The 123477-nt window shown below is 46.5% G+C and overlaps 1 protein-coding gene across 1 annotated transcript; it reads left to right on the plus strand.

Annotated features, from left to right (window-relative positions):
- Positions 1-31977: 31977 nt before the first annotated feature.
- On the plus strand, positions 31978-87307 carry LOC146189059 (uncharacterized). Its single transcript, XM_084605173.1, has 13 exons — positions 31978-32024; positions 42177-42280; positions 48950-49027; positions 53788-54030; positions 59675-59692; positions 59780-59935; positions 65666-65819; positions 69403-69565; positions 70253-70377; positions 81193-81337; positions 82399-82566; positions 86263-86424; positions 87140-87307. Exons 1-13 carry the CDS (start codon positions 31978-31980, stop codon positions 87305-87307), a joined length of 1731 nt encoding a protein of 576 aa, XP_084461299.1.
- The last annotated feature ends 36170 nt before the right edge of the window (positions 87308-123477 follow it).

Below are 123477 nucleotides of genomic sequence, written 5' to 3' on the forward strand. Positions count from 1 at the left end.
AGGGGTATTTGGTCCAAAGTATGTTCTATTTTAAGGAGTAACATTTTCTTGTGAACAGGACGCCGATTCTCCTGCCAATATTGACTGCCGCTGCAATTTTCCACACGCTGCTGTAGCTTGGAACAACATAACCATGGCTGCTTGCCGCATCGATTGTGCTTTCGTCACGTGGGTGCAAAGTCAGAATCAAGGCGGCCCCAGTCCAGCCCACTGCCGCCAATGGACACTTCCAACGACCTTTTGCAGGTAGGTGAGAAGGGCTCCAATCCACTTGATGGCCTTGTCCCACCTGTTCACCTGTCAACTGATTCATTACTTTCTTTGAAGAAACTTTTTAAAGAAGGCTCATTATCAACAAGCCGTCTCTTTTAAGGGAAACTGACGAGCGCTCGTAACTTTATGCTATCTTTACAATGCAGGTTTATAAGCTTCAAACCTTGCAAGCAATATAAACATTTGCAATGAGGGCTTTCTGGGCGTCTCCATATTTTCTGCTGGGCCGATGTGCACACATGGTGCTAGCACTGAGAAAGTGGCAGCCAAACCGGTTTCAAACAGCCCAGAGGAGGAGTTTCGGCATCCTCCTCTCCCGAGAGAAATGTATATATAGATGAGCATATGCCATCCTTCTGGAATCTCTCTACTTATTAGGTTAAAGTGAGCCGTGGCATAGAAAAGAGGGCGTCTGAGTTACATGCATAAGGGGATTATCTCCGCACTCTGTCTCATTGCAAAATCTGCGGCTTCCTACGAATTAAAATGTTACTCTTCTTTGCTCGGTTATCAAATCTTTTTACGTTCGTTATACGTAGATTTCCAATGGTATTTCCAGACAATAAGACAGAACTTTTTTTTTTGCGCTTTGCAGCTTTTCATCAATTCGCCATTTCCCAAAGTAATTGTCTACATCTGCCTCTGGCACTCTTTGGCTTCAGATTCCATTGGGCCAAAAACCATTTTTAATATAATCATCGTCATCGTCGGTTGACCCTCTTGTCAGAATCGAGTGCCTGTCTGAACGCACAGTACATATTCAAAAGCAGTTTTTGTGAGAGCTATGTACCTGGTTCGATCGACTTGGACGCTGCTATTGTGCGTCCATTGATGCAAAATACCGTCTTTTATCCGACGGTATTGAACTCGAGTAGGAATCTGCGTTTTGCTGGACGTAAAAATGTAGTTTGCGAGTCCCATCATTTTGGGGGGACATGGTTATAGGATGGGTCGATCACATCGAATGCACTAATGAACCCCGTTGATCGACAGGCGTGACGGATACTGAGGCTTTTCTTTTCCATGAACCAATTTATATTCACTATCCAATCGCTCCTAGCAAACAGCTGGCTACATGTACGTTCTGTTCACTCTTCATGGTTTCTAGGCAAAATCATTTAATGGCTCTAATGTCGTCCGTTCGGTCACGCTACAGCTGTCAGGCATCCTGGCAGCCACGGCGGGCGCATGAGAAAAGTCTCAGTTATTGTCTAGCGTCATACCAGCGCAGTTGCCATGGTGACCTCCGCCACTATAGTTAATGGTAAAAAGGGCCCGATAAGGATATATAATGGTAGTTAGTGATAGCGACAGTGGGCGGGAGTGAAAGTGGGAAGAGTAGTCTGCTGTCCAGTATCAGTGCTCTGCCGGACGATGCGCGCTCGCAGCGCCATCTGGCATTACGTCACACCATTGTGCCGGTATGGTAAATTGTACATCTATCGCGATCGACATGAACTCACTACGTCGAAACCACAATAGTTCATAACAATGCAATGTCCTCCTCGAAAGCCCACCATGCTGACGCACTAAAGCTTTGACCGGGGAATAATGAAAAAGATGGCTATGATCATCACCCGATGACATCAAGACGTCTTGACGCCATGACAGGATGTAACATCATCATGACGTCACAGCTCTCCGTGACTAATGGCCAAAATTTGTCATGACGGCGTCACATGCAGCCATGATATCACGGCTGTTCATGACGTCAGCAGGCGATTCACGGATGTACAATACTGATACTGCCGCGCGTCCGACCGAGGCGTCCATTCGGCGACTTTCATTTGTCGCTTCATCGAAAGCTGCACCACACACCATAAAGAAGTAGATGTAGTAGAGCAGGCATCACCGGCGTTTCAAGTTGGTGTACAGGAACGAAAAGGCGCAGTATTAGTCACGAATCTCGGCGTTCACCTTAACGAAGCGGTAAGGAATAGGAGAAAGTTGGAAGTGACAAAGAGAAAGAGGTGCGGTAGTTAAGGGCCTTGAACCACTGCACAATAGATGTTTGCGCCTCGCCGCTGTTTAGTGTTGCAAAGTGCCCCCTTGATAATCGAAGATAATAGATGATGTGCGATGCAGTACTACCACATTTGAACTTCATTCTTGCCTCCAAATAATCCCCAGACCGCTATTATATGGCCTCACGCACAATTGAATAATAAGTCACTCCAGGAAGGTGAGTCCCACAATTTTCCATTTGTAGAACAGATTCTATAACGTTCCTTACAATTTTATTGAACCATCATTCCTTCTATACGCCGCAAGGAATCGCAACCTCAATTCTTTTGCGGACCTTTCATTGGGGTTTAATTTGTGACAGAATTTATACGTTTTCATTCTCTCGTTGAACAATTATCAACATAAAGACGAATGAATAGTGGCATAACGCTGCTAAAGCCTTCCCTCACACGACGGTATGTTCTACAAATCCGCATCTTTAATACAAACGGCAATATTCTGGTTAAAAGCTGTCACAAAGTTGCCCCTCCGTGTGGGGCAACTTTGTGACAACGCTGTTTTTCGCTGAATATGATTGGGAAAAAAAGGGCTGACATAAAGTTACCCCATCAAATGTTTATTTGCGTTGTCTACAATTGGTTTCTGCTCAGGCATCGTTACAATTGTATTACAAATGATTGATACATGTACCTCCTCAATCAAGATCTTTTACTTCAAAGATGCCTCGCTTGCCTACTGGCCTAGGGGATTCAATTGTGTACAAAATTTCTTCTTTTGAGTACAAAATAGTGTCTTCGCGTTCCGGCCATCTCCAATTCTTTTTGGTACTCTCCATAGTGCTGACGATGTACCCCTCAGGTTTGACTTCCGTCACTCTTCCCGGGAAAAGTTGTCCTTCAAAGTTTACTACGACAAAGTCATACCCCTTGAAGGTGCTTTCTCCGGAAACCATACCGCGACCCTCGGGACGTTGCTAGTATTTGGAACCACGGAAGTGGTAGGAGTGTCCGTTTCCGATACGTTGTCAAGACTTCCGGAGAGTACCTCGGAATCACTTGTATCTCCTTCTGACCACTTTTTGTTGTCTCCATGCTGCCCATCTGAAGACGATTCGCTGTCACTGCTTTCTTCTGCGCGGTCGTCCTCAAGAGAAGACCTCTTCCTAGGTCGTCTAGCTTTGATACCGGAGGAAGAGCTGCTCTTCTTTCCGGTTGTCGGTTTTCCCGTCATGCTGGCTTCTTTGTTGGCGAGTCGCAAAGTTACCCCGCGAAGTATCAACATTTCAGTTTTCTTTCTACAACCTTATACAAACATTACTTGACTAAATTTATATTACAGTTTATTTTAGCCTAGATATTAGCAATCAGAAGTACATAGCTGTTTTCGCTGGTTTTCTCGTGCGGACAGGCCGAGCACACAAAGTTTACGGTGCTTCACCAGATGGGCATTAAAACACGATTCAACCTGTCGACGTCTGGGTGGCTCCGGGGCGCGGGAACTTCGGCCGGTTGCTGGTAGGTGGCACGGCATAAAGGCGAGCTTGTTGAGTGGCTCGTAGCTTTTCGGCGGCGCCTGGTCGTGGCGCGAGATGTAAAATACAGAAAACCGAGCGCGTGTCACAAAGTAACCCTTGCAGTCACAAAGTAACCTCATTTTACGGGATCTAAAAGCACTTCGTCAACGTTCTCTAGCAGCACACGATGCAGCGCCATTTTTCAACGGGGGCAATCGACGTCCACGGGGCGCAGCACGAGGAACATGTCCGTCGCAATTTCGGCCTACAAATTACTGTGTTCTTGTACTGCGCTGAGTTCATTCTTACTTCTCTCTGGGGACGACGCAAGATTGCCCACAAACGACAAATGGAGAAGCACAGTAGCCTTTATGACGACACCAACAGTGTCTAGGGCAAGTGAATATCTCCTGAGCGGTGTTTGATTACGGTTGATGTCAACTGCACGCAATAAACTTTATTGGTGTCATGAATAGAAAAAACATGTAACACGTGCGGCGTAAGTTTGTTTTCGGCGCTGCAAAAAGACTATGTGGATGAACTTGGCGGCGCTACACCAAACTGTACTTAGCCTGACACGAGTCGGATATTAGAATGAACAGTTTTTTCAGCTAATGGAACATCAATAACTGGTTGCGAACATATCCAATATATTTTAAAGGGATACCCCACCGGCGGCGTTAAACGAATGGCTCAATGTAGATTTTGGCGTTAGTGTTATCGACGTTGTGAACGAGATGTTACGGCCATGGCTTTGGTATAGCTGGCGTATGATGACCATCCACTGACTGGTCATATAGGGCTGTAGGACGTCACGTGGCCGATTTGACATGGTGCTGATGATAGGGCGCTGACAACTGGAGTTTCGCATTTGACAAGTAATTATGAGATACGAATACAGATTTAGGCCTTGAGGTATCCCGACACGCTGCTCCTAAGCCCCGCAGACAGGTTTGAGCAGAGTGCTTAAAGCGAGGATTTTTATAACGTAACGGGATGGTAAGCCCTTGAAGAAAGAACATGACTGGTGGCCATGAAGTAACTTATCAAATCGGAGAGCTTAGCGCAATCGTAATTCTCCTTGTCTACGCTGATGATGATACTAGCGATAACAATAACGATGCAGTTAGACATACTGAAGGTGATCGTAATATAAAAATGACGCTGGCGTTAATGGTAGTGATAGTGATTGTGGTATCGATGACAATAAGGGTGCATTAATTTAAGAACGATGATAGTAGCGATAGTGATGGTGAGTAACAAGATAACCAATCCTAACGAATATTTTGCTTTGTCTGAGTATAGCAAGGTTTAACGCCAACAGTTTTTTTTTCTCGTTAGTTCACTATTGCAAAAAATTCGGACAGCATAGCGCTTAGCGGCAGGCAACGACGGAAACAATTTACGAGTTCATTCTTATTCCATGGAATTTGAATCGTAGCGCAAAGCACTTAGAAAGCGACTGTCGCAAATAAATATGTAGCGAGTGTGGGAGAGCGTACCACAGAAAATACGAACAGAGCAATCGTGCACTCATCACAACATGCGTCACTGATTCTCGCTTCGCTTTACACTGCAGGCATATGCTGCTGTTTTGCGTCAGACTCAGGCATTCGTCGCCCTAGCAGGTACGTACATTGTTGTACTTGACCGTGAAGGAGGCTGTGCATTTTTTTTTCACTTCATAATTTATGGAAACGTGTACCGCGTGAACAAAGTGCAGCGCATCTTCGCGCTCGCAAAACGATGCATTATTATTTGAGAAAACAACTTTTCCTAGTGTTATTTTTTTTTAGCTGAGCGTAATGTACAGTCCTCTCCCATCGATCACTTTGAGGCAAGATAAAACTTTCCGGATCACCAGACTGACATGTAGTAGCATCACAGGTGAGCATAACGCCAGATCTACGAGATTTCCCTTCGCATTTCCTCTAAAAAACGTTCACTTTCTCGAGGCATATTCTCTCCCGAAAGAAAATTTCTAGCCTGAAATATACCTAAAACACCAATATATTCTGATAGAGCCGAAGCAAGAGATAATTCAGCTGTACGTAACTGCGGCGTCAATTGTGCCTCATCTACCTGGATGCTTCCGCATGGTGGTCAAAAAGGGCCCCGCGGTTCTGGCGCGCCTCCTCCCAATGTGCACGTCAGGGACCTCAAGTAGGTCACGAGGGCTACCCTCCGCTTCCTGATAGTCGTCGTTTCAAAACAGAAGCTTTTCAAAAGTGTCCTTTTATATAGTTAAAAATATCGTATGATGGGTTAGAACGCTAGCATGTTGGGCACTTGCCTCAACACAACATGCGTGCTGGTAAAATCTAACAAGAATCAACGCTTCCTGGGTTAAGATGCTGTTTTTTGCTTGAGAAAAATAATAAAAAGGTCCCTTATATGGTTAAAACATGAGCGATCTATATCAGATACGCCATTCATCCCGAAAAGTTTCATTATTATATCCAAATAGCTTTGTAAACACGCTTCTTTCGAAACTCATGCGACTAATATTGGCCTTTCGGGTTTCTGGACGTAAGATAAACCTGATGATTGACGGTTTTGCTTGGAGGAACAATTGTCCACTGACACTCTTCCACTGAGGCGTGGCTTTAAGTGACATTGGAAATGCACTTCAGATCACAAGCACAGGCCAAAAAAGGGCGCAATTCACCTATTGTGTCGCCTTTTTAAGTTAAATGTTCCGTAAGGAAAAAATCGAACGAGAGCAGAGCACCGCTTTTTATTTGTAAGCGCGAATCATGCACAGTGTTACCACTTCGCAATTAGCACTTGCCTACTTATACCTAAATATATGTTCTCCTGGAAGGTAGCTCTATCGCATGCCTTGAGACGGTAGAAGTATCCCCCGAATTGTGCAACGGTAGAAGAGGCATCATCGTTACACACCGAAATCCCAAGTTAACTTTCCTCAGCACCTTATTAGGAATCTAAATCTCCAGCCCAATGTAGTAGAGAGTAAAGAAAATTGTGATTGGAATGTAGAAGCAGACAAAACGTGCTCCTAATTAACAAGGTTTCAAAAAAAAAACTCACTCATACGGCCCAAAGATTCGGGCTTACTCTCTGCAAGGAACAGACATATAAAAACGTAGTGAGGCGTCGGAAAATTCAGGGGACGAAAAAATGCATTTGACAAAGTTCCTTGAGACTATTAATCGCAGATTGCAAGTATACATCGTGATGAATTTGTATAACGGCTCTGTCATTAAAGTACTTCTATAGGGGATAAACCAGTGAGCTAGCAAAAGGATTTGAACTAAAATTGAAGAACACGACGCACAGAGCTATGCTACGAAACATAGTAGGTGTATTGATAAGAGACAGGAAGCATGCACACTTGGTCAAGGGAAAGAACGTGGATTAATTAATGGTCAGGATATCTACAGTATTCATAGGCGGGATAACGAATGTCCGTTAAAGGCTAAAAATGAAGTCGATAAAATGGAAGGCAATCGTAGCAGGAGGCAGCTGAAACTAAGGCGGACGGATGAAATTAGGAAGGTTTACGAGATGTGTATGCAACTTTCACGGGGCCTAGCTACTTTTATGGTTATTGGAGACTGCCCCTAAAATGGTTTACCCACGCTGGTGATAACCATGATATGGAACAATTTTCACAAAGTTCACTGTCGAAAGAGGATCACAACGACGCAGTGTGTGCGACAAATATAGGCCGGAAGAATCTTAGCTGTCGTTTGCCAAATCACTACAAAAAGTTTGCTAACAGACTGGTAGTCAGAAGCACGCATGTCAATCCTGTCAGTGGTGCGCCAGAGCAGAGAAAACAAGGACCTAAATCGTAGCACGAACGCCACAATGACAGATACATAGACTTCACCATTTGCATCACTAATTTGTATGTTGCTCGAAACTGCGGGCATAGGCAACAGCCTCCTACCAGGAAGAGTCATTCATCTACCAGAATGCATGCTAATTACACCACTGTGTTTGATCACGACGACGCCATGCTGTTTGTTTCGTTTGGCGGCTTGTGCAACCGAGAACATACTAAAACGAAGCGGGTTGCTTATTCAAGGTCAAAAAGGTAACACGCTTACGCCATGCTGTTTGTTTCGTTTGGCGGCTTGTGCAACCAAGAACATACTAAAACGAAGCGGGTTGCTTATTCAAGGTCAAAAAGGTAACACGCTTACGCCATGCTGTTTGTTTCGTTTGGCGGCTTGTGCAACCGAGAACATACTAAAACGAAGCGGGTTGCTTATTCAAGGTCAAAAAGGTAACACGCTTGCGCCATGCTGTTTGTTTCGTTTGGCGGCTTGTGCAACCGAGAACATACTAAAACGAAGCGAGTTGCTTATTCAAGGTCAAAAAGGTAACACGCTTACGCCATGCTGTTTGTTTCGTTTGGCGGCTTGTGCAACCGAGAACATACTAAAACGAAGCGGGTTGCTTATTCAAGGTCAAAAAGGTAACACGCTTACGCCATGCTGTTTGTTTCGTTTGGCGGCTTGTGCAACCGAGAACATACTAAAACGAAGCGGGTTGCTTATTCAAGGTCAAAAAGGTAACACGCTTACGCCATGCTGTTTGTTTCGTTCGGCGGCTTGTGCAACCGAGAACATACTAAAACGAAGCGGGTTGCTTATTCAAGGTCAAAAAGGTAACACGCTTACGCCATGCTGTTTGTTTCGTTTGGCGGCTTGTGCAACCGAGAACATACTAAAACGAAGCGGGTTGCTTATTCAAGGTCAAAAAGGTAACACGCTTACGCCATGCTGTTTGTTTCGTTTGGCGGCTTGTGCAACCCAGAACATACTAAAACGAAGCGGGTTGCTTATTCAAGGTCAAAAAGGTAACACGCTTACGCCATGCTGTTTGTTTCGTTTGGCGGCTTGTGCAACCGAGAACATACTAAAACGAAGCGGGTTGCTTATTCAAGGTCAAAAAGGTAACACGCTTACGCCATGTTGTTTGTTTCGTTTGGCGGCTTGTGCAACCGAGAACATACTAAAACGAAGCTGGTTGCTTATTCAAGGTCAAAAAGGTAACACGCTTAGTTAAAAAATTGATTGATCTAAGAGCTTTTTTGGCTCAATATAATTCAAGGTGCTCATTTACTGAATGGCGTTCCTCACCGCAAGGTTTTCACTGATCTTCCTAGCTGACAGCATAACAGTTGAGCGTAATGACCGATTATGGAGACTTCCCTGCAGCATTGCGTCAGAAATATGTTGCATTTTCTGGTGGCACGTTTTGTTGTGAATAGTGGGATGATTCTACCATCAACAGTTTAATGCTACTGTAATTTTCCGCACACTGCAGAAGCCTGGGATAAAGTAGCCGCGGCTGTCTGCCGCGCCGATTGTGCATTCGTCACGTGGGTTCCCCAGCAAGGTCAAAGCAAGACAACTAGAGTTCACACTGCCGCCAATTGGCACTTTCAAGGCCATTACAGGTAGGTGAGGAGAGCTATCCACCTCGTGATAGCCTTGCCACACCCGTTTGCCTGTCGACTGATTCGTTTTTTTTTTTTTTTTTTTTTTGGACGAAAACACAACTTTTTAAAGAATGTTCATTTTGTGAAAACTCTGCTTTTCTAGAGGCGGTTTCAACTTAATGGAGCAGATCTCAATGCTAGTGTTGCAGAAGAGAAATTCACCGTTGAGAAACCAAACATCCTTTATTTCACACGGCTTCCTTAATACCAATATTTATCGCAAATAACCATAACATTTACGCCACGGTCTCGGGGAAGAACGAAGTGTACAATTACTACAAGGCGCTGGAAGTGGCAAGGAAATACGGACAGGTACAGGCCGCAGATCGTGACTATGAGAAAAAAAAAACCTATAAAATCATTGTGGGATGAAATACAGATAATGAAAGGCTGCTTATTCGTATCCCTCAAAAAAAAAAGTATAACAGATTGGTCTTACTGGAACTCACCTATGTGGATTCTAACGAAAAGGGTTCAAACTTGAGGAAAACAGAGAAACCTCGAGGGGCGTTCATGAATCCGAATCGGCCGTGGAGTGGAGGAGCGCCTATATTCTCCGCTCCATGGAGTGGAGGTGGAGCGTCGAGTCGAGGCGCGTTTGTGAATATGGGCGTAATTGTAGTAATTTTAAGAAACAGGAAGCTTGCTCAGTGGATCAGAGAGCCAACGATGGTTAGTGACATTCCAGTCGAATTTACGAAGATATGGCCAAGGGCATGCAGGCAATGCTAAGACGAGGTAAGTGAAATCAAGGCACGGTAGTAGACTATATAAAAAGCGAATTAAGTATAGCGTAAATAAACAATGTCGGCTAAAAGTAGGTGCGCGAATGAGGTAAGAAGCCTCCTGGAAGTGGATGCTGCCAGCACCGAAGCGCGTTATTCGGAGGAATTTGCGAAAGTACTTTATCCAGCAATAGCTGTTGTCAGGTTCAGGAGAACGGCCACTTGCGGCACATTGAAATTGCCTCGAAAAATCTAACAGCTCAAACAGAATCACGGCAGCATAGTGCGCACCTATACAACTTGAGAACTGTGCCTTGAAGCACTTGCTAACACTCCTCTGGCTAGAGAATTGATACCTAGAGGGCGGAGAGGGGTGGGGGGGGGGGGGGGATCATATCTTTAATAAAGAGCGAAAATTGTACACAACAATCTTACATCACTCAATTTCTCCTCGCTGTGAACTGCAGGCATATGCAGCTGTCTTCCGCCAGGCTCATGCATTCGTCGCCCCAACAGGTATGTACTGAACATGATTGTGGTTGAACAAGGACCCAATGTAAAGAAGGATTTGTGGAGCAAAACAATGCATGAAAGAAGAAGGGAGACTTTTCAGGGTGGCAAAAGCTTAGAGTTCATTTAGTAAAACGAAAAGTTGTTCTTAGGGCTATATTCGCTCGCTGTAATTACGGTCACTCTCCCCGATGATTTTCTGGATAAGGTGGCGCAGCGTTCCAGACCACAAAGATTACATGGCACTGCGTTGATAGCAACACATTTTACGTTGACTCCGTATTTTCTTGATTTGCTTTCAGCTCTAGGTCTTAATGATGGGCATATTTTTGCTCGATATTTTGCCTTAACAGTGTGCAGTTTTTTTCAACTGCGATATATTCCTGTTGCAGGAGTAGAGTGGGATAATTCGGCCGCAGCTGCCTCCGGCGTCCATTGTGCCTTCGTCTAGTGGGTGTGACGCCAACGCCGACAACAGTCCTGCGATTCCAACACAACACCGCCAGTCGCCATGTTAAGGACTTCAAACAGGCGCGGAGTTGCTCCACTCGCTTCGTGCTTTCCTTGAGAAACGCGCTCTCATGTCAATCGCCTTTTTAGCCAGCAAGAACATCAGAAATATTTTACTACTTCTGAATTCAAAGTCCTATTAATAAAAGTCTGCAAAGCGCTGGCATGTGTTTCTTGGAAGCTAGCTGACATGCACACAGCAAAGGATACGCGTCCAGCGAGAGAACGCACTGAATTGCTGTGTAGCAAATTAGCTACAAATGGCAGAATACATGTGATGCGAAAACACACAAGAAATTGCATCTTTGAAAGCGCCTTTATTAATAAACGTCTTGCACAGTTGAATATTTATTGGAGCGATTTCGTTAAATATCCTCCACAGATACACATACACGTAACAAGAGTTTGATCCTCAGGAAAGAAGATAAATAAATACAGTGGACTTTGGTTGATGAGACTATCATGTGAACTGAAAATTGGAAATATTATCCGTTATACGTTAATAGTGCCATCAAAAAACAGACCCGAAGGTATATGTGAAACATCTTAGACAGTGAAGCTAACTGAGTGGCTTCGGGACGTTAAGCCCTATAAACCGAAATCTTTTGAAAACCTAAACACGCGTAGATTTATCAGCGTGCAGCCTCTTGGCAGGGTGCCAAGGTCAGCGCTGCTGGCCGCCACAGCGAGAGCGCGAAACTATGCGGCCCGCTAAGAGGAAGACTCATATTACGTAAGCATAGAGTACTGAAATATCAATTACTATAACTATTATACTTACACTGTTACATTGTTACTTTTTCGCAGCATCGTGGTGGGAAATTCGTAACTCTCATATTGGCACTATCATTATTTGGAGGTCTTTTATATACAAGGTGACTGGAAAGTGAAGCGTGCGCGGCCTCTCACCCAGTGTGGCCCCTCCATGAGTTGTCGTCGCCGCAACGGTGTCAAGCGTGTGTGCTCAAACTCGCTGCCTTGTGAGCGGGAAAACGGATTTACCCCTTGGACCAAGCATGCTCGTCAACGAAGACGACGTTAATAAACTTGAGTACGTCTTCGCCAGCTAAGCGTATGACAGCACAGACAGCAAACCTGAAACGGATCGAGAGTTCGCTGAAATTCAGCACATGTCCGCGCTTCCGCTCGCTAAGGACTGCATGGTTAGGGTAATCGACGATGACCATGGTTCTCTTCGCTCCTCTTGTCCTGAAAAGATAGTGTCCTTGGTGCTTCCTAGCGACGACAACCCCGGCGAAGCCGATAAAAGCGGTGCACATGAGCTTCACACTTAAAGGCACCGCCAGCCCATGGAGGGGCCACAAAAAAATGAGAGGCCGCACACGCTTCGCTGTTCCACTTGTACGGCTGCAAGCGCATCTGCAGGTTAGCTACGCTTACTGGCAGACTGGAAAAGAACTGGTGCAGTATCCATTTCTTTGGTTAATCGGAGAGTTACTGTGCCCAGGTTTCTCGTTCCATGACAGGCAGGTATCTGGAGGAGTGTTCGGTTGGTGGACCGGAGAGGGTTGCAGATACCGCTCAGGAAGAAGACACCGAAGGAAGCTGGTGCCTCCCCTCAATGGCAAATGCAAAGGGAAGATATTCTGCTTCTCGGGAAATTAGCAGTGGATACAATCTGCGGCCTAATGGCTGAAAAAAGCAGTCACGCCGTGTGGCAGTTTCCGCAGCTGTCACCAAGTGGAACAAGTTCTCTGACATTATTATCGTCGAGCTCCCACGCCCAGCACCTCCACCAGGTGTCACGTAGGGATGACAACCCTTATAAAGATGATAGTCGTCTTTCGAGTCTGTATGATCCTCTTATTGACTGAATCAACTTTGAACGCACTTTGTATGAACATGATTAAATACGAAGTTCATAGAAGAGTACTGCTTTGTATGTAAGCTTACTGCTTTGTATGTACTTTAGTGAATAAAAGACTACATAAAGTTGACAAGTGGATATACTTCTTTGTATATACTGCTGTCAATATACAGCACCTAGAAAATCGAAGTAATTTCAGGTGCTCGAAAAAATTGTCCAATTTTAAATTTGGTTCAACAGATGACACTACGTTTCTCGGGTAACAGCAATGATCTTTTAAGCGATTGAGTGCATGCTGAAATTCATAGACACTAACATCTGGGTCAAGCTTTGATTCGAATATGTGTCTAATATTTTTCAATTTCATTTCACGAGAATAAGATCTTTTAGGCGATTGAGTGCATGCTGAAATTCATAGACACTAACATTTGGGTGAAGCTTTGATTCGAATATGTATCTGATATTTGTCAATTTCATTTCACGAGAATAAATTGGGAATGTTACACCATATATTCATATCATATAAACGTGTAATTAGTTCAGAAGCTATATATGTAGAGGGCGGGCAATCAAAATTTCATACGCGCAATAATTGAAGATGAAGGAAGGGGCACGCATGCATGGTAATGTAAGCCCTATGTACAAATACACAATCATGTGCAATCAACGATCGAAGCATCCATGTACGTGTCACAAAATTTACATTCATATACAAGTACGGGTACTGTTTGAATAAATATAAAGTATAAAGATGCGTACCCGTTTGGTTTCCGATCACAAAATTACGGTGGGTGAACTTCACTTTACAAGCCCAACTCATGACGTACGTATGCCCGCATTCTTCTTGCTACGCACATGAAACAAGCCCGCAATTGCGACTTTCGAGTTATAACGTCCCAAAATCTACAAATTGTCTCACAATGACGCAGGCAGCTGTCAAACTCAAGACCGCCCGCAGCGAGCACCGCTGTCACACCGCTTACACGCGAGTGACGAAGAGAGCTAGGCGATCAATACGACATGTGTCAGTCTAAACACGCAAATTCGCTCGCTGCCGTCACATCGCACTCATGCAATCTCGTAACCGATCACCTAGATGTGCTTCTCATTTAAGCAAGGTTTAGCCAGAATTCCCTCTGTCTGCGGTCCTGCAGAGACTTCGCTCTGTAGGTCAACTAAGATCCTGTAGCCGGCTCAATTCCCCTGACATCTAAAAATTTTGAGATATTAAGGAAAAATAGTACAAGTTCAACGGTGTTTAGTAAATTAATAGCACTTTTTTTCGCATAACGGTTATCCCTTACAGGGTGAGATTTTTTGCCGCTAACAGCTAGTGAGACTTTAATAAGTCTTCAGACATAAATTTCTAAAGTGGGCTACGCAGGTCCTGGGCGCGCAATCACGTGACACAAAAGGCACGTAGGGCCTACGTCCCTCCTGCGCGCCCTGTGGGTGTATTGTTTTTTGTTTTTTGTTTTTCCTTTTACTACAGGAAGTGAGAGGGCGGCTGCAAGCTGTCTTTCAAATCCATTGCGTGGGAAGGATGCAAGGAGGTGCTTGGCCATCGGAGCGCGGCTTCGAGCTGGAGGAGGGGGAGCGTCCAGCCGTCCTGCGAGCAAAGCACACAGGAACACGCACGCACACTCTTTTTTTTTTCCTAGAAGTGCGGAAGGTATGAAAGGAGAAGCTGGCCGGGTAGCCAACGTAGGCATCGTGGTTTCAAAGTAGTGACAGCTTGGAGCTGCCCTCGGCAAAGCACAGAGCGGGTTGCACGCTTACTTCCTTTCGTTTATTTTTTTCCTACCAGTTAGGTATGGACTGCTTTAGCCTGAGCGGCAGCTAGGCGGCGCTAAAACTTTGACTGCTTCTGTGCGTGCGTACTTGGCTCAATGGACCACCTTTGCATCTTATATTGCGCCTCTTATACGTCAACATTTACGCGCCCTTGAAAGATGCTCTCAGTCCTGAGAGATATTTCTTTTCCGCCACTGCAAAGCTGCATGTGTGTGAGCGCACGTGTGTACAAATAATTCATGCGCAGGTTCACAATATGTGCGGCACCGCGTACGGTAAGTACTCAAGTTTTCATTACAATGAAGGAAGCAAACACACGATCGATGCAGCAAGCTGTGGAGAAGCGAGCTCGCGACTCCGATTCTCTGCGTCGCCTCGAATACCAGCCACCCCACAAAACCACCGGAAGAAAAAGAACGAAAGCAAAAGATTGCGAACGCACAGAACTGGCGCTCGCTCTGCATTCCACGTATTGCGCCTTTCGTCATGGCAGCGCGCCTCTCTGAAGGAAAAAAAAGAACCCCACAAAACACATGTAAGTGACGTAGAGGATACGTCGCCCGTGTGTCACGTGACCGCGCACCGAAGATCTGCAAAAATATTCTCCCGTGAATCGCAACGGGGAAGGCCCGCAAAACCATTCTCCCGCAACGGGGATTGGTGGAAAGCATTTATTACAAAAAGAGGTTACTTGGGGAGCCACCCCTAGTGGGCTGCTCCCCTTACAATGCTAGGTGGAGTTCCTTATTCAGGGACTCCATTAGTCTCGGCCACCACACGAGCTCGCTGGACCAGCGCTTGTTGTGCCGCTAGATCCAGGCAGCCGAGCAGGACCGCCTCCCAGTCCTCTAGGGTAGAGGAAATGGTTATGGGTAAAAGAGAAGGATTTGGCTGGCATTCCCAGGCCATGTGAAAGGTGTCGGCCACATCTCCACAGAAAGGGTAGAGGCCAGAAAAGGAACGGCCGAAATGTTTTAGTACTGCCGGGCACAGCAGAGTATCAATAAAAAGTAAAAGTATTCTCTCGCCCGCTTTCCCTAACCGCTTGGGAAGAGCCGGGTACTGACGGTGCGAGTCCCGGTAATAGGCAGAGATTTCTTGAAAAGTTAGCAGAGGATATGTGTCCTGGTCCAGATCGGTAGGGTCTACGCCGGGGGCCCGGTTAGTGAGTGCGCGGGCGGCCGAGTTGGCGGCCTCATTTCTTGGAGTGGCGGCCTCATTCCTTGGGCCTGGAGTCCAAATGAGAAATCGGGTCTGCAGTCCTGATCCCGAGCTGCTCTCCGAGGTATTCTTTGTGCTGTAATTGGACATACACACCTTACACAAGGTTATATTCTGAGAAAAAAATACCAACATGCGAGCTTTGCGGAGAAAGAAATAGAATTAATCATATTTTATATTCCTGCACAAAGCTAGAACTAAGAAAGAAGCATTTTCCAACATTTTATTCAGAATGTATTCCTCTTCACCCTACCTTACTCATCGGAAAAAATGCTCTTGTTAATATATCATGTGTTTTTATGTTCTTAAAAGATGCCAACCTTCTTAACAAATTATGGAATTTTTAACCATATTTAATACATCTGCTGCATGGACAGCAGATCTCACCATGTTTTTGGCGCATGATAGCCTTAGGTGCTTATGCGCCATAAAACACAACATATTTCCAGCAGGCCCCTAGCGAGTCAGATAGGATGAATGTAGATTGAGGGTGGGAGTCAGCCAGGGCGATTGCTACATCCTCCGCGTGGGTGGCGCTAGGAGCCTTAAAAGTGAGGCCGTCCACCTGTCTTTCCTCGTGAACGACTGCAGCCGCGTACCATCCTCCCCTGGAATGGTGCGGGCCCGCAACATCCACATAAAAAATATTGTGTTTGAAGCCATAGTGGTGGTGCAGGGCATTCGCCCGCGCCTGTCACCGTCCATTGTGGTCTTCTCTGTCCATTTTGGTAGGAAGAGATCGAACACGGAGGTCGTCTCTCCATAGCTCTGGCACTCATACAATTTCGTCAATGTTATGGTTGGGTTGCATATATAGCCGGTCCAAAAGGTGACGACCGTACACGGTCTTGGCAAGACGCTTGTATTGAATATTTAGGTGCGCCTCGCGTAGCTCCCGATAGGTGTTCACCACCCCCAATGCAATGAGCCTCGCATTGGAGGTAGAGATCCGGAGGTCGAGCGCCCTATTGATCATCTTCTCCAGGATGTCACCTCCAGGATGTCTTCATAATGCTTGCGCAAGTGCAGATATGGAGTCGAATAAAGAATTCGACTTGTCACAAAAACATGGGCGAGTCTCATTGCATCCCTGCTTCTGAGGCCCCCATGCTTGTTGGTGACTCGGTGGAACATGCGGCCCACTTGGTCGCCGACATTGCGGCTAGTATTGTGTTAGCGCAACGATTTTGGTGAATAAATAGTCCGAGGACTATAAGCTTTTTCGCCTGAGGGCCTTCAATTTCGAGTTGAAAATAAACTGAAATTATTTGAATTGAATCTCTGTGGCTTCGCGTATAAGTCCACCAGCCAGAGAGAGCAGTAGTGATATCTTGCACCTAGGCGAGGGGCGAAGATGCACGAATTCTGATTTTTGAAGAGAGCACTGGAGACCACAGTACGTAGCATAGCAATCCACTATGCTGGCCGCTGTTTGCAGGCGGTCCTCCAGTTGACCAATGTTGCCCTATGTAGCCGAGTTGGTGATGTCGTCGGCATACAGCGCATGCTGTATACCTTGAACCTCACCTAGTTGGACAGGGAGATGAATCATTGCCAAATTAAAGAGTAGTGGGGATAGCCCTGCGTCTTGTGGCGTGCCCAAGGACCGTGCTCCTTGTCGTGAATGCGGATAAAGGCTTCACGGTCCGTTAAGAACTGTATTATGTAATTAAACGTGTTGTGTCCGCATTGTGGCTCGCTGAGGTGAGCGAGGATGAAGAAGACAGTGTCCGCACTGTGTCTCACATTGTCGAAGACACCCTTCAAGTCCAAAGCAAGGACCACCTTGTCATTGTGAGGGTGCTCGACAGGCGTGAGTAGCTCGTGGCTGAGTTGAAGCAGAACGTCCTGTGCGGACTTCAGAGGTCGGAATCTGAAAATCGTGTCTGCGAAAGTATTGCATGCCTCCAGATATTCAGAGAGGCAATCTCGAACCATGGCCTCCATGAGCTTGGCCGCGCAATACGTTAGGGAGATAGGTTGCAGGTGATCGGTATTGATCGGCTTGCCCGGCTTGGGCATGAAAAGGACAAGCGCTGTTTTCCATTCTAGGGGAAGGGGCGTTTCTTCTTTCCAGATTGTGCTAATATATTTTATCAGAGACTCATACGCCGGATCAGGAAGGTTAGCCAAAAGCTTGACCGTACGTATTTTTATTCTGAAAGAGCGGCTGTGCTGTGTTTATTTCCTCGTTTTCGAAAAGAATGTTTATTGGGGTTTGAAACTGGAATTCAGTGAAAGGAAACATCCGCATTATCTAGTGCGAATATTATCTAGCGGAAGAAACTGCTCCAGGAGTTTCAGAACACTTTAAGGCCGTACGACTACTATTTACCTCTATTTGTTTTCTGAATTTCGTAGAAATTAATGAAGCTTGAATTAATGAATGAACCGCACAGATCAGTAGGGCATTTTTACTTTTTTCGCTTGGACAACGAGTCGGGCTGTGAGACATGCCTGGCTTGATATGCAGAAGTTATTTACTACGGAGAGGGGAAGTAAAGTACGAACATACGATGATTTTTATACAAATCACTAATGCCAAAACACATTCAACTATATAGTATATATAATCCATGTTTTGACACTTATACTCAGCAAGCTGCACTATAGGGGCCAGTGAGCGTTACTTCTGCAGCCTCGGTCACATCACGAACACTACAGGGAGTCATGCGAACCACGATGCACAACTCAGAATTTCCTATGAATGTAATGAAACCATGCCTGAACTCACTGCGCTGTGAAATTCTGCAGCGATCTACGTGAAATTTGTGAGTTTTAGTTCCACCTGCAGCTCCTACCAAATGGCTTTTGAAAACACTTCTAACGATAGTGCCTGTATTATCTCCAGAAACATTTTTTTCTTTAAAAAAAGAACTCCCTTCTTATACCCTGAAATATTTGTGCACGTTTCGTTGGGTTAAATTTATACATGTTTTCGCCCAATATTGTAGATGAATACTGCTCTTTCTATCTGGGTTCGTGATGAATGGTTATTCTATAACCATAATACTTTTAAATTGAAACGGCCTTTTGTTTCTCCCCCCCCCCCCCCCCCCCGGCAACCAAAATCATCAAATTCGCGCCAAATGTACGTGTATGGAGTATTATTCTCCCAATCAAGCACCCTATATCGCAGCCGCCGCACGCATATCTCAGCGCACCAGTCATCCATTGCAAGTAGCACGCCCGCCACCGCACACTATTCATTTTTTTGCTTCGATCTTTTTTTCGAGCAGCTTCAAACCAGAATGGCCTTCCTTGTCACATCGTCATCGCTTCATCATCTGTGTTTCATGCGCATATTACGGATTATATTCAATGTTCAGTAAAAATTGCTTTTTTTTCGCATTTTAAGTATATTCTCACCCCTTATGCGCGCGCGCGCGCGCGCGCGTGTGTGTGTGTGTGTGTGTGTGTGTGTGTGTGTGTGTGTGTGTGTGTGTGTGTGTGTGTGTGTGTGTGTGTGTGTGTGTGTGTGTGTGTGTGTGTGTGTGTGTGTGTGTGTGTGTGTGTGTGTGTGTGTGTGTGTGTGTGTGTGTGTGTGTGTGTGTGTGTGTGTGTGTGTGTGTGTGTGTGTGTGTGTGTGTGTGTGTGTGTGTGTGTGTGTGTGTGTGTGTGTGTGTGTGTGTGTGTGTGTGTGTGTGTGTGTGTGTGTGTGTGTGTGTGTGTGTGTGTGTGTGTGTGTGTGTGTGTGTGTGTGTGTGTGTGTGTGTGTGTGTGTGTGTGTGTGTGTGTGTGTGTGTGTGTGTGTGTGTGTGTGTGTGTGTGTGTGTGTGTGTGTGTGTGTGTGTGTGTGTGTGTGTGTGTGTGTGTGTGTGTGTGTGTGTGTGTGTGTGTGTGTGTGTGTGTGTGTGTGTGTGTGTGTGTGTGTGTGTGTGTGTGTGTGTGTGTGTGTGTGTGTGTGTGTGTGTGTGTGTGTGTGTGTGTGTGTGTGTGTGTGTGTGTGTGTGTGTGTGTGTGTGTGTGTGTGTGTGTGTGTGTGTGTGTGTGTGTGTGTGTGTGTGTGTGTGTGTGTGTGTGTGTGTGTGTGTGTGTGTGTGTGTGTGTGTGTGTGTGTGTGTGTGTGTGTGTGTGTGTGTGTGTGTGTGTGTGTGTGTGTGTGTGTGTGTGTGTGTGTGTGTGTGTGTGTGTGTAAACGAGACGAATGCAGACAAAGGACGCAGGACTAGTGCTAAACTATCTGACTTTATTCGTATCTGCACGACTACATATACAGAAGCAAAACAGGCGCATTTTTGAGAGACTTACAGCGACCCTTTAAAGCACATCATTCAGACTTTACCGGTCACGTGTTAGAGTTGGACGTGTCTAATATGAAAACCTTCCAACACCTTACGAGCCTTCGTATCCCCGTTAATTCGCAAAAGTCTTCATCTCATAAAGGCATGTCTCACCTCTGCAGTGGGTCATTGCTGAAAAAGATGCGTCCCTCGTCTTTCCTTCAACGAAATACAAATGTTCTGCTCTAAAGTGGTCAACACACCGCCCTTTCTAGCCTATGTAAGCCTTCCAGCTTGTGACAAAAAGTTCGTACACGACTCGGGTGCAACATTGCACGACCTTTAAGCTTTTTTTTTTTCTTGCTTTTTTTTTCTTTTAAGCTTTTTTTTTTCTTGTCTTTGGTCCTATTTATCGCGCGGTATTCACAAACAAGGTTGAGCAAGCATTCCTGAAGCGGAGAACGCGACAGTTAATTTTTTTCCGTTCGCGTTGCTTCCCTCCAAAAGAACCACTTCGTTTCTCAACCAGGGCTTCGGCAAGCGACATGATTACCGCGCAGGGGAAGCTCGCTTAAAGAAGTCTTTGTCAGCTTATAGAAACATAACTGCACGGCCTGAGGGGAAGACCTCACGAGTTCGGACTCAAGAAAATGGCTTCTTTTAAAGCCTAATTGTGTCAAGTCATGCGACACCAGCCTATGCGTCACTATAGTACTTCTCACTAGTGTAAAAGCGCTTCTTTTAGCACTAAGAAGAAAGCACATGCTGAAACCTTACGACTAAAGTATCGCTCCTTAACAAGGAATTCAGTGCTGTGAGCTGCTGTTAATTCCTTCGCAAAGGAGTACAAGAACGAAACAAAATCATTTACATTAAAGAGAATGGTGAAGCTTGACCTCGCATTACAGCGCTGTAAGGTGAGTAGATATTTTTATTCTAAGAATTGGATAGAAAAACTCTTCGCTGAATTCGCTTTGAATCAGCCTTGAAGAGCGTTTCTCATGCACTGTAAAATTGAAATCCTTTCCTCTCTTTTGAAATGTCACCACGAACATTTTTCACAGGTGGAACGCAGGACAGCAAATACTCCATGGATGGTGCATCGTCGTTATAACCCACACCGCCAACCTGTGCCATCGCAGTTCCCTTCGGAAGTTGTCCGAGCGCGATGGACATCCACGCAGAGGAATCTTCCCCCCTCACAGTGCCCTTCACTGCTAGCACGAAGAGGGGCCAGATTGATCAACGCTTATCCACTTGGAATGCAGTGCTGCTCCGGGCGCAAATGGAACTAAGAGAATTTCCACGTCAACCTGGAGACTTACTCCTATGGAGCAGACTTTATCCATGCGACAGAAAACATGACCCTAGTACTTTACACCAGGTGGGCAAGCTCATCTACTTGGTTATCAACCCTTATCGCTGTGTAACAGCTCTGTATGTTACCATAGGCAGTCGAACCTCCTACGACGAAACCTTGTGCGATGCATTGTTTGGGAATGAGCACATTAACAGTCTTAGCGTTTGCATCGGAAGTACCTTTGTATCTTATAAGTTCTTCTCTGCGGTCCCATCAATGGCCAACTTGCAACACATTGAGTGCACTGGCGAAGACATCTTCGCTGAGCCGCTAGTGGAAGCCCTGACGTCCCTTCTGCAGACTACGAAGAACCTCGAGTCCCTCCATATTCCCCACCTCTCGCAGACAGACATGGATAGATCAGCGCTCTTGGCGGCGATTGCTGGATGTCCTACTTTGAAAAACCTCTCTGAATTTGAACGTCGTGGGAAGCGCTTCAGTGCCGTGTCGCAACAACTTCACTAAGTACCTAAGAAGCAGCGGAGCTTTGACAATCCTGAGCATCACCGGGGAGTGTGATGGGGGGTCCTGCGAGGGCTGCACGGAAACAGCAGCATTCGTGAATTTCAAATCGAAGACGTTATGGTAGACAGAGAGGCGAGCGAGCTCACTGCGCTAATGTTTGCGACAAACACAATGCTGCGCTCTTTTTCTCCTTGTTTCAACTTTCTTAACGTTTCACATGAAGCTAATTTTGATGGCTGGCTACCAGCATTGGTAGGAAACGAGACCCTAGAATCAGTGTCTCTGAACGTCAAAATTTGGAGCCTTCAGCAGTGGAGACAGTTCTTTGCAGCACTTTCAAGAAAGCCTTGCCTAAAACATGTCTGCATGCATTGGCGTGACACGGACGAAACAGATCTACTTCAAATCTGTCAAGCCTTTTCTGAAACAGGAACTGAAGAGAAAGTAGCCTTCAAACCCGAGTTGCAGCCATTTTACTGCTGTGAGTTTCTAACACTTCTGGAGTGCAAGAACTTCCCGGAGGTCAGGGCTGACTTATTCGTAGCCGACTGTGTTGAAGATGTTCAGATGTTAATGGAAAAGGAGTCCCTGGTGAATCACGTCACATCACTCACGCTTTTACTGACGCACAAGAGCAGCAGCGATTTGTCTTCTCCAATTGCCGACTACATTGGGACAACTACTACGCTGAAGGAACTGTGTCTCACTTTCCTTGACAGTGTCTCAAAGGATCCAAACCTGCCCTGGAAGGCTACACTCGAATCACTTCTACGAAACCAGAGCATCACAGATCTTCAAATTCAAGCAGGTGGCTTGAAGTATGAAGAACTAAAAATTCTCGGTCATTCTATCCGATGCAGCAGAAACATCAGAAAGGTATCCCTTTGGACGCCAGGAAGGCACCCTTTGGCTGTTATTCTGCACCGTATGTCCAGCTGCATTAACCAGAACTACTCGCTAGTCAGAGCGGAGTTTCCTGCTTGCATCAACGTCTACGCGATCGCTGTTTTGGACACTGCGAGGCGAAACTGGAGCCTGGTTGCCCGTGCTTCTAACATTCATAAAGGAGCTGCTCTCGAAAGGTGAGAATGGGTGTTTGAAAAGGGCGTTACGAATAAACTCTGGGCAAAATAGATGAAATTTCCACGCATAAGCAGACGCTTAGCTTATCTAGGCCATTCCAGATTATTTCGACTACTATTCTGTTGTTGCATTTAAACCAGACATGAAACATGACAGTTTTTAGTCCTGATGCATCTGACGCATATTTATATAAATCTGAGCTGATCAGAAACGAAAACACAGGAATTTGTATATTCAGTTGCATTATCCACACTCACCTAGTGAGCAGTTAACTAGGTCAAAAAAGCACTGAATAAAGACTGATGCAAAGGACTTGTGATATTGCTTTCATTACCATGCATAACGTTTTCCTCTTGCTGCCTGCAGACATGCGCATCATCATTTACTGGCGAAGCAGGCATAGATTAACAAATAATCTAGCAGATGTCTTCAATAATTGCACGTTGATACAGTATAAATTGGCGGAAAATACGAGTACCACAAGATAACTGTTTAGGAAAAGTAGGGGTGGCTGTACGCATTCATTTCGATATTTCCTTAGAGATAAGCATTACTGACACGTCGGCGAAAAGCTCGTTAAGCGCTCAAACGACTATTGTCGACAAAATGTGACATCATATAATATAAACAGGGCCATTGCTTGGTTAAATATTTCTCAGAATTCTCAGAACAAATGAAGGCATATGCCAGTTTCGAAAATCACGTCCACCAAATTACGTACGCTGCCCAGTAATAGGGGCGTATTAAGTGTTTTTCCAAATGTGGAAAGCATGCTTCAAGTAGCTCAGACTGGAAACCTGATTTGGTTTTCAGACGCCGAAAATCACTTTTGTGAATTCCGACTCTATCCGTCGCAAACATGAGGCCACTCTGATTTCGCTGCACTCATTACTTGTAAATGCCTGTTGGCAGTCAGTCCGAATATTTTTTTCCGTGTTGTGTGAACATACGCGACAGTGGTTTGAAGCGAGCTAGGAACATCGTTTGATGTGTGCCATTATATTTTCTGATGACGCTCAGCGCCTATCGAACGATCTGTCCTGCCCACAGGCTCACTGCCGGTGCTTTGGAGCTGGTGTGTCGTCATCGAGCGCTCATGGAGAGTTGGCCGACGCGCTGCCAGTGGATGAAGCGGCGACAATGGCTAAGGCCGCTCTCAGGCCCTTGGAGGACATGGACGAATTCATGAGGATGGCCGGCGTCGTTCGGTCTAGCGTTGTGTGCCACTCTAAGCAAGACGGAAAGCCTCAGCTGGATAGTCTCAACGGTCTGTGCTGGAGGACACTGAGGCGATTCCTGATTCTGGACGATGTTGTCACACAGTCATTCATTGTTTTAACGTCAGATGCTTGACACGGACGTTTCATGGGGAATATGGGTTTCTTCAGACGTCTCGGTGCATTTTTACCAGTTTAATTGGTAATAAACGTGAGTGCATTATTGCTTGAAAACGACTAAGCCCCAATCAGTTGTACGCAAGCGGATTCAAATGTTCCGAGAGGGTCTCTAATAATATTTTATAAATCATCCATTCACGCCATTCCGTGGCGCAAATGATTCTTGAAACAGAACTCTTTCTGAAGAAGAGAAGGTACAGAAAACTGGCAAATAAAAACATCGAACAAAATGCCTTGATGCGCTTCAAGTGATAGCGAATGCTACACGGTGCCGCAATATTGATTCGTTTGAGATGAGTTGATTGCATCTATTTTTGAGAAGTTAGTTGCCGGAGATAGTTCAGATAGCACTAGGAAGTGCAACGATGCGATCACTGCCCGCTTTCGCTAAGGAATTTTGCTTTGTGCACTACGAGGACGACATTATCGACTTCGCACAAATGGAGGAGGCAGCGATCGCATAGCCGCAATACACACAGATTCCTATACATCGTTACCGACTCCCTAGCCGCCTACAGAAACTACATTCCAGGCCGACTTTCTCCTTTGGCCTGCAAAATCTCAACACAAGCCAGACACTAGGTCTCAGAAAAATAATATTGGTGCCTGGTCATCAAGGCGTGGATGAAAAAAAATTACAAGGGACTTAACCATAAAGTAAAGGCGAAAACCTGAGTGGCGCATTCTGGTACGCAACTGGCACTAATTAGTATTGAATAATTGATTAGTTAGTCATTAGGTAGGCTATTGATTGTTTACCTAATTGATTAGTCAATAATAGGTAATTATTTAATTATTCATTAGCAATTGATCATTGATTGGCATTTGGCTATATAAGGCACGCATTCGCGCATACTGTGCTGGGACTCTGATTGGCCGAGACGTCTATGACGTCATCCCGCCTCGGCCAATCAGAGCCGCCGCAAAAGCGGGACACATTTTGTCCACGACAGCATGAGACATTAAAGGCTTTCGCCTTAAGCCGAGTATGCAGCCCGACTATTGGGCGCCTGAGGTCGCTCATCACTCCCCTCATGTGCACCCCCAGCACCTCACTACATATCGCCAGGTACTGAAACACATCCGCTTAACGAAGCAGCACCTGTTAAGGACTCGATAAATCGGAGGAGTGTCACCTCAGGTGGTTTCAAGCAGTGTCCTACAAGAGCTAGGCTAGACAGCGCGCAATTAATCCGGGTACTATTAAACTTGTCGACCATTCAGCAGTTTTTTTCAACCGCATGATGATGCGGTGCAGCCTGGCGCCCACAAAGCCGAGTATTCAGCAGAGCAGACTCCTAACACTCACATAAACCAGCAAGTTCAAAGCGAACAACAATGTTGTGATGGCATGGAAAGAGGAAATGACACAAAACACCAAACTAGAGGAACTAAAACACATCATTGCCAACACGTAAAAGAAACTTCTTTAGACACTTAATACACCTTAACAGCGATAAGATGAAAGCATTTAGAGCTGATTCTACTGTACGAATGAAACAAAACATTTATTTTGTACACAGGGAGGGCACGGCAGCGGTCCTGAAGGGACAGCCCCTTACATTTACTTGATGGGCTTCCTCTTACGAGATCCATAGGTATCAGCCGTGGCCTGGGCCCGTTCAACCAAGGCTCTTTGCATCGTCAGGCCACAGCAGCCGAGCAGAGCCGCCTCCCAGTTCTCCCGGGAAGGGTTGGGTGGGGGGAAGAGATTGGGAGTTTTTTGACATGCCGTGGACTTTTATTGCGATAGCAATACTGTGCCAGGTTTCGGCCCGTCGCGCCGTCCCGGAAAGGGCCACGTTTGAACTTGAATAGGTGCGAAGAAGAATAACGCTCAGTCACCGGCAGCTAATGCTTTCGCTCCACATTTGGTTCAGCAGCATTGAACCCTTCTCATTTATATGTGGGCTGGTAGCTTACGCTCTCGCGTCATACTCTTAAAGGATGAGCTTAAGTGTCCCCAATAATGTAACACCTTACACTCATAGGGCGTGATAGAGGAATAATGAAGCAGGCAAAAGAAGCTTTCGTCGTTGCTATCGCATTTCAACTAGGGTTATTCAGAGCTCAGTTCAGTTCAGTCGTTCAGTCGTGTCCGACTCTTCGTGACCCTATCGACCATGTCACGCCACGCTTTCCGGTCTCTCACTATCTTCCTAACATCACATAACTTCATCTGCAGTGCCTCGAGGATGCCATCTAACCACCGCGTTCGCTGCCTACCCCTTCTCCGGCGACCCTCAACCTTTCCCAACATCAAATCTTTCTCAAGCGACTCCCCTCTCCTCATCAGATGACCAAAGTAGCTGAGAATTTGACCCTCCAATGAGCAGTCGGGGTTTATGGTCGACAATATCGACTGATTTGATCTTCTGGCAGTCCAAGGAACTCTCAAGAGTCTTCGCCAGCACCATAATTCAAACGTGTATTCAGAGTTAAACCCCAACTATTTTTTTTTCCTCGCGGTGCGGGCATTTCCCCGTCCAAGTAAGGTCAAAGCATATTAGTACCGCCGGGAATAGTAATGTTTTGGTGTAAAGGGGAAGAATGCGCTCCTCCACCTTTGTAAGGTCCTCGCAGAGCTTGCGATAGATTGGATAGCTGGATTGGTAGAACTGATTTATTTCTTTGAAAGTCTTGGCGGTATTTGGTCTGGGTTCCTAAAAGTCTGATTCTACTGCAGCGTTTCCTCAACAGAACCCCGCCGATCTCAGTGCTGTTTGCCAGATTCGAGGTGTGCCGCTCCATTCAGTGGTGATGGCACGCGTTCGTTGCGGTCTTCATAGTTCGCGGCAGATGGCGTACGCCACGCGCCCTCCTGGAGACCTGGTTGAAACCTTCGTCGTTGTAACCCTGCGTTGCTATGGAGATAGCAGGAACGCTAGACAAGGATAATAAGATATGCTTCTCACGTGCCCGGGGTGGCACCCGTCGAACTTTTATTGCGAAGCAATACTACTTTAGCTACCACCTCAACCTGTGCCATGCCGCGGCCGCATAGCCACGCTTGACCTTTCGCGTGACCTCGCTGCGTGACGTCATACCATCTGTGTAAAAACGGGGCCCCATCTCACGCCGTCGCCTTGCGCGACGCATAGCAACGGCCGCGGCCTAACTCCCGCTCCTCTCACCAGGGGCGCTGCGCGCTATGTGATGTCATACCATCTGCTTAAAAACGGCCATGATTTAGCCCAAGATCTTTACTTCCGGGCAAACGCAGAGCCGCCCAACTGCCAGGCGATGGACGAACGTTTGCAAACCTATAAAGAAATAATCGAAAATTATAGATTAGGAAGACGTCTGATGCCGCCACCGGATATCCTAGCTTAAATAATCAAGAGGCCATAGCCTGGCGGCGATTACAAGCCGGAAATTTCCCGAACCCTGTCTGGTTATTTCACACCCAGATAGATGAGACAAAAAACGATAAATGTAAAGCCTGCGAAGCGAGGGGGACCCTCGACCATATACTTTGGGAATGCCCTAAGTCTCCGGGTGCTAGGGACAACATTAAAAGTAGAGAAGTCTGGGTAACCCTGCTGCGAAGCGACGTCCCCGCTGACCAGCAGAAAGCCGTCCGCCCGGCGGCTGAGGCCGCGAATAACCAGTGTATATTCGCCAGTCCTTCGTCGCGGAGGTTCCAGCCCCCGTTCCTCAGGCCTGCGTGCCAGGAGCGGGGGGTAGGGGGCCTCCTAAATCGGTGGAAATTAAAGTTTTTTAATCAATCAAATAATAAATTAAAAACGGGGCCCCATCACGCGTCTTTCTTTCCCACTTCTTTTTCTTCTCTATATTCTCTTCTATCTGCACGAGGCAGCGGAGGTGGCTCAGCTACAGAGCCAGTAGCAGGCCCAGTGCATTTTCTTTTCCTTCTTCCTACAGCCACAACAACAACATGCCGTCGCCTTGCGCGGCGCATCCTGACTTCCGCTCTTCTCGTTAAGCCCATGAGATGCCACCTCCAGCCTATACGCTTCGGCAGGTTGCAAAGAGAAAGAATCAGCGAGCTACGGAGACAGAGGAAGAACGAGAACGGCTTTCCAAGCGACGAGCTCAAGATGCAGCCAGGCGAAAAAAACGCTCAGCGTCTTCGGCAGCAGAATCAACGGTAGAAGCAAGTGAGAAAGTTATAAGTTTGGCCGACAGTGTGGAATGTGCATCTCGTTCCAGCACTACCAGTTCGGAACACCGGAACGCAGCCAAACGGGAGCGACTTGCCCAAGAAACTCCGGAACAGCGGCAGCAGCGCAGGTTTGAATAAAAGATGAAAACGAATAACATGCGTGTGTCGTCATTCTTGTCTGTGCGTGTTTACCCATGCCAAACATAGCAGAAACATAGCACAGCCAAGAATATCACCACAGCCACACTAGCATAAGCATAACCAGAGCATCACCACAAGCGGTACAATAGCAGAACCCACGTATTGCTTCGCAATTACCAGGCTTAACCAAGCTAAGCCACAGCCAGTTTTTTTTTCTTGTTTCTTTTAGCGACATTTGGGTAGGGTTTTTTCGCACACGTGCTCCGGCTAGACGATGATGTTAAAGAACCTTTGAAGAGACTATTAGAAGGACCACGATATGAGATGCTTAAAGTTATGTAAAGTGGGGGAGAGACAGGTATCCTCTCTTTTTTTCTCTTTATTACCGACTTTGACATAGAGCAGGTAAACCGTAAAGGCAAACCACGTCAGCAACACATTTACTGACGTGATAGGTTTTTGTCTCACCAGCACCAGTTCATCAAGCACTCTAATCCATGTTACGTTGGCTGATCAGGAAGCATTCGATGCACTTCTCTGAGCCGTATAACGCTTCCAATAAAGTGTTCCCCACACATCAGACTTCAAAATCTGCATTGCAGTACTTCATCCTCGTTTTCCACAGAGCTAAAGCCCAGTAGTAACTCACTCACACAATTTTGAAGGCGGAAGCCTTTAATGGCTCATGACTCGCCAGCGTCTCCGCGCATGCGTTAGCAGCGAGCTTCTGTGAGAAGTGCTCCAATTATTCGCGAGATTGTGCGGAATACCGCAGGATTCCACTTGTCAATCGCCCTGATGACGCCATCAGAAAAATAAAAATACTCTCTCTGCTAGGAATCGAAACTCCATCCCTCCGAGTGGTGCAACCAAACTCGCCACGCCCGCGATCGTGACTGCATTACCATAGGATGATAGTAGCGGGATAGCGCGAGTGACAGATACTGCACCTTTCCTTTCCTTTAAATCAGTTATGGAACGCCGGCGAACTTTGATGCGTTCAACGGAACGCTGGTTGGGTTCGACAGGGGACACGCGATGTACCGTGTGCAGCAGCAATGCTCAGTCTCCACTGCAGATTTTGCAGTGGTCTCAGAATTTTTGGCTTAGCTTCATCAACACTGGAGGCATCAGCGATTAACTATGACGGCTCTCCTCTTTGCCCTCAATGTGAACCCAGGAGACACTAGGGAAAATAGCACTCGGGACCATCGCATTATATATTAAAACGTCATCGGCTTACGCTTGTTTCGTGGACGGTTCTCGCGCATGTTTTCCTGGGTGTCATGCTGACAAAACTTTATTTGAGGCACTTAGGTGGCTCAGAGAGGGTGGGGAAGGGAGAAGTGGAGGAACAGGCTGGCGAAAGGCCTTGGAGTCGGTCTTACATTTGTGCCTTCAAGACTCAGTCCACGATTAGTACCGTCAGCTCCGGTTGCAAGCTACGCAGACCGGCTTCCCATCGCTTATCTGACTCTACTCCTTTACAGGGGGCTTTAGGCGATTAGGGCAAGTTCGGTAGGTGTGCCTGAAATAAGCTCTGGTACTTGGGCATAATATACAGTTGGGGGTATTTCGCCTCTGTGTACGAGGGAGAGACGGAAAGAGGAGGGCATTGTGGCAACCTGTAGTCGACGCCAATCCATCTGTTCGAGAGAATGTTGAGGAGGGGGATAGAATTTGCGGAAGTTTTTTATAATCGATAGATGCGAGAGTTGGACTGTGAAAAAGGCTGACCGCCGAAGAATTGGCGCGTTTGAATTGTGGTGCTGGCGAAGACTCTTGAGAGTTTCTTGGACTGCCAGAAGATCAAATCAGTCGATATTGTCGACCATAAACCCTACTGCTCATTGGAGGGCCAAATTCTAAAGTTAAAGCTCAGCTACTTTGGTCATCTGATGAGAAGAGAGGAGCCGCTGGAGAAAGATTTGCTGTTGGGAAAGGTTGAGGGTCGCCGGAGAAGGGGTAGGCAGCGAACGCGATGGTTAGATGGCATCCTCGAGGCACTGCAGATGAAGTTATGTGATGTTAGGAAGATAGTGAGAGACCGGAAAGCGTGGCGTGACATGGTCCATAGGGTCATGAAGAGTCGGACACGACTGAACTGAACTGAATGCGATAGGTAAGGAGGTGGTCCCTGGCATTGCGGAATGTGGACAGGCCATCCACTTCCCGGTTGACGAGAGCTCAGGCTTGTTCGTGGGTGGCTGTGTTGCCCGGGTGTCCGGAGTGCGCCGGAATCCAGAGGAGGGTGATGCGGCGATTGGGAGGGGAACTAGATGGCAAGGTTCTGGAGGCTGGGGTGTGTAATGTCTTTTTTTTTTAATTGGAGATGGCTATGTATAATTGGAGGAAATATATTTGGCGGAGAAGTGACTAACCGCAAATCCTACTGCTGCCTGTTCCGCTTCGACGGGCTGGGTCGAGTTCCAAATGGTGGCACAGGTAAATAACTTGTGATCATTGTCTGTGACTGCAGCCGCGAATGCGGACTGCTGAGGATATTCAGCTGCATCAGCTGGCGATTTCCATTCAGGCTGCAGAGTGCCTGTCTACCCATGCTGGTTTATAAATTCGGTAATAAACTATTGATCCTAGATCCACATTACGCAAGACCTTATTGGTGATGACGTCCAGGCCCGGGGCAGAGGTGGTGCGCAGCTTGTGTATCGCAGCCCACATATCTCTCTCCGTATGGGGGATATCCAAGACTGAGTTTAAAGTTCCGGTTTATGATGGTAGCGACTCTTCCAAATTTGGGAAGTAGGTGGTAATAAGAGTCGATTTGAGAGCCACACCCTGCCGCTGGACATTAGGCAAGATTAGTAATTTGCTTGCTGCTCTCCGCACGCGAGGAGCCGGTATCCAGCGTATGGTGTAGAAGTGACCAGGTATTCTTCATGTGCAGCCTGCGTCAAGACGGTTACAAAGTTGATTCTATTGCTGCGATGTGAGTTTGGCAGCGTTTTCGGTTATCAGTGGGAACTTGTGCCCCCTTTTCATCAGTCGGGCGCAGCTTGTCGCTTGGAGGGGGCATCTCTAGAATGTAGTGATCTCTTCCTAATTTTAAACCCCTGTGGCTAAGCTACGATCTGCCTGTCTAACATTCTTCGTTAGAGTAAGGTCAGGACTAGTGTTCCTGCTTACGTTGTTACCAATACGCGTTGCTTGTGCGGCGTCACTGACAAAGGTTAGTGTGTACTGCTGATATATTATGGTTATTTATCCTTGCGAGCTGAGCTCCTGTGGCAGCAGTACTCATGTGACGCATTAAAGACGCGCATTATGACGTTACGCGCGCTGCCTGTTACCACAAGGGCTTTGTAAGCTCTAGACGAAGGTAGTCAGGTTAAAATTCAGACAGATCATGGGTGATGTAGTCTATGTGACGATGAACATACGTGGTCACTCAAGGTGAGGTTGAGTAAGAATGAATGGCTTTTTAACGCGCTGAAGTGTATGTTTTGTTGTTGCTCCTAACGCCGATTACATCAGGTGCTGCAGACTTTTGCTATATATGTAGATATATGTTCTCTTTTTTTTCGTTGCATGCCTCTACAGTTCCGTTGCCACATGCAGAGGGGTGTGGGGAGGAGGTTCTATTCGAGGAGGGAGCTATTAGGACGAAGGTGGTGGGAGCGAAGGGAGTTGTTAAGCAGGGTCTAAGGGGATAAGTTTCGTCGTTGTCATCTCCAATAGTCTTTCAAGCTTGGAGAATTGTTCAGCTGCTTTTTTTTTACGCAAGCTTGCCATAAGGCATATGTAATTTATTTTCCGTAAAGAACCGGAGCAGGCTCCCGCTCTCATCGTTGTCGGTGAGCCATTTAGTGAAGTGCTCTTGCCTTGTTGTGTTTAGTCCTACTTCCCGCAGAATCTGTGTCCTTGATGCCCTTGTCCCTGCACAAGTCCAAAGCAGGTTGGCGAACATCCACTTCTGCAGCTGGTGTGGAACACTGCGGGCATGTGGTTGGTCCGAAGTCTGCTTGAGCATGTCTGCATCGGCATGTTACCGACGGGGTAAGGGCCGCCCCAGCTCTTATCCTCCTAAGGTAAACCTCCTCCAATCTCGTTAAGGTATGGGAGAAGCCCAAGTCTACTCTTTGCTCTAGCGTGTTTACTTGCTCCTGCTGTTGCAGTTCGGAATGCGGGGGATCGGAACTGTGGTCCGTTGCTTTTTGAGTAGAAGGGAGGGACAGTTTGACGCTGCATCCTCAGATTGCTTGCTTTTTTTCCTTCTGAATTGTGGAAAGGGATTGTGGAAGGATGATGCAGAGTGAGTGAGGATATTTAAAAGCTTAAGCTCTAGTGCAAACTGTTGTCGAATGACTCGATTTTCCTCGGTGAGTTTTTCTACAGCAGACTGAAACTAATTGCGTCCTCTCGAATATGAGTGACCTCGTGAAGGGTGGGAGACGCGGTCAGCCCAGCTACCTTTTTCGGCGAGTTCTCTTCCTTTGAACAAGGCCCGGATGTCGACCTTTTAGATTCCTTCCCGTTTGACCTGATGTACCAATGGACACTAGCTTTACGTATGCACTCTTATCCATATTGAATTTTTCCCTTGAGGTGTGCGTCCTCGGTCTTAATGACGAAATATGCATCCGAAGTACTTTACTGATCTCAGGAGCTCCTAGGCCATAACTGCATGAGGATAGATATTGACGTTCTGCCCATATCACATACCTGGAGTATGGGCAGCCGCGGGTGCGCTTTCAGAAGTTCTCGCAAGATCTCTCTGGGTGATTTCTCGTTGTAGGAGCGATAGATGATGCCTTGTGTGACCTGATGAGGTGGTGCAATCTGAGGTTGGACTCGCATGTTTCGGCCTTTTAGGGTGACCAGCATACCTGTGCGTATTTGGCAGCTCGATCTAAACAACTTGTAGACATGGTGAAGACGTTTTTGACCAAGTTTATCCGGGTTCAATCTTCCTGTACGGTGGTGATCGGGAATTCGAAGGACCCGGTGGCTGCTTCTCTCAATTCTCGTTCCGTAATTTTGCTGTGGCTACACCTGAGTTGTCACAGAAAGTGACCTTGTAATCGTCGCTCGGCAGCATCGGCATGGGGCCTGTGTGACGGCGGGCCCCATCTACCGCTGAGAACTTTCTTTGCGTCTTCTGCGTTCCGGGAGACGATCTGCTCGGAGACCAACGTTCGTCATTGACTTTGACGGTGATTATTGCAGGCTCAGAGTACTTCCTGCCTATCTTTGGGTTTGAAATGCTACCCTGGGGTGTCAGTTGGTGACATCGTCATCCATCTTGCAATCGTGAGTTGCCTGCAGATCAAGCTCCAACGGCGGCAACTCCGGCGTTAGGATTAGCGAGGCTGCCGCCTTTCCTCACCCTTTTTGTGGTCACTGGAACGTTTGCAGAAGTCAAGATGAAGAGTCCAGGATTTGTGGCGTTTCCGGTGACACTTGGGGCCCTGGACACATGAAAATTCGAAAATAAAGTTATTTCTACACAAAAACAGTTTTTGATATAAAGCCTATGCGAGGCGCGTCTGCCTTGCGTGGAGCGGTGATCCACTCCCAAGCGTAGATTTCCTTCCTTCCACACATTCATCAGTCGTTGCCTTTTCCTACCTTTTCGCCTGCGTTGTCTGCTATAATAGACCCCGGTCTCAATGTGGAACTGCTGACAGTTACCGCTGCGATGAATATCTTGGCCTACAAGTTTGCCTAACAGTGAATCGTCGGCAGGCTAATCAGGCTCATCGGGCAGCGTGGAGACGACCATATGTCCCAAGGGCCTGAAGGGTTCACACAGCACATGTGTGGAAGAATTCGCGATTACCGTCTGTGTCCGTGGAGTCGTGGCCGTGGTAGCTGCAGCGAATGCAGCCTTTAGTGGCCTGTCACTCGTGACAGGACACTAGAGGCTGCCATTTGCCGTTGTCACTACGGCAAGATGACATCGCCACTCTCGTGACATATGATGAACGTGGAATATACAGTCAAACCAACTAACAACAATAATGTTTTGAACAATATGTTATTTGAAGAATAGACAGCTGCTGCGCCGGCAGCTCCGCCAGTTGCTTTATGGTAAATAACCCGCATCTGAAAATGTTCTATTAGTAGATTATCGGTAAAAAGAAATTATTACCCTCTGAGTGAAAACAGTAAGAGTAAAAAAGAAAGTTGCAAACGAAAAGACCACGCCTGTCAAACCACGTCGCGGTTTGTGCCAACACATTTCACATCGGCTACGTGCAAGAGTTGAACGCCCTAAAGAGACTTCAACAAGACGCCGCAAAGGAATCAGATCTGACTGATTACGAGCTTCTGAGTGAAAAATAAGTGAAATTTAGTAGCTAGAATAAGATTTCGCACATTTTGCCACATTTTATTTGTGTTGACTTCGCCCAGATATAAAAATGTTTCCTTGCACATAATACTGCTATAAGTGGTTTTCACTGTAGTTAGAAAATTACTATTGCCCACTCACCAATCCAACAGCAAATGTCATGAAACTCTGATCTTAAAAAAATAATAATAAATCGCTGCGTCCCCTTAAAGAAAAACTACTATTTTGTACACATACTGACAACCATTCGTTCTATAAAATAAACACATTTACCAATGGCCTTTGCAGCCATTCAAAAGAAGCAATTTTTCATCGCCTGATGGCTTCAGTGGCATTTGATCGGTTATTATATAAATGGCCACAATAGCAATAACCAAACGTGAATAACAATACTGGCTCATAGATCACCACATCACTTTCACAACGTTTTCGAACATCTACACACCAGATAAACGCAACAATTCTTAATTTTACTTTTCACTGCTTACTACGCAGTACCTCGAAGGAAGTTAGGTGTCCGGCACTACCTGGCTATTTCATGCAACAGCCTTCCTTGCACAAGACACTGGAGCAGAATGCCGTCGCACGTCATGAACCTCCCTTCGAAGCACAAAACACTGGAAACGTTTGGACACAGCGTGTAGCACTCTTACCAATACGTTTTTTAATCGCAGTGGACAATCTATCCCGTGTCATGGTTCCACCTATTTCGCGCCACATTGAATCGGAAAGAGGTTTTGCAGGCCGGCAAGCAATATAATGCCACCTCACGACCCAAACTTTCACATCTACCACACAGTTGTAACGCGCTCGCTAATTCCAACGGCTACAACTTTATCTGTAAACCACAGTCCCATGGAAGTTCATTACGCTAGAGTTCCTGAGCGAACATCCGCTCAAACTCAAGCAATGGCACAAACGCTCGTTCACCACCGTCAGATTGGGCACGAATTTTATCATACCCTCCATGATTTCCCCACTAACATTCCCTCCCGGAGCATATTCAAGCCCCGTACACACCTGCCTTCACTTGCACCCAAATCAGCACTTCCTCCAGAAATGCGCAACCATACACCGGCGGGCTGGAGGGTAGCAGGGAACAAGCGGGCGCATGCCCTTGCTCGCGAAACTTCTTCGAGAAAACTGCTCATCTGAATGTTTAAAACCTGGTAGTGCTTGAGTTACTCATCAAAAGCACCGAAGACAAAGTTTATAACAACTAGGACACATATTTTGCCTCCTTCGTGCCCCTTCTCTACAAAACTCTTTGGTATGTGCCATCCATTCGGACCAGAACCACATACTCGTACACATCTTCACGGCAAATCTACTGTCATCAAACCAGCTAAAACCAATTGCTTTATAATCTATAGAAGCACTACATGTGGTAACCATGTGGACGTCACTGCAGTCAGGTTCATGGCGTCTGCCTTGAAACACAATTTCCCTTGCCTACGTGCCACATAGTCACCACACAACTTATAAGACATGTCCCTACTCACCCAGGCACCCTATTTTCGGGAGGAATGGGCAGCGTCTCGTATTGGACTCCGCTCAGTGCATTACAAGGCCGCTGCTTGTTGGCCATACCGCCCTCGTCTTTTGCGATGTAGGTCAACACTCGCCTACTTGGGGCGGCGATACGGGGCAGCCTAAGCATAAACCTTTTCCCTCTCCACAAAGTGTAGTCGACAATGAATTCGCAGTCATTAAATGATTTACGTGGGATTGGTGTTTCAATAACTCAGAAAATGCGACGTGTGCCTGTCACACTGTTAAATCGATTTCTGTTCTTCATTTAGAGTAAGTGTGTCTCTGGAAATGTTAGCTACCGGATTCTACAACATAGGCGCTCTTTGCATTACATTATTAGCTCCCCCATTGTAGCCACATCGTCATCATACGAAGCTCTACACGTGGCCACCTGGTAAAAAAAAAAAAGGAAGTCTTAGTACCAATCCAATCCAATCAATGGCCCTCCGTGCGCTCGGCATAAGTTCGGGACGCCAAGCTACGTTTAAATGCATGCCAAGAGCCTAAGGCGACCATTGCTCGTCAGGTATTTCTCCCACCGAGCTTACCGGAGTTCTTTCAAGTGCTGTACAAACGAATCTACCTACCAGGCGTGGTTCTACCCGGGACACTGCCTGCGGCTTCGAGCGTATTTAGGCCTACCCACCGTTGCTTCTCGGTGCTGCTGCGAGGTCTAACTATCACTCAATGTGCGGTTCTACATAGATCTATCCCAGCACTCCTTCAATTGGCTTCACTTGGCCTTCCACTACCACGTCTCAGCTGCGGCTTTCAGCAGGTGGTCCTCCTAGCACGCTGCAAACATGTCCGGTAAATGTTTTCATTTCTTTTTGTACACAAAATTGATAAAGGCTTGGGCCTGGCAACAATATATTCCTTCAGTGCTTTACAGCATCAAGTATCCGCGATTGCAGCAAAGGATATTCACACTGGTGCTTAAAAAATGAAAGCAGAAGCTTCTTGGAGGCGTGATTCCGTTCCTTCAACGGTAGGGTCCTCTGAGCAGCGCCATCTGGCGACAGATAGCAGAAGTATTGTAAAAATGAATAACAGCGGCTTCAACAGCGCAATGGATTGACACTACTTCCCTCAGCACTAAGCAAATAAAATATCTGTTCGATTCCTGCAAGTGCAACTTTTTCTTTTAATTTTTTCTAATTTTGTTTTAACCGCACCATTAAAATAAGCTACCAAGATCTTTCCTGGGTGGTGTTCCCCTTTAGGTTGCTTTATGTGGTGTTTTTAATTCTTAATAGCAGCAAAACCAGCCGTGAACAGAGCCACGAGGTGATGGCATGGCATTGGTAACACTAATCAATTAGATTCACCGTAATCATTTCCTGCCTACAGTGAGTGTATGTTAATTCTAGGTTGCGTTCAGAGACACCTCTCGATAACTACCGCCGTTTAACTCGCTGAGAAGCAACCAATGAGGAGAAAGAATTTGCGGGACCCTACCGTTGAGGAGACGAAAGCGTTTTGGAGTGTTTTAGGTTCAGTAAACACCGCTATTCGCGGAATTTAAAGAGGCACTTCACCATTCTGAATTTAAACCGCCAGGAAATAAATATTGCATGTCCATTCAAGGTAAATTCACTAAGTGTAGAGGAAATTAATATTCGTTCTTCTCTTCGTCATGACTACATCAGCTGCTTAGCCCTCTTCGGCACTGCAGATTTGTTGTCTTGAAGAGGTACAACCTGTTTAGATTTGTTCTTACAGCAGAAAGGTTTGCGGCAAAAACATTGGCAAAAAAAAAGCTTTCACTTTGCTGATTCAAAACATTCTTCTGCTCAAAGATCAGAGTACAGGTCCGTCCTCACGTAATGCGAACACGAGCGAAGGTAGTCGCCCGCTTCAAAGCGCCTTTGGGACCAACGTAGCCTCGCATCAAAACGAAGTTGTAGGGTGTCCGAGTCGTTGCTTTCAGCGCCCTCTCTGCCTACGTCTCTTTGCTTTGATATGCTTCCACGCTGGACTCAGTGGTTTAAACGTGTGACCACCTGCTCCCGTGTTCCCACTTGAGTGGATGACCTTGTATACTTATATAATGAAGTCGTGCGGGACTTTACTGCAACTTTACTCGGGTACCTAAAGCACTTAGGTGAGGTTGTTGCGAAAGCAATGAATGAATGTTTCCGTCCAGTCCGAAACGTCGGTGGTAGTCCACAGTGTTTTGCGCATGTGATAAGGTTTATACTCGAAACTATTCGTATCGATGCCCAAGTATCCTTCTGGGGAGGGGGAGGGTTCGCTTCAAGGAAATTTAAATTTCACGGTTTTCCGTTTACTAATTTAAACGTTTCACCTACAAGCTCACGCGTCGGATGCTGAACATGGCATTCCCGAAATTTCATGGGTTGGGACCACAATTCTTTGCCACTGCGAAGTCGCCCTTTATATTTTGGCTGCGGTTCTTGTATGATCTACAGGCTTAAGACGTCAGAATCCTGGTTGGCAAACCGCTCATTTCTCGGTGCTGTAGTCGACTAACAAGAGAGCGTTAAACGTCCCAAAGTGCAAAAAGTTCGGGGTTGTAAGCATCTTGGCGGGCTATGCATGACGACACCGCTGACCGATTTGCCTGCTGGTTAAGCGCTTAACATCACAGGCATGTCTCTGGCCATCTCAGTCTACTGAATGTTCATGTTTTGTGACGTCACGCAATCACGTGACTTGGCTGAGATTGTAGGCGCTGCCAACACGCTCCTTCCCGTTAAGATGGAAGAGAGAGATCGGACTTCAGCCTTCCAGGATCCTTCGATCCTGGTTTAGAGACAATGCCCCAAGACCGCACAGCCACGTTTCTACCGCTCAATTAAAGATGGATCCAAACGGCAGCGGCACCCGGCTAGCTTCAGCAGGTCCAATGAACGTTAAAATAAATATTGGCTTTCTTAAGAACCTGTGAGTGCCTACATCAAATGGGATCACGCGACAATGTTGAACAACGTTATCATTTACCTCATGTTAGACGGTCTTTCGCATAATTTGTTATCCTACTGCTGTACAATGTGTATATGCAGGGAATAAGGTGCAAATTAAAATATTTATAAATGCACCGGCAGCGAGGTGAATGAACGAGAAAGACGAGTCGCACAAGGAGGATGAAACATTGCCCTCACTGCTCTCGCGTTATACACCTGAGCCCCTTAGCTTAAATGTCATCTAAAGTTTTTTTTCTATGCTAGTTCTCCATTGAGAGACCCAATAGTGCTACTTTACCGCTGCCATATTTAGGTAATCAATGGTAGCTGCTAAACAGCACCAGTGGTGGCACCATGGGCATTTTGTCTTAAGCGTTTCTTGGGTTATAACAGCGGTTTAGTTAGAATGACATTTATGATCACGTGCCACTAACCTAGTCAGCATAACCTGACAATATTACCCTTGAAAGAGTACCTTTAAAGTTGATTAAAAAAAACACTATGTTGAGCAGCACACGAGGGCAACCAATATGTGTTTGTTTCCACATGTTGTGGATTGCCGCTGTATATTATTCTCTCGTCCAATTCGTGCTACGCACTTTAAATACGTGCCAGCTAAATTAACTTAATTGACAGGTTTGTTAACACGTCTGCGTCTAGAGTGGCCTGGCCAATTGTAATGCTCAGACACGGCTAATATATTCCTTCTATTTTCCCGCCTCATCAATGGATAGTATGCTGCACGACAGCATAAGACCTACCTAAATGTTTGGCATTGTGGAAACAAAAATATGGGCTAATGACATTCCTGAAAACTGCAAAATATTTCACAAGCGTAACCTGCTGCAAATTTTGAGTTAAATTTAACTCATAAATGTCAATTATTATTGCAGAGCTCCTAAAAAAAAGCCAAATTTGTTCTGTTTCAGGAGCCCTTTTAATTTTTCACGTGCCCCTATGCTACAACCAAATTTTTTTTCATCCTACGAATCTTTACCGCCCTCTTGTATGTCTCTCTAATGTTTTACGTTTCGTCATTCCACCACAGAAGTAAGCATCGTCGCCACGGGGTCGGAACAGAACGCCGAGTGAGTACTACCCATAATCATTAGCGTTCTTTGCTGCAGTTCAGAGCGGCGTACTAGCGGTTTTTCAGTTTTTTGATATCCCTAATAATTCTTCCCTGTTCCCAGGAAACAATTTTTAACACGCAAATGATTGTGCTGATTCTCGCGCGCTCCAATAATGCCGTTTCAATTTTAACAAGCCGTACGACAAGCAGATTTAAAAACAAGTGCGCTCAAGCATATAAGAGCTAAAGAAACCGGGGGCATTGCATTGTCACCAGTTTATTTCATTTACCTAAGGGAACCCAAGGGAACACAAGTATCCTTCCTCTGGTATTTGATCGTGCACAATACTTAGACGCTTGTCCTTAAATGAGCAGTCACTCTCATATGCGTTAATTGATGTATATTATGTGTGTCTTTGTATTGACTTCCTAATTAAGAAATAATGAACGCCCAGAATTTTCAACCTGCTCTTAGGTATAAACTTATGAAATTATTATTTAATCCCGATGACGTTAAACCTTTCGTCTAGCGTTGTCGTCATTTATGTTGGTCAACGCCACCCGATCACGTGAAAAGATCGATTTGCAGGAACTTCCCAATTAGTCTCTCAATTGAAATGGTAAAGCGCGAGAAATTGCATTTCCAAGACCCTTGCATTCAGAGTCATCAGGCCACGCAGACACGTTCATACGGTTTGGTTAAACGAGGCATTATATCTACGTCTAGTAGCTTTACACATAATGTGATAGCTTACGAATATGTGCTCAAGTGTATTTTGGTGATGATAATGGTCTCAATTAAGAGATCAATGAATAAGTAGCACGTTGGATGCACATGGCCGAGAATTCGCAAGCGGAGATGCGGACAGGTCAGGTATAGGCTGTGGCGTCCTACACTTAAATTAGTCCCACAAGCGTGCCCACCTTCTCATTTACGTTTGTCATCGGAAGTTTGGTCCCTGTTCAGCGTTACATAACAATACCTGGTTAAACGAGCTGCTTAGAGAACTGCCAGGATAGCCCATGCAAAAAAACATATGCCGCTTTGATTGGGTTGAACATCACAGACAAGCAGATTTTCACGCCACCCGAGTCGTTCATACGAGCATATCAGCGCTTCTAAAAACAACCGACATATTTTAGAGTGCAACCTTACAAGGCTGGTGCATATAGCGTCTGGCTGTCCAGCTCATAGGGTGCGCTACGAAATGTTAAGCCTTAAAATGTGGCTGCTGGAAAGAACCGAGTCTCAAAGTTCACTTTAAGTTGGTGTGACCCCATAGCCCTGCAAGTGACAAAAAAAAAACTGAAATTTAAGTAGAGCATCTGTCTGCTGCACGTGTGATGACTGAATTGACGAACGTGCACCAAGATTTTATTCCCCTTGGATAATGGTTGAAACGCATGCACGTGTGCTTATCTTAGATAAATCATTCATTCAAAGTTTCGTTGGAAAAATAGTTCATTATTGGCAAGATGACTTCTGTGGTGCATATCAGTCGCAAATATCTCCAGATAACTTTATTCATTCAACTTTGCATGAACCACTTCATTACTGAATGGAAGTTGCAGGCTTCTGATGACTTGATAAGATTTGTGGAACAAGTTATCGTCAAAAACCTCCATGCTTGTTTTTGCGACAACATCGGTTACTTGTAACTTAAAGATATGTACAATTCATCAATTGTTCTCTAAACATCAGTGATTGCTTCTTTGCACAGCGAAGAGGATGACGACCGAAAAGTGTGGTTTGTGGTCTGCTGCAACCTGTTTCTGTTCATCGTCATGATAGTCCTGCTGCTGCTGTTCCTGGTGCGATACAACTGTGAGTTGCTCGCCTATTCTTTTAACCCAAATGTTTGGAGAGGTGCGTGGTTGTACTTTGGACATTTTATGTTGACTGTCAGTATGGTTGTAGTCCTCAGAGCATCAGAAAGATTTCTGCTTTCCATGGGACATAAATAGTCCACGATGCTTTCACAGTCCGCACAGGAGTTAATGTGATCGCATGCTGTATAAAATTAGACCTCTTCGACAAAAGCTGCAGTGTATCTGAGCATCATAGTGCAAAAAATAGCTCTGTATTGCCCTCAAGTGGTTCACAGTTATATTTTGATTAGACAATTTGTTCAAAGAGAGGAGGGTGGCCAATTGAGCGGTTAAGATCACAATACGCTGAGTTTCAAAGTCAAGACAGTCGGTGTTTATTGCGCTAACGCCTGCAAGGACATCTTTGCCGATATTCACACGCCATACGGGGTCAGGAGAGATTCGTTCGTAAGTATCAATTTGCCATCTTTATTACTCTCGTAATGAAGTCATCTAGTACATTCCTTTGTGGAAGACGTTTATGCTATTTTTCACACATATATGTCTGAATATATAGCGATATCACGATGGCGAGATGAATAAATTCGACATCGGCACAATTTAGGAGGGTTTATTCACGCGCTCTGCGTAGGTTTCTGTGAAAAATGGAGAAATATCGGATTAATCTGCCACAATGTGAAAAAGCTTGCTTCTTTGAATTGAGTGTTGTTTTGAAGAGCACAACGAATGACGACACAAAGACGGCACGAAACGACCGCTTTCTCACAACTTCGCTTTATTGGACGAACGCAAGATGCATAAACCCGTAACATTAAAAAATATCAACAAGAAAGAACCGGCAACAGGAAAAGCCTTCGAGGGAATTTGTCTCCTCGATCTTTGATCTTCCTCCGTCAGGAAAACAAAAATCTGGTATCGCCGATGCGGCAGCTCATTTTCCAAAGATAGGAAAGATAAGGTGCGTCAATCAGCTGAGTACCCTTTTAAGTTCTCATGCGTGCTTATGTCAATATTTCAGAGCCAATGTTGTAGCACAAAATGCGTATATAGTCTTCGAAAAATTTGTCTTCAACCCTCAATACGGAGAAAATATTGACATAACTTTTGAGCTAGCTACGAATTGCAAAAACGCTAATGACTTATAAGTGACGCTGATGAATGTCGGTTAGAACTTCGTATTGTTGCGTAAGGCTGATTGTTACGGCGGCCTCCTACGAAGGAAGTCACGAACTAGATAAAAAATCAGATGGCGCAATTCATTTTAGCCATAACGTAAAGTGTAATTAATAATTTGTTTGGTATCTAAATGATTGTCACATTGCTATCAGTCTCAATAATTCCAAACACGTCATTCACTTTTTGTGCGCTGACATTAAATTATTGTACAGCAGACACGCTCAACATTCAGCCAAAAGGCTAGCTTCAAGTAATAACCTGTCGCGTTTCAATCAATAATTTTATTTGTCTACTTATTTTCTTTTGCACAGCACTTGAATACGAAGGTAAGCGGACCTTTTATTTGAGTCTGTAACATGCTCCTGTCGGTGAAGTCACACGCCTGTTAAGTATACCTTATACAACTCGTTTGGTCGAAAAGCGATCGGCGCACTTGTCGGCAATACGCCGTATGATTGATTGGTGTGTAATAGGGGATGACAAGTTAAAGAAATTTTTCTAATAGAAGTATTGATTTATGAATTAAATTAAGAAAACAGGAAAAAGGGGAAAAGGGGATTCAAAAGTTTCAAAATGGTCAGAACGCGGAGCCAATGCTCGATGATGCCAATTAAAGAAATTGAGAGTGTGTCATTGATTAATCATTTGAAATACATCAAAAAATGAAAAATTGACAAAAGGGGGTTTGAATCGTGTCATATCACTCAGAGTGAAAAGATTACTTGCTGATGTCAACTGAGAAAATGTACAGTGCCTTATAAAATCGAAATAATTGTGAAAGTGGAAATCATAAAAATGGGGTTCATAGGTGTCAAAATGCTCTGAACTAAAAGGCAGTGTTTGATTATGCTCATTAATGAAACGTGGAGCTCCAATTGATGAAATGTCTGATATAATTAAAACATATAAATTCAAAAAGGAGTGTTTGAAGGTGTAAAATTCTGAGAATGAAAAGCCAATTCAATATGATGATAATTGAGACAATATAGAGTAAGTGATCAATATTATGATTGAAATAATTAAAAATGGTAAATTGGAGAATAGAAAATAAAGGGATCAAAATGGCTGGAATGAAATATCAATGCTTTATTATGACAATTAAGATTATTGGATAGTGAAATTTATCAATTATTTGAAATATTTGAAAGGAAAATTTTGAAAAACGACGGTGAGAAAGGCGACAAGATGCTCAGGATGGAAAAACAATATTTGTTGATGCTTAGTATCAGTGTAAAAAAAAAACAAGGAATTTAAAACACAAAAAGGTTAAAAACATTGTCTGCGTATTTTTGAAACGCATACTGCGTCATACCGTTAACTGTCATTCCATGCATCTCATCGAACTCCAGCAGTGCGTTCCGCATAGTTCCACTGAAATCGCACTGGAACGCATCAAGTTTCAAAAAGCGGCGTTCGATCATACCGGTGCCGTCAACGCCGTGCAATTACCCGGAGCAAAGAACTATAAAACAAAGAACAAAACTGAAATGAAGCGGCAAATGCATCGTGAGCATTTGCTATCGGATAATAACATTAACAGCGGAGTTTGTACCCCAACTTTTTTAATGCTGTCGTTCTCAATACTCTTTCGCTATACATTGTCAGTGACCATTGTGCCAACTTATAATTTTAACTGAGAGAGCAACGTTCGCCGGACCTTTTAGAGCACTATAGCCGGACTAATTAAGATTTGTCAGCCTTCTACTTTCCTTTTAGAGAAATAGAGAACACGAACACTACGTTCTTGTGCGAAGTAGAACACATATTTGCTGTATTTAGTGTCCTGAACAACTATTATTATTATTATTATTAGACATAAGTTTGGTTTGGTTTGGTTCGTGGGGTTTAACGTCCCAGAGCGACTCAGGCTATGAGAGACGCCGTAGTGGAGGACTCCGGAAGCTTCGACCACCTGGGGTTCTTTAGCGTGCACTGGCATCGCACAGCACACGAGTGCCTTGCTTCTTGCCTCCATCGAAAAGCTGCCGCCGAGGCCGGGATTCGATCCCGCGTCCTTGGGAACAGTTGTCGAGCGCCGTAACCACTGCACCACCCCAGCGAGGTCTTTAGACATAAGTGGGGACAAGCTTCAGGTGCAATTAGCAAAGTGGAAAAGTCAATGGTCTTGATTGTCTTGATCAGCAGTGACAGGTAAGCACGTAAGAAAGCGTAAGACGGCAACGCTAGCAGCATAGTCATGGTGCGTGAAATTAAGCTGAGAGTTATTGTAGGTAATCTTGCAAAAAACAGGATTTTCTTTAGCCACTTTCCAGAGTGAAAGTGTCAAAACACGCTGACAAATATAAACACCATAACTATCCAAGGCGCTAAGAAAGTACAGTGTAATCCACTAACTGAACTAGAGAATACATATGCAGCATTAGGCAAGCACTAAGGCACAGCTTAATCCTGTAAATACCGGAGGAATTTATGCGAAGATAGAACAGCAGTATGTTTGTGGCAGTGGACAAAAGGGCAATAATATTTGCCAGTTTATAAAAAGCATTGTGCACAAACAAGAGGGCATTTATCCAGTTATCATCTATTGGTTGACAATCACCTTATCCCATCAATAGTGCTCGTTTTCTTGGGCAGCAAAGGTTTCAATCGTATATCAGCCTAATGGATCATCGCGATTACATGAACAAAATATTGAACAAAACCATTATGAATAATTAAGAGGAAAACTCCCTTAAAACAAGCAACAGATATCTCGCAAGCAACTGGAGGTGGTCATATCAACGCACCAGTTTTTGCAACCCTGTCTAACTAATTCATCTTGCCTTTGGTAAACCAGAAACGTAACTAGTCTAGAATAACAATCTTCTTAAGGCCAGGCTGCAAAATTGGTAAGAAAACTCGCTTATATATTCATTCTACTAAGGATTCTCGATAATAACATTCAAATTTGACGATAGCAAAGAAAGTGCACTAGAACCAAAAGCGGACGCTTTTTTTTTCTTAAATACCCCGCCGTGGTGGTGCAGTGGCTAGGGCACTCGACTACTGTTCCCAAGGATGCATGATCGAATCCCGGCAAAGGCGGCCGCTTTTCAATGGATACGCAAAACAAGACGCCCGTGTGCTGTACGATATCAGTGCACGTCAAAGAACCCCAGATGGTCGAAATCTCCGGAGCCCTCCACTACGGCGTCTCTAATAGCCTAAGTCGCTTTGGGACGTTAAACCCCACAAACCAAGCTAAACCTTTCTTTCTTAAATAGCCCACTCGCCAGACCACATTCAAATAACAGATTCAATTAGTCCGATGTATATTAGGGTACTCACAAAGGGTTCTGATTGCGAACAAGGTAGTAATCTATTGTTAACAACCGTATAGAGCGGCCGTATATGCCAAGAAAAACTATACGAAGTTTACAGAAATTTCATGGCTAAAGAGCAATTTTTACTAATCGGTGTTCTAACCTCGGACTACCATCAAGGCGTAGGGAGGAAGTCGCCTACCAACTACGTCAACCAGGACAACTTGCAGACCACATTACTAAAGTGTTTCAATAAAAAACAAGAAATCGAACTGAGATCAATGTACTATGATTTCTTCAGGAGAGTACTCTATGAACGAAGTCAGCTCTAATATGAACTAGGAAGCCTTTGCTAGAAGAATTAGAGATTCTGCAGATTAATTGCTGGACTTGCAAAAATAATAACCAGGCATTTCTCATTTCCTACATCAGTAAGATTAGAAAAAAACGTATATATTGGAACCTATTTAAAAAAAATGGCTGAGGCTTAGCTTGGTTAAGCCTGGCCAGATGCGAAGCATATTGACACGTGCTTTTACACGGTTTAAACTTGGAATGCACAATGTTTTCCCATCGCATAAAACTAGGTAATAGCATGACTCGTTCATCTCTAACTGTGTTACCGGCACGCATAACGAACATGTCGTCCCCCAGGCCAACGATACTCGATTGCCACTACGCGAATATGTACGCAAAGCAAAAGCTCTTAGAACACCGACGTGCACGGCGTGCAACCGCAGACGACGGCGCGAGCTGGACCCCCATCTCTCCTCTGTCGTGACGTCAGCGTATCACGTGGTGTGACGTCAGCATACCACGTGGTCCGCACGGCGTGCAACCGCAGCCAACGGCGCGAGCTGCACCCCCGTCTCTCCTCTCTCGTGACGTCGCCGTATCACGTGGTGTGACGTAGCATTCCACATTCTTTGCACGGCGTGTAACCGTCACGAAGGGCTGTGGTTTACCTCTAGCAATATGCTTCGCATAAAACGGCCGGAGCAGCACTCTTAATGTCACTTAACGAGGCACCTTATCGAAATGTGTATCAGTAAACCAGACTTTATATTAACCAGCTGGTGCGTTGTAGCGACAAAAGTAAGAATGAGGAGGAAAACGCGGAGGTGACCTCCCGAGTGTCTCGTGCTGACCTAAAACTGCCGGGTAAAGAAGTGGGAATTTACAGACATGTTTCGAGGCTTACCCGCTCCTACCGCGGCAGGTAAATATACCATGCAAACTTAAGTAGAATAAATCGAAACAAAATTGGAAGGAAGGCCTTAATAGTTATTTACTTCCTTGGTGAGATAGCTCTAGTTTTGCAATAACTCTAAAGGACCGACATTTTATGACAAAGCGACATAGTGAAAACATCGAGACAGCAGGCCTTTAGGAAGCCTAAGAAATTACCGGTGCCTGTTCGAAATCAATTTTTGGTATGCCTAATTTCATATCAGAAACAGGCAAACGCCCTTGGAAATTAATACATAAATGTCATCTTGTTTCTCATCAGCTTTATGGCCTACAGCATTAAGCAAAAAGCATGAAATTAGATTAAATAAACTTGGTTTTAGAAACGCAAAGACGCAGGACTGTCTCACTTCATACAGGATACCTTAGCTGCACCCAGAGGAAAGGGGGCAATTGAAAGAAGACAGTCAGTGGGTACCGTAGTGTAAGGCTCCGTAGGAATATTTTTGTCCACATGTTCTCATATTTCACAGCACTCGGGCGCATTTTGCAATACGCCTCGGCTAAAACAAGGGTACCGCTGGCAGCATCAAAGCCAGCGTCTCTAGCGATCGCTGTTCGGGCGATCTAACCCCTGAACAATCAGAGAAGACAAACGTTAAAGTAATTTTATTGTTGAAAGCCGACTTATGGTGGCATGAGAAAAACAAGCAACTTCAAGGAATTTACGTTACAGTCGAGAGTAAAGACAGGCGCTTTAAGAGTCTCCCGGTGGGATCTGAGATGTAGAGTTGATTCTTTGATTTGTTCTATAAGAATTAATGTCCCATATCCACTCTGGGTATGAGAAATTCCGGATAGATAGGAGGGCTGTACGGAAGAAACTAAAAATTTTCATTTACGTTCCGGTAGTTCAAGATGCTTCGGTTTGAGTGTGCGCGTGCGTTCATACGTGCTGCAAGGGGTTTCTGGCAGCCGGCGGCTCACCGGATGATAGCTGGTCTTAAGTGCATCGTCTCCTTTCTTCATCTGTATAGACACGGTCACGGATAAGCCTACTTACAAGCCTGCCGCCAGCATTGGAGGAGGTGGTGCTGCTACCCCTGCGTCATCAAGTGAGTGCTTAGACGGCCGTGGTCAAAACTTGCGACACAGTTAAACCCCGAGATTTCGACCATACGGCATTGACAGTGCATTTCTCTGTCCGCTTTCATTAATACGTTAGCACTATACGCCCATCATTGCTTAAAGTGCTGCTGCCGTATTCTTCTCGTGAAGGCTCGATTGAGCGGACAAAAAGAAGAGAGCTGAAAATTCTTCTGCCCGCTTTCTGTAGATATTAAGGTAGGACAAGTAAAAGAGGGAGAGGGTGAAAGGCGACAGGTAAAGAAAGGGGAAAAGAGGTCACTAGAAAGACAAAAAAGTACGGAGAGGTGAGACTGTCCGTAGCTTTCACACTGTGAGTGTTGGGCCCTATCGAGAGGGCAAGAAGTGCGTGCGAAGTGTCGCACGGCATTTGACAGCTTGGATGATGCCACGTACCCCTCATGGAAAACAACTTGAATAAACCAAAATTAAATGATTGGTCGTTTTAAAGGAATATACGGCTTATATTTCTGAAAATTACATTGTACTTAATTTTTTCTTTATTTCTTTAGTATCCTTATCTGGGCACCCGATTTAATCACCAATTCAAATGAAGTGAATCACCAATTCACTTGAACGCTTTCGACCTCACTTTTCTTGGGCACGCTGTCGGCCATTTTATGGATTTGCTTTGGGTTCTGATGCATGCTAAGGATCAGTTCCAATTTAGGCTTCATGTTGACAATCTCATCATCATCAGCAGCAGCAGCAGCAGCAGCAGCAGCAGCCTGACCATACCCACTGCAGTGTGAAGGCCTCTCCCATATTTCTCCAATTAACCCGGTTCTGTGCTAGCTGCATCCACTTGACCCCTGCGAACTTCTTAATCTCATCCGCCCACCTAACTTTCTGCCGTCCCCTGCTACGCTTTCCTTCCCTTGGAATCCATTTGGTTCTAAACAGTTAAGCCGTTTAAAAGCAGTTAAACGGTTAGGGGACAGAGAGGACTTTGAAATCGAGATGAATTTCAGCCCTGCTGAGCTGCTTAGTGACTTACCTAAGCAAAATAAAACTAATAACGTTGATTTTAATTGAGAAATTTAATCTTGCAGACCTTTCATGTACAGTGCATAGGTAAAGGTACAATAATTAAAGACGAGATCTATAGATTAGGCTGGCAAAATTGTTGGCCTAAAATGTTTATAGCTAAAATTTTATAGCACAGAACACTCGTTCTCTGTGTGCGTGCGCGGTAATTCTTCATTTCATCACCCTCACACGTGTAGTATCCTCCGCTAAAGAGCCCATTATATTAGAGGCATTAAAAGAAAATTATGTAGAGACGCATACATATGTACGCGTCCCACCGGTAAAGAATAACGGAGTAAAGAAAGTTTTAGAAGCTATGAAAAGGGAAAGCAGGGGGTGAAGATCAGATAACGACTGATACGTAAGGACGGTGATATCAAAACTGGCAGCCTTCCATACGCAATGTCTCATGACCTCGAAGGTGCCGAGATTTTGGACACACGTTGACATTATCTTCATCTATAGAAAAGGGGATGTCAACGACTTGAAACATTACATACCGATCAGTCTACTATTCGTTATCCACAAGGTATTTACTATAAGGTAATCATAATCTATAGAAAAGGGGATGTCAACGACTTGAAACATTACATACCGATCAGTCTACTATTCGTTATCCACAAGGTATTTACTATAAGGTAATCATAATAGTATAAGAAAATAAGTATAAGAACGTGTAAAAAATAGTATAAGAAAGGGGATAGAAAACTGATACTGGTCCATTTACTTAGCATTCATAAGCTATGAGAAAGCATTTTACTCAATCGAAAGCTCGGCAGTCGTGCAGGTCTTGCGAAAACAGAGTATTTATGGGCCAAATATGGATGTACTATACATTTATACGACGAAGCCGTAGTACTACATAATAACAGTGATAAAATTACATCTAGAACGGGTGTTAACCAAGGAGACACGCTCTCGCGAGTTCTATCCACCGCTTTTTTAGATAAAGTATTCAGAGAGGCGGGATGGCAACTGTTAGCGCCAAAGGTTAATAGAGATAGCTTCTATAATCTGAGGTTCTCTTATGACATTGCCTGACTGAATAGCTCAGGTGACAAATTGCAATGATTTATGACATAGACTGGCGAAGCAGAACACTACACCAAAATTATTATGCAGAGGACGAAAGTAATAAACAGCCTCGGAAAGACAAGTTTACAATAGGCAGCGAAGCACTGGAAATGGAAAAAGAATGCATCTACTCATTACAGCTTTCAACCGCAGATCTCAATCACGGAACTAGATTTCCCTGAAGAATGAGATTTAGCGGGTTCCCATTTGACAAGTACTATCGCATCATGAATGACAGGTTACCCATATTTTCTTTAAAAGAAAGATTATAGCAATTGTATGTTATTAGCACTGGCCTATGTGGAGCTAAGGAAGGCTAACGTACGAAAGGAGTTCACCCTAAACTGAAGAATATGAAAAGAGCTATAGAGCGAAATATGGTGGGTGTAGCGTTATGAAACAGTAAGCGTAAGCACTGTGTCAACGAACAAACGCGAATTAATGATACTCTAACAGGAATCAAGAAGAAATTGGCATGACAGGTTACGTAATGCGGAGACAATGTTATGTAACCTCTATAACGGTGACAGACTAGATTACAGGACAAGCTTTAGCAAGAGGCGCCAGAAAATTAGACAGGCGCATGGGGCCAGAAAGTTTGAGAACAGGCTGATACAGCAGGCACAGGACCGGGTTATTTCGAAGGATATGAGAGAAGCATTTGCCCTGCATTTGGTATCGTCAGCCTCGTCATTATGATGGTGACACTATATGTACAACTACGAGATAGCAAAGCTTGAAATAGAATAAGCAATTTCAGAAATGTGGGGAATTCTCTGTGTCTGAAAGAATGCGACCGCTCATCTCGATAGAGCTGGGCTGGTGCTACTTGGCCCGCAGACTGTTTCGATGGTGAGAGATTACATTTTCTCACAGTAAGACGTTCTGGTGCCGCAGTCACCGAAACTACCCTTGCGGAGTATTAACAATTAACAAAGTTAAGAGTAAAATATTCAAAAAAGAATGTTTAATGTTTCACTAATCCCCCCTCGAAATACATTAGACTTAATTCGTGTTTTGGCGTAGCTCGATAGGATTGGTGCACGTTTGAAATACGCTTGTGTGGGGTGCTTTTTCTCTCGCTGCAAACAATACTAATCGTTTTCTGCGTTGTATTTAAACCAGGCTCGTGACTTTTTAAATTTTGCTGCAATTTTTGTACATTATAAAATTCATTATATTTAGCACCTAAACTGGCCTGGTTGTTTTCAGTATTGCTTTGCTACGACCACACAGCGCCTGACAGCGCATGCTGCTGCCAATCGAAGGCATTCAATACCCTTCCTCAGTTCAGTGCTACATAGTTTCTTTCATAGACAACTGCTGTCATGGCCACTGAATGCCATTGTACAGTTATAGTCGATAGACTATCGTCTCGAGAAACTTCAAGATAACGTTTTACATGGCGCTTTCGTGAGGACTGCTCTAATATCATGCGCGCTTACTCTTCTGATCTGCAAGCAAAGGCAGCACGCGCGCTCTGCTGGCTGCTGTCGTGGCTTTACGAACCCCCACACCTTATCACGTTGCAGCAGAGCGCTTCCCTAGTGAAAAAACCCTATGAGTCACAATAACCTCATACAGAATCTCATACTAAGCTCATACTAATTTCATACAAATGTCATATACTCTCATACTATACTCATTCATCATGTGAGAAATATAGAATTCATTAGATTTGTATGAGCTTAGTACGATAAATCTGCATGAGGTTATTGCGACTCATATGTTTTTGTTTTTTTTTTTTCACTATATGGTTGTCTGCCTTTTCACCTTCTTTCTCATTATCACCATCAAGCATGCATATGATTGAGCGCCTGTTGGGATCGTTTTGTGGGTATAGGTTGGCGCGAATTATGTAGGTCTTAGACTTTCCTGCGAGTCTACATCATTAGCAAAAGTCAAGCAGAAGAACCGCGGCAGATTTTAATAAGTTTAGTTCATTACGTAGTAGAATTCAAACATTGGAAATTTTCCTCCTAGTGGGTACTGGTCGGTAGTGAAGTTCTGGAATATTTCAAGATACAAGGAACAGAAAAAGGAGAGGTAATCACTTGCGCTGTTTTTCAATCCTACCATCTTTAGCACTTCATTTTACATGCTCACGAAGTATATGAAACGCCGAGCGTAATAAACTGAAGGTTTCATGTAACTCAGATGAATGGTTAATAAACATGCCGCACGGAAGTCCAATTTATCTCGCAAATGCCACACGTCTCTTGTATTTTTGTTGTCTCATAGATTGGATGCTGTTTTTTAACTGTCAAGCGTAGCTTTCTCCACCTAAATTTTTATTCTCAGAAGTTTTACCTCGCCTGACGAAAAAAAAAAGGAAATTTTTTCATGGTCTTCGGAAACTGGAGATGAACCGTGTTCCGAATCGGTTCGTAAAGGCTCATCTCAATCGTTTTGGTTCGAGTTGCACTCCAAGATGGCTTTTTTGCCACCACCGTCTTTTCGAATTGACAAGATTTTCTTTGCAACGCAACTGCTCTTACCAATATTTTGTTCTGTTCAAGAAAAGCACGATTCGTGAAAGTGCCGCTAACTTTGTTCGCGTGACAGGATTATACAGTGATGCTTCGCACACAAGCTTGATAGTCGCCTCTGTTTTCCCTGCTCGAAGCGGTGGCGAGCACCCCCAGTACAGAAGCAGTGACGACGAAGGCTGCCATGGTCACGGTGGAGACCACAGTGGAAGCATCGACGGTAGAAGTGATGACGTCGGCTAGTGCCATCGCTTCGGACACTGCAACGATGCCGATACCGACCGCGGCGCCATCGCCCGCCACCAGCGGCAGTACGGCGGCAGCTGTCAGCTCTACGAAGCCGAGTACGGAAGCACCCACGCCTTCGACGGCGCCCACAAGTGAGCCACTATAATTACTTCAGCTTACTCTTCTCCCAGTGATACTATGGTATGATAGACATCCCACACCATACTAATTATTCTATGAACTCTGACGTCACAGAAAATATACCCTTGTTCCCAGGCTGCAGCTGCCAATTATATTGTTACGATGCGGCAAGTACAGAGAGAAGATGTTGGATGACCGTGAAATGACGTTTAATGAATTGTTGGCGGACCTAGCGCGAGTGCTCCTGGCCACGCCACTGCCCGCTTCTTTCTCTTTGCGCGTCCGTAACATGACCCGGAGCCACCGAGCGATCATCCCGATCGTGGACGAGGAAGTTTACTGATGTTGATGAGTCCATGGCATGATGATGGGCGTGTCTGAATCTTGAAGAAGAAAGAATAGAACGGCTGCCGGCACGATGATTCCCGATGAACCTTGGTCCAGGACACTCTCAGGCCACACGTTGCGACGACTCGATGGCGGAGGCCAAGGCACGCACCGCATGGCATGGGCAGGGGTCATGTGTTCATGTGGGGTGGTGTTGCTTTGGAGTTTCAGGTCGGCAAATTGGGTCAGTAGGATCACGTGGCCATCGGCTCTCTGTGTGTGTCTTGTGGTCGTGCGGGTGACGTCTCGGTTTAGTCTCCTTCGTCGTGTCTTGTGGTCAGGGCGGGGGGACGAGACGGAGGAACGGCAAGGTCTTGATGGATCCGGCAGGCTCGGGAACAGCCATGCGATGCCTCCTAACCTTCAGTCGACGGCGCAAGAAGTCGCAGGGCGCCGAAGCTCCGGACCCGGATGAAGGGGGGATGATGAAGTACCCCGCCTCCAACCAAATGGTACGACGCGGCAAGCCGATGAAAACCGGAGAACAGAGAACAGAGAGAAGATGTTGGATTACCATGAGATGACGTTTAATGAATTGTTTGGCGGGCCTCGCGCCACTGCCCGCTTCTTACTCTTTGCGCGTCCCTAACAACAGGCAAAGGAAGACAACGAGAAATGAATCGATTGCCTAATACTGATTATGGCAATGTTTAATGGTGATATTCCAAGCTCTAATCGTCAAGCCTCAAGAGGTTCCTTCACTAGGCGTCGTGGCTGCAGTTCCTGAGCAGCCAGACTTAAGTGTGCTCTATGTAATATAGAATATATCGCTAATGTCGGCCACATGTGAAACGATGCCATGTTATCTCTAATCGCTACACACAGCAGACAGATTACCAATAGCGTACGCCCGCAAACCTAAGCTTAGTACAAGTATTTTGCAGGACACTGTGCTCTTCCCAACGTACGCACTTTTTTTTTCGGAATCATAATCAGAATTTATTCAATGCAATGACTGAATACAAAGATTTGGTAAATACAGGAGGAGGTCCCAAAGCCAATGGCTGCACAGGGGACCTACTGTGCACATGTAGGTAGAGCCGCAAAGAAGGCACACAGCTTGGTAGCGTCCTCTGGCTACCGGAAAAAGAACGATTTTTCACAGAAAACCAAATATTCAATCCGAAAATAATCCGTCCGTACGAACTTAAATTTCACTCTCATACAATTTAGGATAAGCGAGAATACACACAACCCCGGAGCCTCCCACATAGTACGTTAACCTAGTGAAAAAGGCAGCAGCGATGTCGAATGCACTCCGAAGCAAAGACTTCTGCTACCTAGAGCGCCGTCATTTTTTCAGGGTAGCTTATACAACTCATCCAGCCGAAAAAACGCCGCCGGCATTGTTGGTGGCGGTCGGCCAAAATCCTGATTGGTTTACACAGTGCACAGCCGCATTTAGCAGCGCCGTGGGCCTTCATGTAGTACTTTGCAAACTGCGAAATGACGTCTGGTTTTCTTTGCACCTGCAGCAGTTAGGGTGCCTCCACAGTAAATAGAGGTTCGTGGACAAGCGAAACCTCGCAGCACTCTGCTATCTAGCATGACACATTTTCCTAAAAAGTTTCCGTCTGGTACAATTACTCAAAAATTTGCACCGACCAATTATCTACATCGAGATTGACTCTTAGTCACTTCGTCATCCAAGCCTTTCTCGAGGACAAGCATAGCATGACTAGCATACTAGCATAGCATGACAAGTAGTTCAATTGGAATTGAGGTGTTTTTTTTTTTCTTTTGGAGAGTTGGGCGCTGAAATAATTGTAACAGAGAAAATCTAATTATTTATTAGCCGGTGCAGCATGGCCAGAACAACCAGAGCTCCGAGCTCATTTATTTAGGCAGGGAAGTTGACTGCAAACGCCGTGCTTCATCAAATAGATATTTCATGATACGGAAAGCTGATGTTGCTTGACATTTGTTAGTGGAAAAGACTGCGATCGATCAGCAGGAACGGAATTAAGACGTAACTCAACAAGCGGAATGTTACAGTGGTCTTAGAATATGACAGAAGTAATAAATTCATAGGCTCTAGCAAGCGACAAGGAAATGACAATATCTTTTTTGGTTAAAACGTCTTTATAAATATAAAGAACCGTAATGCTGACACAAAACAGGGAAGTGAAGAAATCTGCGTTGATTTCGAGTAACAAGGCGTCTGCAGGATTGCCGAGTAACTGTACTTAGCAGTCAGGGCAGCATCTACTCAGTAATTATGCCTCTTAAAAAGTGCCTAATCAGCAAATGACTTCTTTATCGTGATAGCGTTAAACTCTGCCTTTATCGGTGTCAGCTTTGACGGCAGCGTTGCGCGCGCAAAAAAATATTGGGGACCCTCAAGCTCCGTCTTAAGGTTATTACGCTGCTGCGTTTTAAACGGACCCTGTCCGGGTACGAATAATCGTTCACGCACATGCGCCTTAAGAGTATTTTATTACCTTGATCATTTAATAGGTGTCTATTAATATTCTCGCGCATACACGCATTCGTAAACAGCTACATGTGCGAAAGAAGACGCAATATAGGCTTGAACCTGCGCTTAACCAAACCGGACTAATTACCGGCACGGAATCGAAACCCAAAGGTCATGGAGATTTCGACTGTCCTCCGCCAACTGTCTGAAATGAGAAACTAGAATTGCCAGCTCCTCCCAAATCGACCATGCGTAATTACTGACGTCACACAACCCAATGATCTGACGTCACACAACCCAGTGTCAGGCTGTGTACGTTGCCACCTGCCCGCACCTTGGCAGTGATTTCTAACTCACCGTGCCGATGTCGATGCTAATACCGACAATGTCTACGACTTCGGCACTAGGTATCCTGAAGATGCAAGGTTTCGACGCTGTTCTAGGACGCACTTCATTCAAGGACATTCTAGGACTCACATAAGAGCCCTAATAACCATAAAGCGAAAGTTATTGTGTCTAGTTCTACTGCAGAGTTTATTTCAAAGAAACGTTTTCTTTTTTGAGACACACTTTAAGACAATTTATTCATGCAGCTTGCCGTTGTCAGGTAGGATGAGGAATTAGCACTGAAAGTGCCGCGTCCCAGGGTCACACATAGCCCGCCAACCTATCATCATCCAACAGACCCCCCGCCAAGACCCCCACCCAGGTGGGGGCAGTGTTTTTGGTTCGGAGCGAAAATCCTACCCGGACGAGAGCCGCTACTCGTCGCGAAGGTAGCCACGGTAACGAGGCTGCGGCCTCCTACTCGGACTAGAAGCTCAGTTCGCGGCAGCCGCATCGGTTGGGCGAGGCGCTTCCTCAGTTCAGACAGGGCCGGAGAGCGGCCTCTTCGGTGCCGGATATGAGATCAGCAACTCCACTCGACAGCGCGCTCTTGTTGCGGCGCTTGGTCATTCATTCATTCATTCATTCATAAATCTTCATTCATTAGTATGACCTCAGGCCTCGTGTGCCATCGTCTTCGCGCGTATTCGCGAGTCCGCTAGCTACCGCTTCCAGCCTGCCTCTCATATCCTCCGCTGAGGCACAGTGGTGCCCCCTACGTTGTCATGGAGGCGGTAGACTGGGTAGACAAGGATAATTACGATCTCTTTCCAACGGGTCCGATGAGTATTTTTGCGCGCTCGGTAGGTATCGGATAGATAATAGTTCCATTAACAGTGGAGACGGCAAATTCTGTTTTCTTGGTTTGGTTTGGTTTGGTTTGGTTTGGTTTGTGGGGTTTAACGTCCCAAAGCGACTCAGGCTATGAGAGACGCCGTAGTGGAGGACTCCGGAAATTTAGACCACCTGGGGTTCTTTAACGTGCACTGACATCGCACAGCACACGGGCGCCTTGCTTTTCGCCTCCATCGAAAAGCGGCCGCCGAGGCCTGGGATTCGATCCCGCGTCCTTAAAATCGAGCGCCGTAACCACAGTAATCGAGCGCCGTAACCACTGCGCCACCCCTGAAGTGACAGTGCGACTGACACTTTCTATTCCCTCTTTTTCTGCACAGCATGCAGAGTTAAGAAAGGCTTACGCCTTAAAATCAACAACGCGATTCTGGCATGGGATATGGTCAGGAACGGATCGGTCGTGGGTTCTGTGAAGTCACGAGGCCACGTGACACAAGTCTACAGACGCTGGCAACTCAGATAACTTAATTTCAGGATGAGCTGGAAATCGAAACTATCGGAACCGTTGGACCCTCTTTCAGACACGCTAACCCGGAACACTCACCCTCGTTTGTATAGGGTACGCTTAAAGCGGTGTTTTTTTGTATGCGTCTGTTGTTCTTGCACACGCGATAGGCTAAGGCATTGTGTCAATTACTATGTAAAATAATAGGGACCTAAAATGAGGAATTCGTCGTTATTAGCGATTAACGAAGGGCGTGCAAGGATTCAAAAGAACCATAATCGGAGCCATCACTGGCGTTACTCAAGGCAAATCTTAAGCACCCCTCTCCATCGAAACAGCATTCACAAATAGCATATATATCGTCTTAAGCAGCCCAGAGCCACGGGCAGTGGCCCACCGCTAACGTTGCGCACCGGTCAGAACGTAAGGGAATAAAATGTATACCGAGGTCCAAAAGACCGTCAGCCCACCGACTTCTTATCACTTCAGCCGATTCTACAGCTAATGCTGCTTTTTGACCTTCCTTCCTCCTTCCCACATACGAATTGCATTGCTAATTTGACGTCAGACTGCGAGCCATATGCCATCACCTGCGGTTTCGTTATTTATTTATTTATTTATTTATTTATTTATTTATTTATTTATTTATTTATTTATTTATTTATTTATTTATTTATTTATTTATTTATTTATTTATTTATTTATTTTATTAATTGATTTATTTATTACATACTGCAGGCCGAGAGGCCCCAGCAGGAGTGGATTATAAACAAATTATTACAGTGATCAGTAATACCAAAATGCGAACAAAATAGAGCACAAACAGCAGGAAATTAAAAATGATAATAGCAGAACATGAAATAATGCTAAACATGGTCATTTATCAGGTTAAGAGACTGTAGGCAGCAGGCTGGCAAGCTGTTCCAATCATTAATGGTCTGGGGAAAGAAAGAGTGATGAAATAAGCTAGACTTAGCAAAGTACGGGGTCAGATAAAGAGGGTGAGAGTGTCGGGTTTGTCTGGTGTTCGATAGTATTAGGTACGGTGAAGGATTTATTCCAGGTTTATGATTAACTAATAAAAATAAAAATTTGAATCGAAGAAATTCTTATCTCATCTGCAGCATCTAATCTGTAATGCCCTCATTTGTCTTTTTTGTTTCAGCTGCTGGTCCGAGCATTAGTAAGTATTTACCGTATGCACGACCTGTCAGTGCCCCGTAACCATGACTACGGGTCCGCACTTACATATTTTCTCTCGATTCCCCAGATAACTACACGCTCATCTGCGTCTTCGAGGCTCTCCCTGCCAAGCTCTGGAACAGCAGCTACTCGTGCACGCACTACGTGTACATTCGCTTTTTTGTGTACAGCAACGATCCGGACCCGTCGAACCCTCTGATATTCGAGGCCAAGAAACCAAAGGGTGAGTGTGTGCTGTATGAGCGGCCATATTGGAGGCCCGGGTTTGATTCTGCCCGCCCAGAAACCTACAAGAATGGTCTAAAGCCGCTACATGCGGAACTCTGCGTGTTATTAAGCATGAAGTTAGCGGAGTTTAGATCGCGGTCATGGCACATGTCGCAATCAGATGGACGTATGATTGCATGTGGGACAAAGAGGCGAAGGAAACGAAAACGGCAAACAGCACAGTAATTTACTCGACTTGAATAGACAACAGTTATAGCTAGAACGGGAATGTAGGCTGCGGGAAATGTAGGCTGCCTCTCCATATTAATAAATGTCAAGGATTCTGCGACATCCTTTATTTGTGAGGTAACTGTGTCGATGATGTCAGGTACAGTTAAGCACATGCTGATAGGGAGGGTAGAAGTTTCGTGTGCGTAGTGAGTGTTTACTTTTGAAATTTGCTCTGTGCTCGAACTAAGTAGAAATTGTTTGACAGAAAACCATTGTGCTGCATGTCTGCTAATAATTATGACGCCACTTGAAGTATAGTTAGGTATTCTATGAACGTATTGATAAATATCTTAGATGCGTGCGATTCGTTGCGAAACTTGCTACTAAATTCATGCTGCGTTCAGAAAAAATGGCTGTCATAAAATACCGATGGGAAGCGTTTTCCTTCTAAAGTGTGGCGGCTGTGGAATTCCGCATGTCGCAGCTTTTGTGGGTACTGCAATCGCTCACTGCTTTGAGCAGTGAGCAGCGCAATCGCTAGCCGTTTGAGCCAGCGTCATAGCATGTTATTAAATCGGGTTTATTTGCTATGTATCAAGCGAGAGAGAGAGAGAGAGAGAGAGAGAGAAAACATTTATTGCACCCGTCAAAAGGTTGGTGAGGATCCGAGGCGAAGCTCTGTCCCAACCATGTCCTCCCCCTCAGCCATCGACCTGGATCCCTTGGATCTTAGCAGCGGCCAGGGCAAGACGGATGACTTCTCGTTGCCCTTTTTCGTCCTGCTTGAGAAGTAGTGCCTCCCAGGACTCATCTGTTCGGTCAGGTTCTCCAAATCTAGGACACGTCCATATCATATGGATCATGTCCGCTATGCCATCGCAACGTTTGCACCTGGGGCTAAAAATTTCCGGGTGCCACTTTCTGTAAAGCTGGGGGTTCGGGAATACTCCAGTCTGTAGCTTACGCCACATAACCTCCTCGCTTTTGGTGAGTTGTTTACACGCTTTTGGTAGTACTGATCTGCCTAATTTGTAATGATTTAGGATAGCGAACACTAACAGCAAAAAGATGCTACGCTCAGGCGTCTTCCACGCCGACTTCTCTCTGAAACACGGAACTACTTGGAATTACTTGTGGTCGTGCTTACATTCCTTTAAAGGAAGGGTAAAAGAAAGCCAAAGACAAACCACTGGTGACCATAAACACGCTTCTTGCCTAATCAGTCTTCAGCGCGGAGCTCACCGATCTGGTTCCTAATCAGTCTTCAGCGCGGAGCTCACCGATCTGGTTACCTCTAACACCATAGAGTAAGATAGAAAAAAATTTATTTGTCGATGCTGCGACCTTTATTCAAGACTTTAGCAAGGTGGGAATACAATGCAGAAGCACATATATGCTCCAAAAAAAAAAACAAAAAGAAAAAACAAGAAACACACTGGCGCAAGAACAAACATTATACTTCGATGTAGCGGTGCAATAAATATAAGAAAATTTAAAGGTTAGTTTCGAAAATTTAGGTACATTTCAGTACTGCGTCAAGCGATCTTATTCCAGCCTGTAATTGTTCTTGAGAAAAAAGAGCAATTATAGACAATAATTCGTGCTTGTAATGGTGATATTGTAAATTCATGTCATTTTCTTGTGTTGTACCCAGAGGATAACGATATATAATTTCTTCTGTGAAGGTTTTATGACATTTGATTAATTGTAAACAAAATTTTAGACGACAGATTCGGTTTCCGTAGGAGACTGTAAGCAAACTACTTTAAGAAGAGCAGTGACAGATGTGTGGCTATATGAGTTAAAGACAGATTTTACTGTCGTCTTATGTACTCTCTCTAATTTAGCAGTGTTGTATTTAGCGAAATGATCCAAAATGTTACCCCTAATTCTAACATGGGAAAAATAATGGCGTTATTTGAACGTGATTGTACACTCGGGGGACGGAGCTTCAGGGCACGTCGGAGGAAAAATACTTTTCCTAGAACATTATTTGTGACATTGTCAACGCGCTCTGTCCAAGAAAGGTTATTGCAGATATGAAGGCCAAGTTGCTTGTCAGTAGTCACTTCAGAGAGAACATGATGAGAGTAGCACAGTTAGATAGGAGAGGATTCTTTTTCTGTGCTACACTCACGAACACTTTTTGTACATTTGACACATTTGCTATTGATCACACCATGACATTATAATAGTGAAATTGTTATTTCACCGAACTTGATAATCAGTAGAAATTATCTTTTCATACAACACACTGTCATCAGTGTACTTTCAAATAGAAACTGGGATGTCAGTTGAAATATTATATAGTTTGTAAAGAAGCTTGTTACGCGAAACTTAATCAAATTCTTTTTTAAAATACAGCGTCAGTTATCTTCCTTCACTTTTAGCTTCCACAAAATTGTCTTTAGTTAGTAGTAGCATAGTTGCGCTGGAAACTCCTCGTCTAAAGTTAGGCTGTGCACTAGCTTTATTCAATAAAATCTGCTTTATAATAATGAATAATATGTTCTAAAATATTGCACGCTGTAGAGGTTGATAATATAGGACAGTAGTTCTGAACCAATGTTCTAACTCGAGTTTTAGCAATTGGTTTGATTCTGATAGTTCTCCAGCCATCCGGCAATGAGCGTTCATCTAATCGTAACCTGCATGGCCGACTACCCTCTGATACCGCGTCAACAGGGATAATTAGCGCTTCAAATTGCTATAGTGCACTCCAGAATCGAGATACACGGGAGCAGAGATGCAAACACCTGAATGCATAGATGGTAAGACTAGTTGACATTATTGAAAAACGCTTGCTGACACGCTTATTCTACGGAATATCCCGTGCGAATCACAGCTACTGTTGGCTTGTTATGTGGCTACGTTGGATTGACCATGGATCGGTCTCGTTTAACAAATTCCTAATTAAGGCATTATAGCAAAGTAATCATGATGGTATTTAGTCTGTTTTATGGCTTGTTATGTGTATCATATTGGATTGGCTTTGGATCTGTATTTGGTCACGCATTCCATGGACAGTCATTTTCTGCGCACTCCACTGATCAGCCAGTGAGTGAGTGAGTGAGTGAGTGAGTGAGTGAGTGAGTGAGTGAGTGAGTGAGTGAGTGAGTGAGTGAGTGAGTGAGTGAGTGAGTGAGTGAGTGAGTGAGTGAGTGAGTGAGTGAGTGAGTGAGTGAGTGAGTGAGTGAGTGAGTGAGTGAGTGAGTGAGTGAGTGAGTGAGTGAAAACTTTATTGAATATTTCAAGGGTTTCGCGGTTGTGAAGTCTTCGTCGTCTTCTCTGGCGCTGGCGACTTGAGACTTCTCGTCAGCAAGGGTGGGCCCCTATTCCAAGGCTCCACTGAGTCGTGCTGCATCAGTCGCGTGCTGCACTAAGGCCCTTTGGGTCGCGAGCTCGCCGCTGGTGAGCCGACTCTCCCATTGCTCCGCACTCGGGTCTTCGTGTTGGTGGAATGCTTTGTTGCGTTCGCATCCCCACGTGATAGGATAAAGTGTAGGTGTGGCATCGCACCAAGGGCAGGTGGCTCTGTATTGTGTCGGGAACATTTTATTAAGTATGTGTAGGTTAGGAAAGGAGTTGGTCTGTAATCTGCGCCAGCCGGTCGCTTCCTCCTTTGTTAGGGCTTCGTGTGGTGGTGGATATCTAATTCTAGCTCCCTTATGCAAGTGCAAGATCTCTGCGTATCCCCCCTCGCAAGCCTGTAGGCGGAGCTCCGGAGCATCTGACTGCCCTGCTCGGAACGCGTAACCTCGAGCTAGGCTGTCTGCTCTTTCGTTCCCCCCTATGCCCGTGTGGCCCGGGATCCAGATTAGGTTATGCCTGGGTTTCTCCTCGGCGGAGGTTGCCCCGCTGAGTATTTTAAGGGCTGTTCTGCTGATCCTGCCCCTCGTGTAGTTCCTGCACGTCTCCTTCGAGTCCGTCAGTATGTTGAGAGATCGGCCCGTTCTGTAGCCTTCTGCTGCTGCCAGCGCGACGGCAATTTCTTCGGCCTCCGCCTTGCCGGCGACCTTTGCCGTGGCACACGTGATCATGTTTCCTTCCTTGTTTACCACTACCGTCGCGGCTACGCGTTCTCTCTCGCGCGGATATACGGCAGCGTCCGTGTATACGGTGTTGTCTAACTGGGCTAGCGTTCTCTCAACGTACTCGGCCCTCGCTTTTCGTCTGTTTTCGTGAAGATTGGGGGTCCATGTTTTTCGGCAATGGTCCCAAGTTAATGGTTTTCCTAAGGTGGTCCGGTACGTCCGCGTATCTGTCTACCAGTCCGCTCGTGTCCCGACCCAACCTTCTTAGGAGCGCTCGTCCCGTGGGGGTGCCTCTGAGTCTCGTGATTTGCGTTCCCAGCAGAGCTTCGGCGAGCTCGCTGAAGGTGTTGCTGATGCCTAGCTGGAGCAACTTTTCGTTCACCGTGTGCTTGGGTAGGTGCAGAGCAGTCCTGTACGCCTTCCTGAGAATGATGTCGGCTTGCTCTCTTTCCTCCTTGGTCGTCGCGTGGTACGGCAGGGAGCACGTGACTCGGCTGACAATTAGGCTGTTAACTAGCTTGAGAGTGTCTTCTTCTCTCATTCCATATCTCTTTTGGGAGACTCTGTTGATCATACGGCCCACCTGCTCTGCCGCCTTACTCAGCAGGCTGATGGTGTGGCTGCATTTCCGGCTTCCTTGCAACCACATGCCCAGGATCTTTATCATGTTCTTTTCCGGGATGTTCTGTCCCTCGAGAACGACCTCCAGTGTCACTTGGGTGGGATGCTTGCCGACCAAGAAAGGTTTTCACCCTAAAAAAAAAACAAATGCTCGCAAAAGTTGACATACACATAAAAAAAACTTGGACGGGTCTACGGGCAAGCGACATCGATTGATTGTGATGGGAAGTGAGGATGCTGGGACTAGCACATATTTATTGTTGCAGGAGTTCTTTGTGGCATGAACGTTTGAGGACATCTTGTCTAAGCTTTGGACGCGAAGCGAGAACTTGCTTTCGAAGTTTGTACTGCACTCAAAACAAGCTATTACGACCACCGCAAGAAACAAACGTGGCGCGTATTTGAAAACTAACAGCCAACACTACAGTCGTGCTTACGAAAGAACTAACATATATTTAGGGTTACCGTGAAGTTATAAAATGCAGACAATATTTACGTTCAAGTTATCCCTGAAATTGCCAAAATTTCTAGATATGAGGTAAACAAAACCAATTACTTGGCACCTCACTGAATGAACTGCAGACTCAGATGATGCCCCCCCCCCCCCCCCATTTACCAGGTACTCGACGGGACCTGTCTGGTTATACAAGGAAGAATAGCGCTCTAACGAAATTAGCACCAGGAATAAGAAAATTAAAAGAATGATTTCTTGGCATTGACTTTGATTGTCGCTCCCACTCCAATTTTCCTCTGAGACAATGGGCAGATACCCAGACCTATATTACTTAAATTAGTGCATGACAAGCTTGATACGCACCGGACTAGCCGATCGATGATACACAGTGCATGCGCTGTTGCAGATGGTACCGTGGATCTCTATTACGACCAGAGCGACGCCGAGTGGAGGCAGTACCAGTACCGGACGCTGGACAACCGAATCAAGCAGATCAAGAGGCGGCACCCGGACAGCCGATACTTGCTGGGAATGTGGGGTGCCGCCTACACCAGGCTCATGTAAGTCGGTAACAAATATTTCATGCATGAACGTAACGCAGCACTGAGAAGTAACATGAAGCAGTGAATAACGCTCCGGTCAGGTGCAGTTGGACAATGGCAGAGCAGGGAGACCACATGCTCCAGGCAGCATAAAAAGCGTTTGCGGTGCATTTTCTTCTTTGTTTCCACTCATTCCACATATTTGCACGAGAGGACAGAATGGAAGACAGCGGGAGAGTGAGTTAACGTGTAATTTTGTGATTTCGTTTCCCTTTACGTGAGCAAGTTAAGTGAATCAACTTCTGGCGTGTGTGATTCATTGTTTCTATAATGTGCATGGGGCCCTCAGTGAATCGTACCATACGATCGCTTGCTCGTAAGCAGTAAATTACAACTCCAGTACTCCCATCACAGATTGCTATTGCCGTGGTATCAGTCATTTTCAAGCTCTGAAAGTCACGTGGCGTCGCCAACTGATCGAGAGAAGATGACAAGCCCCGAGCCACCTCAATTGCTCCATTTCCTTGTGTTCCATATGTAGCACCCAGACGGTCCTGCCGCTTTGCTTCTCCGCAGTATATACATATCTCAGGAGCTCGGTACCGTGAGTGTTAAATTTCACCTCCAGAAGACGGAGTGGCTGCTAGGTGGAATGGCGTGAAATTTTGGCGGCCAGCAATCATGAGGCGACATGGCAATAATGAGTGCAGTGGCACTCTGGCTGCACCATAAGCTCTTAGCACGCACCTTACCTCTGTTTCTATATAAATGAGTTCCAGTACTAGCACGGCCGACATGAGAATGTAGTGCTGTTTCTTAAATACATTTCTGGGGGAAAAAGCAGTGACAACCGCATTTCAATTTCAACCAGTTTTTTCTCGTCCCTGTATCTGAAAGTGCAAGTCACCATGTTTGTATATTTACATAGGCTTTTTATTTTCATTTAACAGAATGTTAGGTGCTGTGATCCTTTTGGTTTTTTACTTCTTTTCGATTCCTTTTGCACTACATTTGTCTGGGGCCCTCACTTCCTCTGTAATCAGTATGACAGACGGCCGGGCAGCAAGAATGGAATTATATCGTAATTACCACAATAGATACTACATTTCTTAGATCACTGTAGTTTTTCCTTTCCATCTACTGCGTACCAAGAAATAGAAGGAACCTAAGCTGTGCGTTTCAGCACAGCATCTTTAGGTTTGGGGGCCAACTCAGCTTCAGACCTGCGTTTACAATCGTCGACAGCTTAGCTGACGTTTCGCTGGGTTTCCTCCACACACCCACGGCCCTTCCCTTTAGTTTCTAACTTTCATGTCTCGGCATCTCGCCTTTACTTCAACCGTCTAGCTTCCTTACTTATAGTTCGTCTACGTCTTCAGAGCATCTGTTTTAAGACTACCCCCTAGTCGTTCAGTAGCACCATCAAAACAAGGTACAACCTGGAACGCAGCCCCCGCTATTACACTATTATCCCTCGAAGCCCTACTGTTATCTGGTAGAATGTCAGACAACGTTATCACAGTAGTACACAAGCCAGTCATCACACGGCTTCAAATTTAGACACACACACACACACACACACACACGATGGTATACATCTGCACTACGCTTGTTTCATTCCCTTATCACAATCACTGCAATTGAATCAATCATTCAACGAATCAAACAACACTAAGTATATAATATACACTCCACACAAGGCGCCTACTAATTCCCCAGAATCTTTCGACTCGACCTTCACTAGCAGTATGATGGTGCACTAGAACGAGGAGGAGCCATCTACCTTGGCAGACACGTATCAGGTCTGTAGTTCCGGTGGCTGCCGCATCGCATGACAGCGCCACTCGCATGTTTGCCCCGGCAGGAATTTTACTTGTCCTTGAAAGCTCCCTCTTAAACTTGATTACAGCGATCGGATTTTCGCCACAACGTCAAAAGTACGCTACACTTTAAACAAAAACATGTTACAGGTAACTGCACGCTCATAGAAGGCAGTTCCGAGTAAAAGTTCGCATCAGTTTTTTTTTTTTTCAACCTTGAACCAAATTTAGGAATCCGTATAAAAGCTGAAGTACATACCGAAATCATTTTGATCAGCTGTGAGTACTGCCAAATTCTGCAACTACAGAGTAAATCAAATTTTCGAAAAATCTTACAAGGTGGGGTAGATTTTTAATTAGGTAGGTTTTTCGCATTGCGTACTTACAAGCGTTGCCATTCGCCCACGAAAGAAAGCTCAAAAGCTTTCTCAGAGCTACATAATCGATATTAATCATGTTCCGTTGCTCCAAATGCGCACCATCATCGCATTCTTAGCCTGCATAATTTAAACCCGTGGGAGTTAGATCTCAAGCGATCAGGGCTGGCAAATAATTCTAGCTTGATTTCTTCCTGGAAGTGTAGCAAAATGATGACTGCTGTTTTTCTCAGCAGTGTCGCTTAATGACAAATATGTTCTACTTTTGTCGCCCGCCCATTGTACAAGTGTGTCAGCCGACTGGCGGAGAAAATGTCTTTGACATTGGGTTACGATTTCTAAGGATTGAGATTCCCCCCTGGGCGCGGTGGCCGCATTTCGACAGAGCAGTAATATCAGAAGACCTGTCTGCAGAGCGATCTTAGACGTTCAAGAGCCTCGGGCGGTCTAAATTAAACCGGAGCTATTCACTGCAGCGTCCCAGTAACCAATAATCTGCATCCTGACTAGAGGCTCTAGAAAATGTACCATTTACGAGAGCTTCAATCGTCAATGTCATTGCACTTGAATTTTCAATACGAGTGTCGACTAGTTACTGTTCCGCCTTCAGCAAAATCATGTTTCAGTGCTGGCAATAATTTCTTCTCATTCACTCACTTACTCTTTATGCAATTCCCAGTCGGAAAAAACTACAGAAAATTTTCTGTTGTTACGACAGAATTTCTGTGCGGTTTTTGACGGGAAACCTGTTGTGACAACAGAACGTTCTGTAGTAACATCGGAAATTTCTGTAGTTACAACAGAAAAGTGCTACAGAACTACAGACAACAGAAATATACTACAAAAAAACTACAGAGCTACAGAAAAGTACTACAGAACTACAAAAAAAACTCTGATGTGTACGACAGAACTACACAAGATTTTGTCGTATTTTTGACACGGTTCTGTAGTTTATTTCGACTGGGTTGTTAGACATTTGTAAATATTACAAGGTGCCGTTATAACATAGACAAGGGAATCGTCTCGCCTTATAACGCGTCTGTCCTACGATAGTAGAGTAATTAGGACCACTGCGGGAAACCAGTGTGGCGGCGCATTTGTGATAATAAATAACAGAAAACTAAAGCATTCTGAGTGATTCTTTGTAGACATTTAGATTGGTTTTGTGTCGGCTTACGAAAGACACAGAAATTGTGTTTGTTTGCCTCAGCGGAAATGTTCGTGCGAACTTATGAGTACGCTCTCGACCTCTTTATATGATATATGGTTGACACTATCGACAGTTCAACAGTTTTATAGCGAAATGATTGATCAAGACGTCATTCGTTCATCATTTCCTGGGAAACAGCCATTTTCTCTAGGTTGTGTAATCCGCGATTGGCCCAATATTTTGATCCTACGCAGGTCTGGGCTCTGGGATCCTAAGATCTTGAGAGAAGCCCTGCACCGGACTCTGCGCGGCAACTTCAGCGAGAGAGTTACAATGGCGGACTTCACCGGTTTCGCCATCATCAATACCATTATACAGGACACCCGGCCTGCGGGTCGCGCTGAGCCATTTAGCACCGTGAGCATCCATGCATATTCGACCTGCTCCTAGGAACGTCCACGGGATAAGCCAATGAAGTCAGAGGCAATCTTGTCCAAAAACTACTACCGTGAAACTCTTCGCGTTTAGCTCTACGTCTTCGGATCTAGCGAAGTGAACGGATGACAAAAATGAAGTGGGAGAGTAATTGTCGGCTCTGCTCTCATCAGTTCCCAGTCGGAAACAACTACAGAACATTTTCTGATGTTACGACAAAATTTCTGTGCGGTTTTTGACGGGAAACCTGTTGCGACAACCGAACATTCTGTAGTAACATCAGAAATTTCTGTAGTTACAACAGAAAAGTGCTACAGAACTACAGACAACAGAAATATACTACAGAAAAACTACAGAACTACAGAAAAATCTTATGGTTACGGCAGAAATATAGGATATTTTGTCATATTTTTGACACAGTTCTGTAGTTTTTTTCGACTGGGTTCCGTTAACTACGGATCTTAATAGGGCTCCGAATATTTGCTGAAATATCGATTTAAGGCTGAACATCCAGCTTCTTCATTTATTTGCGGTCGAAAAGCTCATTTTGGTGGGAGTGATAGCTACTTATTTTCGTGAGAAAATGCCATCTCCTATCTAAGGTGCTCGATGGTTCACATCCTCTCTCTCTATCTCACTCTCTCTCTCTCTTGCGTTCTTCTATGGCAGATATTCCGAGGCACAGTTCACGGTCCTCCCATCCTGGAACCGAGCTGGGTATTTATACACACGGCGGCGATATGGCCAGGAGGCAATGCTCTTATTCCGGAGACGATGGTCGCTAACATTCTCAAGTACGTGAATGCCTTACAGAATCCAATTTTTCGTTTGCCATTCTTGTGTCCACCTTTACGAGCTATCATAAGTAAAACAAACACGGGGTTTCATTCAAAAGGTGCAGAGTCGCTAGAGACAGCAATTTTTCTTTTGCCATTCTTGTGTCCGACTTCGCGAGTTATTATAAGGAAAAACACGAGGCTTCATTCAAAAGGTGCAAAGTCACTAGAGACAACATTAACAAAATCTGCTCAGTTTATATGTGAAACCGGAAAAGCTTGTCGCATCATCTTTGCACACTTTTTTTATTTACCTGTGTTGTCGCCTCTATTGAAACTACTTTATGCTTCCAATGAAACTGGAAAGGTTCACGAAAGTGAGAGGGTTGGCCTGAGTGCTTCATATTGGAAGAAAACGACGAAAACAGTGCTTGCAAACTCGTCTTCAGCGAAGGCCAAACACATGTGTTTGGTCCTTCTCTGCTGTCCCGTCTGTAAGCGCCGCTCTCGCCCCTTCCAAACTAGACGGTCATGCAGACTGGCTGCCTCAGAAGTGGTCCATTGGGGTAATTCGGCACGCACATGCTTCCCTCATTTGGTAGTTTTGCTCATTTCAAAACGATTGCATTGGAAGACCCGCTATACTGAAAATTCTGAGCTGGCGTTGTGTGCGTTGACGCCGTTGCAGGTCTGTCTGTATTTTGATCGACGAATAACAAACGTGGCTCTGAAAAATAGTAGTTGGCAGCACTGATTCCACGGTGAATTGAGTGAGGTAACGTACCAGACATTGCCTCAAATTTGGAAGGAGCTTCCAACTAGTGTTACTCATTTCAGGTGAGAAGGTGCGACAGAAATAAACTTTCCGGGAATCTTAGATGCCAAATGAGGCATGCTAGTCATAACTAATGCAGGCAGTTTTATACACCAGGGTTAAGGTGGGCGTTTAAATCTATGTCAGATGGTTGCTTACAACAGATAATTAGATAACGCGGTAGCATAGGACAGCATGCTTATAAGCACTAGTAAAGTATTAGATAAATTTTAAGGGATCGATAATTAAGCAAGTCGAATCTACCTGCTCGTGAATGTGGAAACGCAAGGATAGGCGGGGGCCATTAACACTGTCGTGTCCTACTCTCAGAGGCGGAGCTTAAGTGTCCCGCATATATATGTTTATATTTATGACCCCTTCTGCGGTGTATGGTCCTTAGCGATAGACTGAGCGCATGTTATTGTTTCAGTTACACGCTTACATACACGTCTTGATTGTAGTGAAATATTCTTGGGCACAAAACGCAATAAAATAATATATGTATTTCGCACGAACCACGCTCAGAGGCCGCTGACGCTCAAAGGTGCACTTACATGAAGCTTTGCTTTGCATCATTTTCATGAATATGCTGAAAGCCGTCTTTGCCCGAGCATAGCTTTGTCACTCTATATTGTGAAGCCCCCCCCCCCCCCCCCCCTCCCCGGTATCAAGTATGAAATCCCGGCCATGGTTGCTGCCGTTGTAGCGAGCCAAAACTAAAGAGCAGTGTCTACTGTGTGTTATCAAAGCAAGTTAAAGAGCCCTCGAATTTTTGGGGGCAGTCAACTGAAACATCCTTCATAGCCTGAGTTACTTCGGGACGTTACCTTATATTGCAAAATCAACACTTTCTAAAGCGAGATGTGACCACAGTTATCGTGTATGATCAATGCAGGGCATAATGCTTCTGGGAGCTATTAGTGTGTACGTTCAAAAAATAAACTGCCCCTCTCCATGGTGTGCCTATGCATGAGCTAAGCAAAGAACATTAAATGTTGTTTTGAATTGTGAACTAACTCCTTTTTGCCCTTCTAGTTTGTAGGCTATCAGAGCCTGACATCGAATTCATGATAAAAGCAGCCGCCAAGGAAAAACCCCAGATGCTAGATTTCAGTAGCAGCATGATCAAAAGATGCACGTACTATCCACCAGCCACCGCAATACCATGCCAACGTCAACTTTAAATCTATGTAAGGTATCCCCGATGATGATGATAAACTCTTTATTTACTCCCAAAGAAGGGGAACCAGCCGAAAGACTGGTTGCACTGCTTAGAGAAGGTCAGCAGGGATCCCTTGGGACTCTGCGGCCTCCAATGCGCGCAAAATGAGCTGGCGCTGTTGGGCGAGCTCGGTGGTACGCAGGAGGGACTCCCACGCATCCCTTGTAGCTGTATTGTCTGCGTTGTGTCGTATACATGTCCACACTATGTGAATGAATGTGGCCGGTTGTGAGCAGTGTTTGCAGCTAGGTGCAATAAGATTTGGGAAAATTTTGCTATATAGCCATGGGTTGGGAAAGGTTTCTGTTTGTATTTTGCGCCAATGGACGGCCTCGCGCCGGGATAGTTCCCGGTGTGCAGGGAGGTATAGACACCGTTCGAGCCGATAATGCTGGAGGATGTCCGTGTATGTAACAAGACGTGAATGAGTGCCTTGGGGAGTGTCAGAGGAAGCGGCAGGCTGAGGAGGGTGCTCCACCCGGTAGCTGAGTTCTCGGGCTAGAGCATGCGCCTGTGCGTTCCCGCTGAGCGCCTCATGTGCTGGGGTCCATATGAGAAGACGAGGTGTTGACGGTAAGGGGAGAGATCGGAGGATAGTGGGTGCCTGTCGGGATATGCGACCTGCATCGAAGTTACGAATTGCCTGTTGGGAATCGCTAACGACTACTTTGTAGAGGGGTCGGTCAGAGATAACGCGATGGCAACCTCTTCTGCGGTGGTAACAGTTGCGGCGTTGAGGACGCTGCAGGCGTTGTGCCAATTTCGGTGCGGTGCCAATGCAACCGCAACCATAGCGGGGCGACGGGGGTGGTGGGAGGCATCTGTGTACGTAACGTCGGGGCGACCGGTAAAACGTTTGTGGAGCTGCCGGGCTCGGTCGGCTCTGCGCTCTGTATGATACTCTGGATGCATACGTTTGGGAAGCGGAGGTATACGAAGACTGAGTCTCTGCTCAGGCGTGAGGTCCATATACGTAGAAGTCGCCCTCAGAGGAGTGATTCCTACCTGGCTCAGTACTGCACGGCTCGCATGTGTCAGCGAGAGGCGCTCATATTAGAGTCGCTTCAATCAGCTCGTCGACTGTGTTGGAGATCCCGAGGGTCATCAGTTTGGTGGTGGAAGTGGACATGGGTAGACCCAAAGCTGTCTTGTATGCCTTGCGCAGTGATGTATCCAGTCGTTCCCGATCTGTTCGCGTGAGGCGAAGGTAAGGGGCAACATAGGCAATGCGCGTACAAACGAAGGCTTGTACGAGGCGCAAAAGGCTGGATTCGCGCATGCCCTTATGCTTGTTGGCGACTCTCTTGAGCAGGCGGCTGATCTGGATTACAGATTGATCTATTCGCTGAAGAGTAGTGGCGTTTCCTCCATTATCTTGTAGATGAAGGCCCAGGATACGTATTCGGTCGGTACGGGGTATGGGAGTGTCCTGTACTTGTAGATTAAAGGATGCCGGAGGCGATCCGGGGCGTCTTCCCTGGGTTGGGACAATGATGTATTCAGACTTGGTGGCCGAGCAGGATAGGCCGACTGTGGCCAGGTAGGTACCAACGCGATCGATGGCTGTCTGCAGAGTCTCCTCGATCTGGCCGTCACTGCCGTGTGTAATCCAGAGAGTGAGGTCGTCGGCGTATAGGCTGTGGTGCAAGAGGAAAATATCTGCCAAAAGATTGGGCAGGCCAAGCAGCGCAATATTGAACAGGAGTGGGGAAAGCACTGAGCCTTGGGGTGTACCCCGGCTTCCAGGAGAGATGGTGGAAGGATCTCCTGAGCCGGTGTCAAGTTGCACTGTGCGGTTCGTGAGAAAGTCGCGTATATATGCATACGTTCGTTGTCCCACCCCTAGGGTCTGGAGGTTATGCAGAATAGCTTCATGCCGGACATTGTCAAAGGCCTTCGCGACATCTAGACCAACTATGACTTTGGTGTCCAAAGTGCTATGTGTCAGCACCTGATGCTTGAGCAAGAGCATGATGTCTGGGGCCGCAAGGTGTGGTCGAAAACCAAACATCGTGTCTGGAAGTAGGTGATGTTCTTCTAGGTAACGAAGAAGACGGGTCTGAATTACGTGCTCCAATAGTTTTCCCACGCAGGACGTGAGAGAAATGGGGCGGAGGTTCGAGAGAGTAGGTGGTTTGCCCGGCTTGGGGATGAGCACGAGGTTGGCGCATTTCCACTCTTGCGAGATGGCTCTCCGCTCCCAGCATTTTTGCAGAAAGTCTGTGAGAGCATGAATCGAGGCGTCGTCGAGATTCCGAAGCATACGGTTAGATATCCGGTCCGGGCCTGCAGCTGAGTTTGTCTTGAGACGATTGAGCTCAGCTCGTACCTCCGATAAAGTGATGGGAGCATCTAAACGGACGTTTTCCTTCCCCTGATAAGGAGGGAAAGATTTCACCGGTCCTGGGCGGATGTAGGTGTCTACTAGCTCCTGTTTGAGGGCGTCTGAGGTGCCCGGAAATTGGTGGAAGATACGCTGGAGCTGCTGGCGGGCTTGGAACTTGCTCCCTTCGGGGTCGAGGAGGTGACGGAGTAGTTTCCAGGTGCTTCTGGCTTTGGGAGTCTTATCCATCTGGTAACATATATTGTGCCAGTTTTGGCGTGTAAGCTCTACGGCATGGTTTTCGATTTTTGTATGGACTCGGGCGAGCCGTCGTCGAAGATTCCGATCCCACTTGCGAGTTTGCATCAGGGCCTCCAGCTTGCGCTTGTGGTCCCACAGTTGGGCATAATATCTGTCGCAGTTTGGTACGGAGTCTTCCACAGCAACTTCAGCTGTGACATCTGCAACTTGTTTGAGGATGTCGGCTGACCAAGCGGCGATGTTTGTGATAGGTTGAGAAGAGCCTTGCTCTGTTCGCTTGGCGCGAAAGCAGTCCCAGTTGACCACTTTAGCTGGTCGCGTACGTTGTCGAGTAGGCTCCTGAATGACAATCTCCAGAAGGTATCCCCGAGACTGCTTGGAAGGAGCTTCAGTCTACCACGTTCGGGACCTCACATGGCATAACTAGAGGATGTAGTTCGTGGAGAAGGCCATGAGGAGTACGTTGTCCCTGAAACAGCATTATGAATCGACGAAACTCACCTAATGATTTATTCCGTCAAAGTCAGTGGAAAACGTCCCGTCACGACGTTGAACAAGTGTGGTTGTCAGCAAGCACCACCAATATCTACATACCCCAGGAGAACCTCCCTACCCTTCCCCCCTCCCCTCCCCCCTCGCGACAAGCAAGCGCTGCGCAGTTTGTTTCTACTATGGTAAGCTCGGTTGCATCCTGCGACACTAGCCGTAAAAAGAGAAAATGGCCATGGGTACTTCTCAAAGGTTTATGGCGACAAACTGGCTTCGAGGACGCCATGTTGATGACTACTTACGTAAGTTTCAGCCAGCCTGTGCCGAGCCGTCCGTGAGGTTGCTGTCACCGACACTTGCACGGTTTTTCTTCCTGCACCGTAGCTATGATGCAACCTTTCGACGAAATCCTTTCAGCCCCCTTGGTTCAACAAAAAAAAAAACCTGAATCTTTGTAGTGTATGCTGGTAACAGAATAATCTACGATGATCCTCTGGCGACCATGCTACATGAAGACGCCGCAAATGTAGCGCCGACGCTTCACGCTAAAGCAACATTGACGAGAACAGGTAGTACTACTACAACTACAACTGTACTGCTAGTTCTACATTCCCTTACCATCCCTTGTACTACGACTACTACTATAAGTGGCAGTACGACTATTGCCAGTACGGCTGCTATGGCCAGCGCTACTATTACTGCTGCTACTACTAATAGTGTTTCTACTATACGATATACTATTCTATTAGGGTGGTCTCGCTGTCGAATGACACTGCCGAGCAGCGAAATGGTAACGGCGTACAATAGCGGTAATCACTACAGGTGTCGCAGTTGCTAGTAGAATCCTACGCCGACGCTCAATTATAAAACGGAAATAACCGATCTTAAAATGTGTATTCATGGTCACATAACTGCCTTGAGGAGGAGCTGATTACACAGTCACGAATGAACAGCTTACCGCAGGACCACTTGGTATGTCTCGTCCTTCTGCACTGGTATATGGTATGCACTGTTTATATAACATTGAATGGACATTCTTATCCTACCAGTTTTGTGATTATGTAACACTGTTCCCCGACATCGGTTTCGGCATACATTTCGGGAGTGAACATACAGTGATCATCTACCTTTATTCAAAGTCCATCACGCTGTTTAGGAATAACGCGCGCTATCAACGACACCTTCTAGAAGCCACTAATACAATATGTTGCTTTCAGTGTCATTGATGCAAAATTTATCGTCCTAATACGATGAATATTTAACGTCCGTAAGGGTACCAGGAATATCCAGACTGCGAAGACACCAAGGAATTCATACTTTTACTCCTAAGCAGGTGCCTCAGTATCGCATAAGTATTGCCCATGAACAGAACTGCCAAGCTCAATAGCTAGTGACGAACTTCAAAAAAGTATACTGATATGTCAACAGCCGTACAACAATAGCTTTTCCGGATGCAATTACATTTCGAGACCTCTTTGCCTTCTTCAGCCGAGTAACACATAGCTCCCCTAACCATGACCACACACCCTCCTTCGACGTCAAGAGAGCACTGCCTCTGGACATAAGAGAAACCGATCAACTAATTTCTTCAAATACGCACTAAGTGCTTTTCATCGTCATGAATAGACTCGCATGTGCCAATATCCAAATGCTACAATAAACTAAAGAAAAACCCGTCCTCTCAGCAAAAGTTCTTGTATACATTGTCGCCAGAATGGCATTCCAGGCTAACCCGAATACAACTCCACTTGTCGAAACGTTGGCTCGGCCTGCGAACTGAGGCTTCCCTCCCCCCCCCCCCCTCTACTCTTGTTCAGTGTTTTTTCATACTGAAATAGAGTATAGAAACATTATTGGAAGAAAGGCGGCAGACTTTGGTAGTGCGTCGATTACTACCGCCTGAAACTCTTAACCAGCGATGATGCTGAACAGATTCCTCGCTATAAGTACAAACTCAACCATTTCTGAACCTCCAAATGCTCCTCGTCAATAGACCTAGAAGATGTCAACTAGAAAATATACTCCCATTAAAGGTTTGGTTTGGTTTGTGGGGTTTAACATCGCAAAGCGACTAAGGCTATGAGAGACGCCGTAGTGGAGGTCTCCGGAAATTTCGACCACCTGGGGTTCTTCCCATAAAAGAGTGGAAAAGAAGACCCCATTGATAATATGCACTGATGCCACTTAGGATCTGCTGCAATCCAGCGACATTTCGGCGAGGTGTGGGTACTGTACTGGCAGGGCTGAGGTGACACATTTACCTGTAATAATCATTTGGCAGTGTTGTTTAATTTTAAGCATCATCTACTGCACGAAAATGCTTCGGAGCGTTCCGCAGCCAGTCGAATCGTCAAAATTTACCTTGAAACCATAAATGAGAGAACAAAATTTCTCCAAGACCTACCGAAAGCACCTGCTATCGCACCTTCCACTGCCTGCCAACTAACAATCAGCGCACCGACTATTCGGATATGGCTAGTATCAATGGCTGTTTTTCAACACCATTTTAAGCATCGTCGTTCTTTAACACAGCTGGCATTACGGGCTTTTTAATTAAGAGGACAGCACTGAAAGCCGAATTTATTAAGCACTGATAAAACACCTAAGGCACCTGCTGTTTTTCATAGCTGGCATGCGGCCTCCTCACAGTGATTGGGGCGCACGGACCGATTTTGTGATCCTTGTTTGCTCATGCTCGGTATCGCGAAAAGAGCCTTGGCACTTTCTTTGTGGAGCAAAATGTCCCAAGACAAGTATGGAATAATCGCAGACAGACACTACTGTTTCCGTATTATTCCAACCTTCTCCAGTGTGCCTTGGCTTGTTTATCTAGGGTGTCTGCGCCGGCTATCAACTGAGCACTGCCGAATGCAACGGGCATTCGAGGTCGGCCGACTGCCAAGCACGCTTGCTGTTTTCGTCGGCACTGAACTGCTTAGTTCTTTTGCGGGCGTGAGCCCAATTAAGAGTTTATTTAAGAGAAACACAAGAATCTTCAGTTGTCGCCTACGGCCTTGTAACTAACACGTGACAATACCGAAACCTGCACCTCATCACGTAGCTCCAGCCAATCTTCACACCCCGGAGCGTTCAAACATAGATTAGCCCTCTCTTCTTCTTAAGAACAGCGTTCGCTTGAACCCGCCAAGTCCATCTGTCTTTCCTGTCTTCCCTGCGAAGCGAGGAAATATATTCTACAATCTTCCCTAATACAAAATACTGGTTACCTTAGTCATCCATGCTCGTAATATCGGCCAAATGTGCAAAATACAACTTCCGCTCCCTCTGCGGGACCATTCGCACTTCGTCAAGAATGGACGCAACTGTCAACGCCGGGAATAAGGACTGCAAGATTTCTACGTCCAAGCAAACCACCAGCGTGATATTTCTCAATGATCGGAATAAATCTACATTTCAACTTACCCACATCATAGCCGGTGGAAAGTGAACAACAGAAATAACCGATTAACTAACCAGCTATACCCAAGCCATAGCTTGCTATGTCCCCGATTACTACGTTGAAAACTTCATTCCGTGCCCGACGCTGTCACGACAAACAGAAAAACTACGTTTACTGTCGATCCTGCTCAAGCACTCCTGCAAACCAGAAAAAGGAGCCACTTTGAAACTAGTGGACTAATAGGCTTTATGAACAAAACTATCACCGCCATGTTCACCACGTATGTGGGTGCCATCTTCCTCGCAGTCTTCTTCGGTACAACACCGCGGTGCACAAGACCACCCAATAAAAACGTTTAGGCTACTCAACGTCTGGGAGGTATCAAACCCGACACCAGGCTGCCGAACATCACAACCTGAGCCTACCTGGACATCCCGCCTACCTACAGGACGGATAATATCGTTTACTTGGCCAACTGCGAAATACAGAAAACAGCCAACCAAAGCTATGCTCTTTTGAAGACGCCACACGAACGCCACCAGCTCAAGTATCCTCGTGCGTTTAAACAGCGTACAGCAGAGAGCGAAAGATATTTCGGTTATTTGACAACCGCTGATAACATTAGCTACACTGTTGCCACCGGGTCGGTGTTGCATCCTTGCAGGGCGCAAGTCACTCCGAAAATATGCGGATGATCTAGGGTCAGTGTCATGGCAGCGCCGGCGTTGTTAGCGAGGAAACATAGGTATGGCTCTGGTAGGGGCTAGAAGGCAGCTGCTATGGCCAGACGCTGATTGATCGTAGTGTTGCACAACGTCACGTGTCCGCGGTAATTGGTCGATTCGGCAGAAGCTGCCAACTCAGCCTTATCCATACACGTGTAACAGCGCAGAGATCCAAACCCTCCAGGACAAATTTAGTTGAGTGCGCTACCTTTAGACCACGCAGACCATTTGGTACGGTTTCTTAAACGGAGCTTTATTTTGTTGTCTGCTGTTGTTAACATAATATTGTAGCTTACGACTACACGCTAACGAGGAGTGGGAGGACATAGAAGCAGAAATTATGATATTGATGAATAAACAAATGGCAAGGTTTGTGTGTACAAAATATCGCAGGGGGAGCAGCGGACGCGATCCGTTTACGCAGCCACGTCATCACGTAAAGGCGAAGCTTAAGTGTATTACCTACCAATTTGTGAAGCTTCCCGCTGCCAGCCTGTTTGCAGTAACCACCAAGTGACAATATTCACTTCACTTTTTTTTTCTTTAAGATTCAGCCATGTCATCGAGCGGAATGCTCTTAACAGGAGTGAATATTAGCAGTTTGGAAGCAGCAGGGGTTTGGTGGCTCTCTTCTAGGCGGCTTGGTTGCTTAGTGACGTTTAAAGCTGAATACCTTATTGCGCGCTGCTGTGAACTGTATGGGGAACTGTGACCCCGTCGGGCCTAACCGCCTTTTGTCGCAGTTCCTTCTTTCATTTTTTGAAAGAGAAATAAAGAACATCTGAATATGCAACAAGATTATGAATTTTTGGGAAAGCAATTGTTCCTGTTTATGCTGTCTTAAATACGTTTATTCCTACTTACTGTTGCTTTTATTTCTGAAAGAAAATCCCACCGTCGTCATATTTCTTTCTTAGCTCGATAGATCTTTATCCCTACTCAGCACTGCAGTTAAGCATGAAAGTGCTTTTTAATAGTACAATGCTCGTTATTACGAAACATGCGCTGACTGCACTCCAGTTTAGCCAAAAGTTTCACGTTGGCCTGAGTTCGTAGCTTACACTGGCCATAGTGTGCCGTATTTTCCGATACTTCCCCCTGTGAGTAATCTCGAATAAAACGCTGTGGCTGTTCTTTAGCTCTGGACTTTTCGCTGTTATACATTTTCTGAACTTTATTTTGCCGTCTTTCGGACCATGCATAATTTTTTTTTTTTCAAATTTCACAAGTCACGTTTGTTGCTTTAATTATTACATTTTAGAAATTACATTTTTTCTTAGCGATGGGTTCCATGCAGAGTGACCATAACTCACTGCCCTCTATTTTATGCAAGTTGGTAAAGGCGATTCAGAAAATGGTTGCAACGGTGACACATGACCGATTCTAAATATGCAAGACAGCGCCACTGACAAAGCTGGGTTTCTGTTCACTCCGATATATTGGGAGTGACTCCCTGCCCGTGCACTTCAATTTAACTTAGCTGAATTGATATCTTTTAGAAATGCAATAACTATGGCATAATTCAATATCATCGTTTGTATCCTGTGCATATTTGACCGGACACGAGGTTACAGCAGAAAATCTTCTTAAACCACGCAGGGAAGCCGACATAGTAGGAATCAGCACGAGCAACAGCACTGATGAGCCGAACATCCTGATGGCCCGTGTTCTGAATACGGCCCCTTATCTGGCCGCCTCTCCGCCCAATCCGATCAGCCCGCCTGGTCCGGAAACGCGAGGCATGGTGAGGATGCCAGACTGCTTTAAAAACCACAGAAAACTTTCTACTCGCTTCTGCTTCGCAGTGGTGCTCAAGGCACTCGTAACCATTCATAGACTAAACTTACTTTCCATGCGTATAATTACGGTTCGAACAGCCGAACTGTGCAATCTAGACCAATAGCCAAGGCGTTATGTAATGAGATTTCCCCGGCCTACGTAAACGGTGACATACACGTGGTTATCTGATTGGTGTTTTGCATGCTGCGGCTCATCACAGTACACCAACGCGGAAGCCGAACGTAGCTTAACGATCCGGCATCTGCTAATGACATAAAACGCGTGAAGCACTGTTAACTTTGTGCTATGATCTGTATTCTGCCTCTCACATCAATATACCTTCACACTTAAGTCCTCGGTGTCAAGTGTGGGCAAAATTGGCAGCTACAGAAATCGAGAACTGTTCACACATAACCAGTCACACCACCGACAAGGTCGCGAAACGTTGCATGACGATCAGCTACGGAGGCCGAAATCTACCACCTGTTCACTTGCTCTTGAATTCGAAGGCTTAAGTGCGGCCGCTTCCTCAATCGACACGACACTTGTCCTTCCCTCAGCAAAACAAAAAGGCACATGACAGCGTTATGTTCGTCGCTTCTTTCTACCCACATCTTGGTGTGCCGCAAGAATTGTCAGAAGATGAAAGAAACTATACTGACAAAAGATCAATTTTTTACTCTTCTCAGCACCATGTCCCAGTCAAAAAAAACTACAGAACTGTGCCAAAAAATACGACAAAATATCCTGTAATTCTGTCGTAACCATCAGATTTTTCTGTAGTTCTGTAGTACTTTTCTGTAGTTGTGTAGTTTTTCTGTAGTATATTTCTATTTGTAGTTCCGTAGCACTTTTCTGTTGTAACTACAGAAATTTCTGATGTTACTGCAGAATGTTCTAGTGTCAAAACAGGTTTCCCGTCAAAAACCGCACATAAATTCTGTCGTAACATCAGAAGATGTTCTGTAGTTTTTTTCCGACTGGGGTGCTAAATTCTATGGTTTCCGCAATCCCTTTACAACGCAGCTGGACATCCTGGCGGAGTTCCCGCACTGGAAGCAGGTACTGGGCCGGAAGCAGCTCTGTTTCTCTCTCACCACGGCCATCAACTACGCGTACACCAGTGTCGACGGCATCGACTTCATCCGGCCGGTGCGCAGAAACGAGGACGTGCAGCGGTACAGCCGAAGGCGGGTCAGTGACCCCGCGTCCGCCTGAATGCGAATGGCCCGGCGCTTGCGCTGTTAGGCTGAGAATCAGTGTATATATGGCGCTGTCGATGATACGCACGCGAGCCCTTATCAACGCTGTTCCTGAAATCTGGCTGATGCATCGCGACCACCAACAAATGAGTCTCTCTGACCATGCTGGCATGTGAAAGGAAGCCCTGAATGCGTTTTACGCATTCCATTGCTATATCCACTTGACTTAGTTTAGTTTCGTGTATGCTGTTTAACGTCTCAAAGCGAATGAGGCTATGAGAGACGCAGTAGTGAAGGGCTCCAGAAATTTAGACCACCTGGGGCTCTTTCACATACACTCAATCACGCAGTTTTTAGGATCCGTCTAGTTAATCCCTCTGTATAGCCATTCCGTCGAATACGGTCACTTTTTGTGGTTTCTTTAGTTGTGATTAGGAATTCGTGCATTTTGCATTCATGATCTCTATCGGCAGTAAACTGTCTTTCAATCTATATCGAATGTCGATATTCCCTATTGATATACTGGGGATAACTTTACGCCCATCTGCTGCCAGCGGAGCTATACAATAAAACGTTCCACTAGTTTGCATGAGCGGCCATCGATATTGTAGAAAGCTGCAAAACGCACCTCATCCTTTTTGGTCCCATTGTATCTCCGGCGTTCTCGTAAGTTCACGCTGCGCTACAACTCACAACCAGAACAACGCGACTTGGAAAGAACAACGGCAGAAATCTAGTTGCCCCGGCACATCGCACCTGTTTAACTTTAGCCCGCGAGAAGCTATGCCTCTATGCCTAATTTGCTAGCTCGTGTTGAAAGCTTCTCTCTTCTCTCCCTGCATCTCCAATGCCACTGCTAAAAAGGCGAAGGGGGTGGAGTTCTGTGCAGCGGGGCTAGGCGAAAGATTTTTGCGAAAGAACTCTTCGGTCCTTTTCTGGTTCATGCACATCGAAGACGGTTACCTGTAACCACAGGTGCCTTCCGGTGCGCAACGCAGAAAACAAGAGTTGTGACATGGCGTAACAGACACGGAGAAGCTCTGGTGAGATGACACGCACTACAGGGCAGCCTAGTTACAACAGGCAGTTAGCTATAACGACGTCAGATGTAAAGAGTGTCCCATATGCGATACCAGTAGATAGTTATTGAGCCATATCGTGGAAACAAATTGTGCTTGATGGAAAATGTTATTGCTGTGCGGAAGTCAGCAATCTTCTAGCTAGGGCGTATAGCCTTGCAATAGATTTCTAACCCTGTTTTGTAGTTTTGTTTCATCAGCATCTCATCCAAAAAACTAGATGCACCATAATGCTTATTTTTTGTGTTAAACTGATGTTTACGGTGCGACAGCATCAGTGAGGAATTGGAACGGGAAGCGATGTTTTCGAAAGAAACGAAGCTTTTTATAATACGACTGCAATTACAATGTTCACTTCAGCGAACTGCTTTAGGTGCCAACCACACCGATCGTTACTTTGAAATTCGAAAATACCTAACTAGGGCAAACTTTTTGCTAATTCATTAATTGTGCAAATTTTAACGAAGTGCTACCCAGTGCCTAGTGGACAAGTGTGCTATAGGAATTTTTTTCTCTTCATAGCTCTCAACCTCGCGAACGAGCATTGGGCAAAGCGGCCAGGGTATTTGTTGGCAAAGTAATTATTATTGTTAGCATGACAGAGAACTAATGTGCTTTAGGATTGTTTTCTTTACCAGTAAACGTTCTCAACACTCAACAAAAAACCGTTCCCCCTTTTTGCGTACGATGAACAAACTTTACGCCGATTACATTACCAGCACAACGCCAAATACAGATCTCGCTTCTTCCTGAAAGCGGCGCGATCGCTTGCAGAAAGACCAAGCGTATGCAGTGTCTCTTTCCTCTTCATCTCTTCGATTTTCTCTACGGTTAATATTGCACCATAACACGATTTCAAATCGACATGACACGGGAGAAGGCAGCGCACGAAGAGAAGTTCATAACCAGACACCGCGCCTTTCTCTGCGCCGCCAGTGAAATGCTTCACAGTCCTATGAGTTTCAGCGCCCCGTACGCTTTACATCGCTCAAGGCAGGATCCTCGCCCCAACGGTCCACGCCCAATACGGCAAACATCTCAGTTCTAGTATTCTATGTGGTAGGGCTATTCCCGCAATGTTGCTACACAAAGTAAAGTATGTCTGGCATCATCTACAGTTTCGGCTTCAGTCGTGCCTTTACACTGAATTACTAGCTTAAAACTCGCCAACTACGCAAGAACTACACCACTCTAGACGTAAACGGACGAATGATTTACATTATCAAACCCTCAGTGCATTGCTAAAGCGCACAGAAGCCGGCGGGAGACCGCTGCCACACAAATTGTTGGGCACCTTTATATTTCGTCCAGCACTGGCATCTAAATGTTTCGGTACTTTTTTTTATTTCCTATTAAGCTGGCCTTAGCACGCGCTTTATAATAACGTTTTATATTGTAACTTGCGCTTTACGTTGGGCAATTGCAGAAGAGATGAGGTCAACGCTAACGACGAATGTATCACTGCGACACACGTTACCTGTTAATCCAACAGCGCAGCAGTAATTGCACTAGTGTCTCGAGAGCGATGGCCCGCTAACGGCCGACGAGAGCAGCGTAATAGCATTTGTTCTATATGAAACAAGAACAATGGAAAGTGATAAAGAAACGACGACATGCAACCTGCAGCGCAAGTGATGGGCAGTTCATTTATTTATTTATTTATTTATTTATTTATTTATTTATTTATTTATTTATTTATTTATTTATTTATTTATTTATTTATTTATTTATTTATTTATTTATTTATTTATTTATTTATTTATTTTAAGATCACGGGCTTCAGAGATCAGCCGTTTCTTTCAGCTGCGAAGTAACGTATTCAGTTTTTGCTCTGAAATGAGCTTACGAGAAATACCTACACTCTGAACACAAATAAGCTCATAAGGGAATGAACATATGGAATACCATAGCCTGTAGGCAACTCCCTTGTAGGGCCATGGCATTGCCTCCAAACTCTGGGAAAGATTTTCATCGCTAGAAATACGGAGTACCTGCGGTCGGCCCCGGAAGTTCACTTTCACTTACAAAATAGACGAAGCATTGTAGCAATGATCAAAATGTTAACTGAACTTCCAATGTCTACCAATTTCTAGTCGTGAAAGCCTAGTGCAGCCGTTAAAAGCCACGTTCCATTACTAACTGCATGAAACAATTGTGATTTGAGCTGAGAATACGCTTCTGTTGCCATTACTATAGCAATTCGTGCATTTAGTGGTAAAACTTTACCCAATGGCTTCTAGAGAATCTCGTGCCCCTACAAGGAGTACGCTAAAGGACATGCTACTCTTTACTCTCTTTTAGAATTTTACTCCTTATAGTGCACTCCGTTGCAGCAGCTAGCCACGTAATTAGCCACTTCTTGACATTGCTTCGGAACTAAAGCCGACGGAAGGAGCACACGCGACAAGGTCAGCAAAACCGATATGTGTTTTAACGCAGGTCTCTCTAAGTCGCAGCGCCATGTCTGGGACGGCCCACAATCTCGAACCTGATAAATCACTTGTATAGATATTATCTGCTGAATCGGCTCTCCTGGCTGTTTAACAACAGCGAACTGGCGCACGCTTTTTTTTTAGTTTTTGAGAATATGAAACTGCCCGCCTGTGCAGTTCACCTTCCACAACGCCACGGAAAAATACCCGGTGGAAAAGAATTCTATGGTCTACTACTACGACAACATAACACACACCCACTACTGGCGCCACCCCGGTCCTACAAGTCAGCTGCTCAGGTTCTTCGCCTACGACGATGCCGTGACGCTCAAGTACAAGGTGCGTGACGTCATTGATCCATAAATAATTCGACTTGTTCATGGGACGTAAATTTCTAGGAGCATAACTTCGCGCTAAAGGATACATAAAAGGAAGAAACTGGAGGACTCACGCCACATTTGACTCTAATGTCTAGTATTGGTAAGAGCATTTATTCTTAACGGTCTTGCGCAACCGCGGGTATAGTGGCGCCCCCAGCTGCAGTCGCGACACACAATGGCATTAAAAACCAACGACGTTAAAAAAACAAATAACTGGAAAAAAATGTTACATCAGTAAGCAAGATGAAAAGACGAAAATGCAAAATAAGAGGCGCCTACTATGAGACGACTAAACGATGCAAATTTAAAAATGTAGGGGAGAGCGCAAGATTTGGATGCTGTTTTTCAAGTGTGTGGTTTAAGCTGCTCCCCTGATGGGGGCTGGGACATGTAGGTCACCGCCGCTTGCGGCGGGGGCTAGCCTGCCACCGAATTTTTATCTTGTTGGCCGTCATTGCACCCGCCACCGCTGCGGTGGTGGACGACGGCTGCTGTTTCGGCGCGCGTCTTTCTCTCCCTCTTCCTTTTCTTTCTTCTCTATTTTCTCTTCTCTCTGCACGAGGGAACGCAGGTGGCTCAGCTACAGAGCCAGTAGCAGGCCCGTGCATTTTCCTTTCCTTCTTCCTACAGCCACAACAACAACAGTTCACATCGCATCGGATTGACCTTTCCAGGTGACGGAGCTGCTGAAGGCGTACCCGAGCGACCGCTGCATCGTCTTCGATGACCTGGGCGAGGACAGTCTCGAGGCGAACTTCGAAATCGGAGGTCGCACGTACGCGTTCGAGTCGTACGCAATGTTCCAAGCCGTCGTGGACGTCTTGACAGAGATTACTCCGTAGCCAGAAGCGTCCGCAACCCTAAAGAAGGCATGGCGGACGCACCGTTAAAATGTGTTTTGACGCCATATAGACTGCGATCCATCACCATGAATAAGCGTCGAGCACCGTCTTCTTGTCATCAGCAGCATCGACAATAATTAATCGTTCAACTACAAACACAGGGACAAGGACGACACTGCCACCACGACTGTTGTAAAGATTCAAATCATATAATTATTACCCATCTTTAGGTAGCCGTTACCATGTTCGCTTTCGTTGGGCTAGCCACGTGACAAAGGCTGTATTAGCCTCTGAAAGCGCTAGTAGTATAGCCCAGTGTTCAATCGCGCTGAATTTTATTGACCTAATTAGTAAAGGAATTACGTGTTGCCATGCTAGATTTACTTTGAAAAGTAACACGCATAAATACCTCTATAACACGGTATTTCATTACCAGACGCTGCGTCAAGTGTTCAACGTTCTACATAGCAAAAAATAAAGCATTTATGCGCTTTTTTACGAACCTAACCACGTTAATTTGTCGACCAGCTGTAATATTGCAGTTGAACTGGTTCACATATTCATAGCAATAATTAGGAAAATTTAAAAGTGTAACTGTTCCTACTTCAGCCATCATCGGTCTTACTGCATGTGTCTGGTCAGCGCGTCCATTATTAAACATTGCATGATCTAGATATTATGTTTTAACTTGAATTATGTGGGCACCTTTGCCGTCACCCTTAAGTCATCTATATGCGGCCATAAAACGATGATGAACAATATGGAAGAGTTACATTAATGGTACATTGATGATCCATTCCTCTAAAACACTGGCGAAATAATCGGCGAAAAGATGGCGTAAGATGTCACAAGCTTCTGATTGGGTGTAGTGGGAGTAATAACGCGCTATTGGGTCATTATAATAGACGATAATTTGTATTGTTCTCATTTGACAGTTGCATTGTTTCTCCGTGTACCCTTAGTGTTCCTTAACTTTCGGTTAAGAAGCATTGTCTACAAAATGCATCATTTCAGCGTCATTGGTTGTGCTCTGCTCTGCTACTCGAGATAGATGCATATGTTGCGTGAATTTTGTTGCACTGTTTTTCTAATGAACTCCTTCGATAAAACACGGCTAACGAGTAGTGGAAACCGCCAGCAAAAATGATAAACAAAGGATTATTCAAAGCACAGCTAAGGGGTCGAAAGGAACTCAGTGTTTTCTTGTGTTCACCGAGAGGTTTTCATGGGTTTGTCGCTTAACTACGATATGAGAGGGCACAGGCGCTGCAGAAGAACTGGTGATGTGATCCAAAGGGATGTTGTGTATCGCCGACGACGAAATCAACATCAGAGTCATAGAGGCATACAGTGCCACCGGCCACTATTCGGTATCGCCGCAATCGCAGTGAATCAGGAAAAGGATTCTTGTCATTTGTTTGTTATTTTTTTAAGGAAAGCTCAAAATAGAACATAAACTTTGGCCGGTAATCCCTTGCTGCGCATGTGTTTCAAGTTGAAGTTATTGTTTGAGCAGGTTTACCCCAACTACTTTAACAACAATGAAATGCCCACAACAGATATAATAACGGCCCATTGCCAACTTATTAACTTATTTCCAATACTTACAGCGCCAGAAAGCATTATTGTACGGGGGGGCGGGGGGGGGGGGGGGTTATATAGATCGGATGAGGCGGATGTATGGAAGCTTAGGAAGATTATTAGATTATTATAACCTATAAAAATTATATAGCTACATGGTGTAGTAGAATACAGCAGTGTAGAGACCTACATTGGCTATTCAGTGCGAACTCGAAATGTTTAACGAACGGCTCTAGCGTAGACCTTGACAAGAAATTAGAATAACGCTCTTCCTTTGTTTCTCCTGACGCGGACGCTGGATTGATGATTAACTTTTTAATTTGCTTATTATCAGTTAAGTGGCCGTGCTGTACATGTTGATTTTGCATCGTACCTATAGTGAACTAGAATATATGCATCATGCATTCTAGTTATCTTTAGTAGTGCCTGCAGCTAACTAGGTCGCTGCCATTGCCTCCTACTGCTCTCCACTCCAGCGCCATGTATGCTCAAAGACACCGAGGATAAGTTCTCATACCTTAAGGCCTCTCTTTCTCGTAGCCTTAATGCGACCCTTTTGCACTCACCGCAAGCACTCCGGGCCTATGCTACATCGCACACCATATTGCCGTCGCCATCGCCAGTACTTCTTCCATGGAATTGTGTTCAGCTGAGCGAAAACAAACCTACTGACCTTCATTGACCAATGGCATCTTATGCGGCATCATCCCTTCGTGAAAGGATCGCAGAGTAGGACACCAACCTACCCCAAGGCTCAATAATTGCATATGTGTACGTGCCAGCATTGACGGATGTGAAACGACAACTGCAATTCATTGTCCTTGTAAGCCGGCGCTTAGTAGCACATCCAGATATCAATTTGCAGAACCTCCTCCTTATTTCTGTGCTGAGCTGGTTGCCGTCCAAGACGCGATTCGCTCTGTCTCCGGTACAACCTTACTGCCTGCATCCAAAATTGTCATCCGCACCGACGCCCTACAAGCAATACGTCTGCTTTGACGCGCCAGTCGCAGCCCAGAAATCTGCCAGAATATACATCGTTTGCCGTCACACACGTCACTGGTGGCAAGTCCGTGGCGCGGTAGAAACTCTCGAACATCTTCTACTGCACTGCGCCGCGCTAGCCGAACCACGTGAGTTGCTGGCGGCTTACAGAGCGCAGGGGGTAATCCCGGACAGCGTAGCTGTGCTCCTGTGGCCGCCGGGCTGTGCGCGCGTCCGCGAGCGAACACACGTGAGCCTGTGTGAATATATCGAACAGGCAGGCTTGATGGCCCGCCTATTTCACCTCGCCAGATAGTGCGCGCTGTGACTGAACGCTCCGCGTGTGCTATTTCCCACAATAACGGCCGATCACCCACGACAGCCGTTTGTGTTTTGTACAGTGTGCCAGTGCGTGCGTTGTGAACAGTTTCCTGGACGCAGAGCTATTGCGGAGGCCCGCCCGATGTGCCGAGTGCTCAGTGACCTGACATTTGCGAGTGGGCCTCAACCAAACTACTGTATACTGTACCATAGTGTATATATTTCTTTTCTTTTTACCTACCCTTTTCTTTCTCCCTATCACTCACCTCTTTGATTTCCTCTACATTCTCCTCGCTATCCCTTTATTTCCGCCGCCCCAGTTCAGGCGCTTCAGATATCAGATAGCAGATACCGGGGCTGGCAAACATCTTTTCTTTCCTTTTGTATATGCAATAAATAACCATTACCACCACCTGACGGCTCGCATCTCGCAAACCATTCGAATTGAGTGGGTCCCACGTGACCTACTCAGTTCGCAAACCTCTGCAGATTCTGCAACTCTACCTTCATCAATAACACGCTTCCTCACTATGAATAATGCCACTCTGTTTCTCACTAGAAAGGAGCACCTCCGCCGTCGCACACGTGCTCTCCCCAGCGGTCTTACCCGCGCAGAGGAGGTTGCGCTACGCAGGATCCGGGTCGGGTTGCCCTCACATGCGGCAGATATTCACCACTTGTGGGTTTGCCTGGCACTGAAGCCGACGAGAATTCGGTACCTGACGGCAGTAGGCCTTTCGCCGAACAACTCATCTTCATAAATTGCATGGACGCAAGGGCCGTATCATTTCTCTCTCTTGAACTTTATTAGAACACCAACCTTTTTTTCGTTCATTTAATACCCCTTTAAATTTTTTACATATTCTATTATGCCCTGAGGCAATAAAAAAACGTTAATACAAAAAAAAAAGTTTCCATACCTATACGTGCAAGCAAAGCTGCAAGAACCTTGCTTATTCACGCTGTTAATAAGCAAAAAAAAAGCTCGACTGCACTGAAGTTTGCTGAAGAGCGCAATTGGCGAAGGCCACTTTGCAAAACTGTTTTCACTAACTGCATCGTTATTGCATCCCTGCTACCATCATCATTATTACTACTATAATCAAACTTACATACACACACTGCCATCATTATCATTGTTACAGACTGTATCGTAATTGTCATCGCTACTATTATCGTCACGCCAGACAAGATTAAGTTCGATCGGTTTCTCACGAGCCTGGCGTGGTCTAGTGGTTTGCGCGTTCAGCTGGTGATCTAAAGGATAGTTGTTCGATTCTCTTAGGGTAATAAACTGGATTCCAAGGGAAGGAAAGCGTATCAGGGGGCGGCAGAAAGTTAGGTTGGTGGATGAGGTTAAGAAGTTCGCAGGGGTCAAGTGGATGCTGCTAGCACAAATATGGGAGAGGTCTTCGCCCTGCAGTGGGTATAGTCAGACTGATTCTAATGATGATGATGATGATGATCGATTCCCGGCGGAGACGCATTATGTCACAAAGATTTCCTGCGAAGGTTTCCACAGCCAATGAGCATCGAAATGGTTTAATCTTAAAAAGCGAGCGGTCATTTTCGTCTTTGCAGCATGCATTTCAGCCAGATTTCGTCCGCACAAAAACATTGGCAGTGCTAAGCTTAGTAACTTAGCACATGATGCAGCGCACATAGCCCTGCATGTCGCACGGCTGCAATAGCAAAGGCGAACCGATCTTGTTGTCGATACCCGCTGGCTGTGAGCACCGAGCACTGGCTAGCTTTTGTGACGGGCGTTTGGCAACACTGCGAGGTACCGCCGTTCCAACGGAGGGATGATGTTGCTGCTTTTCCCATCACAAAGACTTTGTAACTGCGACTCAGCAGTTCTGGACGCACCACATGGTGAACCTCCGAGTGGTGCCATGAAGTAGCAGCAGAGGCATCCTGTACGAAGTAACACGTTTGTGTTTCTGTTTAAGAAAAAGCTCCTCTTTCCCCAGTTCTCGCCCGCACCGCTGTTTCGGTCGGCGAGTGGTTTCTTTTGTAGCGTGAAGCTGCATCTCTTCAGGTTTAAAGGGGCCGCTTAAGACATACAGTGAGGCACGAAATGGAGGCATAGCAAGAATAGAGAAAACCAACACCTAGTAGGTCTAAACAGCGTTGTAAACGGGAAGTTTATTGCTTCCGCTTCGCTAAAGATCCACGTGTTCACGTCGCACACACCACCTACACCCTACTCTACGGGTAGGAAGGTATCAGTGAAAAGTGCCGGGCCCTCAAGACGAGTGTGCATGTTCTCCCGAAACCATAATCGCAAAGCGGAGGCGGTGGAGGCGCTGAAGCCTTTTCTTTGGTGCTGAAGCCGCGGGTGTTCTACCCCCCTCACTCATCTATCCTCCCACGAAAAAGCGATAACTGCGCGCTAACTTCTGCGCGGCCACCGCTAGGACTCTAAAATTCAATTGTAGCTAGATTTCCAACAGCGTTAACGGCCTCTCTGAGCGTGCTGCGTGGATGCTCTGGGAGAAGGACTCCTAAGCAACCGCCTTTGTCCCCTGCCAAGAAGTGGGCAACCACGGGGCGGTAAAACCGCAGCATTCGGCCAATCCAGACCTTTCGGCGGTTCACACTACCTGATGCTCTAGCCGCAAAGCTTAGCTCTATTCATCTTAAAATCAGCCGAACGACTCAACACAAAGAGAAGAGCACAATATGAAGCTAAACAAACAAATGAAATTAATTGAAAGCAGAAAGCAAACTATTTGCACTAAGATACGCACTCTCCAAGCCGTCCAAGCAAGCCAAAGCAGTCAAAGGGTGAAAACAATCGAAAGTCATCACAGTACCGGTAAGCTATCTAAAAAAGCGAATTACTTAATATGAAGGTTCACCAATGGCTTGGTCACTCTTCGCCGCAGAGCTTTTGAGTTTGTGCCAAACACTATGCAGGTAAAGTATGGCAGCCACCTTTTTGCGCCTGGCAACCACGTCAGCACCACGTCAGCTTACAGCAGCTGCCACCACTCCCACATAAGGCTGTTCGAGTAGCCGTTCGCCCGCGAGGTGAAAGAAGATTCGAGATGTCCCAACACCTCGACTCTGAAAGTCAGTGCACATCCAGCCCGAAATCCCACTGCCACAAGACTTCTTACTACCTATCCATCCAACCAACAATACTTTCACCAGGGAACAACACTTCCCAACAGCCGAGACTGGAGACGCTGACCTTCCTCACCATTGGAGACCAAAGCTACCAGTGTGCGGCGGCTTATATGGCACCCCCACTGGGGACTACGAGAGGAGTCGTCACAAACGCCTACGACAATGAGACGCCAACGGACCTTTACCAATACCTGGTCAGAAGAAATCCAGAGTATGACATACTAGCCGCCCGACGTATGAGAAAGACACACACTATCCTATCACATCAGACGCAACCGCATTACCGCGTTCCATCAAATACATGGGTGCCATCCACCGCTGCACCCCATGCAACGTTTATAGGTAGAAAAAAAAACACAACGTTCGCCTGTACCAACTGCAGACTGTCGGGTCACAGGCATGATGTATGCCCAAGCCCGAATACAAATCTGTGCCCCCACTGTGGAATGCAGCACTTCTTATGCACAAGACATTCCTTACAACTCCCAATCTACAACAGGTCCTGGTGAAATCGAACGAGGAGGCGACAAGGCAACAGCGGCTAAAGCAAAAATACAACAGCCCGTGCAGAAGCCACTGCTGTTCGACAACACATCGCCAGACTGGAAGCCAAGAATGAGTGATTTCTTCACTGCATCTCCCGTTCCCCCTTCCCTTGCTCCTTTCGCAACCCAGCCCCATCACCTTAACTCACCCACCGATCATACCTTGTCTAACAACTCAAACCCTAGTTCCCCACCTTATTCTCTAGCAATGCATGATGGCTGACACGAAACCACCTGCGAACTCCGCTCAGTGTATAACGCCCAGTCCCTCAACCCCTCACTCTATACATCATTTCCTTACGAACCCTACTTGAGTCATTTCTTGCTAGCTTTTATTGCAGGAACGTATCTTACATCAACAAGGAATGCGCACATTTAAAGAGGCGGAAAGCACCATAACGCAAGACTGCTGTTTTATCATAAATTCGATGTCTTAACCGAGCCGCTATAGCAATCTTGAGTCCCGGTTAATTTTTACTGAAGTCGCCTCCCAAGGCGCAAGAAGACAGTAGAGGTTACATATTCTCCGCTAATGTCCAGCGTGTGCCAAGAACATGCGCGCTATGAACATTGCATGCAGTCTGTCACCGAAATGCCGCTCACAGTGTACTCAGTATCAGGTCCTTCAAGCTGCTACAGACAAAGAGTCGTGCAATGACATTCTTATTTGCCTATTTAGATGACATTGGTATGTTAGACAAACACTAAATTACCCACCCGCTTGATCAACACGTTACTCATGCATACTATTGGATCTCGATATAATCCAAAAAGACATCCATCTTCAATAGCCTTATTCTTTTCTAAACCTTCTTCCGTCTTTATTCCCTAACCCCCATGCAGAGTAGCATGTCAGTGAACATTCACGCCGGCTAAGTTTCGTTAAAGAGTTTTCGTTTGATCTCGGCCGCTCGAAGCTGCGTTTCGATGGAGGCGAAACGAAGTGGCGCCCATGTGCTATGTGATGTCAATGCACGTTAAAGATCACCAGGTGGTCGAAATTACTCTCGAGCCCTCGACTACGGCACCTTTTTCTCTTTCCGCTTTCATTCCCACCTTCCTCCTTTCCCTTACGACACGGGTCAGGTGTCCAAGGAGCAAATGTGACAGATACCGCACCTTTCCTTTCCTTTCCTGTATACCAATTATTATAATTGTAGAAGGTTTATTTATCGACCTCGGCGGCTGCGTTTCGGTGGAGGCGAAACGAAGAGGTGTCCGTGTGCTGTGCGATGTCAGCGCATGGTAAAGATCCCCAGGTGGTTGAAATTACTCCGTAGCCCTCCACTATGGCTCCTCTTTCTCTCTTTCCACTTTCACTCCCACCTTCCTCCCTTCCCTTACGGCGTGGTTGAGGTGTCCACAGAGAGCAAGTGAGACAGTTACCACGCCTTTCCTTTCCTATAAATTGATCAATCAAGGTCTATTTATACATCGAGGGCGGTGTCGAGTCGGCTAGGAAGCGGGGCGATCAAGAACAGCACACGATCTGCGCAATAGTAATTCCACAGACTGCTGCTTCTTCAGCGTCCAGCGAAGGAGACCTTCTTCACAATTTCCCCAGAGAAAAAGGAGCCATCCTGGCGACTTAAAGGGATGAAGATACAGTGGGGTCGTAGAACGGCTTAATGCGCTGCACAAGCACAGTCTCACGGCCGTGGCGTCGCATATCGGAAGATGGCGTAAGCGCCTCAACAATGTAGTTCACTGGTGAAGTGCGCTCAACGACACGGTAGGGCCCATGGTACTTGGAGATCAGTTTTGTTGAGAGGCCGGGGCTACCGGATAGAACGCATAGCCACACGAGTGTGTTGGGCACGAAATGTGGTGCGTTCTTCTGAAAGGTGTCATGGCGATATTTTTGGCGCCACTGAGAGTCAGTCGTAAACGTCCGGGCAATCTGGCGGCATTCTTCGGCGTACTTTGCAGCTTCGATCTCTGTAGTACATGCTGATGTGTCGGGGTTGTATTGGAGTACAGTACCAAGGGGAGCAGATGGATGCCAAGCGTAAACCAAAAAGAACGTAAAGAAACCCGTGCTGGATTGCGTAGCAGTGTTGTACGCGTAGGTGATATAAGGAAGGGCAATGTCCCAGTTCGTGTGGTTAGATCCGACGTACTTCGCGAGCATGCCACCGAGGGTGCGATTAAATTGTTCAGTAAGGCCATTTGTTTACGGGTGGTAGGCGGTGCAAGTCAGGTGAATGATTTTGCACTTAGCCAGAAGGGCTTGAACGACCTCAGATAAGAAAGCACGAGCTCTGTCGCTGAGCAATTCACGAGGAGCACTATGACGGAGAATGAAGTTCTTCAGTAAGAAACCGGCCACATCTTCGGCTCTTGCAGCTGAGAGCGCAGCGGTTTCAGCATATCGCTTCAGTGGTCGACGGCGACTATGACGCTGCGATTGCCATCGGCTGTGTATAGAAGAGGGCCATAGAGGTCAATGCCAATGTGCTTGAAGGGTCCAAGCGGACATATGAGAGGCTGTAACTCACCAGCCGAACGGTGAGAGGCAGGTTTGCGACGTTGGCAAGCCAGGCATGATTGAACGTACCTACGGACCGAGTTATGTGATGTTAGGAAGATAGTCAGAGACCGGAAAGCGTGGCGTGACATGGTCCATAGGGTCACGAATAGTCGGACACGACTGAACGACTGAACTGAACTGAAGGACCGAGTTGTACATAGCGCGGCAATAGTGGCAAAGACTGATTCGAGTGTACGTCTTGAAAACTCCGGCGTGACCGCACAGCGGGTCGGCGTGAAAAGCTGTACATATTTCAGTCCGTAGATGGCGCGGAATCACGAGGAGCCATTTCCGTCCATTTGAGTTGTAATTGCGCCGGTATGTCGAATCTCATAGTGGGAAGCTCGACGACGAAGGGCGCGTGAAGGGCTAATCGCCGAATGGTTGGAGAGGCAGTCAATAAGAGATGCGATCCATGGATCCTTTTGTTGTTCGGCGGACATGTCACTGATGTCGAGCGAAGACGCCAAGCAGTCCAAGACGGAGAGGCTGGCAAGGTCGGCTGGCAGTGGCGAGCGGGACAAAGCATCGGTGGCTTTATGCTTGCGACCAGATCTTGTAGAAAAAGTTCCAACCTTACCAAGCGGCCGGAGGGATCCGTGAGCGATAAAAGCAAGCAGAGAGCATGATGGTCCGTGACTTCATCAAACGAACGGCCGTAAAGGTAAGGGCGAAACTTTGTGAGTGCCCAAACAATGGCCAAGCACTCTTTTATTGCGAAAGCAATACTACTATAGGTTTCGAGCCTTCAGTGTAGCGCAGCCAGTAGCCAGTCTTAGCCACGTGACGCTGTGACGTCACAGCCCTCGTGACGCTAGGGTGTAGGCTGGCAGGAGCTGCCAACTTGAGTTTCTTGTTTAGGGACGGTTATGTCAGAATCAGCCTGCTAGGGCCCTGGCATTCATGTTACCCCTATAGGCAACTAAGGCACGTTCCTACGGCTTGGTTAAAGCGGGGCTTTATATGTGGGCTGAGGAAGAAGAAAAAGAGAAGAAGAAGAATGCTCGGTCACCCGCTGCTAATGCTTTCGCGCAATATTTAGTTCAGCAGCGTTGAACCCTTGTAATTTTTCCGTTACAGAGTAGTTCGCCTCGGCTTTCGTGAAAGGAGGCTGGCGTAAGCGGCTACGTATTCACCGAAGCCAGAGGGGCGCTGAGCAAACACAGCGCCGAGGCCGACACCACCGGTACACTGTACCACCGGCGTCTGCAAGCACTTCGGTGGACGCTTCAGGGTGAAAATGGCGCAGGATGGGCGGGGCTGTCAGGAGGCGGCGCAATGTATTGTAGGCGTCGTCGCATGCTGGTGGCCACAGCGAAATATCAGGTATTGCCGAGAAGTTGAGTCAGCGGGGCGGCAATGGAAGCAAAGTTCCGTATTAAACACCTACAGTATGAGCACAGGCCCAAGAAACGCCTTAGTTGCTTAATGGCAGTAGGTTTCGGTAAAGCAGTCAAGGCTCAAAGTTTGGCGGGATCAGGACGGATACCCTCCATGGACACAACGTGGCCTAAAATGGTCAGCTCACGAGTAGCGAAACGACACTTCAAGTTGAGCTGCAGACCGGCGTTCGCAAGACGCCAAGACCTGTTTCAGGTTTTTTAACGGGCAAATGTCTTTAACCTGATGTTCCTTAACGGGCACTTACATCGCACAGCACATAGGTGCCTAGCTGTTCGTCTCCGCCCAAAAGCGGCAGCCGAGGCCGTAATTTGATCCCGCATCCTTGGGCACAGTAGCTGAGCACCCTAAACACTGGGCCACCCCGATTAGGCTACGGTTGAGAATGGTTTTCATTATTATATGGCCATGTCAAATTCCCTCTGGGACAAGCACAATGCAGCCTCTGGGTGGCCCTTTGGTTGTGCTGAAGTGAACTGAGCCAGCACTCGAAATTCTAGCAAAACCATATTTATTCCTCCTCTACCTGACGAAAGAAGGCTGAAGATGCGCTTACCCTCTGACTTGGAGAAGTCAGTCAGGTCCCGACGCTTCGCTCTCGCCGGCGGGCTGACGTTCAGCCCGTCAACTCTGGTTGCGAGCTCGGCTCGACATGCTGCTTCCTTCCGGGGCATCTCGACGGGTGTCGTAGTGACGGGTCGGGGCTTCGGGCTTCTAGGACATATCCGCTTGCGTTCAGTTTACAACGACTGCGATAAAGTGCAGCATCGCTGACACGACCAGCGTGATTTCATGTCTTTCTTGCTCGATCGTCTCTGCTCGACCGCTCTATCTCTTCTTCTAGCGAATATGCGGAGGCGCCCGATTCGTTCTCACAAGCATCCACCATCACCCCAGCTGCGCAGCGGTGGCATCGGGTTGCCAGCGTTTGAATCTGGTCAGCCGTAGTGCACGCTGAAGTCCTTCTCGGCGGACTGGGCTTCAATTTGTCTTCTTCCGGCCAAAACGATAAAACGACTCCCGTCCGCTCCCCTGCCGGCACCTTGTTTCTCCTCAGCGGTAAGCTCCACCGGTGCCCTCGAAGACGCAAAAGGGACCATAACTGATGCAACTAGGTGGGCATGGCCAGCACACGTCGGTAGAATGAGTTCTTAGAATCCCAACGGGCACAACAAAGTAACGAATCAGCCTAAACGCGTTCAGGCCGTCACAGCCAGGAAACCTGTGTTGTGGTGTTGTCTACTTTGTTTCAGTCCAATTGTGAGAGAGACTCTCATGGGAACCAGGCGTAACCAGGCCCCCCACAGTTCTTCTTCACCAATTACAAAGCATACGAGTCCATCTCGCCTCCTTATATACCCCCCTTAAAGGTCACGTGACAAGAGGGCACGCGCACCGCGTGCTCAGCTTGCGATTATTTTTTTTCTTCTGATTTGCTCGAGAGTGCACGTGGCCCCACGCGTTTCGCTTCGGCATCGCTGCTCTTTTTTCCGAGGACACAGGCTGTTTTCGTTGGAAGCCTTTCTCTTCCTATAAATCAATCAATCAATCGTTGGAATCGCAGACATTTACCAGCGGCGCGAATGAAAATGAGCGTCTCAGAATAAACTACCACTACGAAGTCGTGTCAATGTCAAGTATTTCCTTGTCTTTGGACAGTTACGTTGCATTCAAACCGTGCACGACCCTGACACAAAAGATCTTTCTGAGATCGTATGGATTTCTACAAAATAATAGTAATAAATACAATAAAGTGAAGGCGCAGTATCTGTAATTAATAATAATAATTGGTTCACAGGAAGGGAAAGGCGCAGTATCTGTCACACTTGCTCTGTGGACACCTGAACCGCGCCGAAGGGAAGGGAGGAAGTTGGGAGTGAAAGTGGAAAGAGAGAAAGAGGAGATGTAGTGGAGGGCTACGGAGTAATTTCGACCACCTGGGGATCTTTAACGTGCGCTGACATTGCACAGCACACGGACGTCACTTCGTTTCGCCTCCATCGAAACGCAGCCGCCGAGGTCGGGTTCGAACCTGGGAACTCTGGCACAGTAGTCGGGCGTCTTACCACTGCACCACCCCGGCGGGGCAATGTTAAAGATCCCCAGGTGGTCGAAATTACTCCGTAGCCCTCCACTACGGCTCCCCTTTCTCTCCCTCCCCTTACTCTCTTTCCACTTTCACTCCCACCTTCATCCCTTCCCTTACGGCGCGGTTCAGGTGTCCACAGAAACAAATGTGACAGATACTGCGTCTTTCCTTTCCTGTGAACCAATTATTATTATAGGCAGCGGAGGTGTTGTTGTTGTTGTTGTTGTTGTCCAAATAACTTATGGCACATACCCACAGAAGGGAATCATAGGCTCTCCCCTGATTGGGTTGGTAGTCACCGCCGCTTGCGGCGGGGGCTAGCCTGGCGCCGAATTTTTATCTGATCTAGGCCGTCATTGCACACGCCACCACTGGTGGTGGACGACGGCTGTTGTTGCGGCGCGCGTCTTTCTTTCCCTCTTCCTTTTCTTTCTTCTCTAGTTTCTCTTCTATCTGCATGAGGCAGCGGAGGTGGCTCAGCTACAGAGCCAGTAGCAGGTATGTGCATTTTCTTTTCCTTCTTCTTACAGCCACAACAACAACCTACCGTCCCAGCGCCGTAGGGCCAGGAACTGCCACCCCACAGTTTTGTTTCATGTTCCCTGGCACTTGCTAAATAGCCTGATAACTCTGCCCATTCTATTTTGTCTGTGAGGAGCACCTTTTACATTCTTGCGTTTTAGTGCCAAAGCAATACTGCTAGCACTTTTCTGCCCTCGGTGGAGGTCGTTCCATCACTCCGCCCCGCCGGGGTGGTGCAGTGGTGAGACGCCCGACTACTGTGCCGGTGGTGGTGGTACGAACATTATTCAGTGAAGGCCAAAAAAATAAAAAAAATGTTGACGCCGTTTCGTGGGTGGCCTTCCGGCTGCTGGTCGTGGCCTCCAGGTCACGCCTGGCGGCGACTTCCGCTGCCCAGGTCGTAAGCCGCTGCTGAATATGCGGCTCCGAGCTGGCCAAAGCAGCCTCCCACAGCTGCGGGCTGTTTATTTGCCAGGAGACGGGGGGGAAATGTGCCGGACAAGAGTAAATCAAGAATGTGAGCATAGTCTGCTCGGGGAGAGCTGCGTACTGTGCCGGAGTACCCAGGTTCGAATCCGACCTTGGCGGCTGCGTTTCGATGGAGGCGAAACGAAGAGGCGTCCGTGTGCTGTGCGATGTCCGCTGGGGTTGCGGAACTAAAGACTCAGTTGCGGAGGAGGTTACGAGCCCATATTGACGCTTCTACTTTAAATATTTCGAGTTCTAAATCAAAGTGAAAGGAAGGAAAGAGGATTGTTAATGTTTTTCGTTATGGCCACCAGCATTGCAGTTGTAGATCTGCAGCCAATGGGCACTTTCTCTTCAGGTGAGAACTTGCTTCCACAGCTCGTGGAAACCAGGCGTGCCAGGCCTCCACGGTTCTTCTTCACCAATTACGACTTGAACGTCCTTCCCACCTGCTTATATACCCACCGAACAATCACGTGACAAGCAGCCACGCGCGCCGCGCTCTCGGTTTCTAATATTTTTTTGTTCTTTTTCTCGACAGCGACACCACGTGTTACATTTCATCGCTCCTGGTTTCTTTCCGAGCACACAGATTTTTTTTTTTTTTTGCAATTGCAGACATTTACTGGCGGTTCAGTAAACATAAGCGTTTAAGGTTAGATTACCACTTCGAAGTCACGTCTATAATTTCTTTTGCCATGTCTTTCGAGACTTATGTTGCCCTAAAATTGCGCACAAACCTGACACAAAAGAACTTTGCAAAAGCATGATTGTGAGCAACGCCCGACGACTGAACAGCAAGTACCTGGGTGCGAACCCAACCACAGTGCTCGCGTCTCAATGGTTGGGAAACACAAATGTATTCGTATGCTTAGCGATAGTAAGCTCACGTTAATTGTCCTAGATGAACAAAATTATTCCAGAGCCCTCTATTATGGAACACGCGTACCTCATTATTTCCCTCCCATCTTTCTCGCCGCTCTTACAGTGCGGGTCATGTGTCCATGAGAAAGTGTAACGCTTGCAGTGCCTTTCAGACAGGTGTTACAAAGACGACTTTTTTCCAGTGTCTGAAACGAAAATTTGAAGGAGGAAACGGAAGGTGGCTGGTACTGCAATTTCTTTTTTCGCTTCAGACACTGGAAAATGATGTTCTCTTTATAGAATAGGAAAGGCGCTGCAAGTGTTACACATCATCGTGGACACATGACCCGCACTGTAAAGGTGAAGGTAGGAGGGAGGACGGATGGTGGCTTGTCCTGACTCTGATGGGGCTTGGATAGGTAGGTCAACGCCGCTTGCGGCGGCGGGCTAGCCTGCCACCAAATTTTTATTTGTTGTAGGCAGTCGTTGCACCCACCACCGCCGCGGTGGTGGACGACGGCTGTTCCGACGCACGTCATTCTCTCCCTCTCCTTTTTCTTTCTTCTCTATTTTTTCCTATCCGCACGAGGCAGCGGAAGTGGCTCAGCAACAGAACCAGTAGCAATTGTTGTTATTGTGGCTGTAGAAAGAAGGAAAAGAAAATGCACGGGCCTGCTCTGGCACTGTAGCTAAGCCACCTCCGCTTCCTCGAGAGAAAAAAAAAACTGATTTATTTATAGGAAGGGAAAGGCGCGGTAACTACCTCACTTGTTTTCTGTGGACACCGCAACCGCGCCGTAAGGAAAGGGAGGAAGGTGGGAGTGCAAGTGGAAAGAGAGAAAGAGGAGCCGTAGTGGAGGGCTGCGGAGTAATTTCGACCACCTGGGGATCTTTAACGTGCGCTGACATCGCACAGCACACGGACGCCTCTTCGTTTCGCCTCCATCGAAACGCAGCCGCCGAAGTCGGGTTCGAACCCGGGTGCTCCGGTACAGTAGTCGGGCGTCTTACCACTGCACCACCCCGGCGGGGCAAAAGAAAATAGAGAAGAAAGGAAAAGAAGAGGGAGAGAAAGACGCGCGCCGCAACAACAGCCATCGTCCACCACCGAGGCAGTGGCGGGTGCAATGACGGCCTACAAAAGATAAAAATTCGGTGGCTGGCTAGCCCCCGCCGCACGCGGCGTTGACCTACCGTCCCAGCCCTGTAGGGCCAGGAACTGCCACTCTTCACCACATCCCAGTAGCAAGGGTGGAGGGAGGTGGTGAAGGAAGTCTTATAATATATATATATATATATATATATATATATATATATATATATATATATATATATATATATATATATATATATATAGCCGCTTTTCGATAATGGCGAAAAGCAAGGCGCCCGTGTACTGTGCGATGTCAGTACGCGTTAAAGAACTCCCGCTGGTTGAAATTTCCAGTCCTCCACTACGGCGCCTTTCATAGCCTGAGTCGCTTTGGGACGTTAAACCCCACAAACCAAACCAAACATATATAGCTTATGCAGTATTTCGCCAATATTTAGCAGCTTCTAAAGGCGAAATAAGATATCGGTGAAAAATAAACGTGTGCTGTATGAGAAACACGCTGTACTTTCATAATGGCCATAAAAAATACAGATTAATTTTCTATGTTTGAACAAATACGAGATACGGGTTGATCTTCTCGTTGTTGTTGTGGCTGTAGGAAGAAGGAAAAGAAAATGCACGGGCCTGCTACTGGCCCTGTAGCTGAGCCACCTCCACTGCCTCGTGCAGACAGAAGAGAAAATAGAGAAGACAGAAAGAAAAAGAAGAGGGAGAGACAGACGCGCGCCGCAACAACAGCCGTCGTCCACCACCAGCGGTGGTGTGTGCAATGACGGCCTACAACATATAAACATTCGGTGCCAGGCTAGCCCCCGCCGCATGCGGCGGTGACCCACCTGTACCAGCCCCATCAGGGGAGAGCTCCGCAAGCCCGCATGCGTCCCACTCACCTTGTGGTGACAAAACCACTACTCCGGATGGCATCTATCTTGGCTCTCGTACTAAAGAAAACGAGGAAAAAGGAGCAAGTACCTGTTCGTCATGCTGTCATTCATAAATCAGCAATTTCCTGTTTCCACGGTGTTCTTTCGTCGCGCTAGCATTGGCTCATGTCTGCCCTGCAGTGCGCCTGCTTTTCGTACTAGCGTTTTATTTTAGCGTCCATTGAGGTTGTTCTTGCACTGAATTGTACAGTACGGTCCATTGTTAAAGGGAACACGAGGCCGCGTTGCTACCGTTCTTTACAAAGCACTCCCGAGAGTGCCAGCGACAAACGATCGCACCAGGAAATGCGCAGTAGGCACATTCGCCTGCTCCTCTCGAGCATCCAATTAGTGCCGTGCATTCTTTCCAGTGGTCAGCGGCAGCGCTTTGCAAGTATAGAAAGGCGAAGGATAGAAGGGGTTTAGAAGAACGAATTAATGGAAAACAAGCGAATCTAAAATTTATAGGGGTGTGCGAATAGTACTTTTTCCAAACCGAATCGAATACGAATAGTGCACTCTTGCTATCGAATCGAATACGAATAATGTAGCTAAAAAGCGAATCGAATACGAATCGAATAGTGAAAGCAGCGAATCGAATACGAATCGAATAGTGAAAGCAGCGAATCGAATACGAATCGAATACTCTGCAAGTTATGTTCATATCATTTGTACGTTGATTACAAAACATTAAAAAGTGTCTGAAATTTAACTTTATTCAAAATGCTGTTTGATATATAGTTCACAACAATGTACAGCTGCGTCAACCTTGACTACAGGCTAGATAAAGTCTAAATATTTAAAAGCAAAAAGATCGCACAGAGCCCTAAGCATAAGAAAATAGCACTCAGTAAAGTCAAGGGGAGTTCAGGAGTTAATAAAATTACTAGATGCAACTTGGCTAGAAGTACAGCCTGGCACTGCTAGAATGCACAACTAGAAATTGAGTACTGTCAACATGGCATCAGTCAAACAACATCACATCAACTAAGAGAAGACTTACTCAGACTAGTCATCAAAAATTTAAAAAATGCTTGACTAGATTAAGGCTCTAACACTGCGGGGAAATTACACAGAAAATGCAGATACATATCTAGATTAATCTGCAGTTTTTATTTGAGCCTTTAATGACTAGGACTGAAACTTGTTGCAACAATTATGAGGCGACCTGTGATATATAGCGGAGAGATGTATGAGCATGAGCTGACTCAGCTGACAACATTCATGCAACTCTCATGTCATGCGCCACTCGCATAATAAACTTAACCTCAACTATTGATGATTAAAGTGCATGAAATTTTCAGGAAATAAACATGTAGCGTTACTTCTCGGCAGATTAGAGACGTGTGAACTATGACACGACTACGAGAAGTTGCCTCCGCGATTCGTGATATGTCCAATCTTCAAGAATGTTTCCGTGCGAATGGACCGTGTCGCGGCCACGTTGAAGCATGTAGGCTCCCTAAAACGGTGATCTCTGCTTCTCGCGTAGGTTTATTGCGGCAGCGAGCTGTGCCTGCTCGGAGCTGACGCTGTCTTCGCGAGAATGGTCGGAGGTAACAGAGACGTTAATTCGTGCCAGTTATTCGAAAAGTATTCGAAAATTATTCGAAACTTTGCGGAGATATTCGAACAGTTTCGAATAATTTTCAATTTCCACTATTTGATTCGTTTAACGAATCGAATATTATGATATTCGATTCGATATTCGAAAATTTCGAATATTCGCACACCCCTAAATTATATTTACAGTAAGTACAAAGAGAAAGAGAAAATAACACAATGAAAGAAAATACACAGATAGCAACTGTGATCTCGTTAACGGCACCATCGAAGCACTCAGAAAAGGCCGTTGGGCTGCGTAATAACGTGTCTCGTTCATTAATAGCAAGGACCCGCGTTAATAACCACGATCTTCAGACAGTGTTTCATTATTCGTCCAAATAAATTGTTTCATTCGTCTCTCTTGTCTTTATCAGTCTTCTGGAGAGCGTGGTTGACCTTCTGAAACTTGCCCTTGGGTCTCGTTGGCACCATCATCTCGACTTCTTCCGTTATGTCATGCAGCGCCTCCGTGACGTCCGCGTCCGTTGGTTTCCCGGCCGTCGACAAGCGTTCTGCAGCTGCTCGGGTTTTTGGGGTCTTTTCCATTGAAGTCTGCAAGTGACGTGACAGTCTTAAGGCGGTAGCAATTAATACTTGAACAGTTTCCCCTTCCGATGTAAAATAACTGGAAACTCAACACCCGCCTAAACACTCAGTATTTACTGCACGGTATAGAAAGGGCAAAACATGGCCTTCTTGAAGACCTCAAAGTCAATTCAACCAGTGTTGATGGGAATCTTCAGTGCGCTATCCAACGTTTCGACCAGAGCATTTGTTCAGACCATGTCAAGTCCTCTTTTCGAATAGCTGTCCCACTGAAGATTCAGATCAACCCTTGTTCATTTTGCTAGGTGCAACTACAGCGGTTTGCTTAGGCCGTACATCTCTTGAGAAAATGTTCACTTTGCTGAAGGAAAATGAGACCACGCAGGCTCATTGTGACTAACAGCAGTAACTTTCCTACGGATTTTAAACACATTTTCCAATAATCAAGGTGGTGGTGGTAGTGCTTACTTATTGTATATACAAAAGGAAAGAAAAGATGTTTGCCAGCCCCGGTATCTGCTATCTGATATCTGAAGCACCTGAACTGGGGCGGCGGAAATAAAGGGATAGCGAGGAGAAGGTAGAGGAAATCAAAGAGGTGAGTGATAGGGAGAAAGAAAAGGGTAGGTAAAAATAAAAGCAATATACACACTATGGTACAGTATACAGTACTTTGCTTGAGGCCCACCCGCAAATGGCTTAGGTCACTGAGCACTCGGCACATCCGGCAGGCCTCCGCAATACCTCTGCGTCCAGGCAACTGTTCACAACGCACGCACTGCCACACCGTACAAAACCCTGACGGCTGTCCTGGGCGATCGGCCGTTATTGTGCGAAATAGCACACGCGGAGCGTTCAGTCACAGCGCGCACTATCTGGCGAGGTGAAATAAGCGGGTCATCAAGCCCGCCTCACAATAATCAAAAGTCAACAAACGGGCTACTACAAACGACGTTTAATAAATCAGCTTTATTGGCGCAGTATTGCTTTAGGAAGAATAGCGCTATTTGTTCCTTTAGCTTCTTGTTGAGCCGCTGTTTCTGGCAGTTCTTCGCAAGGCTTCTCCGCTCGAACAGATGCCGCAAGTGCGGGTCAATTTCTCGTGATTCTTCAGTTATTTTTAGATGTTTTATATTTTGCCTAATTTACTCCAGACGTTTTTTGAATCGCACATTGTAGCCTGTGATCCGCTTCACCCCTCTGTGGGTACCAGGATTTCTGTTCATTTATCCCAGTCCTTACGCCTCATTTCCCTCCTTCGTTTCCTTTTCCTGCATTCTATTTTATCCCTTTGGAATAAGCGATCATCGTATGTATATTCGCAGCTACAAACATTCCTCGACATTCAGAGTTCTAGACTGGTGTTTCTGCTGACGCTATTTAACAGCCTCGTTGGCGTTGAGTGATTACTCTTAATTTAGAATGTCTTCAATTCACTACCCTTTAGCGTTTTATATTTGTATATTCAAATCTATCGGCTCGCGTTGAAATCTCCTTCCAGGATTAGTGGTTGCCCCGCCGGGGCGGTGCTGTGGTAAGACGCCCGACTACTGTGCCGGAGTAACCGGGTTCCAACCCGACCTCGGCGGCTGCGTTTCGATGGAGGCGAAACGAAGAGGCGTCCGTGTGCTATGCGATGTCAGCGCATGTTAAAGATCCCCAGGTGGTCGAAATTACGCAGTAGCCCTCCACTACGGCTCCCCCTTCTCTCTTTCCACTTTCACTCCCACCTCCCTCCCTTCCCTTACGGCGCGGTACAGATGTCCACAGAGCAAGTGTGACAGATACAGAGCCTTTCCCTTCCTGTGAACCAATTATTATTATTATTATTATTATTATTATTATTATTATTATTATTATTATTATTATTATTATTATTATTATTATTATTATTATTATTATTATTATTATTATTATTAGTTATACCGTCGCTGCCCCTTTTCGTACTTTTCTGGAACTCTCGGATTTCGAAACCTTGGTAGCTAGTATACAATACGAATTAAAAACAAAGTGGTTTCTGCGATTTTAACGCGAAAGCATTGAGGCTTTCGTTCAAAGAGATTAGTGGCATTATTGGCGGATCGAGTAAGTATCGGGGATCGATAAGTATCGCTTTAGAAGTTGTACGTTTTAATAACCTCTCATTCTTTATCGGAAACTGTTAAAGATAGCACATAAATATCATACCGTGACGTTATACACTCTCACAAAGTATGGAAGACATTTTATAATAAATTATATAATCGAATCAGATTTGTACGATATTTCAACGATATTGTATATAAAGCCTGTACGAGATTATTGCATCATATAAATTTTACCTATGGAGTGATCGTGATTGAAATATTAGTTAAGATGGGATTATATGGTAGTAGAATTATTAATTTTTCATACGAGCATATTTGCCTCATCCACCGATGAAGCTAAAATCTAATCAGCGAATCGCGGTTGAAAATTGTGATTGAGAAAAATAACAATAATAATTGGTTCACAGGAAGGGCAGGGCGCAGTATTTGTCACACTTGTTCTGTGGATACCTGAACCGCGCCGTAAGGGAAGGGAGGAATTAATGCAGCCGAGAAATTATGTTCAAAGTATTCGCCAAACTCAGCACTGAACTGCTCTCCTCTTCGTTCCATGGAGAGTCGTCTATATTGCATATACTGCCTGTTCCCAAGGATGCGGGATCGAATCCCGGCCTCGGCGGCCACTTTTCGATGGAGGCGCAAAGCAAGGCGCATGTGTGCTGTGCGATGTCAGTGCACGTTAAAGAACCCCAGGTAATCGAAATTTCCGGAGTTCTCCACTACGGCGTCTCTCATAGCCTGAGTCGCTTTGGGACGTTAAGCCCCACAAAACAAACCAAACCAATCTTCAAAACGTCTACCAGTCTTTTTAACCCTTAGGTGTCATTTCGCCTTTTTTGTTTTTGGCTGGCTCAGTACATCTAATTGAATAAACACGTAGACATCGCTTAGTCTGCTTTTTTACCATACTGCAATACACCGATACACTGAATATCGATAACTCAGGTCTCTCTCCTATGCGCATAACCCAATCCTTGTTGATGACTATGCTAACAAGAGAAAAGCTAGGTTTTGATTCTGCATTATGCTGAGCCAGCCTAGAACAAAGTCGTCGAAGGCATACTCCTATTCAGAGTAGTAACCAAGCACTACCCCACGAACTGGGGACAGCGTAGTCGGACTTGAAATAACAAACTTTCATTTTTGTCATCTTTTCGACAACTATAGGAGGTATGCACGTGACGTCATCCGCTAGGGGCGCTAGCGGCCAGCGCAGAATTCGCCATATGCGTGGTCGTGCATGGGTCGTGTGTGTGGGCGCCGCACCCAGCCGCAGTCTTCAACTCGTTCTGATCCGTGGGGTAAGCCTTTGGCGAGAATTTCTGCGTGCGCCAGCGAAAACCATGCGAGCGAGTGGATACACCCGTGGGCTTCGTGGAACAAGAAAAACGACTATCTGGACAAAACTCAAACTCCCTCAGGATAGACCTAGAGTGTTTCGCAGGAATGAACGTTTTAAACTACCAAGGGTGTACACTAATTACGGAAAAAGGTGTCCTGCCTATTCCGTTCTCTATCACTTTAATAGATTGCCAAAAGAAATTGTACAGTTGACGTCTCTTGCTCAAGTTAAGCGAGAAGCACAAAAACGGTTGTTTACTAATTCTACACAGCATGCTACGTGAAAGTGTTTTTGCCATGTATTATATTGTATGATGTACCTTTAGTTTATTATTGTTTATTTTGGCGTAGAGCACGCGCCCGTCGATTGCCGTGGCACGCCCACAAGCGCTCTTGCGGTTCTGCGGGCACGAGAATGTAATCTGTATTTATGAATAGAAATAACATTGTGTGTGTGCGTGTGCGTGTGCGTGCGAGTGCGAGTGCGAGTGCGAGTGCGAGTGCGAGTGCGAGTGCGAGTGCGAGTGCGAGTGCGTGCGTGCGTGCGTGCGTGCGTGCGTGCGTGCGTGCGTGCGTGCGTGCGTGCGTGCGTGCGTGCGTGCGTGCGTGCGTGCGTGCGTGTGTGTGTGTGTGTGTGTGTGTGTGTGTGTGTGTGTGTGTGTGTGTGTGTGTGTGTGTGTGTGTGTGTGTGTGTGTGTGTGTGTGTGTGTGTGTGTGTGTGTGTGTGTGTGTGTGTGTGTGTGTGTGTGTGTGTGTGTGTGTGTGTGTGTGTGTGTGTGTGTGTGTGTGTGTGTGTGTGTGTGTGTGTGTGTGTGTGTGTGTGTGTGTGTGTGTGTGTGTGTGTGTGTGTGTGTGTGTGTGTGTGTGTGTGTGTGTGTGTGTGTGTGTGTGTGTGTGTGTGTGTGTGTGTGTGTGTGTGTGTGTGTGTGTGTGTGTGTGTGTGTGTGTGTGTGTGTGTGTGTGTGTGTGTGTGTGTGTGTGTGTGTGTGTGTGTGTGTGTGTGTGTGTGTGTGTGTGTGTGTGTGTGTGTGTGTGTGTGTGTGTGTGTGTGTGTAATGTTCGACTTTGTGAAAACACCGGCTCGTACGACCGCGGTAGCTTCGTCGAGGTGTGTTGTGTACTACAAGACCACTGATTCGCGTTGAATTCCCTGACACCGGTGCCCGCCATGTGAAGTGCGGTCTGAAGTTTTGCGACAGGTGAAGAAATTAAAACGTTCTAGGCCACGAATGTGTTTTAATTTTTTGCAAGAAAGCGGGGCCAAGAGCCACACGTGCGTGAGGGTGTCGATGACAGGCGTGTCGTTTTTAGAGGTGAGCACATTGCGACGTGTCTGTTCGCTCAGCTAACGCTGTCACCTCCTCCGACTTGCAAGTGACATATGTTACAACTTTATCAAGCGTTATCGCTGCACATCGCGTTGTTGCGATCCTAGGTTCCATGGGTTATGTGCATTTCAAGCAGAGCTACGTAGCCGATACTAAATTTGGAAAACATGCTCTCTGGGTCGGCCGTTTATCCTGCGAGTGCATGGCAGTACTTTTTTTTCTCGACCTTCTGTCACCTAAATTAAGCAACTGCATTGATTCGCTTTACTGCTGAAACAACGCCTGTGGAAGCTTCGGCAGTTTGCCGACTACCGCCACTAGAAGTGTACGTTTCGCCGCCATGCCAGCTTTGGAATTGGAGAATTTAATGCGCTCGCTGTCTTTTCAAGATGTGTTCTGCCTCAGTGGCAGCTAACAACGGGTTTAACGAGCTGCAAGTTGTTTTTCGCTAAATGGGTAACCGGCCACTTTTGCAGTCAAGCTGTTGCACGGGTGATGCCTGGTGCAACACTGAACAGCGTGTTATGTTCCGGAGCATCAAAATATCGCTGCAAACTCCGTGCCCATAAAGGGCTCAACAAAGAAAAGTGGATGTGGACGTATTTACCAGCTTGATAAAACTTTACGGATCACCTCCAATATACGGCGGGCACCTGGCAGCGAACCTGAAACTGCGCGAGCCGACGCGCGCCGATGCCACCGGCGACCTCCGACATGGCGAACGAGGCGGGACGATGCTCGCGCCATCTGGTAGTACGACCTCAGTGGATACCTCCTATTCTCTGCTCATTCGTAGCATTCTGTTGGCAGGACCACACAGCATTTTTCTGTAGCGAGATCTGGTGGAAATTTACGTCTGTGAACCCGCAGCGGACAGTATTCGAAGACCAATGGGCAGTGATAGTCACAAGGACGTCAAGAAAAGGCTGAATGTTTATAAGCTTTGAATGTTGTACTTCGTCGTTGAGCTCAAGCAGTAGTCTCCGCTCGCTATCTTAGTAATTTTGTATTTTGGGCCCAAGGCAGCTGTCAACGATTAGGAAACTAGAAACGGCAACAAGATTCGGGCTGATTCTCGTCAACTTCAGAGTGTATTATATAAAATTTAGCAAAGCTGCTCTTTGTTTTTTTGCAAGAAGTCCAGAATGCCTTCTCAGCACCTTTTTTTGTTGTCGTTATGGCGATCGAGTTATCCAGAGGAGGAAGCGATAAGTTGGTTGTTCTGCCAGGGAAGCAGCACAGAACGGAGCCCAGCAAAGGAAAGGTGGGGGAGATTGCAAAGAGGTCCTGACCACATTCGCCAGCGCTACGCCTTGGTTATAACCAAATGTGGTGTAACGCAGGGTGGTTGGTCGAATAAGGTTAGCCCTCGCCGTCGGGAAGAAAACAATTGTAGAAAAAGAGGAAGAGAGAGAAGTGTTATAAGAAAGAAGATGGGAAAGTGAAAGATGGAGGGGAGGATAGGAAAGGAAATGACAACTGCCGATTTTCTCCGGTCGGGTCAGCCCCTATGTGCCGTATTTGAGAAACGTGAGCCAAAGTGGTTTGTTGTTTCCGCCGAGCGACCTTAAAGGTCTAAACACTCGGCATCGACTCTATCATCACGATCACCTTTTCCCCAGACATGGTGATGCCACGCACGGCTAAGCGTGGGTGCTCGGGGTCTGTGGTGTCGCACAGTACAGACAAACATCAGCTTTACAGATGCTGCCCAGTGGGGAGACGTGGACAGAGCTTCTCCAGAAAAACGAGACTTGAACGTCGAAGCTGTAATCAGGAACACAGAATGTGTGTGTCCCCGAGGGTAAGATAAAAGATAACGCTTAAAACTCATGTAGCCCAAAGGTGTTTGCACTATAATGAACCTATTTTAGGTGATTAAGATGAAAGCAACTTTTGAATGCTTGTTCAAATGTAACTCAACAAACGAAATTAACAGCAAAAATACAAAGGAAGCAAAAAATACATCTGAGAAAACATGTGCGCTCTCTCTTTCTTGTCCTCTGTGATTTGAACAGTTTTAGTTCATTTTTGATGTTCATGAATTAGCCACGAAAGCCTAAATATCAATTACAATCTCCCTCCTAAATGATACAACAATGGGCAGCCTGGGTGCTTTTTCGTTTTGTTTGCTAACAAGGCTCGTACTGCCATTGATTCTCTGAAATAATCAGGAAATAAATAATTCCTCACTCCCCATTTGATACTGATATATAGTCATAGAGTACCATACAGCGAGGGCGCGAAACTTGCTTAATGTTGCTTACCGTGTCAACATGCGTGGGTGCTGGCTGCTCAGGAAGACCAACTTTTTCCTTCAGGGCGTCTACCTTCACTTCGTCTTCAGTCGGCTGGAAAGAAAAACGAGATATACAATACTTCCGAAGCAAAGCTAGAAAATGCCTCGGGCAAAAGGTGTTCATCAGACGCAAATTTCTTGCGGAAGTATGGTCCTGCTTGCGTTCACCGGAAATCCGGGTGCGGACGCTTGACGGGTTAATATGGCACTAAAGTTTTAGCTTACCACGATCCGCGATCCGCTACCGTGATCCACCACCGCGCGTTCCACTGCGCATGCCCAGATCCCTTGACTCCGATAGATGGCGCCACATACTGGATGTCGGCATATAGACCTGCCGCGTCGGGACCAATCAGTTTGTGCGCCCCGCCCACGCACGGTAGCGGGTCACGGTGGCGGATCTCGGATCACGGTAAGCTAAATCTCTCTTTTTACCTGTCCCTGCCGCTTCCAAGCCACCTTGGCCACATTCTAAAAGCCTCCTATAGACGACGAAAGTTTCTTACAGGCACACGGAACGAGGTGATATTGACGCGTCCTCTCTTCAAAGTTCAGTGCACCGCTTCGGCTTAATAAAATAAAACTTGAAATTTCTCCAACGAACACTTTTATTTTATAAAACCCGACGTTTCGGAGCCGGCTCGGCTCCTTCAGGGGTGCATGACGCGGGGCTGCGTGCAGCTATAAGTAAAGGAATGGTCGAGGGGGAGAAGAAGGTGGGGGGGGGGGGCGGAGAATGGGGAGGGGGTGAGATGTGTGTGAAAGAAATGAGAAGGAAGGAGGGGGTTTAGACGAGTGAGGGTGCCGCAGGTGCAGGTGTGCTCGGTGGCGACTTTTTTCTTTTCTTCTGTGAAGTGGCCAGGAGAGAGCGAAGACCTTGCAAGTATACAGCAGGGAGGTTGCCTATTGTCCGGTTGATGTTATTTGCGGTCGACTGTATGTGCCATGACTCGAGGAGGCGTCTTTTGCGGTTGGAGAAATTTCAAGTTTTATTTAGTTATCAACCCAACCAGCAGGCAAATCTGTCGAAATGTTTAGCTTTCAACCGCTTCGGCTTGTATGCGTGCGGTGACCTGTGCGGAGCAACGCTAAAGGCATCATTCCTAAAAACAAGAACTACACAGTATTTGTATTTAACAGGATGCCGAAATAACGGACTTCCAGAATTCTGTTAAATACACAAGAAGTGTACGGAAGCTACTTATGAATGTGGTTATGCAGCTAAGTGACCACAGTAATGATAATTTCAATTAAAAGCATCTGCGTTGTCTGAATTTAGTACATATACTTTGTGCTCACAGTGTATAAACTTGCATCTTCATATCACGAATCTAAAGCCAATGGTTTTTCTGCGCATTTATGGTATTTATGGAGCTGAAACATGGAGGCTAACCAAGAGGGTTCTACTTAAGTTCAGGACAGTTCAGGACAACCCAGAGGGCTATGGAACGAAAAATGGTAGGGGTAACATTAAGAGATAGGAAGCGTGCAGAATGGGTCAGAGAAATAACTCAAGTCACCGACATTCTAGTGGAAATTAAGAAGAAGAAATGGGCATCGGCAGGACATGTAGTGCAAAGAGAGGATAACCGATGGTCGCTTAGGGTAACAAACTGGATTTCAAGGGAAGGAAAGCGTAGCAGGGGGCGGCAGAAAGTTATTTGGGTGGGTGAGGTTAAGAAGCTCGCAGGGGTCCAGTGGATTCAGATAGCACAGAACCGGGTTAAGTGCAGAAATATGGGAGAGGCCTTCGCCTTTCAGTGGGTACAGTCAGGCTGCTGCTGCTGCTGCTGCTGCTGCTGCTGCTGCTGCTGCTGCTGCTGCTGCTGCTGCTGCTGCTGCTGCTGCTGCTGCTGCTGCTGCTGCTGCTGCTGCTGCTGCTGCTGCTGCTGCTGCTGCTGCTGCTGCTGCTGCTGCTGCTGCTGCTGCTGCTGCTGCTGCTGCTGCTGCTGCTGCTGCTGCTGCTGCTGCTGCTGCTGCTGCTGCTGCTGCTGCTGCTGCTGCTGCTGCTGCTGCTGCTGCTGCTGCTGCTGCTGCTGCTGCTGCTGCTGCTGCTGCTGCTGCTGCTGCTGCTGCTGCTGCTGCTGCTGCTGCTGCTGCTGCTGCTGCTGCTGCTGCTGCTGCTGCTGCTGCTGCTGCTGCTGCTGCTGCTGCTGCTGCTGCTGCTGCTGCTGCTGCTGCTGCTGCTGCTGCTGCTGCTGCTGCTGCTGCTGCTGCTGCTGCTGCTGCTGCTGCTGCTGCTGCTGCTGCTGCTGCTGCTGCTGCTGCTGCTGCTGCTGCTGCTGCTGCTGCTGCTGCTGCTGCTGCTGCTGCTGCTGCTGCTGCTGCTGCTGCTGCTGCTGCTGCTGCTGCTGCTGCTGCTGCTGCTGCTGCTGCTGCTGCTGCTGCTGCTGCTGCTGCTGCTGCTGCTGCTGCTGCTGCTGCTGCTGCTGCTGCTGCTGCTGCTGCTGCTGCTGCTGCTGCTGCTGCTGCTGCTGCTGCTGCTGCTGCTGCTGCTGCTGCTGCTGCTGCTGCTGCTGCTGCTGCTGCTGCTGCTGCTGCTGCTGCTGCTGCTGCTGCTGCTGCTGCTGCTGCTGCTGCTGCTGCTGCTGCTGCTGCTGCTGCTGCTGCTGCTGCTGCTGCTGCTGCTGCTGCTGCTGCTGCTGCTGCTGCTGCTGCTGCTGCTGCTGCTGCTGCTGCTGCTGCTGCTGCTGCTGCTGCTGCTGCTGCTGCTGCTGCTGCTGCTGCTGCTGCTGCTGCTGCTGCTGCTGCTGCTGCTGCTGCTGCTGCTGCTGCTGCTGCTGCTGCTGCTGCTGCTGCTGCTGCTGCTGCTGCTGCTGCTGCTGCTGCTGCTGCTGCTGCTGCTGCTGCTGCTGCTGCTGCTGCTGCTGCTGCTGCTGCTGCTGCTGCTGCTGCTGCTGCTGCTGCTGCTGCTGCTGCTGCTGCTGCTGCTGCTGCTGCTGCTGCTGCTGCTGCTGCTGCTGCTGCTGCTGCTGCTGCTGCTGCTGCTGCTGCTGCTGCTGCTGCTGCTGCTGCTGCTGCTGCTGCTGCTGCTGCTGCTGCTGCTGCTGCTGCTGCTGCTGCTGCTGCTGCTGCTGCTGCTGCTGCTGCTGCTGCTGCTGCTGCTGCTGCTGCTGCTGCTGCTGCTGCTGCTGCTGCTGCTGCTGCTGCTGCTGCTGCTGCTGCTGCTGCTGCTGCTGCTGCTGCTGCTGCTGCTGCTGCTGCTGCTGCTGCTGCTGCTGCTGCTGCTGCTGCTGCTGCTGCTGCTGCTGCTGCTGCTGCTGCTGCTGCTGCTGCTGCTGCTGCTGCTGCTGCTGCTGCTGCTGCTGCTGCTGCTGCTGCTGCTGCTGCTGCTGCTGCTGCTGCTGCTGCTGCTGCTGCTGCTGCTGCTGCTGCTGCTGCTGCTGCTGCTGCTGCTGCTGCTGCTGCTGCTGCTGCTGCTGCTGCTGCTGCTGCTGCTGCTGCTGCTGCTGCTGCTGCTGCTGCTGCTGCTGCTGCTGCTGCTGCTGCTGCTGCTGCTGCTGCTGCTGCTGCTGCTGCTGCTGCTGCTGCTGCTGCTGCTGCTGCTGCTGCTGCTGCTGCTGCTGCTGCTGCTGCTGCTGCTGCTGCTGCTGCTGCTGCTGCTGCTGCTGCTGCTGCTGCTGCTGCTGCTGCTGCTGCTGCTGCTGCTGCTGCTGCTGCTGCTGCTGCTGCTGCTGCTGCTGCTGCTGCTGCTGCTGCTGCTGCTGCTGCTGCTGCTGCTGCTGCTGCTGCTGCTGCTGCTGCTGCTGCTGCTGCTGCTGCTGCTGCTGCTGCTGCTGCTGCTGCTGCTGCTGCTGCTGCTGCTGCTGCTGCTGCTGCTGCTGCTGCTGCTGCTGCTGCTGCTGCTGCTGCTGCTGCTGCTGCTGCTGCTGCTGCTGCTGCTGCTGCTGCTGCTGCTGCTGCTGCTGCTGCTGCTGCTGCTGCTGCTGCTGCTGCTGCTGCTGCTGCTGCTGCTGCTGCTGCTGCTGCTGCTGCTGCTGCTGCTGCTGCTGCTGCTGCTGCTGCTGCTGCTGCTGCTGCTGCTGCTGCTGCTGCTGCTGCTGCTGCTGCTGCTGCTGCTGCTGCTGCTGCTGCTGCTGCTGCTGCTGCTGCTGCTGCTGCTGCTGCTGCTGCTGCTGCTGCTGCTGCTGCTGCTGCTGCTGCTGCTGCTGCTGCTGCTGCTGCTGCTGCTGCTGCTGCTGCTGCTGCTGCTGCTGCTGCTGCTGCTGCTGCTGCTGCTGCTGCTGCTGCTGCTGCTGCTGCTGCTGCTGCTGCTGCTGCTGCTGCTGCTGCTGCTGCTGCTGCTGCTGCTGCTGCTGCTGCTGCTGCTGCTGCTGCTGCTGCTGCTGCTGCTGCTGCTGCTGCTGCTGCTGCTGCTGCTGCTGCTGCTGCTGCTGCTGCTGATGATGATGATGATGATGATGATGATGATGATGATGATGATGATGATGATGATGATGATGATGATTTCTGTGCAGATATTTTTGCTATTCTCCTTCCGGCATGTACATACAGCGGTGTTTCCAGGGCCCGAATTTATAGCTCCTCCGCCCCTACTCGCATGTAAGAGAATGCAGATTATCGTAGTAGTTAACGCTGATGGGAGGCAGATTTCAAGTATAGCGTCTTTTGATTTTCTTATCCAGAAGTGAAGAAAGCCGAGGACACTTTGACTTGTTTCTCTATCTTGTTGACTGAATATATGTCGGACGCAATATCTCCGACAAACCGAGAGATGTTTTACGCAAATGATCACTGTTTTCGGCCCTAATCGTGGCTTGAACTGAATGTTTACAGCTAAACATTTTCAGACACGGGAATCCAACGACAGATTAAGCGAGTCAGAATAGTCTATGAGAAGTATCTCCTCTACATGTTGTCCCTACGAGCATTCAGACTATTTACAGCGGACAGCACGTTGAAGAATTGCCACTGGGCAATAGCATTTTCATTGCCATATCACTCCTGTTGACACGTCTTGCGCATGCTACCTTTGTCAAAGATTAGGGAGCATTTTCATTCGCGCCGAGCAGCTACACAAGTCCATGTTTTGAACACCCTGTGTGTTGTGTTAACGACCAGCTTCAGGTATACGAGCGCACACTGTACCGTGGTTCTCATAAGTGTGAAGAGCACCAATGCCGCGATGATGAAGCCGAGGAGGATGAAGGCAGACATGATTTCCTGCCGGTACTGCATTGTCGGGTTGGGCTGCTGGATATTCCTCGGATGAGAGGCCTTGTGCTGTGGAGCGCTGGGCGCAAAAAAAAAAGGAAGAAAGGTTCAAGCTATCTAAGATTTAGAGCTTAATGGCAGCTGTGAGTTATCAAGCAGGGCAATTGTACAGTGTTCTATTTGGTAGTGTAGCATCGTGCTTTTTAAATCCTTCAAAGCCATAGATACACCAGTTGCCGTACATGGTGCAGTGGTATGTTCCCGAATATTTCATCTCCCTAAGGTTGTGTAACGTTCTCGAGGATACTGCATCACACAGGCAAGATAAAGAAAGTTGCATGCATACGTTGCCTGTCGACAAGTGGAACATGCGCCTCTTTAAAAGAGAGTTCATTAAAACATTACTTCGTGATCAAACTTTGAAACTGACAAGTATATCATACTTTAGTTCGTCGCAATAGAAAACAATTATCTCAGATTGACCTAAACAGTATTATTTTCTGTATTCAATAATTTAGTTTGCATGTCTACACACCGGGCAACGTTGATGAAGGTAACGAATGTTTTAAAAAATACAGAAGCTACCCAGCTAAGTCTAACCAACCAAGGACTATTTGGAGTGCACAGTGTTGCCTTCAGTACTTTATTCGTTCTCGAAAGTAATTTTATTAGCGAATGATAATTCATTAACTTCTTATTTATTAGTATCCGAGAATAAATTTCCATTCAGTGGGTTTAGATAACCTCGAAAACCAGCTGGCACTTGTCAAGCTTCAAGCTGACTTACTGTGTAATCTGAAGAAAAGATTTATTCAAAAAAAAAAACAATTCCGCTGAAAATTATCTCAAATAGGAACCTTCAAAAACCATTGACGAAGTAAAAAAAAACGCTAGAATATCGCTCGTATGATTGAAAGTATCCCTGAAGTTGCCACGACTGTGGCAACTTGACCAGTATTGTGAAAGATTGACCAGTATTGTGTAGTCGGCATCGGTTATCTGGCCAACTTATCTAGAATTTCCAACTATAGGTCATGTCTCATACCAAAGCTCATATCTTTGTGAGCGCCACATGATCTCACTGCGCGTCTCGTTAAATCATAAGTGATCTATAGTCCACGCTGCGGACCTTCCTGAAGTAAGCCTAGACGTATATGTTAAAACCAATTCCTCCACATGGCGTGATCGGTCCAGTAAAATGTAAAGCCGTGGAAGAGCTGCTGAGCTCTTACAACTTTTTGTTATAACTGCGAGAATAGCATACATGCTCCCGTCAATAAAAAAAAATGTACTTAAATTTCATGATTCAAGTGCGCGGTATGCAAGTCTTCTGAATTCTATGATTGGATTGGATTAGAATGGATTGATTTGGAGGTTTCGCCTTTATACCGGGTACAGAATAAAAGTCCTAACCAAGTCGTGACTGTGGCTTTGTAACGATTTCTGTTTTTGTTATTCAAACGCATTTTATTCCCAGCATCTAACAGCATCTCTAACTTCGAGAGAGGCATACAAGCTGAGCCCATCTTTGAGCTGCAGCCTATATTTCAGACGATCGTGTGCCAGGCCTCACCTTGATTTTCCTCGTCAGCTCACTGATAGGTATGATTATGCTTTTGACGTGAATGGCAATAACGCAAGTGTTCGCAATACCCCTGAGAATCATTCCTTTCTAACGCCTCGTTCTAGAGAAGCGGTGTGCGGCCTTACTTGAGCGATGCCGCGGAGGACTGACGACGCTGCCCGAAGACTGAAAACATGGTTGAGGTCGGCACTCGGCGGGTCGAGACGCAAACGAAGAAACGAATTCACGTCTTGAAGAGCAACAAACGAAGATACTTCGTGAATTTTTCAGTTGCCAACCGGCGCTGGAGCTCACGGAGAATGCGACGAATTATCTGCTTCTTTTTCTCGAGCCCACCGCAGAGTGCGTGCCCAGCACTCGTTAGGCTTAATAATCTGGTGAGTGAATTTCGATTACGGGGCGAAGATTTTACGGACACCTCTACGAAAACAACGCTCCTCGTTTATAAATTTCTTCAAACGAGGTCGAATATGTTACGATCTCGACTTTCGTCAATTCGGTGATGAAGAAATAATTTCTCCAAACTTCGTCGTCGTCTGGTGGTACAAGCTTTCGCGTAGTGCGCTGTCAAACTCTTCGAAACGGTTGCCTCCAGCGTCGCCGGCTTAGCGTCGAGAAAGAGAGGAGGAGGCCGCTTCGTTTCGACAGTAAAAGCTATTTCCCCCTCTTCCTCCTAGTCCTGGATGCTTGTAAGTGTCTTTGCGGGAGTCACCGTAACCTTGCAGGAAATAATTAATAGGTGAAAGAAGCCCAGATTTACTCCTGGCTATAACGCAATAGCAGGGACAATGGCTACTACAATTAAAAGTGATTTCAAAACAGCAATATGCAACTTTCTCAAAGGAAGGGTATCTCCACGGGCAAAAAGGATACTGAGAACATGTCAGGATGATAGAATAATCCGGCTAATGTGGGCACCAGCCCACTCCCAGCTTCAGGGAAATGAGGGAGCTCATAAGCTTGCCCGCGGTCTCACCTTCCGGGTAGCCGCCGTATTGACAAACCATATCCCGTAGGAGCACTCGAGCAGTCGACGACGCTCTGGCGCGCAAGCACGTGACACGACGTCACTTCCTTTAAGTTGTTTTTTGCTTGTTTCTAGCTTTTTTACGCCAAAGAAAGATGACGGCGCACACGCGCGCCGCGTAACGCTTCGCCGACGCTGGCGTTTGGGTAGTTAACCAGACAAGCGCGTATCCTTCTACCATGGCTTAGTGGTAGTGCCTGTGACTTAAGGGGTGCTGCGGCCGCAGTTTTGAGGCTTTATAAACGCAGTGGCCCAAGCCGTGCCATTTGGATGCTGGATACTGTGATGCTTGCAGTTCGAAACAAACGAAACTAAAACCGTGAGTAGTCTCGTTGCAAAGCGCTAGGGGAAAACAGCGTCGCTGCTACTCGCGGAAGTGACGTTGTGTCACGTGCTTTCAAGTCAAAGCGTCGTCTGCTCGAGTGCTCCTACGGGGTATGGTTTGTCGATACGCTTCCGGGTAGGCTATGATCCTCAGTACACTCTTAGCAAAGACAAGCTAGTCAGCTACAGAGATTACAAAGCAGTATCGACTAAACAAGTTAGAATACCCACCGCCAGACAGAACACTAAATAATATCCAAGAAAGCATTTGGAGGCACTTACAAACAAGGATTTTTCCGAACCCAGCTACTTTAAGTCAGTGGTACCAGGAGCAATTCTCAGATAGGTGCAAACTATGTCAGGATAAGGCGGATTTGGTACATATGATATGGACATCTCCAGAAATAAAAAATATAAATGAACAGACAAAAATGGAAGAATTTTGGGAGACTAGTGTTGAGCTCACACCCTGAGACTCAGCTGGGTTTAATCCGACTCGCCGAACACGCCGCCCGGGTCCAAGGGCTCCAGGCCGTCGTGTAGGCGGGTAGGTTGATGCCTACCCTGTATCTGTTGGAAATTAAAGTTTTTACCACCACCACCTAAAATGTTTACACTTGCTCGTGCTCGTCGGCGAACTCAATTTGCCTCATGCCCACATCTGTGAGTATGAGCGGACTGAAGAAGGAGTGAGTAGACATAAGCTTTAGTGGTCATGAGTGAATGAGTGCAACAACCATGTTTGCCACTTCTGTCGTGCGACGACTGTAGTCGCTCACCATCCTTACATTGAGCTCCGCTGAACGGAGCAAGTATGCATTGCCGACGGTATTCGAGGGTGATGCATCATGGTCTTGAATCGTCCAAACCATAGTGAAAGGACAACTCATTTTACCTCCCCACATTCATTTATCTAGAGATGATTTTAGGATCTTATCGCACAGGCAGCGGTAGCAATTCTTTATCCATTCATGATGTCGCCCATGTTCTCCCATCGCACATCTCGCAATGAACCAGTTAACAAGCTTGAGAGAAGCGTAGGCACCGTTGAAGAGTTGGCATGATAGCGTGCATGTTGTTCCGACACGTTTGGCGACTTTTGGCCCAAATCCCGGTCACCACAGCGGCACCAATTCGGCAGAATGAACTGTATACATTACCGAGTAAAATTAGCCAAGGTTTAGCCCATTTAAACCGACTATGACGTGCGCGGTAGCACTGCTTGGCATTGTTTTAACATAGCTATGCTTGGCGATTTGCCACAGTGCTTGTCACTGTGTTAAACACCTTTATATTGCCGCGAAACCTTCAAAACTGTATTTGTTGTTTTTTAACAGCCGCCGGCATACGGCCTTATCACTCTGATTCTGGATCGCGTATCAGTTCTGTATACTTAGTTTGCTAATGCTCGATGTCGCGATTCGCACCGTTATCAGTTTCGTTGTAGCGCAAGATGCACCGAGATCTGTCTCGAAGATTCCGGCCACTCGTGTGTCTTTCTGCAATGTTCCAGCTTTTGCTGGCAGCTGTTTGCGACGTTATCTAGATTGCTCTGAGCAGCCGTTAAACTGAGCGTTTACGAGTGTGACGGGGATTCTTTGTTCGATGATCGACGAGCAGGTTTGTTGCTATCGCCGCCGCCGAGTTGCTTAGTTCTTTTGCGGGCGCAACTCAGCCCAATAACGAGTTTCTTCAGTGCAATCACCGACTCTTCATTTGTGTCATCGACCCTGGTCACCACCACGTGACAATATCGTTATCAGCTTGTCTCACTTCTCAATGCTCACATACTTACAATTAAAGGCATACAACTAGAGCTATAGGGGCAATCAAAAGTTCCCAGATTACTCCGAATAGCCGGGCAGCGACTATCAGATGGGCGTCTCGCAGCGAGCTGGTGGCGTGGGTATCCGCTAAGAGGGGTAAAGGCCGCTGCTTTCTCACTCTAATCCATGAGAGCAGTGAGAAAGATAATGCGGCGTGCCTCTTTTCTTTTCGCGGTCCCCTGGTTCGCTCTTCAGGTTCCGCTGCGGTGCAGCTCGTGGCTGGTCGGACGACCATTGGCCACAGTGTAATGGAATGCTGGCGAAAATATTTAGTCCAACGTCATGTGCTTCTCCGTACTTTTCACTTTCTTGGCGTTCGATATCATGCGTTTATGCATACATAAGCCCTTCCTCAGCTGAGGTTGTGATCAGTGCGCCTTTAGACATCATATGTCTCGAATCGTTTAATTTGCTAGAAATTTGTTAATCGAGGCACAATAACTGAGGCAGAGCACACGTTACTTGCTTGTGATTCTAAACTTTCTGTCGAGTTTCTTTATTATTGAATGTGGTCCGAGTCTTCACGGAGCTAAATCCCGTAAAGGCACGCGTATTTGTTGCACAACCCTGG

This window comes from Amblyomma maculatum, chromosome 5, assembly GCF_055883805.1.
Source record: "Amblyomma maculatum isolate TAMU_Amacu chromosome 5, ASM5588380v1, whole genome shotgun sequence".
NCBI classification, from domain to species: domain Eukaryota; kingdom Metazoa; phylum Arthropoda; class Arachnida; order Ixodida; family Ixodidae; genus Amblyomma; species Amblyomma maculatum.

Excerpts from the sequence above, each read along its gene's own strand:
- LOC146189059 (XM_084605173.1), top strand. The coding sequence starts at position 31,978 with ATGGGTGATGTAGTCTATGTGACGATGAACATACGTGGTCACTCAAG. Across the intron at positions 42,281-48,949 it reads GTTCCTGGTGCGATACAACT|ACACGGTCACGGATAAGCCT; the intron begins GTGAGTTGCTCG and ends TCATCTGTATAG. Across the intron at positions 82,567-86,262 it reads AGCGGTACAGCCGAAGGCGG|TTCACCTTCCACAACGCCAC; the intron begins GTCAGTGACCCC and ends CCGCCTGTGCAG.